The 132,307-nt window shown below is 37.3% G+C and overlaps 1 protein-coding gene and 3 long non-coding RNA genes across 5 annotated transcripts; 1 reads left to right on the plus strand and 3 right to left on the minus strand.

The window, feature by feature from the left end:
- Nucleotides 1-16,179: 16,179 nt before the first annotated feature.
- Nucleotides 16,180-41,072, plus strand: LOC126926814 (uncharacterized). Its single transcript, XM_050743202.1, has 3 exons — nt 16,180-16,260; nt 39,654-39,820; nt 40,733-41,072. The coding sequence occupies exons 1-3, from the start codon at nt 16,242-16,244 to the stop codon at nt 41,000-41,002; spliced, it is 456 nt and encodes a 151-aa protein (XP_050599159.1). The 5' UTR covers nt 16,180-16,241; the 3' UTR covers nt 41,003-41,072.
- LOC126926855 (uncharacterized) lies at nt 16,912-19,790 on the minus strand. The gene is made up of 4 exons (XR_007714950.1): nt 19,686-19,790; nt 19,297-19,607; nt 17,043-17,180; nt 16,912-16,926 (listed from the first exon to the last, which is right to left on the minus strand). It is a non-coding gene; the product is annotated as an uncharacterized LOC126926855 (long non-coding RNA).
- Nucleotides 19,795-23,027, minus strand: LOC126926872 (uncharacterized). 2 transcript variants are annotated; one of them, XR_007714973.1, is made up of 4 exons: nt 22,832-23,027; nt 20,434-20,483; nt 19,977-20,003; nt 19,795-19,894 (listed from the first exon to the last, which is right to left on the minus strand). It is a non-coding gene; the product is annotated as an uncharacterized LOC126926872 (long non-coding RNA). The 2 variants fall into 2 exon arrangements; XR_007714974.1 differs by lacking the exon at nt 20,434-20,483.
- Nucleotides 41,073-62,312: 21,240 nt separating the features above from the next.
- LOC126926882 (uncharacterized) lies at nt 62,313-95,994 on the minus strand. The gene is made up of 2 exons (XR_007714985.1): nt 94,721-95,994; nt 62,313-62,524 (listed from the first exon to the last, which is right to left on the minus strand). It is a non-coding gene; the product is annotated as an uncharacterized LOC126926882 (long non-coding RNA).
- Nucleotides 95,995-132,307: the final 36,313 nt, after the last annotated feature.

Below are 132,307 nucleotides of genomic sequence, written 5' to 3' on the forward strand. Positions count from 1 at the left end.
CGTGTCTATTTCGTTCGTCGATGGAAAAATTTTATCAGCTCTGTAACTGATACATTTTACGGCACGACGAACGATTTATAGCAAATTCTTAATGCTTACGATATAATTTGCCAAGAGTTTATACCATCGAGTTTATAGCAGCTTGATCACAGGTCGAATATCCTGTCAAGGTATTTGATATTTCGAATTTACGTCTATATCGATAAAATCAGCAACACGGTAAAATGATACAGCAGTTGCCCTACGCGTTATTTTATATATTTTTATCAACTGCGTAGCATCGTTTTAGAAAATTACTGTAAGAAACTACTAGAATTATTTTCTGTTTATTATTTTACGTTTTTCTCTAATTTCAAACACCACGATCAAGTTGGAATAAAGTTAAATTGAAATATATCGATAAGGAGTGAAATTGCATGGCATATGTGAAAAAATAGACGAAATAGATTTTCATGATCTTGATGGCGTAAAGCGTCAAGCGTAATACTAGCAATGTCAATACTAATGTCGATACCGGCAGTAAATTGATCTTGGTGGTTTAATGCACGGACAATCAAGTGCAACCGTGCAACATGCGGATTTAATCAAATTACATTAGAAAATTATGTATGTACACGAACGATACATGGCATATTTAACCCTTTGTATTCCTGTGTGGAGTGTGACTCGACATCAGTTTTTACCTCAGGAACTCCTTTGTCGAGTCCCACTAGACATTCTTTCAGACCCACCTTTTTTTGTGAAACGCGCGAAAAAAATCCAGGATTGCATCCTGGAAGTTGTTCCAAGATATACCATACACTTAAAAATTACAAGGTACGACAATAGTGTGAATAAAACTGGTATTTAAATGAATTTGTTTCTTCCTTTGTTTATTTAAATTGTCTTCTTTTTTAGTTAAAGTAAATTTCAAATTGAATTTAAAAGCGTTGCGAGCTGCTGGTAACGAAATTGAAATAAAATTCAGAGTGGAAAGGGTTAATATCAAAGTCACCTAAAGAAATCGAAGTACCCGATATGATTGAAACTTAAAGACAGCCTCTCGTTTGACAAAACAATATTTTACCACCAAGTTCTTTTCTATCAGGTAAAAGCTAATTCTCGGATTATCGAAATCCACGATTACAAATATTAATTTCGACAAACGTTCTCGAGATCGAGCCTCCGTTCATCGATTAAAATATAAACTGTGTTTATCTGAAATTGCTCGTACATGCTGCGACGTAGAATTTTTTTTCAACGATGCTCGACAATTTCACTTTCAATTGTAAAAAATGTTACGCATCGAGCGGAAACACCTGACTCGAAACGATAACTGTAAACGATAACTTCATCAGAAAAATCGGAATGTTTCTATTTTTCTATGTTTCGTAGAACTGGCGTTTCTCGTTCGTCGTTTAATTCGTGTTTTGAATGATGTTGAATTTGACGTTGACTGATCGAATAACGAATGGATGAATTTGTAATAGAAAAGTATACTGAAATGATTAAAGGTATAAATATAAGGTATAAATTAAAGGTATAAATATAATATAATACTGATTCAGATCCTTAATCTTTTAGTATTACTAGAAAATGGAACGATAGGGAGCACGTTCATAAATTTATGGCAAAAGAATATTACCAAAAAAGGTAAGCTTCTGGCTTTGGCTAGAGGCTTCAGGGAACATAAAGAGAAATCTGTTTATTAGTTTCTTTGTTCCTAGACCTTGCAACCCAGAATATAATATACATTCAAGGGTAGGATAATATGCGCCGCTCCTTATTTGCAATATATCTGCGTAATAGCAATCTCCAGGCCATGGATATACATAAATAAAGATGTAGAATTTTTCATGAAGTTACTTCAACAGATGAAATATACGATAAATCGCAAGTTAATCACTTCTAAAACAGCGTCTTTTTGTGATTTTTTTTTTAGAAGGAAAAGAAAGAAACGAAGTTATTGAATTTTGAGGTATGTTTTTATATATATTTAACGAATACAAAAAATTTCTTTTTATTTCTTTTAAAGTAAAAGAAAAATTATAACAGCGTAAAATTATTTCTAAGCCTATTTCATGGGCTGCATTTTTCAATCGGCGTGATCCTCCACTGAAACGAAGAACCAATAAAGGATTAAATTATTATATATTTTTCTTCTCGATGGACTAAAAAAAAAAGAAGGCGGAAAATAAAAAAATGTGTTTTTTAAGAAGAAAGAATAAACTTCAAGGTGCTATAACAATTATTTAAATCAACTTTTTGACAAACTTTTTTAGTTCATCGAGAAGAAAAATATATAATAATTTAATCCTTTCTAGTTTTTCCGTTTCAGTCAAGAATTACGAGGTGAATCTTTCACGCCGATTGAAAACGATTAGAAATCTGATATAATTTTTTTGTTAACATTAAAAAAAATTTGTTGTATTCGTTAAATATATATAAAGCCACACCTCAAAATTCAATAACTTTGTTTCTTTCTTTCCCTTCTAAAAAAAATCACAAAAAGACGCTGTTTTAGAACATTCTAATTCAGGACACCCCGTTAAATAATCATATCGTCGAAGTACGTAAGAATTTAAAGCGAGGATCAGCTTCGTGACAGAGCTCGTCTCTGCGTACGAGCGATGATAAGTCAGGAAAACGTTGATATTTAACTAAAAGTTATTACCGTATACGCGTAAACGTGTTCCTGTCGCATCTACTTCACGCGCTGCAACGCTAGGCGTTCTGACGCGTCATAATCTTTTAGTCGGCTAAATGTAATATCAATCGTTAGCAGAGACACGTGAAAGCATTTCGGAGTATTTCTATGTACGAGGATTTATCGAGAAAGATATTAAAAATACATTTATCAAACAGCTTACAGCTTAAACAACTGCACACGCCTCTCTGCCTGCGTCTTTACGTAGAAAATATTTTTTCTATCCAAGAGATGTACGCAGATTTTTCCAACTGGCCGTATTTTCACTGTATTAAAAGGCTCTATACTACGAAACACGTAATACTTTCTACGAAACCATTTAATAACAAAAGCGACGTAGAAACGTTCGTTCTGTTGCACAGGCGAACGATCAAAATGCGTTTCTTTCATTTCACAGTTTTTACGGGATTCAGAGAGACCGCTGCGGATGTTAAACCGCGTTCGACAAATATGGCGGAAGACGATTTATCTAAAGTTGTCAGGAAACGAGAACAGTTTATATAATTGGAGTTCGTATAATGGAAGCTTACCAATTTTTCTCGCTACGTATCGCTCTTTGCTCGAATAATACCAGCAAACGTTCCGTTAATTGGGCGTTAATTAAAGTTTTGTTTCAATAAACGCATTTCTACTCTACTTGTATTTTTCTCGATAAATCCCGTGTACGCAGCGAACGCTGAAATGCTTCTACGTTTCCATGCTAACGGTCCATGTTACCATTTAGCCGACTAATTGTCAGTGATTAATAAATTGTGATAATTGCTCGATAAAAAGCGAGTGATAAGTGAATTTATGATACGATTAATCAGCTCTTCCAGATCTCTTTGAAAGCGTGTGCCTAGAATGTGTCGCAAAAGGTAAACGGTGACGAGTATACTCGTCAAACACGGAGTACGTGTGGCTGTTATAACGTAGAATGAAATTGCAACGAAACGACTGTTTTATCTTGTAATTTTATTAATGTCGGCCTAAAATTTTTCAATGGCGTAACTCGTATGATGTAACTGAGTGAGAAAACGTTGTTTATAAAGCTTAAAGTGTCGTGTATGGTAATACCCCATACAAAATGTTTTATGGAAACATCGATGGATCTCGAAGAGGAGTTTCGCGTTTTATACCTTTCGCTGAAAAGGCGGATGCTAAAATAACGTTATAATCCACATTATATGCAGGTGAGAGATCAGTGATAAAAGATAAAATGTGAAGACACGATGGATCTGCTATATTCTACGTTCCATCGAACCACGAAATATCTTGGAGCCTTTAAAGCGTACGGAACAGAAAATTTCGTTATCGAAGCAGATGAGAATGTAACAATGTAATGGTGCAAAATTACAATACATATATGCGATATAAAAGAATAAATCTGTTCGTTTCTCACTTGTCTTTTCAACAAAATCCATTATCTTTTAATATCGTAAGTCAGCAGCTAGAATATACGATTAATTCTAAAAATAGTGCAAGTGATTTAAGCATTTAAGAGGCACATTTTCGAACAAACTGCTCGTAAAATTGTACGACGCGTAAATCTCACTTTAGAAGATCGTATATTTTACGAAACGTTTTATTGCGTGTCGGAAAAATACTTTTTAACGCGCTCGAACGCCGAACGTCGAACGTCGAAACGCGTCTAAAAACGAGATACAGCGGCGATCGAAGGGAAGTTTAAAATTCACAAAACAGTGTACGATAACTGCACCTTACGTACTAATTGCGACTTTCATCACCAACAACGTTGAAGACAGTCATCCGTATCAAGCTTGTTCGCAATCCAATTCTTCTTATCAATTACAACTTTTCTTTTTTTCTAAAACTGTCGCGTTTCTTTTATCCTTTTTTTTTTTTTTAAACTTCCTCTCGTCCTCCATCGTATACGACTTGCTGCAATTTCACAGCCACCGGCACGTACGTGCCACAGAATAGACGACTATCGTCGACGATTTTGAACAAATTTTAGAAAGAAGAAAACTTAATAAAATTCGTGATGTATCAATTTGAAGCTGCCTCACCTTATCCGCCAACGTAGATGAAGCAGTAAATACACCGACGTACGGATACTGTTTGCAACCACTGGGCGTCTACATTTCTTTTCCACCCCTGTCTTTCCCATTCGCCCACACATTTTTTCCCCCGTCACGTATCTCGCACACACGCGTGCGCTATACGCACATACGGAGAATTACAGCACGCGAACCACACAAATCAGTCTCAATTACGAATTAATAAAGAAAGTCGATGTTTCCCGCGAAGATGGTCCGCGAACTATATCTTCCGGGTATTCGGACGTGATTTCCATTTCGAGATACGATTTGGAATGCCAAAATGAAATTAGCGTGGAGATTGCCTTGAAATTAGAGTTGATTGTGGAACAGATTGGAGTTTGTTACTGGCGACGGTTAGCAAACTGTGAGACGGATCGTAAAAAGGATTTCGTGCGGCGTATCCTCTGATTAATAGTCTTTTGAACTGTTCATTAAGACGAAACGCTGCTGGATAATGGGCGGAGAAAATTTTCTTGAAATCTGTTTTGCTCCGCAGGGGGTAGACGATCCAGGGATATTTTTGACTTGGACGAATTCTACCGACATCTATGGAGGCGTCTCCTAGCGAGCGATTCGTCGTAAGGTTGTTGGGGGCAGACCAATCGGATTCAAAAACCCGAGTACGACGAATTGAAAAATTTCGAAAGCGGAACAAAACCAATTTTCATATCAATGACTGAATCTTTCTGACGATTGGAAAATTGGACGGTTTCCCGAGAATTTCGTGAAACCACGTGTATATATGTCCGCGAATCTTTTCGTCGAGTCTGAAGAATAAATGCACGAATAGAAAATTAGATGAGAAACATTAGATCGAGGAAAGGCGTGGGAAACATTAAATATCTTTGCATAGACAATTTTTATCGGATTGTCGGGACGTTTTTATCGAAGTTTCAGTCCTTTTCTATTGCGATTATCTGTGTCGCGGAATGATTTACATAAAAATGAATTGAACAAAGGTGAATGTAGAATACGAATACTTTTGAATGTAGAATACGAATGTAGAATACTTTTCCCCAACTTTCAAGCTTTCCCTGCAGTAATATAAAGATTCACGTTCCCTTCGTACATAAGATCGAATGTAAAACTTCTAAATAAGAAAACCAAGCCATCTCTTTGAAATCAGAAATGGTCGATCACTTGAATCTGAATCTTAACAAATAAACATAGATGGTGGCTTCAAAGGTTATTCGATATAAAGAATCTTCGAGTTCGTCATCGAATCTACATGCAATCGCGAAAGGTTAATCGCTGTTCCACGGAGTCTTTCTCGCCCGAAACATTTTACCCGTATTTTATTATGCATCGCTTCTAATTTGACCGACTTATCGAAACAAACGAAATTTACCTATTGCGTAAACTCTCTCGAATAGGACGATGAAAAATAATTTCCAAGCCGCAGGTAGGTAACTCATTGTCGGCGCATTGAAATTCAAATTCTACGAGACACCCGTACACTGCACAGATCGTGGACAGATGAAACATTGGAGGAGACAGAAACGCGAAATTATCGGTAGCGGAGAAAGGAGAAACGAGGTTAAAATGGAAATATAGAAAAAATGTATGAAAGAAGAATGAGTCTAAATATCACATGGCAGAATTGAACTCTTCAGGTAGGTTTCTCCTTTCGATAGACCAGAGGTTACGTGCACCGCATTTAAATGAAAATTGAATTTCCTGTATACGTACTACAAAGTATAGAGTAATTTGCCCATGCGAGATAAAATTTCAAAAGGAAATTCACCTTCATTCGCTTTCTCTTTAGTTCATTAGTTTCGGGAATAAATAATACAGACAGGTAATTCTATTTTACTTTCCGATCATTCTTTCGATCTTTACGTATTAAGCTCTTTATGTTGCCTGAATTTTCAATACTTGGGAAAATTATTCCCACAATCACGCAATCCAGAATTTCGATTAGTTTTTATTTATTTATTTATTTGAGACGTTAAATATTTCCAACTCTAATTTACTGTCGTTCGAGAAGAAGGCGCGAAAAAGTCGGGTTTAAATCGAATAGACGAGAAGAAGAAGGAATTTTATAACGTTTAAAGACATCCACGTTTAACATCCACGTTTTATTTAATTCTATGGAATAGGTTCGCGGAATATTTTCAATTATTCGATAAACTTAGTTTCTCGTTCGAGCATAAACATGCACTTGCACGTTTCGTCCACGCATTTCCTGCGATACCACGCTCAACGATTAACTAATTATATCATTGTAGAGTATATAGGCTTATTAATTAATATAATAAATTATTATATACTTCAGGTGAACGTACAAGCGCGCGTGTGTGTGATGACTTTATTCGAAAAAAAGAATTTGTTCTTGTCGTTGCGTTGTTCGTTCATTCATTATTCATCTGATTAGTAACATCTGGTTCTTAATACTCGGTCCTAATAGTAATCAGTAAGCTGGCTTAATTTTCCTCTAATTTTTAAAATAGTTTTAATATTCAACGCTGTTTAACATTTCATCCTTGGAACACTCTCAGTACGTATGTATAAATAGTGTGTACGTGTGTATTTTTTATCGTAGTTTAGGGTATCTTCCACCTCAATTTCCAAATAGTTTCTTTTAAATTCATTTTTATGAAACAATACTGACACGCAAGAAGGGTGCATCAAACAGTCTTCGACTGTTACTTCCTCGTCGATTATTCCACATCACATGGAAATATTATTTGAAATTTTTATATTTACATTGTGGATATACGAATATTTATATTTTTACGGTCACACTAAAGTGTTAAAACCCGGACAGATATTTGTCGTACTTTTTAAATATCCTAACGAAGATTATACTTTGAATGTCCTATATATCGTTGCATATTCTGTGAATTCTATGCATCCTTAAATTCTATTACTCGCTTCTTTTATCTTCCGAATCTTTAAACATTTCCCACACGTATACGTGTCACAATCTGATTGTTTCGCACAGAACATGAAACCGGTATACCTGGTCGTTAAAACGTCACCAAATTAATAGTGAAACGAACGAATGATGATATTCGTCACATCGTTATTGCTACTTCAACTAACAACCAATCTCGTTCTTTCTGCTCGAGTAAAAAGTCTCGTTAAAAATACCAGTTTTTATTTTATATAAAAAGGAAAAAAATTCCGACCTTACGATATTAATTCTATGCTAATTGAACGTAATTATCTTCGAAGAAATTGGCTCGCGCGCTTCTTATGCATAAATGCAGCATTTCCGCGTAAGCTGATTCGTTGTTTGCTAGGTCGCGATTTAGCGAGCTATCGAGAGTCAAAAAGCAATTTCGCTTCCTTTCTTCGACCCTTGTTCCAATTGGACCGAAACTACGCTCGTTACATCGACGGAAAAAGTACGAAAGATTTCGCAAATCGGAGGAGACGACGCTGGGAACAACGGAAAAGTTCCTCGAAACGTTTATCCGTGGTCGTATCTCGTGCGAGTAATTCCAATCGATGCCCGGGATAAGCGTGACCCGTATTCCATACCGCCGGGTGTTCATCGATGTCACTGAAATTTTCTCTCGCTTTCAACTTCTCTACGCTAGTTAATAAAGCGCGGCAATCGTTGCAGGGTATCTCTCCCACGCGTTTACGCCGAATCGCCTACAACATGAACCGATATCGCGCCTTTTTTCCTTTACTATTGCGCAGCTTCAACTACGACCTTTCCGCGACACGTATTTCAATGCTAGCGGCTGCGACAAAAGCCGCATGAAGCACGGCGAATTAAAAGCGCGTCAGAGTAACGCGGAAAACATTGTTCGTAGTTTTCGTTAAAAAATGATTTGCAAAGGAATTTTACCGTTGCAAAAACGGTGTATGTAAATGGTGGAGATAGGAACAAATGGATAATAGATTTTTTCTTTTGTAGCGCGGGCGATAATATTTAACTTTATCAGGTAAATAGAATACCCGCTCGTTCGGCGAATTTTGTTTTACGATCGAGCCCCTATGACTTCAAAAACCTGCACGAGGCTGTAACAATTTTCTTTGATTCCTTTCGTTTCGCTGCCTCCTATAAGTGAAAATAATGCTTGCTTTAACTCGAATCATCTACACGTCCGGATACGTTATTTTAACTCTGTAACTCGAGTTTAGAACACGATCTAACCCAGCCCAGACTTCTACATGGCCAAGTTTACCTGTGCGAGTACAACTTCCATATTGCCGCTACTCTAACAAGTTGCTCTCTGCAGCTCCAACTTTTCCAGCTATACGTTACGAGCCGTCAGCAACCAATCTTTCTTTCTATTGTTGACATTGTCTGGAATAACCATAAAGATATAGAAATACAGAGTACGAGGGTCGTACGTTACCGTGTAAATGGATGCGATATGAGAATGGGAAGAGAATGCCCTGTTAGACGGATAAAGGCGCCTTTTGTCCTTGTTCAACGCTAATCTTACCAAGCCCGGTGAAACGACATAGAAAATTTTATTTAAAATTGTGCATTTGCCCTTATTCATTTCGTTAAGAGTTAGTGTTAATCAGGTACGATGGTTAATCTGTGTTACACACTTACGTATGTAGCTGCGATAACAAAACTTTCCAACGGTTTCGTCGATACAAGTATAACATCGAAGCGTAAGTGCCAATAGGCCTAACCAGTCATCGATATCCCTACAATCCCTCCACCGAATATTTGGAAAAAGGCGTGACGAAAATGACGTTCGAAAACGAAAATTCGTTTCCTTTTGTCGTCTCTCAATATCCCCACTACGCACGCGGTTGGTAGGCGTCCGCTACCATTGCCACGTGTAAACGGTCACGGACGAAAGGACGTTCGAAAAGGAAAATTCCTTTCTTTTTGTCGCCTCTCAATATCTCCACTACGCACGCAGTTGGTAGGCGTCCGCTACCATTGCCACGTGTAAACGGTCACGGACGAAAATGACGTTCGAAAAATAAAATTCCTTTCTTTTTGTCGTCTCTCAATATCTCTACTGCGCACGCGGTTGGTAGGCGTCCGCCACTATTGCCACGTGTAAACGGTCACGGACGAAAATGACGTTGGAAAAATTAAATTCCTTTCTTTTTGTCGTCTCTCAATATCCCTACTGCGCACGCAGTTGGTAGGTGTCCGCTACCATTGCCACGTGTAAACGGTCACGGACGAAAGTGACGTTGGAAAAATAAAATTCGTTTCTTTTTGTCGTCTCTCAATATCCCCACTACGCACGCGATTGGTGGGCGTCCGCTACCATTGCCACGTGTAAACGGTCACGGACGAAAATGACGTTGGAAAAAAAAAATTCCTTTCTTTTTGTCGTCTCTCAATATCCCCACTACGCACGCAGTTGGTAGGTGTCCGCTACCATTGCCACGTGTAAACGGTCACGGACGAAAATGACGTTCGAAAAATAAAATTCGTTTCTTTTTGTCGCCTCTCAATATCCCCACTACGCACACGGTTGGTAGGTGTCCGCTACCATTGCCACGTGTAAACGGTCACGGACGAAAATGACGTTCGAAAAATAAAATTCCTTTCTTTTTGTCGTCTCTCAATATCTCTACTGCGCACGCGGTTGGTAGGCGTCCGCCACTATTGCCACGTGTAAACGGTCACGGACGAAAATGACGTTGGAAAAATTAAATTCCTTTCTTTTTGTCGTCTCTCAATATCCCTACTGCGCACGCAGTTGGTAGGTGTCCGCTACCATTGCCACGTGTAAACGGTCACGGACGAAAGTGACGTTGGAAAAATAAAATTCGTTTCTTTTTGTCGTCTCTCAATATCCCCACTACGCACGCGATTGGTGGGCGTCCGCTACCATTGCCACGTGTAAACGGTCACGGACGAAAATGACGTTGGAAAAAAAAAATTCGTTTCTTTTTGTCGTCTCTTAATATCCCCACTACGCACGCGATTGGTGGGCGTCCGAGACCGTTGTTACGTGACAACGGTCTCGGACGCCCACCAATCGCGTGCGTAGTGGGGATATTAAAGGGCGACAAAAAGAAACGAATCGGATCAAGAAAACATTTGTTGAATCAAAAGTTGTACGTAAAGAGTCGAAAACGAGAATTGTTAATAAATATACTATTAAACATCTACACATCCTGCACCAAATAACCTCAGGTATTTACCGTACGAATGTGCGTGCGTTATTAGACGAACGCATTATATATATATATTTCGCATTTTCAGTCTTCGTCGTCGTCAATCCTTATCGTTTTAAAAGTCGTACGGTTCCAGAGCATTTGGTCGCAGTCGCAGACCTTTCGGTTAGCGAGCTCGTTAGCGACTGTCTTATGAAACTCTGGGCAAAGAATCACGAGAACAGCGTGCGGATGGCGAAGAATGAACCTACAGTTTTAGGTCTGAATTTAGATCCCGAACGATCGGAACCACACTGAGACAGACGTCTGTCTTTCTTTGTATATTTACGCAAATAACGCGAGACGAAAAATGTAAGACGCAAGTTGTATCCCAACTTCTTCGAAGGTCGACGTCAGACGCATATCGATGGAAGCTAAAGGTTTTTCGTCATTGCGCCAGTCATTTCCACCGTGTTTTTACCAACACCTGTCAAATTGGCGGGCAAAGGAAAACGCGTATCTTCTTTCCAAACGACCAATCTAATTTAAAATAATTCGGTGTTGGTTGCACGAAGCAAGGGATTTGTCTGGAATAAAATGTTTTAGCTATCAAAGATACAATGGCCAAAATGTTCTTAAAAAAGATTTAATTTATTTATACGATATGAAGCTGTTAGTTGTTGCGACCTTTCTGAGAAGCGTGTTAAAATGCGTCGCGAAAAGTAAGCGACGACGAGTATACTCGTGAAACGTGGAGTATGCGTGGCTGTTATAACACAGAATTAATATTCCGCGGATGCTCTGACAAGCATATAGCCTGAATTGCCACGTATTTTTCGAACGATTGAAAAGATCCTTTGGTTCTAATTTGCATTTCTACTCGAAATACGTTTATCGAATTATACAGGCACGATTTTTTCTTCCGCAAACTTTTCCCATATTTCACGCAACTTGAATATCCATTCTTCCAGAACCTCTCAGGCTTTCCGGCGGGAAACTTTTCAATATGATTTTTTACATCGTCCAAAGAGTTAAAAATCCGAACGAACTTTCCCAGCAGCGTTTAACACGTGTAATATTTTATTAAAAATCAACGAGCATATTTAAAAACATTTACAGTAACGTTTTTTCAGCGTGATATGCTTAAAAACATAAATGAAAACATACTTGAAATTTCCTCAATGGAAAGGTACTAAGCAAAGCTTTTATTTTATTAAATTCCTTAAAAATCGGAACGAATTTTCCGACCAACCGATATTATACCTAATACATCGATAACGATTTCGTATTATCCATCGTATCCATCGTATCCATTCGTATTACACATCGAAGATGTAAAGGAGATTGCAACGATTTGTCTAAAAGTTTGTGACCTTCACGGGTGAACGAAATCCGATATCTCCGAGAAAAAGAACGAATTAGAATGCGTGCAAATGACAAAGAGGAAAATTAATTGTTTATCCTTTCGCGTAGTCGATGTTCTACTATTCTGTCAATTTGACATATTTGAAACGAGAGACGCATTAAGTCGCAAAAATGACAGGGGTTGATCTTTTGCGTCGAATCAAACGAATTCGAAGGGGAACCTTAAAATACCAACGTTTCCTGAAAAGATGAACGCAATTCAACCTTCGTACTCCTTCGAATTTCCGCTTGTCGAACCTCATTTGCTCGACGTTTTCGATAAGAAGACACCTCTAGAACTCGGAAATTTTTGCTCATCCCTTGGGCTTCGAGCTAACAAGGTTCGACTTTAGCATTTTACGTTATAAACACTTTACATACATAGAGGAAAGTGGCCAAATATGGAACAGGTCTCCCTTTCTTTCTTAATCCGATCGACGATGAATGTCTGCCAAACGACTATAGGCTACTTCACTCAGTTAGTCGTTCATTTTCTGAACGTTTATTTTGCCAGAAACTATTTTCGCTAAATTTTAGATTTATTATTCTGATGGCAAAATGTGGATCATCGAGTAGTCAAACAATTTGATGCTCGGATCTCGATGATTGCGAACAACTACATTTCTGTTCTGTTAACCGATCTGAGTGTTCCATATTTTACCTTTTCTGCGATGTCGATTCGATATTAAGAATTTATTTATAACGTTAGAGGTATAAGGCTAACACTTAGATGGAGCGTAATTACAAGAATCTTTTACGTATCGCAACTGAAGGTAAAATAACAAAAAAAGAATAAAATAAAAGAATAATAAAAATAAGGTTTTGCGTGTGTGTGTGTGTATGATTAAGCGAGAATACAAGGCAAGAGGGAGGATAATTATTGTAAATCGAGTTTATGGCCAGCAGTCTGAACATAAAGTATACTACGTTGCAAGCTACGTATGCGAGTGAACGTAAAAACTGTATTACTACCGTTACGTTACAAGGCACACGCACGAGCGAAATGACAAAGTTAGGATAAAAAGATTAGAAAATAAAACCAAGCACGCTGTAATGGTATTTCGCGACGTATTTTATTCTGTAACGTTATATCTGGTATGGTTATAGCTTTCGATAAAAATCACGTGACGTTGCACTTTGTACAGCAAATCAACCGTTTCTCATATTTCGAAATATACACATAGCGTTTTATGCGTAAGGAGAGATAAGAAGCACACGGGACACTTGTGTACGTACGTTGTAAAGGACTTTCAATTTTGCATATGTGTCATCACGCGTGAAATAACCGGACCAAAACAGTGGATACGGCGATATGTTTTTGACACGGCCAACCAGCGTTTGATTTGCGTTGAAATCAAATTTTTCGGTTCAATTTCACCGAAACTTCGCGCTGAAATAACGCGTGATACACATAGCTTGCATTTCACTCTCAATATTATTTTGATCGATATCCGAGCCGAAAGTACTTGCCATTTCGATTTAATAACGCACTTACGTATTTATATCTCATTTATATGTGTCCTATGGTTTTAAAAATATTACGAGGCTGTACATGACGATAACAAGCGAAACGAGAAAGTAGAATATTGCTTGACTTTCGATGTTACATCGATGTTTTAGCTGTATATTCTACGATCGATGGAAATTCGCCAAGCACAATGAAATTTGAATTTTAATCAAACCTTCGAACTAAAAGTATCTTCCATTTCGATCTCATAATACAAATTCTATGCCATATATTCGTCATGTCTTTTAAAATATTATTCTCCGATCACGATCAAACAATAACAATAATGACAATGACGTAGAATACATTTAACTTTGCATATTATATCCGTTATTATATATTCTAATATTATATATTCTGCAACCGATTAAAATTTCCAAAGTACAAATCGAATTTCAACTAAAGTTGATTAAAATCAACTGTTCGAACCGAAGGTATTTTCCATTTTGACTTAATAACGCAAATAATAACAAGAATACTTATTCATATTTTTTCTTCTGTCTAAATATTATTAAAATCATGCAAGGTGGTGTGCAACGATAATAAAAAAATCGAGATGACAGATGTGGCCCTTAAACGCATAACTGCGCAACTATACGTGCAATTCCAAGCATTTCAATAACAGTCCCCGGAGTAGGAAACACTTCAAGTATGCGCTATCCTTGAATGAAGGAGTTAGACAAACTGACCGTCTACTCATTGTGGAAGCGCTCGATAATTACCAGTTCCTGGCGATTTTCTTCCTTACCGGTGTCTTCAATGAAAAGTTAGTCCATGTATATTACTTTAAAGATTCAACCGGGATAATTAAGTTTCGAAAGTCCTTTAGACGCAGTCGTTTTACGGAAGCCGGAAAAAGAAGAGAAATTAAATTTCGTGCTACAACGTTCGTATAAATATCAGATTTTAGATTCAAAGTTTCCAATATATATATTTTTCGATCTTTTTTTTTCTCCATTCGATATGATGATTACGGTGACTCGAAGTTGTTCCCATTCGTTAGAAGATGCGTATGTACTAACAATTAAATAATTTCCTTATAAAAGGAAAGAAACTTTTGGGACAAAGTAATATGTTCCTTCTTACGATAAAATACCCACTGTACGTAATATTTGCGCGCAACGATGGTAACAATAATATTAATTTCTTGATCCTTTTTTGTTTTTATTTGTACAAGATTTACGATAGTTTCATTAATATAATTGCTCGTAATTAACGACATTAAAATGCGATCGATCGATACTCATTGAAGACTGGGTTGTTTAGATTGGAAATTTCCATAACATTCATCCCTAATCATCTATGCAGATTCCAGATATGTACCGTTATACCGTGTTGCGTGAACAATGAAATAAGCGTAACCCGTATCATCGGTTGACACAGCCAACATAGTTAAGGTAAACCAATTAAGGCAACGAGTTAGTAAAACGATTACCCTTCACGTTTTCTCCACGTTATAATCGTGTACGATCCGCCTACCATGAGAAAGGTTATTTGGCAATAGACAAAAAATAGTAAAAAGTCATGTAACAACTATAGCAAGAATCCGATATTAACCGGTTAACCGAGTCATTTTTTAAACTAGCTTTTTAAACGTAATTTATTTTTAACGGAAATTAAACGTCGCGTAGATAAAAGAACAGCAATTGGTAATTTGTGTACTGTTCGTGGATTTCTAGCCATGGAACGTTAAAAACATAGACAGTTAAAATACTATAATAATACGAATCCGACAGACAAGCAACGATAATTTATTGAAAATTGGTAATGAAAAACGAACGGAATTTGATGAAAATTAACAAAACTTTTACCTCGTAATAACGGTATTATTATACCATCGAATAAGTAAAAAATTAACACTCACCAAGAAAACGGTATAAGCAACGAAGATTTACAGCTTGGCCTTCGCGAGACAATAGTCGTGGTTGGCGCCAGACAAGTGGTCGAGAAGAGTATGCCCTACTGCACGGTCATAGGCATAGATCGTGCACCCGAATTGTCCCGTCTGTCGATGGATATTACCTGCAACGACCTCCGTGATACATTTCTTGCGCTACGCGAATAGGTGCACCTGTTTGCGTGCCACTTAATATCGCGTACGCACGAAACAGCTCGAGAATTATCCACGAATTCTACGAATTCGCAGTTACTAATCGCTTACCAAACGTCGATTATGTCGTTAGCGCTTGAAAAGACATTCGAATGTAATTGTTGCAAAAGATAAATGAGCTTTGTAAAATAAACGGTCCAATTCCTATCGCGTTCACAGTCGAAGCGGTACTGTGAGGCTCGTTGCGACCCGGCGTCCCTTTATACGATCGACCCCCGAGCTCAATAGCCAATCAGCGTTACGCATTCTCCAACGTTCAAAATCCTTCCGTTGGATCCACGGACGGCCGATGTCAGTTATGTGAGGGGGTGGAAAGCACTTTTGGCGGTATTACATGTTGCTTCGCTGTAAACATGGACGATCTGGATTTAATTCAATTATCCAAAGCGAGGGAAACGGCGTTTGAGTGGTGGCGCGAAAATTACCGATTTCGTTGCGCATATTGACAAAGTTATGGCGAGGGATCTGTATGGTATGTACTATATAGCTTTTCTCGCGGGCTATGTTTCTTTATATTGTATATCGAAGTACGCACCTAACGTTTCAAGAGAAGCTTTGCATGCCTTGTATAACTTGAACTGTAGTTTAGATTTACAACTTTACTTTAGTCTTTATGTTTTCTTACTTTTCAAGAGGTAATCTGCGATACTTGTAAATAGATACTACATATATATGTACGTTAACTTGTAATGTGTAATATTCCTGTTTGGTTAGGTCTATATTTTCTAATGTGACAAATATGTGTATGGTGGCCATCTTGTACAAGTAAACTGATATTATTAGCGTAATTTTACAAATTACAAGTCATAAATTATTCCTTTTTCCAAACAAGGAAATATACGAGAAAAAATAGAATAGATTCTTACGATTATTTTTGTGAAGTTTTGAAAAAATCATGTATTTAAGTATTCACGAGAAAGGGGAGACAGAAAAGAAATGCAAAGATGGAAAGTTTCGAATATGTAAAACGTAGTGAAATCCGTAAATGATTTCATAACTGCTCTTGAACATTTCTTACAAACAAACGAGTCATCTCATACTTTCCTACAGGAGAAGGACATATTCATCAAAAAAAATTCCATTGATGTTGTCTATGAATGCTTATGCATCCAGCGAAGTCTGTGATTATTTTCTTTATCTGGAAACATACGTTATAGTTTTGAAGTTATAGTTTTACATTATTTGTTCACAATCGTTATAAAAAGACCGGAAATGTATTCAGGTCACGCACATGCTTTACTGCTTTATACGTACCATCGATGTTAAAAAACAACTCGTACCGAAAGGATTAATATAATTTTTATTTAAATTTTTTGTTTCGTATTCATAGACGAAAACTGTTGTGTTGTTTGTCCGCAAATATGTAAAACGATTCCATTATATTATAAAGTTCTGAAAATCGATAGTTTTCGTTATACATTTCGTTAGTTAAAATAGTTAAATGACTTTCCAGAAACAAATCATGCTTCATGGACATTTTGAGCTTAGTTAGCGTAAAAATTAAACCTTGTTCTGTAATTAGTTGTTACATGAAATTAAATGGATTTCAAGTAGCTGGTATGTAAATGATACTTAAACTAACATGTAATGCTTAAATCGTAAAATAAATATACATGTAAAATCAGTTAAATTTAGGGAATCAATATCGATAAACGCGAAGCTATAAATAACATCTTTAAGTCAAAGATTATTTGAAAGAATTTCAATTTCACTTCAAACTTGAAAGGATATTTCAGATCAAGTAAATAACAAATTTATACCGGTATAGTGATCGCATGTTTCTTGAATTCAAACAATTTGTGTAATCGGTACGAGAATGTATGCAATATGGGATATTAAAGAGAATCGCATTAGGCATTATTGCACCATGTACGTCATAAATCGTCGATGGAAGCTCTGAAGCGGGCAAAAGAGTTTATAGCTTCGATAAATAAACTGTTCTTTGTAAATGATAGGTTAAAAAGTAGGTAATCAGCATTAATATCAATTGGATATTCCATCGAATAATTTTAAGGATCTTTGTATTATAACATATCCTTTAGATAAAAGATAATTGTTAGTTTTATATCGAAGAATCCACAAGTGTTTCTACAGTAACAAAGTAATTAACGTTTCCTTAAGGGACTAATTCTTGTTACAGATTTCTTTCACCTTCATCTTTGAAATTATTCATAAATTATATTTATATCTTTCAAAAAATCACATCCTAATCCTTAATAATGCTCACAGTTTTGTAGTATTTAATATCTTTTGATTTATTCGAGATTTCTTCAAATCTAATACAGAATTCAAAATGTTTCACGTATTTATTATAGTCTATAGATTATGCTTACAGACTTGGTTCATGTATGTACGTATGTGTATTATACATTATTGTATTTAAGAATTTATATGATCGTCCCATGAAATACCTCTAGTCTGTAGGAAACAGTCTGTTGCTACTATGGTTTAGATGAAAGAATATTATGACATGTCGTTTAACTGTGTGATACCATCTATTAATGTACCAACGATGACTTTAATGACGGTCTAATAGATATTGCGCTACAACTTTGATCGACGTGACTTATTTCTATGATGCACTTCGACAAACTGATTTCAGCCAAATCAAGTCAAACGAAGTTTCTTGTGTTTAATATTCATATAAACTTACTATGCATGTACGTAGTTTGTTTCAGTAGCATCTACGTAGTTTAAGAAACTAGTTGATGACGTTATTTCAATAACACAATCATAGTGGTTTTTAGAATAATCATGATTCGAACGCAGACTATTAGGGGATGATATGTTTTAAGAACAAAAATTATAGTTTTCCCTTCTAAAACATGAGATCGAGATTGAAATAATTTTGAAAGAAGAGCGAAATAATTTTAATTCTTTAACCATTTAATTCTACCTTAATAGCAAAATACAAGAACGTGTTAAGTATACATTATTACTAATTTAATTATTTATATCACTAATAAACAATATTCTTAATTCGCAATTCTTATATTATTTAACTATACTATTAATGAAATGATTTTATATAACTTGCAATTCAATGGAATAAAAACATGAATGAAATATTTAAACATACCTACGTACATAGATTTCCAATAATTTTAAGTAACTTTATGAATTAACACGTTATAATATATTTTGCATATATATACGGTATATATCTGTTACATTTATCAAAAATGATTCTTGTTCAATTACATTCGCCACTTATATCGCGGAAGCGTAAAATTATTTCAAACAATATGAAAATAATTTATCGTGAAAAATATTTTACGTATTGTTTCTCGTTTTTATCGTAAATTAAGCACGTTCCCATTTCTTGCCATAAGAAATAATGGATAATCGATAACAACAGCGTAACGAAAGTAAAAATTATTGTTCATTCACGTTTTGAACGTAATTTTATCAGCTGTACTTTTTCAGCTACTTTGATTTTACTTAATTTCAAAGAACATATTTAAATAATAGCTGGCTTAACGTATAAAATATAACGTCGAAACATTACCGCGACTGTCTTGAACAGATTTCCGCCTGTAGATGACTTTAAACGTTTCCGTATCTCGTAATTTGCGAGAAACGAATCTCACATACATTTCTACGAGACCTTGCTCTGTCCATCTTGCAGTTCCTTCCTTGATTGACTTTCAAATTTCCCCCTGGATTCTAGGCTGTTTCTGTCATATAGAGTGAAGAGTTCGCTGGCCCTCGAAGCAAAGAGACAAGCACATAGAAAGTCTGCCTTTGGGGTTGGAAGTAAGCATAATTTACGATACGATGATCTAATCCCTTCATCACGCTTGGAATATACATGGTTGCCTGTAAAAGGACGCAGTTTTATATTCAGCAAGTTGCAAAGAAAAGATCTATGTTATTTTGTGATCTTATAGTACTCACTCGAGAGAAAAGGAAATTTTAATCAACGTTATATAATATTGATGAAATCCAATTGCTGGGTCAAGAAGAAGAGAAAAATATCCTTCGCCATTGATAAGAAATATTTGACTTTCTGTTTTAATATACTGCGGGCACGAGAAAATATTTGCGCGTGTCCATATTTTCCAATGAACCGTTTTCCTATCAGCTTTTATATTTCAAATCAAATCCTTATAATCGTATGAAAGTACCACTAAATAATACCAAGTTTAATACCTGTATCATGTATTTATATTCATATTATTTAAATACCTTTCGTAGTCACTGTATAACTGCCATCTGTGGATAATACATAATTCTCTATTTATTCCTTCTCTAGCCGATATTGCACGACATGCATTATTTATTGATTTGTACGTGTGTCCACAATAGGTAGATTTCTCTCTATGTGTATTCATAAAAAAAAATTCGTTGAATTCAAATCAGATGATGGAGGAGATTATTTTATTGGACACGTTTATTCTACCTATTCTATCGAGGGTTCGATTTAAACGTTCGATTTAAATGTTAAATAAAAAGTACGGTATATCAAATAAATAGGATTAATTTTTGGATCTACGCTTATCAGATATTTAATACTTCTCTCATTAAACATGTACTACAAATTTACGGAGTTTTAGATTACTTCCTTGTAACATTCTCTCTCTCTCTCTCTATATATATATATATATGTATTTATATATATATATATAAATATACAAATATGTACATATATGTAAGATAGTAATCCGGGGATAATTCAGGGATCTATTCTGTAGTCTAAAAATCGAGTTTTTATTATGGAGTAAATAATAAAATACAAAAATAAACAACAATTAATATGCGTCTATAACAATAAATAACAATAATTATATAAACGGGAAATAAGAAGTCTTTAGTACAATGTTTACCTGAAAATCGAGAATCGATTTTCAACGTCCTGAGCTACCGATCTTTCTTCTTCAGTCTTTAAAGTTTTAAATAACTATTCCGTAACCTTGTTTGTCTCTAATGTAACTCTCTGTCCGTCCGTTCGGGAAAAACGTGCTTCTTAAAATGATCGTCCATAAAACAAAAGAAGGTCTGTCCGTGAAACACAGCCTGTCGTGCTACCCGTAAAACAAAAAGAATCCCTATCCTACATGAACTCTAGGGAGTTTACACCGCCCCTCGAATGGGGAGTGGAACAGATTCCCTTCAGATCCCCGATTACCGTTATCCACTTCATATATGGAGTTTGAAATCCTTCTTAGAATTATGAAAGGTCCTTTCCTAATTTCTTCCAGCTTATTTCTATTCATTTTTTTTCCGTTATGGGTGAAGACCATATCACCGATTTTAAATTCGTGTTCTCTTCTTTTTTTATCGTATTTTTGTTTGTTGATTTCGAAATTTCTTGTTGAGTTTTTGAATGCTTCTTCTCTGTCTCTTTTTAGGTTTATCTTATTCACCATTATTTCCTTAGGGACGATTTCAATCATTTTTCCATTCAGTAAATGATTTGGGGCAAACCCCGTTACACTGTGTCTGGTGTTATTGTTTTCTTCTACGCTTTCTTCTGTGATTTTTGTCCAGTTTCTCTTATTTTCGTCTGAATTACATCTGATCCTGTTTACTAATGTTTGATTTACCCTTTTGTTCAGTCCATTGGAGGATGGGCAGTCTGTCGAGGTGAAAATTAATTTAATGTTCCTTTTCCTCGTATACTCTTGAATTTCTTTGGATGTCATTACTGGGTATCGGTCTGCAAGGATAATTTTTATGCAATCAGTTTCTCCTGTCGAGTCTATAAGTTTTATGATATCTTCTGTGTGTTGTGTTTTCGATGTGGACATAAAAACAGCCCTTGAAAAATGATCGATGAGTATGTGCATGTATTTCTTTGGTGAGTTGTTATTGGGTGAAATCGACCTGGGAAATTCAGTGCTTCATAAATCACACAAGGTTGTTTCTTGGGCGGTGGCTCTGGCTTTCTGTCCAATCTTGCGTTACTCCCTTGTGTTTTTCTTCCCTTCGTCTGATATTGCCCCAAGAATCCGATTAAGCCATTTGTTGATTGTACTGTTTCTTTATCGATTTTATCTTGAATGTGTATGGGTAATCCAATAACAATTAGATTTATCCCTGTCTCTTCAGAAGTCTTCCTCCTTACTTCCAATATTAATCATTCCTTTTTTATGGCATATTCAGTGAATGAACCTGAAATGTATTTAAAGTTATAAGCGTATCGTACTGCAGACCAACCTTTATTGCCAGAGGCTTTTTGAACTGCCACCTTCCAATTTTCCCAGTTGTATTCTTCATCCTTCAGCAGATTTGTCTGGTACCATTCTGATGCTGTTTTTCCCAAATATTTCTTCAAATTCTTGATCCTTTTTTCATCAGTTTGGATTTTGTATTTTTGGTATTCGGTTTCATACTCATATTAGAGTATGGAAGGGATGCGTATGTGAAATATGAATATTTCATACTCCAATCTGTGGCTTTTTGCGTTCCATCAAATTGTTTTATGACAAAGTCTGTGCCTTCTCTCTCATGCATGTTTTGTTTCTGGAAGATCTCTAATAATGTTTCTGTTTGAAGATTGGGCTTTTCGATTTCGGTCTTTATTTTCCTTGTGGGGATGATCTCCGATTCTTCTAAGTAAATATCTCGAAACACGAAGTTTAAACTTGTACCGATGTATGACGCTGCCGTTGCGTCATCCATCGTGAGTGCAATGTTTCTGTAATGGCTTACCTTGGTTAAGTTGTTTGCGGCTTTCTTCACTATCGATAAACTGAATAACCGCGGATGATGATCTCTTGCTTGATATTCTGGAGGAAAGACATCACATACTTCATCTTCTGGTTTTCTTATGAATTCTTATGGATTCTATTTTCTCCCCATTGCGTTCTCGTTCACGGCGATACGTAGCTTCACTTTTAACGGCATGGCGTAGTGAAAATCGATTTGTAAGATGGTAATTTGGTGATAATTCAGGATCGATTCTGTAGTCTGAAAATCGAGTTTTTATTATGAAGTAAATAATAAAATACAAAAATAAACGACAATTAATATGCGTTTATAACAATAAATAACAATAATTATATAAACGGGAAATAACAAGTCTTTAGTACAATGTTTACCTGAAAATCGAGAATCGATTTTCAACGTCCTGAGCTACCGATCTTTCTTCTTCAGTCTTTAAAATCTTAAATAACTATTCCGTAACCTTGTTTGTCTCTAATGTAACTCTCTGTCCGTCCGTTCGGGAAAAACGTGCTTCTTAAAATGGTCGTCCGTAAAACAAGGGAAGATCGGTCTGTCCGTGAAACACAGCCTGTCGTGCTACCCGCGAAACAAAAAGAATCCCTATCCTACATGAAATCTAGGGAGCTTGCATATATATATGTATCCTTTTAAAATTCTAAAAAATTATACAGATTCATAAAAATATAGTTAAAGACTTTGTAATATAGCGGTTTTTAAATAAATATATATAGTTTTTAAATAAATGTTAAATTTCTTCCGACTATTCGTATCACATTACGATTATGCTCTTTTAGTTCTATAGCTTACGAAGTTAGTTTAGAAGTCGAGGCTTACCTCACAGGCTTACACAAAAGTATTGGTTGAAGTTTTCCTATCAAAAAAAAAAAAAAAAAAAAAGTAAAAAAAAGGAAAAAGTTGTAATCGCTTTAATCCACAGGTTGTAGTTAACACGTTTGTGTTTCGATTTAAAAGTTAATTCAATTAATCCATAATATCGAAATGTTGCTAACTGTTATTTTATATTTTTTTTATATTATTTGATATTTAATCGTTTGATGAATACCATAGATATCTGATATTTAATCATTTAGATGAATTTCATAGATATGTAATATTTCATCGTTAGATGCGTTCCATCAAAGTTTAATATTCATCCGCCCACGTACTCTAAGGGAAGATTTCATATAAACTAATATTCATAACGTTTTAAGACATTTATAAAATAATTACGTAACACTTTATGTTAATTTGGAAATTTAAATAAATTAGAGAATTATCAACACCATTCGTTGTTATAACGATGCTTAATAACTCGGAATACAAACAGCTTTCAAGTAATCGGATAAAATTTATCATGCTGCTAAAGTAAAAGTATGATTTATACAAGGTAAAATCTCCTTTGTAAGTAGTGTGATGCTCGTAATGTCAGGCACACGAAGTATACGCGCATATTATATCACGTAATTTCAGCTTTATTCCATCTCTTAATCGCTTGGTTTGAAGAAGCCGTAAGTAACAAGCGAAGCCATAGCGTAAAATAGTTTTATTAAACTTGTAAACAAATACAAGAAATATAGTCGTAGTATCCAACTGCAAGTTCAAATGCGAAAAATAACGTTCGGGAAAATTTGTGACATGGTGAGAAATTTTATACTCATATCCTAAATTGATAACATATATATTATTTGTAGAAAATTATATTTATTTGTATATATGTAAACATAATATCTATTAATGAAAAAGTTAATTAAGAAATATTCTATTATTATTACTATTCGTATCAATTATTTTTCATTTAATAAAAAACTAGTGTACACCAACTCATGTTCATTCTACTGATCTTATTTTTACGGTTCGAAATATATATATCGAATTTCGATTTTCCATCGTGTTTCGCTTATGATTCGTAAATATTAATTAGCATGCGATTAATTGGTGTTATAATTCAGAATGTTCGATATTCATTTACATTTATATTACTTTCACGTTATAGTTAAATATTTAACGTTGGTTAAATATTTTATTATTTGAAAGACTTGTGTCTATACTTCATATGCGACAAAAATTGAGAATTATTCACGTTTTTTAATTTAACGATCCTACTTTTATTTCAATTAAATCTCGATTCTTAAACTTTCATTTATTCGCGTCAAAATTAAATCCTAAGCTTCAATCCTACGCTTCCCTATGTAAAAACCTTTTAATCCTTATTTTTCGAATAGTTTGCGAGAATTGATCTTCGCGCAAGAATTAACGCCACTCAAGTACTAATTGATTCCATCTCCAGAGCGCTTAAGTGACATTCGATTGTCGCTTGAGTAGTTCTTATCCTCGCTGTAAAATACGACAGAATTTCGATTCCTCGATCATTAATTACATTATGAGACTACTTTCTCACGCTTTTCCATTCCACGCCGTGATTCCGCTCGCCTAACTACTCTTTCGCTATAGCGCCGATCAGACTTTCAACAAGGTAACGATTAATCTCGATAATGAAATTTCCATCACTATCGCAATAAAAAAGATTATTCTACGTTAAGCTATATCTTCTTTTATTAATTGACAGAATGCATCGATACGTTGATCGCCACGTGAATTTTATAGATTTTGGCCAATAGATCGAATAGAAACACAGAGTGTGATTCTACGTGAAAAATAAGAAAGATAGGAAAAACACCTGGTATGATTTATTACAATTAATTTTTTTTCATCCGAGGATCGAAATTGAGGATTTAACCGGTGTACTGAAATTTTTACAAATTTTATTCCACATTTTCCACTCGGTTTTTCACGTAGAATCAGTAATTGCTCGCTTCTGCCGCAATATTTTTCAGCCCATTTACATTATTAAAAGAAACGTTTTACTTTTCCAAGGTATTGTATTACATTCGCGCACTCTTCTCCGACAACGTTACCTAATTCTTCATATCGTCGGAAATTCCTTGGCCCATTATTCGCGTTTCATTCGTTGGAAACTTGCGTTAATTTGTTCGCCAACTGGAAGTTGCATAAGTCCGTCGATTTTTATTTCCACGAACTGTTAGAATAGGATAAAATTTTGTTGCCATAAATTGTATTTAACGCGGAGTTATCAACCACGAGCTATTGTATAAAGCTTATTACTTATTGTATAGAACTTTTACTATATCGTAGATCAATAACGTACTAAGATTATGAAAAATAATTTCACGTGGCTGAGATACGACGGAGATTCGGAAGATTTTGGAGATTTATGCTCGTAATATTAAGACTTATGTACGCGACTCGAATATTTATGTATTCTCCTTCAATATCCTTAATCCCTTCGATATGACCTATAAAATTTACAAATTGCCATTTTAACACAATTCAAATATAATTCACGTGGACTACACGCGAACGATGTGGTTTCGAATTTATTAACTAAGCGTTATACTTCCTCAATGTGGACATTACTTATGTACATGGAATGTACGATTATAGTTAGAAACGTGGCTGAAAATACAGATTTGTTAATGCTATAAGTTACAGTTGCACAATGATGAGTCATAGCAGAAGAGATTACCATAACTTCGAATATAACTTTTATCGTTACAATTCTATGTTAACGTTGTATTTGCATCTGACAGTTTGTTGAATTGCGTAATATCACGAAGATGGCGAACTAAGTTTAACTTGGTTTAAGAATATAAGTTTAACGATAAGTGAAATCTACCAGTTTCTTCTCTTTTTTCTTCTTTTTTTCTTTTTATTTTGCTTATTTCCTTATTTCGTGAGTTTCGTATAATTCTTATCTATCCAGGAATAATTTAAATGTAGAAAACAATTCAACGAAATGAGAAATATACGTTTGTTTCATGTGCGATTAAAAAATTGCATCCGACGAATTTAATATATCAATTAATAAGTATTATATTTGTTTGGAATGTTATTTCTGCAAAATTGTTTAGAATTGTTCTTTGGATATTTAATAATACGTATCTTGTAAGTTAACGAAGATACTCGTGATTTGTTGTTGTTTTTTTTTTTATTCATTAATGTAATGAATAAAACTTTTACATACTGCTCTGTCCGCTAAAATAAATTCAGATATTATGGAGGTTTCAAATACGTAACGACAAGAAGATATTGTGCCTGGAAAATAGTAGTAAATGTTGAATATGTCGATGTTAAAACGTCTTTAATATATTCGGTATAAATATATCGAATTTAATTTATTTTCAAATTACATTATTATTTAATGCTCGCGATTAACAACCATTTCCAATTACATATTTAATGATGCATCTATTATCAGAACTTATTAAAACATCGCATCTCATCGAAGATCACGTTATTCTGTGATTGTTTCGTACTCGCTACGTTTTATGTACGTACACGTAATGAGAATTAAAATTTATCGAAGGAGGAGCTGCGGTCTGCGAATAATTTTTTAACAAAAGCGAAAAAAAGAATCGTGTTAAATCTAACTAAGTATCTCTGTCTGTTGTTACAAATATTACGTTAAAATTGTGTACGAGACGAATAAATCGTAGAGAAATAGGGAATCGAAGAGGCAATTATGGCATAGAAATTAACAGGAAAAAATAATCTTATCTGTTAATTTTTATAGGATAGTTTGCTTTTTAATTTTTATCTATAGGCATAAGAGTAACCATTAGAAATACTTATAGAAATTTAATGGAATTTTCTGTTAAAATTACATCTACCTTGATTGAAGGAAATTTTAATTAATTTCATTCTTACAACTCAACGAATCAAAGTAAATGCTTAACATTAGTCATACATTAATTGAATTCGCTAAAATTGATGTACCAAATACATTTCACCATGATGAAAATGTTTTAACGTTTGCATCGATATAATAGCGTTTGTACTGGTGTATTTATCGATGATATGTTTACTTGAAATACGTGAAAACAAAGTATAGCTACAACAGGCTGTTTAAAAACAGAATGTAAATTATTGAACGTACTTTCGTACTGTGACGATAAATCGTGGGGATTGTTAATGAATTATTATGCACTCGGTAATAAAATACGCTTGCAAAATACAACATCTTTTTGCATGGAAGCTTTGATATTAATATTAAATATGCAAACAGGATATACAGCGTGATGAAGGCTATTCATTTTGTTTGCTTATTACTTTATAGAATGTTATAAACGTTAACTTCATATAGTTTAAGAAAATTATCGCGGAATACACGTCACGTTGCACATGGAACATTTGCGGTGACATTTCAAAGACTGATTAACAGAATGTTATTATTGTGCCGTAGAGAAATACGATTAGTGCGCGGAATTTACTCGAAACTATAGTAGAAAAATGGTAATACGGCGTTTATTTAATTAGAATTTCATTTTACGCTTTAATCATTCTTAAGCAACCTTCCTCTTCTATATTTGTAAAAGAGGAAACGAACACCTCGCTTTTTTTCTTCTGGTAACTTCAATCTTGTAATTTTGCTAATAACTTAACGTTATAATAACTAAGATTAATATATTGTATAATAAAAATCCGTAATTCTTTCGAAGATTGACGTTATGTAAGGGTAAAGCTGTAAGTAAACGTTGGTTTATAGATATGAACGTTAACGGTATAGCAAACGTTTATTAAAGTAATAACGCAAATAATAAATGAAATATTTCCTTAAAAATGAAAGCATGTTGATCGAATGCAGTTGATTGTTACGTTTGACAGCCTATAAAATTTTTCTGAGAGTCGTGTTAAATAATGAACGTAAAAAATATTACTTTTTGCATGATTTATCATTAAACATGTTTGTTTAATAGAGCCAGTAAAACAGTCCCGGAAGGATTTGAGTTCTCATCGACCCTTTTTTCCCAGAAATTACGCTCTTGGTGCAACAATTTCAACAATTTTCAGCAGTTGCCAAAATTATTTTAATACAACTTTCAGCTGAAAAATTGTAAGAAATTGTTAGAATTTAATATTAGGAAAAAACGTAATATCGATGTTAAAAGAATTTATAAAGCGACACAGAAAGGACTTATTAATTTCTCGAAGGCAATTGAAAAGAAAAGCATGTTTCTGTTTTTGGGAAGCTTTTAAAGTCAGGTGTTCCATATTAAGTGCAATTAACTTGCAAATATTTATATTTGCGCAGTTCCTTCATTTTGAAACATTCGCAAAATTTGCTGCATATTTCGTGTTCGTTCCATCTTCCGAAATGAAAATAAAAATTTTTATTCAATGTCTGAATATATTTCATTATATTCCATCTTTCTCATGATCGAAAGTTTCTTCTTCTTTTTAATAATTATATCGTAGCAAATACACAAAGATATTCAATTTTGTACGATAAAACAATTTTTACTGTAACATCGTCATTTCACTATTTTATATTTCACTATTTGCAGAAATATTATACTTCAGGTAGTATACATAAAGATGAGACTTTGAAAATATAATTCCAACGAATATCGTCCCAACGAACGTTAATTTAATATTAATAGTTTTCACAACTAACAGTTTAATCCTACGCTCGGTATTTTACCGACGGTAGTTGGTAAGAGAATATTTCTTTTTAAAAAAATTCGTCTCCCTCATGGCTATGTTAAAGAGAATCAATTAATCATTCAACTGCTTCATCATGCTTAATGTGAAAATCGCAGAAAAGTTATAAATACCTGCTATCAATCTTTATACACGTAACAATTGATTTAAATAATTAACTGCATTATATCCAATTATAAATTGCAGAGTACTGATTAATTGCAAAGCGATCATCTGCTATCGCCAAGATATTAAATGAATTAATATCCTCCGTATCGATCAGTAATTTCATTCTCTGTATCTATATGGTGTTTCCTATTAATAAGTTCGCAATTTCACAACTTCCTAAATACGATATTGATATTATATAATCCTACTAGAAACGAAGTACTTTTAATACTTTCCAGATAAATGATTATACACTTTACAAAAGTATCTTTGGTCTGAAAAATCTGCAAATAATCCTTGAATACGTATTCCAGGTAAAATACTCTCGATGTGTATTTTACTCTTCTTTTCTTTTCTTTATTTATTTGTCAAAAAACAAATATATCATTACGTGAAAGTAGCCGATAAGATATTTAGAGCATTTCGAAGTTTTCTCTTGGGAGGTTGTAATTCAGAATCCCAAACATTGTTGCAGTAAATCCACGAACAATATACTTAGGCAGAGCGCTCAAATGAAAGCAATAACACTTGTCCCTTGTAGAACTGGAATCGATTTCTCTGCGGCTATTCACCCCTATAAAACATGCAACTGCGGCAGTCTGTTGTGAAATGGTCGATGGGGAATTTGTGATTTCAATTTACGATCAATCGTCCGTTATACTTCACGTCGCTAATACGATAAATTTGCGAAGATGTGCAGAAACGGAAAATAGAAAGCGATAAGTTTTATTGCAACGATTAAGCTGCAATTTCCTATAAGTATGCGGAACGCCAAAAGTAAGAAATATAAAAGGCAAATGCTTGCAAGAGAAATGCTTTTCGCAAAAACAAGATATAATAATAATAATATACGTATGTTCGTGCAGTTTGCTACTTTCACGAATACGACTGAATAAACCGAAACGGATAGAGATTTATTTCATCCTCTACGTTTCCTAAACGTTTCATGGACTTTTGCATTTTTAAAATTCCCACAAATGCACGAACATCCGCGATCTAATAATCTAACGATGAGTCCGCTATTTCGGAAGATATTTCTATATTTTGGGTAAATCGTTGCTTTGTAATATTCGACATAAGAGATGCTCGTTAACGAACGCGTAACGTCGGATATCCACGTTTACCGCGACTCTTTCAGGAGAAGAACTTTGCAGCTAGGAGAGTTTTAAGGAACTTTTAATTTAGAAGAATTTTAAAGAACGACCGTAACATGTATATTCCGACGCAAATGTCGTTCCTGATAGGAGAATCACACAGTCGAGTTCAGCAATCGAATCGATGTTCAACAGACGCGAGGGCAGAAGCAGACGAAGAATAAAGAGAGAATAAACACGCACTCGTTAAATCAGCGCAACGAGTAAAGTAGATCTAGCCATTATTCCGTTCTGAAAAGGAAGACGAATGGAAGAGGAAAGGAAGGTTCAAAAGAGCATCGTTCGCTTTGATTATTGACACACGCTCACGCTAATAACGGTCATTGAAAGGCGAACGGAGAATGAGAATTATTGAAACTTGGAAATATCGAAAGCTTGAAGCTTCGCTAATTAAGAGAAGTCAACTGTCATAAACGTCGATGAAGATCCTATCGACGAAAAGTTAGGAAATTTAATCTTTTCCCTTTACGTTTGACTCGAACGCGAACAGTTCGATCTGTTTCTCGTTTGAGGAACGACCTAACGAGTATACAGAGTCTTTCGCGTACATTACTCGTCGGAAGTTTCGAGTCATTGCGCGTTTCATCAAATTTTGCAGAATTTAAAGAATCGAAGACTTCGCTTTGATAAATTTTTAATTAAAGAAACGTATAGTCGAGTGCAGGCGATTATTGCTGATAACTGTAACATTTATTTTAGTAACGAAATTGACAGGAGATTTGGCATAGATAATACAGGAAAAGTATTTTAAGCTTTCCATATACGAGGGAGAAAAAGTTTAATTATTTATATCGTAAAGTGGCGTCAGGGAAAACCGGTGTCTTATTTCATGAATCTGAGTCTTCTATCGAGTAAACGTTCCTCTTTAATAAAGTCTATAACGTGTTAGAACGATACAACAATTTTAGTTATTCCGTAGAGTATTACGACAACAGTCTTAGACCATTTGCATGATGATCAGGATCGCATGGTCAAGCAGACAAGTAAGTGTCACAGTGTAAAAGAAAAATAGTATCGGTGCATGACGTAGGGATGATGTACGGTGGTAAAGCGAAAGCTGAAGGACATTCGAATAAAAAGAAATAATAAAAAGAAAATAGTTATCGGTTATACAATGTGAACAAAATTACGTACGTGTTTAGAGCAACGACGTTGCCTACTACAGTTTTACGGTAACGAGCCTTTAGAATTTAAAGCCTGGATATTACTCTCGCGATGCTCGTCGATTATACGATGGACATTTTTCTAATAGTTTACAGTAAAAATATTCCTACGTCCAATAGATTGAATTTCAAGTTGAAAAATAATATTAGAAAAGACTGAAAACTTCACGATTCCTAGGATTACGTGTAACATTGCGTCTGCGGAGCCAGAAAATTGATCCACCGATTGGTCTCAAAGGAAAGTTATTTATAAGTCAAAGAGTATCGTATTGCATCGTTCTTTCTTTATTCGAAGCACTCGGGAACGTTCGCTGTAAACATTTCCATTGTATCGCGATCAACGAAGAATGATTCGTTTCGTAACTATAATCGCATTTTCATCCATAATGGACAAGACGAAACAAAGCGAAAGGAAAGTTGTACGTTCTCAATTACTCCTATACGGAACAAAGATCAGAAGTTATAAGTTATAGTCATAAGGGGCGACTTAATTGAAAATTACTTGACATCACGCGTTGCTCGAGAGCGAAGTTACGCGGATGTTTATATCGTCTGGGAGTCCCAGAGCAGCAGTTAAGGGTTAATATCGAGAGCGCAGCGATGGTAAACGTTATAATAATACAAAGTTCCGATATTCTCTAACTCTAACCATTCTACAAATTTCATCTTTAAACGGTATCGTGATCTGGTCCTGGTTTAACCAATTGGCTGTTTTCCACGAGTATACTCGTCACGAAGAGATGGCAGTATTTTACGTTACGACGAGCCCCGTCAGTACTAAATTGAAAAATAAAACAGTCGTTTCGTAACAACTGAATTCTATATTATAACAGCCACCCGTACTCCGTGTTCGACGAGTATACTCGCCATCGCTTACTGTTCGCGACACACTTTTAGGTACACGCTTTTCAAAGAGGTCGCAACCGCTAACTGCTAAACTTTTTTATTCTGACATTGAAATTTAACAAGAATAAATCAATATCAGCGGCAATTTCAGTTCTATCCTTGGCACGTAAATACAATATAATTTACCTTTAACGAAAATGAATGCAATTATTCGTAATTATTCGCGATACTATTTACTTATATATTTTCCTATGTTGTCTTACGTATCTGTTATTTGTAATAGATGAGATCGAACGAGAAATATTAGAGGATCAGCAGCAGGGTTAATTTATCAGTGTAAAAATATGCGCAAACTTCCACGATCCAGTTATAACACGCGATATAATTCGCTATTTGCTTAGCTCGCTTCGCCAACTGCCAGCCTCGCTATCTATGTCCATGAGGATCTATTAAGATTATCATTTTAATTACACGTTGGTCGATCGAACGGCCAACGAGAAACGCGGCCGACAATTTTGATTAAATAGCCGCTAGCGTTACCGAGAACACGGCTCGTGTAAAACAATTTCGTCAGACAATTTTAGTTATCGGATTTGTTCGGCGAGACGCGCAAACAAACCGGCTTTCACCTCGTCAAAGGCTACGTTTCACGCGAAACTCGCGCCAGTTACAGTGTTAACTTCCTTTGTAGTATTCATGGTGAAATCGCCAATTCATTTCCACCGTCTAACGAGAAAGAAACGGACGTATTCTCGGTGAACGCTTCCCTTTCGCGTCTCTGCCGTTCTTCGAATCGCTCTGCTTCAACGCGGTACAACCAGCCAGCTCTCTCGTTCGACAGCTGACAAATTGCCTGCGTAACTTGTTTGCCGCGACCGCGAGGACTATGTTTTAAGTCGAATGATCGTCAGATGTTACGAACAATTGGAAATTATCTTCATTTCCCATATCGCTGGCCGATGCTCACGATCTGTTCAGTTTGGAAAACATGGAACAGCTCGCTGGACGATTAGTTTGAATTTTACGGAATCGTGTTTGAGGTGGAATATGCCGAGATCGTAGAATCGTTGATGTTCGACTGCTCCCACGAATACTCTGGTGTCTGTACGTTTTATCAGTCGAACCTAACATTTCTCAGTGACGGATAAGTTTCTGTTCTGTCGCGCAACACATCTGCACGCCATCCCGCGCGGCTTGCCAACCAACGGTCTATCTGCCGTCCTTCTAACACTCCAGAGGCCCAAGGACCCACTATAAAGTTGCAATTCTAGCTGCATTGTTCGCACACATGGTCTAAGCACATCTGTTTGCCAGAAAAGACTTTCTAATTCCAGAAGAGTTTTCGGCCGGTTTTTAGAAAGGTCCTTGGGTTTATTATGTGCTCTTAAGAATTACGAAGAAAGCGGAGATATACCTAACGAAAAATCTGAGTTTCCCTGTAAACAATGTCGCCTAGGACCCAAGTTGGTAGGAGGTTTCTTCCTCCTCTCTTCCTTCCTAACATTGGTCCCAACCAATCGACATCGCGGATTGTTGCCCTCACTTTACTAACTAAAAATGTAAGCAACGAATCCGCGTTCTTCGTTCAAAGGGCACACCCATACCAAGCTTTCCTCCGTATTCACATTAGAATAAGCTTCAGAGTTTTCCATCGTCTCTCACGGTGACTAGAGTTCCTGCATTCCCTATAACTCTCACCGTTTCTATATCTCTCAGAATTTCCTACCACAGTCAAAGATCTAACTTCTAACATTAAGTCTCATACCGTGTTACTTTCATATCTATATTATTGCAGCGTGATAAGTTATTAAGTGTTTATATCTATTCAATCGTGTATACTAAGTGTTGGAAATATATATTTTAACTCTGTGAGCCACAGTGTTATCATACCTGAATCACCCCTATTATCTTAATCGAAATACGGGGATCGAACTATTCGTGGTGTCGATCATTCTAATCGTAACGGGAATTTACGACTCCCGTTGACGCGTATTCTAACGACCGCGTCTCCCCGCGATAGCTCGAAAAAACAGTTTCTTTTTAAAAAATCTACACATTCTTTTCTCTGTTCGAATAGAATAGAATAGAATTCCGATAAATAAGAATTTGGTATGAAACTAACAACGTTCCAGTCGTACAGAAAGAAAATACAATTTAATTAAAAACGTGGGAGGTGGTGTAAGAATCGGCGATAGAATTCATCAAGAGTACGTGACGTTGGAAAAGCTACAGTCACAGATGTTAGAAAATGGAAACGTGATATTGAGAATTATGTAAAGCACGTGGATTGCTCGAATGATGGGGTAACTGTGGGGAAACCTTAAATACACTGATGTAATGGGATGGTTTCGTTGTGATAAAGACGATAATAACGACGATTTTATACAAATGGAAACAGCCAGCTAAAACGATAATGGACAGGCACTTTCCCATGCCGAAGCACCCACGCCACTCGAAAAAGGGGCTTCGATCGTATAAAATTCACCGCGCAAAAGCTCCCAGGTACAGAGAAAATGTAATTTTACGCAGTTATTTCTACCGAAAGAATCATGTGACGTGGTGCTTAAAAAGATATGGAATGTATAAATATTCAAAAAATCAATTTTATAAAATTAAATCTATCGATCCATTAATAGGATTAAAAGAAAGGAATACATCCGAAATGTACACAAAATTGAAGGAAAGGAAGATTTGTATAAAAATTGTAATAATACGATGCAGCAATTTCACGATACCATTTAATTAAAGTGGGTGTATATATTTTTGAGAGCATCCTCTGTATATCAGAAATATATTACGAAATAGAAATATGTTATTACTGGTTTTCCGATGAGAATCCGAAGTGTATCAAAAATTTAATCGGCGTAGATATTTATAGATATTTATTACAGTTGCAATTTCACAGATACAAATATCTTGCGAGTTCTCTCATCGTCGTAATTTGTATCTCCTTTATATACATCGTCTGTCTGAATATTCTTTCTAATATTCTAATTAGACTGTAGATTTTGATGCAAATTCATATTTTTGAGGATATGATTGAAAAGAAAAAAAAAAGAGAAGTAAAGAGTCTTTTGTATATTTTATATTTTCTTTCGTATCACGTGCATTTTGTACAATTTTATTGAAATTGGATTACAAGAGCCAAGCAAATCGAACATCAAACGGACTACGCGTCGTGTGTTACTTTATAGGAAAATCACGACAATGTCTGTAACATTCGTAGTATTTTACGATCCTATCTACGATAGCAATTAAAAGTTCATCAAACAGATGATTACATCACGTACGAGCCATTTGAAAGTCAAATTGTTCCATTTTCCGAAAATTTATTCTTTCTAACTCTTTAAGAGTATTACTTATTAACATACTAAATAATACTTGACTGTTCGAATAGTTTGATGATTTTTGGAAAGTACGTGTCCCTGATAAATATAACTTCTATGCACACTTCCAAATCCGTTTGAAATTTCACCGATACGATCAAGTTAGGCGTGTCTCGCTACAGTGCTGCAATGATCATTTCGAAATGCTTCGTATATCATATACGCAAAAAGTTTCCAGCAACGTTGAAACAGCTTCGCGAGCCACGTGTAATTTATTTATAAAAGATTTTTGCAACTGTCGAGACATCTTGGTATCTGTTAATAATCGTTGAGATATCATTGCAATCAAGTAATTGCACTGTATCATACGTGATAACGAAGTTACTCGATTATTCGAATGGTATGTACTGGGATTAGTTTCGATGGATGTTTGAATGATGACGGAATATTTGGCCAGCATAAGCACTGATCCCTTCCATATCGATCGCGTTTATCGATATTTGATAAAGAGGTCGTTTGCAAATTACATTTACCGTCTACTGTTGCTCACGAAATTATTCCAACTCTGATACGTGCTTCTTTATAAATATATCGCGTGTGTACGTGTATGTTACATATTATATTACATATCGCATATTACATATTATATTGTATTTTAAGTAACAAGATATTTAGTGCGAGTGTATATTTCGCAGAGATTCCAAAAGTGATTAAACAGTCAATTATCCATCACATCGATGCATCTCAATGTTCAATGGGACAGTATTTAGCGTCTATAACATGTTGAAGATAGCTCTTTATGGTGTATCTCGTGGAGGAAATTAATTTGACGAAATTAATTAAACAGTCAATTATCTGTTGTACCGATACGTCTCGATATTCAATGGAATAATTTTTGATATTTATTGTACGCTCAAAATACCTATCTATACTATGTACTATTTTTCCCCCCAAATATTCGCCACAACTATTTTCTGCCTTTTACATTTGCACTTTCAGGATGATTTCAAGTTCTACCAATGTGATCGGGATAGTCGTGTTTCGTTACAAAACGAACAAAATCCCGAAAAGTCTCGTGTAACGGGCTATAGGAGGCGTTGGTGCGTTCTTTAAAACAGAATAACTTTTCAAAAATTGAGTCAAACAATTTGTTTCTTTCCTTTTTTCTTTTTTTTTTTTACGAGTTAGAAGAATTGGGAAGATTAACAATAGGTGACGTGTAAAGAAATGTTGAAAGAAGTACAATTAGTCGGAATAGCGAAGAAGAAAGTAAAGGTAGCTTTTTACAACTTTTCTAGCTGGACCTGTAACGAAGATTTAAATAACACATTTCGAAGATTTCCTCTAACTCGTCGAGCAAAATTCAAATGGTTCGGTCCACAGTTGCAGACGAGTTATTTCGTTCGAATGAACGTACGAAACGAAAGATGTTTTTACGACGAGTGTCGGACTATTTTAGCTTTCGAGGCATTGTAAGTTGAATTTTAGTTGCGGTGTCGACAAATCATTGATTCAGTGACAGTGAATTTTCTTTTTTCTGGGTGTGATGCGAATGCGCAGAAACTTTGACGTCAAACGTTCCCGCTGAACGAACAGGACCTTCCGGCTGCCATGGATATTGATTTTCCTTGGGCTTCAAGGTTTCTGGAGCAGCTGTACCCATCCAGCGCAGACTCCGGCTATTCTCAATATGGCTGCCTATTGTACCCAAATCCGCTCGTTTTGCGTCGCAACGCGCTCGCTGCCATACACCAGCATGCGATCAATGCGCCAATGACATCAGCCGATCGCAATTTAAACAGCCGAATTTATTTTCGAATGTGACGCGCTAGACGTTATCAACATGGCCGATACATGTACCCTGTCACGTACTTCCTGATCGTCGCGTCTATCTCCATGGTCGTAAGCATCAATGGTAAGCCTCGCATTTCACTCGCTTTATCGGGCTGCTTAAACCTTCGCCTCTTTAATTCGACGCGTTTCTCACACGTTTCGCCACGAATCAAATTACATTTTTCTGAAATTAAAAATTCGCCGATACGCGTTGTCCATCTTCGGTATTTGCGAGAGAAGAAAACGATTCTTGCGCCTTATTCGTCACGCCGATTTTCACGTCGATACGATCGGAATACCAAAGTTGATCGACTCGACAATGTATTGACCAGTTAGCCGTTGCGACTAATGCGACTAAAATGCGTTAGAAAGGACAAAACAACTACTTTGTTCACGCTGTATTATAGTTTTTTCATAATAATTATTTATATCTCTTCATTTGTTCGTTTTACCTGGTCCTGGCTTCCAAATGGTCGAAACGTCTTCAAATTTACGAATATATTTTAGTTTTCGCTGAAATTGCAGTTTAAACAGCAAAAACTGCTTTTTACGCGTGACGAGTATACTCGTCAAGAATAGGTAACTGGTTAGGACGGAAGATAATTTGCCAGGATAGACAATGGCGGTATTTCGTCTATGAGAATTTTTAATTTGAGGAATTTTTCTTTTAACAAAGAGCGTTTCTGTAATGGAAAATGGAAGTTTCTGTTTCTTCCCATTTTTCTCTTTCTTTCTCCAGGTTCCTTTCAATTACATGGCCCTATTTGTTTTACGAGCAAGTTGCGTTTTAGGAGCGTGTTTCGTTGAAGGAGTTTTCACTAGATGTCTGAAGGAACGATGTTTCGTCTATTTATAGCGAAGATCTTCCTCTACATATAAACTGCATATAGAGGAAAGTGCACCTGTTGAAGCCTTCACTCGTAGGTGTTAGCCATTTGTGTTACGAATCGTGTAAACAACGATCATCGTCCACGGTGCATTTAATTGACTTTTCTTCCGTGATAAGCTTCGCGATGAATTCTCATTTCGAGGCTACCTTTTTCATTTACCGTCTTGCCTATGTTTCCTATGTATAAAATAAATAATTCATACTGAATACATCTATTTCTATTTTCTCTTTTTCTTTAGATAAGAAGAATATTACAATCAACTTTCACAGAGAATTTTTAACATAAGATCGTCCCAAAAGTGTCTTTTATCTTATAAGGAAATAATAGACGCACAACATTTTTTGTTTTAAATTATTTTATTGAATTACGTTTAATCCATCTTATTCTATTGGAACCAGATGTGAAATAAAACAGTATAATTTTTAACTTCATGAAATATACATAGAATATTTCGTGGATATCGAATCTGCAGTCTTGCGTAGATCCAATTGTCGTATAGATGCAAACGTAGTCGTATACCGTCTGTTTAGTCTTCGGAGATGATCCAATCTGTTAAGAAGCTGAAACTCTAGAGGATTGGTACGATTGGTCAAACTTGCGTGGAAGCGTTTTTCCGAACTTGGAAATATCTTTCATAACTGTAGGTATTTTTAAGTACCCGTGTATGATTTCGTTGATTACCTGCCAATGGATAAGGAATACGTTTGCTGCTCTCGGAATACGTTTAATTGAAATAAATCGAAATAAATTTTTCGTAATTTCCGGATACGTTTACGATATTTTGCTTGCCAAGTCTTACCGTCGGACGTATCGCAAGAACAGCAGGAAAATTTGGCGAAATATCGTTAGAGACGCTATTCGACGGAAAAGCTAAACATCCGAAGAATTCCGTTGTAAATAAGAAACCTAAACCGATGTTTCACCTTATTAGACGATTTCCTCGATGATATCCCTTTCCGCAATCTTCCTAGCAATCTTGTCAACGAACGCGACGAAATTTCATCTTACGCATATCGCCGATGTGTCTGTAAAAGTCAAGACTAATATCTATTTATTTTTACAAAAATGTACAAAAATCTGACGTTAATGAAAGCACGACACATTTGTTTGAAAAATGAAAGAAAGGAAGAAGTAAAAGGAAGTAATTTCTAAGAAATAAAAGAGAGAAAGATGCGAAGCATTAAAAAGTAGACAACGATTTGCCCAACGTCTTACGTCCGATTCCTACGTCGATTTTAATAATCTTTAGAAATCTAGGATAAATCACGATTTCTATTAATTAATACGTATTTGTCGGTTGATTGTGTCCGATGATCAGGCCAACTGTTAACTACGGAACATCGAACTCACGCAGCGTCGGAACGAGCAAACGATTTATGGTGTCATCAGTGTGATACAATGGAAGATGGAGAGAGATGCGCCAATCTGACCGGAAACTTCACCACTTTCGGGCACAAGTGCACTGGTGATAAAAGGACCTGTATGGTAATGACAAATGATAACAGCGATTCAAACGCTTGTTGATTATACACAGGTCACGCACGTGTTTCAGCAGATGTTTGATATTTTGCTTTGATCGCGTGCTTTTAAAGCAAATAGAATATAGCAAACAGCTAGCTAAAAGCGATATTAGTTATCGTCAACACGAGAGCGAGAGAAGGCTGTTCAAGATAGAGCCACAGTTTCATTTCGTTCATAACGCGATTTTAGTGTTTGGAAATGTTCAATATAGTCGATCAATTCAGTTTCATAATAATTACGTACTTTATTGAAATTGAATCCGCTTTATAGGAACATATGTACATGGTGTACACATTTGAGGGAATATGCAAATGCAATTTTTTATTTGTTCTTCTTATTTATTGGTAATCAACAATGATATTGGATATGATATAATTGTACAGTTTGCACATACACGGCAAAAATTTTACGAAATCCGTAATCGATATTAACCGACCGAATTAACCATGAACGAGCCGTATTCTCTGGAAATGATGCGAGATATTCTGGAAAATTGATATTCCCTTGACTAAAAATATGTTACGTTCACACTCACTCGTGTTCGTTACAAGTTCCAATGTGAAATGTCATACAGAGTGAAACAAGGAATTGTTGCAAATATTAATTTAATTTTAGTATCAAGAATCATTCTACGTACATGTAGAATTCTTTCTCATCTTTTCTTTTCAGTCTTCTTTTTTCTCTTTTCGCTCGATACTATCAAGTTCGTGGTTTAATGCCGACCAAAATGAGCTCGTACTCGGACAAAATTAAAAGAAATACTATATTTTAGCGTACGAGTGTCTCTTGCGATCCGCTAGGACATGTCATATAACGAACATCGTGAAAGTTTAAAATCTGCAAATATTCCTTTCACGTTTGCTTCTTTCTCTTCAGGTAAAGCGATTTTCTTACACTACCAGCACCGAAGATTCAACGTCTAGTCCACAAACTTGGTCGGTGGAGAGAAAGTGTACTAACAAATGCGACTCCGGATGTATAGTGGTCGGTGAACGAACAAAACTCTCCGCTTGCACCACTTGCTGCGAGAAATCGTTTTGCAATATCGGTACCGGTGCTGCGAACGATCTGACGATAAGAGGGATCGATCTGTTTCTAGCTTTAGTATTACAAATTACATTAACAATTATCATGTATCCGTCCTGACATTGCAGACGAAGTAACACACGATCGTGAATCATTTTAGTCGCCGATGAGAATAATTGGTTCTATTAACGCGTTTATACGTACATTGTAACATACACTGTAATATTACACAACAACACGATACATAAGATTTATCGCATTACCAATGAAAATGCTGTTTTCATTTTATAAATGTGTACATAGAGTTTCATTCCTTATGTGTTTTATAATAATATTACGATGAATATTGATTAATAAGTCAATAAAATTACGACGATATCGATAATACGAAGCTCAGAAATAAGGAAATAATAATGATGTTCTCGTTCTAATGATGTCGATAAATCAAAGAACAATTGATAATGTAAAAAGGGGATGTTCTTAAGAATACGATGCTCATAATTATAATAATTACAAATACAATCAAATCTACGAGAATGAGATTTAAAACACTGCTAAGTTATTACTCGATCGTTCAACGAACCAATGTAATTTAAATTGTAAATTTTAGAAAAATTGATATAGCAATACACTACCAATAAATTGTATAAAGTAACAAACTTTTCTAAAAAAAAAAAAACTCATTAAAACTCTCGATATAATAATAAATACTTTTTATCGATTTCCATTTTTCCATTATCCTCTACTTAATTCCCAAGGATGTCAATGAGAAACATATTAGGTTGTTCCAAAAGTCTCTGTCTGTTTTATAAGAAAATAATAGATGCACAACATTTTTTCTTTTATATTATTTTATTGAATTTTGTATGATCCGTTTTCTACTAATAGAACAAAATGGATCATAATGTAACACAAAAAATGATGTGCATCTGTCACTTCCTTATAAAACGAAAGAAACTTTTGAGAAAACCCAATAGAATGGGAATTTTCTCGTGGACACATAACATTAGAAAATTGTACACAACATTGTCGCCAAGGCCGCCACATCTCTATCTCCATCATCGGTCCATCGGATTTGAAGTATGCCGGTCGTGACAAGAGCAACGTTCAATTACGCACAATTCGCCGCTGCACTCGCGTGCGTTTCCAGCCGCGTTCATCCCTCCATGTGGCTGCCAGTCGTAGCACGAAGCTCGTTCGTCGCGTTTACTCCACTTTTTTCATCGAAAAATTTTATCCGGAATATCACGTTCGACTCGACGACCGATTAATTATCGTATTTTACTTTTACCGATGGTGCATCATTTTCATGGAAAACGTTTAAATTTCCACGTGGTGCCACGTGGTGGAAAAAATGGCCACCGGTTGCTGCACGACGCTCCTTCGTCGCGTTTATTCCACCTCTTCGGCGAAACGTTCCATCCGGAACGTCGCGATCGACACGAGATCGAAATTAATTATATTCTACTTTCTCCGATGGTGGATCGTTCTTGCGCGAAAGAAAATTAAATTCATACGGCACGTGGTGAATAAATTGGCCACCAGTTGCTGCACGACGCTCCTTCGTCGCGTCTACTCCACTTTTTCGTCGAAACCTTCTGTCCGGGGGTATCGCGATCGACCCGAGATCCGATCGATCGTCTTATCCTTCCGTCCTTTTCGCGAAAGTCGTTCGAATTTCTGTGACGCGCGCGTGGAAAATACTGGCGCGAATCTTCGAGTTGGTGAGAATCTTTGGCTCGAATTTGATGATTCGTTCGTGTGGGAATCGCACGGCGAGGCGTGCGATTGTCGCGATCGCTCTTATCGCTCGCTCCACTTACGTTCCGCTTCGTTCTACCGACTACTAGTTTGCTGCATTCCCGGTTACTTTACTGGTGGTGAATCGTTAATCGACGCGAGTTACCGCCCACGAGTTGGTTACGATACGCAAGTACAGTGGAAAAAGGAGTTTAGCGAAACAGTTTCGTAAAGCTAAACGATTGGACGAATCGAAAGGAATTGGAAGTCGTTCTAAGAATTCTGTTCGAAGACAGCTTTGAGAAGGCGAACGGCGATTGAAAAAAGAAGAAATTGAAAGACGTCGAAGGAAATCGACGAACGTTCGAATTCAACGAGGCAGTTTCGAACGCCTAGAGACGATGATCGAAGGAAATTGAGAAAGATTCGTCTGTATTTTAAGATTCTGTATCAATTTGGTATAAATAGGTCGAGCAAATATTCACGGTTAATCTTTTCGATAAAGCACTACCTACAAAACCACTGCATTCTATGATTTCATTTCATCTCTGGTGTACCGTAGAATCGTTCCTTTCTCCATTATACGATCGATTAAACAACACCCTGTGTATTAAAACCAACGATTCACCTTCGTATTACTTCCGCGCGAGCTACGTGATAAAGCGCGAGACATTGAAAATGTTAGAACGCGAGAGTATCGTCGCATCCGCGTCTATATGACACGGCGTTTCGAAAGCGTTACGAACCGGCGAAATGAAATGAGAATATCGGGTCTGCGAATTAGCTGCTTTCATCGCGATAACTACGTCTGCGAGTGAACGAGCATGCCTGGCGAGTTCTGGGTAGCCAGAAAATCCTATTGAAATTTCGATCAAAGCGCGCGAGACATGACGCGATCGAAACTTCCCAGTTTTCTCCTCGCCACGTGGCTGCTCGGCACGATCGCTACTAAGTCGCGAATGAGCGACTTTCTGCAAAGCTTGCAGGAGTACGAGATCGTTTACCCTCGAGTGATCCCGAATGAGAGCGCGCGGAACAGAAGATCGACCCACGAAGACCGAGAAACTTGGCGCGAGTATCTCCACTAAGAGCCGGTGTTCCTCGAGATCAGCAACTGGACCTTAAGGACCATGGCCAACGATCGATTGATACTGTCGTCGAATTTCACCGTGAATTGGGTGCGTCAGGGTAAAACCAAGTCCGAGCGACGTAACGCCAAGGCGAACTGCGATCTTCGACAAGGCAGCTTGGAAGGAGACGCGAGTTCCTTCGTCGTCGTGACGATATGCGAAGAAGAAGTGTACGCCTTGATGTTGATCGGGCAGAGATCGTTCTTCGTTCAGCCGCTGACGAATGGCCAGCATGTGATGTTTCAGCCGAAAAACGAAAAGTGGTGGTCGATCAGGAATAATTCGAGCTTCGTGTCTGTGAATCCGGAAAATCCTGCAGGTGAGAAGGATCGTTATCGCGATGGCTTTTCATCTTTCGTTAGACGGTTGGATGTAGGTGATTGGTTGATCGATTTATCGACTTCCTTGCCAATTATGTTATAAGCTTCTTACTTTGCGATCCGCCGTTAATTGCTTCTTCTATTCTAAAATTGACTCTGATCGTGATACTGTAAGAACTGATAGCGTCGATATTATAATACCATACATAGAGTATGAGAGTAATCGTAGTACAAACGAATATATATATATATATATGTCGGGTCGGCGTTAAGATTTGAGTTAGGATTGAGGGCGTGGAACGAATCCCTATTGGCGCTAGACGTGATCATTATGCAATAAAGGAGATATTTACTAGTGCAAATATGACTATGATGGAATTGGACAAGTAATCGGATAATTAGGTACTCGAGAAGCTAATGACAATGATCCTGGGCTCACTAACGAATCCGCGGTCAAGGGGATGAAGAAAAAGTATAGGATAAAACGTTCTCATTTTCGACTTGGAGAATCGAGTCTGAAAATTTATCAAGTATACTCGAACTGTATCTGAATATCGGTTCGAATAATAAATTTATTTAATTATATAATTAATTTATTACAAAGGAAATACAATCTGGATGTGAATGTTAAATGGAAACAAATTTTGCTAAGTTGAAAATCGATCGTATCGTAATTACCACGACTCGTTGTTTACAGATTAAAAATCTGTTTTACGAATACGAGGAGCTATATATCTACTATTATTAATCAATTTTTATGAAAAATTTCGTACGATGCGCGGATAAATTCTAATTTGATAAATTGTTGGAAACGTGGAAAATTGAATGCAATAAAATTACGTGGCACGGTTTACACGGTTGCAACTTTATGACCCACTTAGGTCAAGTAGCAATGAAATTTATTGCATATATCGGAAATTCAAGGCACGTAATTGGCAGTTTATAAACAAATTATTTGTTCTCTTAATTAAATTGCCCGCGTCGAAATCTGTGAAACGTTTTTGTATCGAAATCGAAGAATCCAACATCGCGATCCTATGAATCGAAGAATGAGACGTAAATATTCGAAGTATGGTTGAGAAACGATAGAAAATTCCGAGTGTTACGCTGTATTTCTCGTTCGATTTAAATCGAAATTTTAATGAGGAACAGCGCCGATTGATATTTAAAAGTGAAACGGTTAAGAGCAACGATACAGGTTTTGTTAAAAGCAATTGGTCTATTTACCTCGCTGTTTAAACGGGTTTGTTTGACGTTACTTTGATCAATTTCCATTGACACTTTTATAGATAGCATTCTTTTTTACGGATGGAAAGCCGTCTGATGGAAATTTGTCTGAAATGTCCGTCGTAAAATTGCATTTTCGCGGGCAACAGAAAACAATGGAATTTTGTACAAAAGCGCAATACTTTAATTAGCGCAAAATTCCATTTTCCCCGCTGGGAAATTGAATTTTCTATTAAAGCGTGATACGTTTAATCAGCGGTGGCGTAAATTCAACAAACTAACAACTGGAATATTGACTTGTCACAATTTTGTGACACCGTATATGTCGTTGATACGTTCCAGTCTGGTCGTATTTACAATTTCAGAAATTTTGCAACTATTTTTTCATTTTATCCGTAACGAGAATAGCGAAGATAAGACAGGCAAACGTGGTAAAACGTTGATAATTCGGTTACAGGGAAATCGAATAAATTTGAAGTTGTAGAAAGTAAGAGAAAGTCGAAACGAAGCAAACGCGATTCCTTAAGCCACGATGTTCAGGGATTTTATAATCTTTCCGGTGACGTCTTCGACGTGGAATATCCAAAAGCTGAGAAATTGATTCTATACGATGAAAAAGACGATGTCTCCACAGAATACAACGATACAATGGTGGAAGAATTATCGATCGACGTAAATCCTGTTGAGAAATGCTCAGTTGGTATGACCGCTAGTTACTAAAAGGTTACTAGGGTTGTGTTGGTACGACTCCTAACGACGCTCTTTTGTCATAGGAGTCGACCACGCCTTAATTGCTAAGACGCATTGGGAGAGTTTAGACGTTTGCTGTGTGATTTGGTGTTTTGTATAAGAGAGAAAATAAAAGGTGTGATAACCAATCCGAGTGGATCCGAGATTGATTATCAACTCCAACCTATATAAAATAACAAATCCCGAGGAAATTGGATACTTCTCTGGTCCTAAATGGCAAAGGAACAGATTATCAAGTAAGTCAAATATTTTTCCAAATGCCATTCTTGTACAATCGTTGCTTTTCTACTTACCACGTACAATATAGCGGTTAATAAATTAACGAATCATCGAATATTACTGAAAGAAAGAAATTGTACTGATATTCCAATCTATCGTGTACAAAAGTAATAATAACAGCATGTAATATAAGAATAGCTTACCTTCAGCCTTAAAAGGAACTCGGTTTACAATTATTCTCCCTATTGCGTTCCACTCTCGCTTGATCTTCTACACGTTCATCTATATTTCGCTGTTTTTAATTTATTTTATTATTCCCTGTCTATTACACATATGTATATTGTCCATTGCACGAATCTTTATCTATCTTGCCTAATTTAATGTAAAAAAATAGAAAAATAGACAAATTTGCTGGAGGAATACGTTTACCAAAATTTGTCAAGAATTTTAAAGAAATTTGCAGGATGAAATTCACGGTGATACCGAATTGATATTTTTGAAATTATACTTTTGAAATAATTATTTATATCATAATAATTATTCCACGAATACTTGCTCGTAGATATTAATTTATGCTTTTAATAATCATGCGTTTAAGCTATCAAGTCGAGTCGAGTAGACTTTCTAATTTCGTGGAAGATAAGTCGATTTCTAAGATAAGTCATTTCTAGAGAAAAGACCAACTGCTAAGGATTCGCCGCCACGATGGCTAGAGCTTGGAATAGCTGCTGATTACTCCGTGGTAGATTTTCATGGAATTCGAATACAGCAATATATCTTGGCTCTTTTAAACATCGTAAGTAATACCAAACGAAATTCTGTTATTATACTTAGATATAGAATACCTCCTCCTACATATGTACGCGAGCAGCCGGGAAACATAGGGCAGAGTTATGCGTATCTCTGTATTTTCAAGGTACGCTACTTGCTTTCAAACATCTCGATCGTATATTCGGATGGAAGCTCTGTATTTTCTGTTGACACTGTTCAAAGCTTGCACGTATCTTTTAAAAAGTTCAGCGAATAATTTATCCGTAATGGAATTTTGTAATCGATTAATTTCAGCCATTCGGTAATTGGTTTTCCAATGCTGTTGAGATTAATAACGTACATTTCCTAAGATAAATATAACGAATAAAATTAATTTTTTAGGAAAATTATATAAGATACGATGTATTTACGAGAGTTTTGAATAATAATTTATTTGTAAGGCTGTAATACTGTTTTAACGCCTGTTACATTTTCGTACGTATTTTAATCCTAGGTCAGTGCAATTTACATGGACCCATCGCTCGAATCCAACATGATTCTAGTGATCGTACGAATGATTTTATACGCGGAAAAACGAGACGTTATGGTAAGCGATTTCCATTAAATTAAATCATTTAACTAAAGTAGTAACTATCTGAGATACGCATATGCGAGTGTCAATTATTTTATTTTCTACTTATCTGTACAGTGTATGGTATATAAATTATATAGGTCAAAATATCTGCGCATGACGTTTTAGGTCGATAAAATGCAACGAGTTCCATTTTGTTAAATTGGACAACCGTGAACGATCCCTTGGAAACAAATTTCCAAACAAACAATTTTCACGGATCATTGACAAACCTCGCATTTATCGTGTATCCGAAATATCTGTATAATCGACTATTAAACCTTTTTCATCTCTTAAGAATCTTAATTTAATGTTATAGACCTATGATAATATCATTGATATACGACACTTGCGATTCCTTTTACTTTTCTATTTCTGCTATTCTTCTCTGCTGTCGAATCAACATTTCAACATTTTTCAGGAAGATTAAAATACTAATAGCGTTACAAGTTACATTTGATTACAATCAACAACACGATTACTTGCACATATATTTATTATCATTGACGAATATTTATATATAGTATATAATGCATGATGTAATAATAAATATAATATTTTCGTAATATTTGCTAGCTTTTATTAAGAAAATATTAAACGTTGTCGTAGGTCCGCCGTGGTGATGCCAGACGATCTCTCGAGAACGTGAACAAATGGAACAGAAAGATGCTGTCCTCGAAGGACGTAAATCACGATGTTGCTGTATGGTTGACGCGATTGGATATAGGAGGTCCTTCGAGATCGTGCGCGTTAAATCGAGACGAAGGCTTGACCAGCGCCTTTATCATCGCTCACGAAGTAGCACACATGTGAGTGTCCCACATGTTGAGATATCGTTGGTAAACTGAAATATTTATAACTGGCCTGGGTATTTACGCAGAGACCGTGTGTTATTTATTTATGCAAATACGTACTTGTACGAGAATAATTTGAAAAATGAAATCTCCATAGGAGAACTTATTATCTTTACCGAATATCACAACGAGTACTGTACTTTGAATCTGCCATAGATTTTTGCGTATTATGTGCGTTCTTGCATTCCTCCTTCCACCTACGATGGCTCTTAAACAAGAAACGATATCGTAACGAGAAATACAACCTAGCTGAGCGTCCACTTTGGTTCCACTAGTGTTGTCCCATACAACTTTGTGTTTGACCTCGCTATTAGGGGACTTTTTATCCAACGTTTCCTTCACCGCCTTCACTACCTTCGATTTATCGAACTTGAGACTTAAACTGGCCGTTACTAAATCTTCCGGCTTCTTCGACATCGGTTGGTGTCTCTTCGTGAACCAATTCGACGGTGCCATAAAGGTCGAAATAGCGGCTTTCGAGGATCCGCTAAGCTTACTTTTAGCTCCGTGCAATGTCGACACGTCGAAGCTATTGGAACGGAAGCTCTTCGATCGACTTCCTTTCTGTTCGGTCGTTTTTCCGGGCCAGTTTGATTTGCTATCGTCCCGCGAACTCGGCGCTTCCTCGCCGCATCGGTTGATTTCCGTCGCGGAAGACGCTAACGAGCTTAGGATCGATATCAGATCCGTATTAGAGCAGACAATGCCCGCAGCACCGGAAACGGATGCACTCGCGGCTCTTGGCAGTTCCGAGACGCGCTTTCGGAGAGAAGACGTCGGCGAAACCGACGGAGTAGGCATTTCAGAGAATCGTTGTTTCGGCTGTTGAGTGTAACGTTGAGCGGAACTGTTACCCTCCAGCGGCTGTATTTCGTACACTTGCTCCGTCGACGTCCTGTACATCCTTAAGCGCACCTGGCAAACGGATTGCTTTTATTCGAAAGACAGTTTCTCTTTTATCATAATTCGTGCGTTATGATACATGTTTCGATGATTGAGCCGTTAAGCGTGACAAAGCGATGGAATTGTTTTGCACAGAAATTCTTCAACACGTTGAGTGTTTAGGTGTTTAGGTGTTTAGGTGTTTAGGTACGCAAATAGACTAGAATATTTTGCAAGAATGAAATGTCTTGGTATGGTACGCTTTAATCTATCTATCCAAGTCAAAATAAGTATAAAAATCGCGTGGCAATCAACATATTTAAAAAAAAAAAAAGAAAAAGAAAAGGAGAAACAGATGCTTCTGATTGTTTAGTGCATTTTCATAAAATCTTCTAAATGTTTAATTCTCATAGAATAAAAGGGAGAGCATACGTTTGAATCTCAGCAGATTTTATTAATTCTTTCAAACCATAAATATAATATGCGTATTACATCAACTTTAGTTCATACATGTAACAACATATTATTCTGCACGTAACAGTTACATTTAATGAAACATTTATTTATCCAGTAAATCCATATTCTCTATTAAACGTTCGTTTATTAATAAAACTACCATAATCGTCCACGCATTGTTCGCTTCCTTAATTATTTTTCAAAGTATAACGATAATCAATGATGCAACAGAAATATCACGTAACATCCCAACAATCTTACATGAGATTTTAGCTGTTTTTACTATACAAATTAAGTCATTATTAAAATAAGTCATTATAATAATATATATATGTCGGAGATGAAAGAATACCGGAACGTTCCCTTTGGAACTTTGGGAAGACCCCTAGTATTGAAATTTAGATTTCACCATAGCCATATTAAGAAACTGTTGTCATTCGATCCGACTGTATTTATTTGAGATTTATGATAGTGAGCTCGGGCTCGAGGCGACAATCAGTCGCCGAACGTAGCCGCGGTCAAAGGGATGAACGTTTTGTCTAACAAAGGCATGAAGTAATTCTATAGCTCTTCTTAAAAGAAATACTTGGGACAGGGCACGACGGTAAACGTTTCAATGGTTTCTGCCCCGTGGCTCGCCACACGCAGACTTTGTCCTTCGGGTAAGATGATTGCCAGATGCCAACGCATCTTCACAGTATATGTTTAGCTGGGCGAGGACCGGCTACGAATATTAAGTTTCAATTATACAAAGTCTTTCAAATAGACAAATAGCCTGTGCCCCAACTACGGGAAGATAAGAGAAATCTATCCTTCCACGAACGACGCTTCCCGCTAGCAACTTTTTCCAAGGACAGCTAATATCTTTCTCTAACCACCAACATGGAAATTGACCAATTAACAGCAACTTCAATTTCCCTCACCCTTCGAACGAAGACTTTTCTCCGCGAATCCGATGATCTCTTGGGACTCTCATGATCGTGCCCTTAGGCACACCCATCATAGATTTCTTCGACAGCGTCACCGCGACGGAGAGCCACTCTCTCTAGTGCCATCTCATCGGCAATCGACCTGTCTTTCGTATACGTAATAATTGCCCCTTGCTCTAACATACAGTGTAACTTAGACGCTAACGAAGGGTAAAGTTCGTCATCCCGTTGACCGCGGATTCGTTATTGAGCCTAGGATCATTGTCATTTGCTTCTCGAGTATCTAATTATCGCGATTACTTGTCCAATTCCATCATAGTCATATTTGCACTAGTAAATATCTCCTCTATTGCATAACGATCACGTCTAGCGCCAATAGGGATTCGTTTCACGCCCTTAAACCTAACTCTAATGTTAACGCCAACCCGACATATATATATATATATATATATATATACATAAATATATATATTTTATACATACATACATATATCAATTTTTATACACACAATTATACATATTCATTTTCATTTAATATTTTCATTTAATAATTTAATATACCTTCGTCCCGCAAAGGCAAATAAATTCACGCATAACATTTCTCTTCAGCGGCATTGTTCTAGGATTGTATTTGTTGAAAGAAGGATAGCATTAAGCGCTGGAATAAAGAATGACGAATCGTTATTCTTTAACCATCGTACTTAGACTCATATTTATTGAGCTACTTGTATTTTAATCGAAGTCTAATATCCTCCATCTGTAGGCGTAAATATTACTGCCGTTGTTAATGTCATTTTAAGTTTTACTACTGGAAAGGACATTTAAGTTTGAAGGCAGGCAAGTCTACTGTTCTTAAAGCTGACATTTAGACATCTAAGATTTTTTGTGTCTTTATTGACAAAAATATATTTGACTTTGCATATCTAAAATAAAGGATTTGCGTTATCTAAAATAAATAGATCATCTTTCTTTAGAAAATTCAATGTGGTGAAATTAGAATATGAGATAAAAGAAATACTATGCATACTTATTGTTCTTCTTAAAAATTAAAGGAATACTCATAATCCTAAAACATCCTTTCTATGTTGTACTAGATATATATACAATTAAAATGTGTAATAATGTGAATGATAAACTAGTTCGAATAATTATTTTGCTTAAACGTAAGTTAATTGAAATCAGATGAATGTTATACACGCATTATACCGTGCATTATGAACTATTGATTGATTGATGCTCATATTTAATTATTAACGAGAAAATTAGAAAAATAAGATTGAATTTAATCTGTCCTTCTTATATTTATTAAGATGAGTTCTGGGGCTTGAAACACTCGAGATTAGAAATTTTGATTAATGTTTCACATTATGACTGGACGCTTGTTGTAATATCTTTTGTACGAGATACACTATACATACACAAGATCAAAATGGAATTTCGAAACGGTCGTATCGTTCAACAAAAATCTCTTTTATCTTTGATCCTCTTCATAAAAATGCAATTCTCCTTTACAGAACATCATATAACATTTATTGTACGATATATTGTTCAATTATATTTCGAAATTTTCAGCTTCGAATCTTTGTTTAATTATACTGTAGAATTAAATATCATGCGTTATTTAAATATAAAGATAGACTAAACTTTTGTCCACATTTATTAAAGCTGTATCAACTGAGATGTTTAAATTTGCGAAATTTCATGGACTTTTATATTTAATTTTTCATCATGAATCCCGCTTTGCGATACAATACATATTAGATTTATAATATCTTAAATTTACAGTACCAATGCTGATTTCATCTGAAACTATTTGTTTGCAAATGATATCTTTCTTCGTTGGAATTACCCTTCACTTGTAAATTAATAATTATTAACATTGAACAGTATTGTTAAACTTCAATAAAAATAGGATCGATAACTAAATGTTAGTTAAAGAAACTTCCTATTACAGGTATAACAAATCATATTGAATTTTGTTTAGAAAACAATAATAAAAATGGGTGTCTTTTTGTGAAAATAATTTACAGCATATCACTCGACTTATTCATATAAGAGACATTAGTTTGTTTAAATACCCTGTTGCACCCTTTTATTCATTTTCAACCCAATTTTTTCACAACATTAAAAAATATTTTAAGCCTGAAGAAAAACATGAAAAACTTCTTATTAGCATGATTTCATGCTAAACATCCTCTTAAGATATTATAAATCTTTCTTGTTTACTAAAACCAGAGCCTAACTGAAATATACGAGTATCGCAACAGGATTAATCGTAATACATGATTAAATACAAGCAATATGTAAGCTATATTTTTACTTTTTACTTCAGAAATAAATATTTCACCAGCATCGTCTTTAGCTTAAGGAAAATAAACTTGTGAAATTTAATTTAAAGCTTCGTAAAACATGGAAATGTTGCAGGATAACAAATCAGAAAAGATATATTAAATAAATCACAGTTCAGGTATCTATAACATGTGATTCTCTTAACAAATCTGTTTCATTCATCAAGCAACTGCAAAATTTCCGTAAAATCAGAAGCGGTTTCACAAATTATAGGCATTCGTAAACATGATAGATAAGAGTTAGTATCGCGGCGTTTTAGAGTATCTATGAGCGTAATATGGAAAGTAAAAAGATGTATAATAAAAATAGTTCACTTTCCAAGCTATCACTAACATTGTAACGAATTATTATACATATAACGGCTCACGAAAGTACTCGGACGCTTACAGAAACTTTCCATGAATATTTTGTTGAAGCTTTTCATGAATTTCAAGATGCATTAGGCTGTCTCAAAAGTTTCTTTCGTTTTGTTCTATTACTACAAAATAGATCATACATAAATCGATAGAATAATATAAAACAAAAAGTGTCGTGCATCTATTATTTCCTTATGAAACGAAAGAAGCTTTTGAAACAAATGTAAATAGGAATTATAAGATGCTTATTGATTACCATCGGTATTTGGACAGTTAATTATGTATTGTATAAATAAGTCACAATATTTTTAGTAGGAGCATTTTTACCCCTAATCAATCATATGTTTAAAAATACTCTTTACATTGTACATTAGTTTTTTGCTATGTGTACGTCTGCAATAAGCATCTTCTAGCTTCCATATATATATTTCCAAATTAGTCTCAATTTTTACCGGTGTAATCATGATAGACACGTCTCGTTACATTGAAGTGAAGTGAAGAAAAACACTAACACACATAATATATATTCGCAAAAATCTTCTATCTAATATTTTCGTCAACTACTGTATACACATTTATTAGATATTTGTGTGAGATTAAAATCGACAGATACGATAAAAGAATATTGTAGAGGTATAACAATAAGAAAATACAAGGAAAGTATAGCTCGTTAATTTGAATTACACCAGATTGTCAGTCATCTATTAGGTCGTGTTAATCTCTGAATAAATTCTTAAATAAATAAGTGTTAATAAAGATAAAGATAAAGAAGTGTTAATTAAACTAGAGACACTTAACATTTATTAGCATTTGTTCTTCCCCATTACTTCTTGAATAGGTCCTTTAGGGAAGAACAGAGAGACGGTTCGCTGGATTCCGTCTGATTCCGATTTTGATTCTTGGTATTTGAAAACCAATTTGTCACTTTGCCTGACATTGGTTTGTTCGGAGATACCGAGGGCTTTCCGCTCGACCCGGAAGCCCCCGTATCGTTTCCCTTTTCCGCCGTTAACATCTTCTCAATTGCGCTACCAAATACCTACGGACAAAATTGTTCTTATAAATTTATGAATATTATGTATTTACGTATTTGAATGAAAATTTTTATGAAACGAGATTTCGCGTTAAAATACGTAATAGTAAATACGATAATTTACACGTTCTTTTTACCAAGATGAAAATGTACATGTAAATTTACTTGATGTATATGTAAATAGAAATATTTATATGTAATATTTATATGCTTGTATTTAAAATATTTTCATGCTTAAAGAATAAAGGTCATAATGTTATAAATATTTAAATCCTTGCACCTCTCCTTTATCGCGTAAGAAAGAGAAACTAAAGGTTTCACTCCAGAGAATGAGCTTCGTTCTAAAACAAATCAAATAACATATATTTAAGTATTTAACTGTTATTTAATATTCCTAATATTCAAAATAATATTTAACATTTCTATATTATTAATATAGATGAGAAGTCGATAAGATAGTTTACAATCATTAAGTACAGTATCGCAGATCCACCATCAGAGGTCAGTAATATTAAAATAAAATTCATGTTGGATTAAAAGTGTGGTTAAGTTGGGGCTAACCCCAAATTTGCAAATTTTGACCTAAGTCAAAAAGTGGCCATTTTTGCACCTCCTCGCGAACGAAAAATTCTTGTGCGACGTTTAAGAGAATTTATCAAAAAAAAAAACAAAGAATTATTAGCATTTATACGAAATGTGACATGGAAGTTGAAAAAGATGAGTGTAGAGATGAAAAAATTAAGCAGAGGTCAAACTTACGCGCTACACTTGATCTTCATTTTCTTTAAATTTTGATCCAGCTGATAAATCAGTAATTAAACCAAAGGAACTAAGTTTGAAATCAAGCGAATCTGAAATACTATCAGACTGTTGCTACTGGAGAACAATAGCCATCTTGTACTTCGTACTTGCTCGATTCCAAACTCTAATCGATATACCAACAGAATTTACCAGCAAAATAATTATTCAGAGATTCTGTCGGTAAAACAATTGAAGTTTAAAATCGAACGAATCCGAATTACTGCGAGATCGTTGGTGACTATTGTTCTCGTAGCAACAAACTGATGGTACTTCAGATTCGTTTGATTTCAAACTACAATTGATTTATCAATAGAGTTGTCGAAGAATTATTTTGTCGATATCGGTGTAGAACAATAGTCAACAACGATCTCGCTGTACTTCATATTTCCTCTATTACAAACGTCGATTCATTTACCAGCAGAGCATCTGAAGAATTATTTCACATGGATCATGTAGAAAAAAAACGAACACGAAAATGGAACTGTAATAACATTTTTTATTCCTTGCTGAGAGCCGTTCTTAAACATTTTTCCCTTCGCAAGAAGATCGGAAAATAACCACTTTTGACGCTCTGTTTTCATCCCATATGAATTTTATCTTTAATATTACCGATTGATAATAATGTCACTGCGATATTGTCCGCAATGATCGCAAATTATCTTCTCCACGTTTCACCTATATCGATAATACAGAATATCAAACAACAATTATTTAATTTCACGTTGTTGTTGACTTTATTAATTTTTACGATAAAGTGCATTCTCTGGAAGAGATTTTACGATTTACGATTTTCTTTTTCATTCCCCCTTTCACCTACGATGGCTCTTAAACAAGAAACGATATCGTAACGAGAAATACAACTTACCTGAGCGTCCACTTTGGTTCCACTAGTGTTGTCCCATACGACTTTGTGTTTGACCTCGCTATTAGGGGACTTTTTACCCAACGTTTCCTTCACCGCCTTCACTACCTTCGATTTATCGAACTTGAGACTTAAACTGGCCGTTACTAAATCTTCCGGCTTCTTCGACATCGGTTGGTGTCTCTTCGTGAACCAATTCGACGGTGCCATAAAGGTCGAAATAGCGGCTTTCGAGGATCCGCTAAGCTTACTTTTAGCTCCGTGCAATGTCGACACGTCGAAGCTGTTGGAACGGAAGCTCTTCGATCGACTTCCTTTCTGTTCGGTCGTTTTTCCGGGCCAGTTTGAAGAAATTCCCTTCAGATCTCCGGTTACCGTTATCCACTTCATATATAGAGTTTGAAATCTTTCTCAAAATTTTGAAAGGTCCTTTCCTAATTTCTTCCAGCTTATTTCTATTCATTCTGTTTCCGTTGTGGGTGAAGACCGTATCACCAATTTTAAACTCGTGTTCTCGTCTTTTTTTGTCATATTTTTGTTTGTTGATTTCGAAATTTCTTGCTGAGATTTTAAATGCTTCTTCTCTGTCTCTTTTTAAGTTTATCTTCTTCTCTGTTATTCCCTTAGAGATGATTTCGATCATTTTCCCATACAGTAAGTGATTTGGGGCAAATCCCGTTACACTGTGTCTGGTGTGATTGTATTCTTCTACGCTTTTTTCTGCGATCTTTGTCCAGTTTCTTTTTTTTTTCGAATTGATCTTGCATCTGATTCTGTTTACTAATGTTTGATTTACCCTCTCGTTTAGTCCATTGGAGGATGGACAGTCTGTCGAGGTGAAAATTAATTTAATGTTTTTCTCTCTCGCGTACTCTTGAATTTCCTTGGATGTCATCGCTGGGTATCGGTCTGCAAGGATAATTTTTATGGAGTCAGTTTCTCCTGTCGAGTTTATAAGTTTTATGATATCTTCCGCGCGTTGTGTTTTCGATGTGGACATAAAAACAGCCCTTGAAAAGTGATTTATGAGTATATGCATATACTTCTTTGGTGAGTTGTTGTTGGAAAAACCTCGGACCGTATCGAATGACATTATTTCAAACGGTTTCCTCGCTGGTCCTAGTCTCCACATAAGCCCGATCGGTCTTCTCGTTCTGCTTTTATTCCTAATGCAGGTTTCGCATTGTTTGCAGAATTTGTCGACAATTCGGTCCATATTTTTGAAATAATAAAAGGGTCGGATTTTTTTCAATATGTGATTCCTTCCAACATGGCCAAAGAAATCATGCACCGTCTTTATGATATGCTCGCCTAAACTAAACTCTTGTGAGACGAATATACGTTGGCGTCCTTTAATATTTTTAAAAAAAATCTCTGATTTTTTTATAAGGTCTTTCGTATTTTTAATATCTTCTCTGTTTTCTTTCTGATCTCGGATTATGTCTTGTTTTTTTATAATATTCGCTACTTTCAAAACCTCTTCTTCGTTCTCAAAACTTTCTAAGACGGGGTTCCTGGATAGTGCGACTGCCTCTATGTTGTGTTTTCCTGGTGAGTAGATGATTTTGAAGTCGTACTGCGATAAGTAGTGCATCAGGTCTCCTAAAGTTTCATCGGTTCTTGCTTTGATTCTCATTGATTCCAACGGTTTATGGTCTGAAAGGACAGTGAAGTATCTACCGATTAACCAATGCTGCCAGTACTGAATCGCCTCTTTGACCAGAACGCCGAATTAATGTCAAACGTTGAGAAGAAATGGCAATTTCCCGCTTTGACTATGATATCTTCAATTCTTGGGAATGGTTGTGGTTCCGGAACTACAATTTTGTTTATCTCTCTGAAATCAATACATAGTCTATCTCTACGATTCGACTCTTTTTTAAAGGCTAGTGTCACTGGTGCTGCAAATGGTGAACTTGATTCCTCTATGAGATCGTGTTCTAGTAGTTTCGTAATCTGGAATTCTATTTCTCTCTGATCTGGAATGCTACATCTGTATGGTTTCTTTGATATGTATTTATTTTCGATTAGCTTAATAGAAGCTTCTTGTGATTTCCTGGTTCCCACATTGTGTTTAGCAAATACATCTCTCTATAAGTTGGCTTACCTCTATTTTTTGTAGGTTATTTAGGTGTTCTAGGTTGTCCATAGGCTTACCCGTCTCCTTGTGTTCGGTAACGTTTACCTTTCTTCTCTGGTTATTTCTTCTTTCTTCTTTTCTATTAAATATTACTTCCTCTTTGTCGTCTACTTTTTGGCTAACCCTCAAATTCTCGTCTTGTCTTAGTTTGAATTCCCTTATGGCGTCCAGCCCTAAGATGAGATCATATGTGAAGTTATTATTGCGTACTATATACACATCTATCTCTTTCTCTATCTTGTTTATCCTCATTTTTAGTCTTGCCCGGCTACTCGTGAAGTCTTCCCCATTGATGGTTTTGAACATGCTCTTGTCTTCTTTTATCTGATCAATGATACTTTGATCGATAAAACTTGCATTCGCTCCCGTAAACACCTTTAATCTCTTTTTGATCGTTGACTTTAACTCGCAGTTTTATCAATGGTTCGTACTTCTCCGGGCATTTTAGTGTTTTTCTTCCTTCCCATCCGATGTTCCTGCTATTTCATTTTCTGATGTGAGCGCCTCCAGTGAATTTATTTGTTTGGGTTTGGATTTGAAGGAACTGAGAAAGCTACAAACTGGATATCAGTGTATGAAGAGGAATGCAAAAAATACAAAATAAAAAGCGATGAGGAAAAAGTCAAAGGTTTGAGAAAGTACCTAGGAAAAACAGCAAAAACGAGGTACCAAACAAATCTACTGAAATCTGGAGGACACAACTGGGAACTTTGGTTTCGGAAACAAACACTCCACGATAGAGCAAATGTACAGGCTTATAAACGAAATAATAGTAGCACTAGAAAACAAGGAATACTGCACAGCCCTCTTTATAGACATAGGGAAAGCATTCGATAAAATTAACCATGAAAGTCTACTACAAACAATTAGGAAATAATTCCCGGAGCAAATACACCAATTAATAAAATCCTATCTAAGCAGCAGAACCTTCGTAATAAAAATCAAGGACACACATTCTCAAGTTAAAGACATCAAGGCCGGGGTACCACAAGGAAGCGTCCTAGGCCCAATACTATACACATTATACACGGCGAACATACCAACAACTACCAACAGCACAGTATTGACATTCGCGGACGACACAGCTATACTAGTCAGGCATACTAACCCAGAAACGGCAGTCAAAATACTACAAGAACATATCATAAAAATAGAAAATTGGCTACAAGAAAAACAAATAAAAGCGAACCCCAATAAATGCAACCATATTACATTCACGCTACGAAAAAAGATACCACCAAACATCCTATTGAACGGCACGCATATAACGCAAACAAAGCATGTCAAATACCTAGGACTCCACTTAGATACACAACTCACATGGAAACTACACATCAAATCAATAGTAGAAAAAATACAGAAAACAAGGAGACAAATGCATTGGCTAACAAGCCGAAAATCCAAACTAAACATAGAAAATAAATTAAAAATATATAAAACGATCATAAAACCAATTTGGACGTAAGGAATACCATTATGGGGGACGGCAGCAATGAGCCATATAAACAAAATAGAGGTAATACAGGCTAAAATCCTCAGAACAATAGTAAACGGACCTTGGTACGTCAGAAACGAAGATATACGGAGGGACCTGGGAATGCCAACGGTCAAGGAAGAAATTAGCAGATACTCCGAGAAATACAAATCAAGAATAGCAACACACCCAAACCGGCTAGCTGCGGAAACATACAAAACCATAAACATGGACAGAAGGCTAAAAAGGAAGCACCCAGCAGACCTTATAAAGGACATAACCTAACAAACACGAGGATGGTACCCCGCTGGGGGTAGCCACCAACATGCTAATTTAACCGTTAAAAAATTCCACCAAATGTCCAAATTGGACAAATTGTGAATTTTAATAAATAAATTAAAAAAAAAACTGTACGCGTTAACAAAATAGTTCCAACTTACTTGAAAATAGTTGCTTGATTCAAGCAACTGTACGCGTTAACAAAATAGCTTCAAGTTATTTGAAAATACTTGCTCCACTCAACTGCACACATTAATAAAATAGTTTCAAGTTACTTGAAAATAGTTGCTTGATTGAGGTAACTTGACCAATCTGAATCGTCATAAAAACTTGGAAGGATATTTCAGGCAAAATTACAGGTTCACATTGGCAAAATGATTTTAACTTACTTGAAAATAGTTGCTTGATTCAAGCAACTGTACACGTTAACAAAATAGTTTCAAGTAACTTGAAAATAGTTGCTTGATTCAGGTAACTTGAGCAATCTGAATCATCATAAAAACTTGGAAGGATATTTCAAGCAAAATTACAGATTCACATTGGTAAAATAATAGGTTCACATTGACAAAATGGTTTCGAATTGCTTGAATTCAAATCGTTTGACGAAGCAACATGACTAATCTGAATAGTTTAATTGTCATCTTTATCCAAGACTCGCATAGTCAATCGAGCCATTCGGAAATCACATTGACCAACTCCAAAATTGAAAAGTAGAGAAAAGTAATTACAAGTATCGCAAGTGGTGAGACAATATGCGATAAAAATGAAAAGATGAGCGTGGCATTAAGCTCTAAGGAACTAGAGGTTTTGTGAGAATCAATCGTGTACTTGGACGATGAAATTGCGAAATTGTGAGATTGTCCAAAGATGAAGTTGGTCAATTTGACTTTCGCCAGGCTCGATCGTCACTACGACAGTTCTCGCGTATCGAAACTATCTTGATGTTTGTGTGGACAGGTGAGACGAATGAGCGATCGTGGCGGAGAAGGATCGGGACATTCGGTCGTTACGATGGAAACAGAGTTACCGACTTTGTTTGGCCGTCGCGAATCAGTCGCCTGTTTTCCTTTTGGAGGCGTGACGAGGATATTACCAAATCGTCGAGAGCCAGCGTCCAGAATGTCCGCACCACCGAGCGGTAGAGGAAATACGCACTATCTTCGGTTGGACATTATGGACGACATCGCATACCTAAGAGCGAGGGAGGTAAGGATCTTTCGTTTATTTTTGTTGAAGTGATCACCACTTCTAGGAAAACTCCACATCTGGTCTTTTTAGCTTTCTCAAGCGCTGAAGCCATCGACAGCATATAGACAAAGGAATAGCAGGGAGGCAGACCCAATACGGTAGACAGGCGACTCTATGAACGTTCTAAGAGAACGGATCTCCTTCGGCGTAAATGGCGCTCCTGATCGGCGAACGGCTGCAATATCCTAAATCTTTCTTTTCGACGGTTTCCTCGTCGATCGAAAAAAACTATTCGTCGAAGTGGACTATCTGTGGCTGATCTATTACGGTAGAAAGTGAAAAAGAATAAACGAAAGATCCTTACCTCCCTCGCTCTTAGGTATGCGATGTCGTCCATAATGTCCAACCGAAGATAGTGCGTATTTCCTCTACCGCTCGGTGGTGCGGACATTCTGGACGCTGGGTCTCGACGATTTGGTAATATTCTCGTCACGCCTCCAAAAGGAAAACAGGCGACTGATTCGCGACGGCCAAACAAAGTCGGTAACACTGATTCCATCGTAACGACCGAATGTCCTGATCCTTCTCCGCCACGATCGCTCATTCGTCTCACCTGTCCACACAAACATCAAGATAGTTTCGATACGCGAGAACTGTCGTAGTGACGATCGAGCCTGGCGAAAGTCAAATTGACCAACTTCATCTTTGGACAATCTCATAATTTCGCAATTTCATCGTCCAAGTACACGATTGATTCTCACAAAACCTCTAGTTCCTTAGAGCTTAACGCCACGCTCATCTTTTCATTTTTATCGCATATTGTCTCACCACTTGCGATACTTGTAATTACTTTTCTCTACTTTTCAATTTTGGAGTTGGTCAATGTGATTTCCGAATGGCTCGATTGACTATGCGAGTCTTGGATAAAGATGACAATTAAACTATTCAGATTGGTCATGTTGCTTCGTCAAACGATTTGAATTCAAGCAATTCGAAACCATTTTGTCAATGTGAACCTATTATTTTACCAATGTGAATCTGTAATTTTGCTTGAAATATCTTTCCAAGTTTTTATGATGATTCAGATTGGTCAAGTTACCTGAATCAAGCAACTATTTTCAAGTTACTTGAAACTATTTTGTTAACGTGTACAGTTGCTTGAATCAAGCAACTATTTTCAAGTAAGTTAAAATCATTTTGCCAATGTGAACCTGTAATTTTGTCTGAAATATCCTTCCAAGTTTTTATGATGATTCAGATTGGTCAAGTTACCTCAATCAAGCAACTATTTTCAAGTAACTTGAAACTACTTTATTAATGTGTGCAGTTGAGTGAAGCAAGTATTTTCAAATAACTCGAAGCTATTTTGTTAACGCGTACAGTTGCTTGAATCAAGCAACTATTTTCAAGTAAGTTGGAACTATTTTGTTAACGCGTACAGTTGCTTGAATCAAGCAACTATTTTCAAGTAACTCGAAACTATTTTGTCAGTGTGAAACTATATAGACACTAGTTAATTCCCATACACATGTATAATGTATAATGTATAAAAACAGAGCTATTTTTTCAGATCAGAAGGTACGATCAATCTTTTTCTTTAAATATATTATGCTGAAAAGATATAGAATGGATTCGGAAATACAAATAATTCCCTTTATTTAGCACACAACTGTTATACGTATATCTTATACTCTTAAGACCTCAAAAACCTACTCGCACGCACGCTTGTTGTCAACCGACTCTTCCAGATACTTCTAACGACTGGCTCTTGTCTTTTGTCTCAACCAAGACCCGGACGTCCTCTGATGCTTACACACACATTCACATGTACAGTGTAAATGTATCATATTCCCAACAATTGTATTGGAAAAATTTGAAATGGATCGGAAAATGTATATGGAAGTTACAGGACCTTTCTCGAAAATTATCGATAGTTCAAATATCAGGTTGTACAACAAAAGAGTCTTTCGTTTTATAAGAGAATAATAGACGCACGACGTTTCTTGTTTCCTTTATTTTATCGAACTACGTACGTTCCATTTTGTTCTATTAAGGTAAAGACCACGACATTTGACAGATTAGCTGTCGTGTTTGTATAAAGATGCATTGTCGTAAAAGACATATTCGTAGAGGAAAGACACTTTTGGGGCAACCTAATATTTGGCTGAACCTGACAAAACTGTACGCTTGTAATAAATAAAAAAAAAGCCTGCTACGCCCTTTCGATCATTTCAGCTCGAGTTATGTATGGGTCGACCCAATTACGTTCTTACAACGTTAGAGGATACCTTCGTTTTGAAGAAAATGAAAAAAGATCGCACATTTTCGTTTCAATTTTCTTGATTAAAAATCTTCTCCCAACGTTACAAATATGTTTTATTATCGCTAAAATAGGGACAGACTCGAAAGTACAAAAATTGAAGAGTCGCAACTGATGTAACGAACATAATCATGACAGTCGTGTCTCGTTGCAGCGTTAACGGGATTTCAAAATGTTTGGCATAGTACGCGATCCTACGCAAAATTTCCGCCAGCTCAGTGAAGTTTCGGCTATCCGAGTCTCGTATTATACGATGTGTTTCCAGCTTTCTCCTAACTGCGCGTTTTTTTTTCGAAATTTTAACGCCGGCACCGCGCGAACAAAGTAAATAGATTAATTGAACTTTTAATCGATCAAATAGTCAACTAAACTGAAACGCACGTACGATGTTAAGTTATCGAAATCAATTTTACGATTTTACCGTACGAACGCCGGTAACATCCGACCTTTCGGTATTTTCCGAGTTTTCTATTGTTCGTGTGATACGCGTCACCTCGGAACGATCATGATTATTCGAACACTTTCGCAAGCCATAATAAGATTATAGAAAAATGTACTTTGCTGTGAATACACGTTTCATCGGAGGAATCGAAATTTGTACAGGACGATGTAACGTCGTTCGAACGAAGCTGCGATAGACTTAAAGTTGGGCTGTACAATTTCTAGATTTATATTAATCCTATAGAACGAAAAGACCCAGAGCTCTATGAACGTTCTAAGAGAACGGATCTCCTTCGGCGTAAATGGCGCTCCTTATCGGCGAACGGCTACAATATCCTGAATCTTTCTTTTCGACGGTTTCCACGTCGATCGAGAGAAACTATTCGTCGAAATGGACTATCCGTGGCTGATCTATTACGGCAGAAAGTGAAAAAGAACGTAAACGAAGGAAATGGCCGACATAAAGGACGATAACTGTTAATTTAAACGTAATAGAACGAAAGAATACGACGTATTCGTTAAAGGATATTTAAGACAATTTAAATTAAAATCGATTTTCACACGACGTTCTTCGATTTTTTCCAGAACCAGATTATATCTATGATAACGTTTCGATAATATCGTTTTATGCAAAAGAAAGCCAATTATATGATTGAAAGAAGAAATTTGGATCAACGTATGGATATCCTCCTATTTCGTTGCACGAGTTGCGAATAACCTGTCGAATAATGATAAAGATAGAAACGAATATGACAAAGGCATAACGAAGGAACTAATATTCAGAATTTCGTGCGTTTAATTCCTCGAAAATTGCACTTTTAAACGCATCGGTCTCGCAGTTCAACCTGCCGGGAACAAAGAATTTTATCGGAAACATCGTTCTAACATTTCAATTTTACAAACGTTTCGCTCTGCTTCGTTAAATGCTGCGCGTATTTGGTAGATAGAAAATTATGCACATACGTTAAAACGTATAACGCGCAACAGGCAAGGATATACGCGTACGCGCTGCAAACGCGTTAAAAGCGAAAAATATCGCTGAAATTATTTTCCCATAATAAAGAAATCGTCGGGCCTCTTACGAATACAAAAGATAATTCGTTAAGATTATAGTGTCTATTAATTTTACCATAACGAGTTTAACAGAGCTTTCGAAACTAAAAGCTTTATCACAGACGATAAACCCTTTGAGTGCTGAATACTCACGGCCTATGTCGTCCGTACGGACGGCGCGTGTCTAGCGCTGACGATCGCTGTGGACGGAATACTTTTTCGTTAGACTGAACTCTGTTGATTAACTATTCAAAGCGCAAATCGTAATAAGTTATAGTAGTTTAAATGATTAAAATGAAAGAGATTTTAATTATTTATTATAAACATTGAAATTTACAGTTAACTAGAATTTGCGTAATAAACTAGAAAACTAAATTTAGTAAATATGTGAAATCCCTAGAGTTCATGTAGGATAGGGATTCTTTTTATTTTACGGGTTGTAAATTCGAGCTATCGCGGGGAGACGCGGTCGTTAGAATACGCGTCAACGGGAGTCGTAAATTCCCGTTACGATTAGAATAATCGACACCACGAATAGTTCGATCCCCGTATTTCGGTTAGGATAATCGGGGTGGTTAATGCGGTATAACACTGGGAGTCAGAGTTATAATAATGTATATTTCCAGCACTTTATACAATCACACAAAGTAGTAACGCCGTTGAAAAGATATAAACAATTAACAACTTTATCGCATGCAGATAATATAGATGTATACAATATAGAGCAATGCTCTTACAATTGAACTTAGTCTCTTGGTGGACGTAGCACGATATGATACTTAATAGAATAAGCGAATGTTTGGCAATGTCACGGATCGACTTGAATTGGCGTTCTGTTCAGAGTTAGACGTTAGGCGTTAGAATTTTGACTAGCTGGTCGCTCTTGCGTTGAGATGGAAGAAAGTTCAGTGTGGGTGTGCCCTTTTGCATGACGAACGCGGATTCGTTGTTCACACTTTTCGTTAAGAAAAGTGAGGGTAACGATCCGCGATGTCGATTGGTTATGCCCTACGCTGATACTTGAAGGCCTCCTACCATCGTGGTTGATAGGTGACCTTGTTCATGGAAAAACCTGATTGTTTTATTAGCTAGCTATTCGATTCTTCCCGATGGGTGCGTGTTCGCTTTCTCCGTATTTTTTCAGCGCGCCTAATAAACCCAAGGACCTCTCTAAAAACCAGATGTGCTTCGAAAATATGTTTGGCTTAAGAAATTCTTCAGGACAAAGGGGTTGAATGAAGACGCCTGTTGATACAATACAGTGACAGCGAAAGAATATATTGGGTCCTTAGGTTTATTGAGGGTCGGAGTGACGTTACGCAGGCCGCTGGCTGTCCGGTCGCGAGGGCTGGCATGCAGATGTTTAGGCGACGTAACACGGGTAGCACGACAGGCTGTGTTTAACGGAGAGATCGATACGGACGAGCAGTTGAAGAAGTACGTGTTCCCCAGACGGACGGACAGAGAGTTACATTAGAGAGACAGACAAGGTTATAGAATAGTTGTTTAAGATTGTAAAGACTGAAGATTTAAGATTTAAAGACTGAAGAAGAAAGATCGGTAGCTCAGGACGTTCAGGTAAACATTGCACCAAAGACTTATAATTTCCCGTTTAGATAATCATCGTTATTGATTGTTATAGACGCATATTAATTGTTGTTCATTTTTGTATTTTATCAAATCATTTCATAATAAAAAAAACTCGATTTTCAGACTTCAGAATCGAAATATTAAACTCCCAATAGACGATGAGACAGCAGCACTGATACCGATACGGATTCAAACTTCGTATTCCGAGACATTGTCTTAGAGGAAGCATAAATAACATCCACAAGAAAAACAAAGACGGAAATGGAGAAACTCAACGTGGACATGGAAAAACTTCTAGAGACCCTTTAAAGACGAGATAAGAGGGAAATAGTTGAAACAAACAACAATATAGAACGATTAGAAGGAACTCAGAAAGCCACAAACTGGATATCAGAGTATGAAGAGGAATGCAAAAAATACAAAATAAATGCGATGAAGAAAAGTCAAAGGTTTGAGAAAGTACCTAGGAAAAACAGCAAAAAGGTGGTACCAAACAAATCTACTGAAAGCTGGAGGACACAACTGGGAAGATTGGAAAGAAGCATTTATCAAAGCCTTTAAGAATAAAGGTTGGCCGGCAATACGATATGCTTACAACTGTAAATACCTTTCAGGTTCGTTCGTAGAATATGCAATAGAGAAAGAACGACTAATATTGGAAGTAAAAAGGGAAATGGATGAAGAGGTGAGGATACACCTGATTGTCATTGGATTACCTATCGAAGTCCAAGACAAAATCGAAAGCGATAATATACAGACAACAAATGACCTAATAGGAATATATTTAAATATATTATGCAAACGTTGGACAACGTTATGTTTTGTTAAGCTAACAGGATACACTAAAAGTACATTATCAAGAAAGGGGATGTGGCCCGTAAGCAAGTATGTTCTTCTAGATATGACCATCAGACAGTACCTGTGATGCGGTTATCCCGGAAGTACATTGCGGAGTCGGTAGAGAGCGTTTCCTGACCTCTCGCCAGGGAGACAATAGATGAGGATTTAAGGGTGTCGAATCGGGATCTATGCAACGCGGAGGCGACTCGTTCCTTCGCCCTTCCTCTTCCTCTTCGCCCGATGTGCTTTCCTCTATGACGATTTGAGGCTCGCCATAGTTTGCCACATTCACATTCAGGCTGCACAATTGTCTTCTCATCTTGATTTAGAAAACTCTCACTTGAGCATAAATAAAACGTTTCTTCGTTGAAACCGTATCATAGTGAAGAACGATCGAACAGTACAAAAGAATGAATAAAATTAAGTCACATTTTTATTAATTTTCTTTTGTATCTAAAAACAAATCTGATAGATTCAAAGATACAAGATCTTTGAAAATATCGTATGGAATTTAATACTAATTTAGTGTGCAATTAAAAAATTACTATACTATTTTGTTTCTCCTATATACGTGTTGGAGATAAAAGGACATCGGGGCCTTTCTTTTGGAATTTTTGGGAAGACCCCCAATACTTTAGTCTAGACTTTTTATTATAGCTGCACTTAAATAATAAAACTCAGAAGTAGTTGTTTATGATTTAATCCGACTATGTTTACCCGAGATTTATGACAGTAGGCTTGGGCTCGAAGTGACACAACTGGTCGCTAAACGTAGCCACGGTCATGGCATGGACGTTTTTACCTAACAAAGCTATGGAGTAATTGTATAGATCTCCTTAAAAATATAGTTGACCCGAGGGGTACAGAGACGAGTATATAAGTGCAGTTCCATTTGGACTGAGGGAGTTCTACTTATACTGTAGACAAGTAAGTTGAGTTCTACTTATATCGTAGACAAGTAAGTTGAGTTACACTTGAATTGTGGACAAGTAAGCTCAGTACGACTTAGACTTTGGAAGAAGACGTATTTGTTATCCCTTTGACCGTGGATTCGTTATTGAACCTAAGATCATTGTCATTGGCATCTCGAGTATCTAATTGCCACTGTTACTTGCCAACTCTGTACCATATCGGTACTGTAATCATGTCGGTACCAGTAAATACTATCCATATCGTATAACAACAATGGTTAATCCAAATGAAGATTCGTTACACGCCCCTAATCCCAATGAGAACTCGAGATATGTGTATTTTTCTTTTCTTTTTGCTTAAAAGATTTCCTGTTTATTGTCACATTAGAATGTCAGATTCTTTTGGCACACGAAGGCTTCGTAAATATCAGAAGGAATATAGCGTGGAAAAATGTTGTTTTATTTTTAAAGTTCTACGCTTCGCTACTTTTTTCCTAGTACGTTCGCTTTAGCAATAAAACTGACTTTTTCGCCCGTTAAAAACGGATTACGCAGACGCGCTCACGCAGCACGTGCCCAGAACGAATGTTGCGAGTCGATATTTTCTTTTGCGAATCGCTCTCGTTATTTCGTTCGAAATGTTACCGTGCGGATATCAGACAGCCATTGGAAGTTATTAGACGTTAAAATATGGCGACAGCTTCGCGTATTCCACCAGTTTCTCGATATTCCCCTTCGAACCTACAAATTGCTTCCGTATCTCGCCAACAGCTAGTCCTCGTATCTTACGCAGACGTCGATTAGAAGTAGAATTTTCGATAAAATTTAAATTTCCCTTTTCAGTTCGTACTTCGATTTATGGACTCGTACATACGTTTCTCTCTTATATATTACGTGCATTTGCATATATATCTGTTTCTCTATCCCATGCGTCGTAGTTTTTGGATGAAACCAACAGCTTGTACACACGTGCAAGATTTTATTTTTCGTGATAAATCGAACAAGAATATATTCTTTCGTGCTTCTTAATTGAGTGACATTACACCAGGTGAATAATGCACTCGAATAAACGATTTTTCTTAATACTTATAAATTACGCGACGCGTTAACATTCAATTAATTCATAAAGGAAAGCATGATAATTATATGAATCAACTTTAAGAAAATAAGTGTAATTTTTTATATTAAATAACGAATAATAGAAAAGATGGAATAAATAAGTTAACAATAAAATGATAAACAATACGCGTTTGCTTATTTACAAAAATCAAAATATAAGCAGCTTAAGTAACTCAATATTTTATGGAACGTTCTTCAAAATCAATAACTACATTGTGTTCTTTCCATTCGAAAAAATTCTGTAACGTAATTTCCGCACTAAAGGACCTTCTATCGTAGCATTTTCGTCAGAGAATTTCAAATAATCTAGTTCTGCTTCGAAATCGTTTTATTACCTTTTTTTATTACGCCTTTGAATCCATCGAAAGATTTATATTAAAATTTTTACTTTGCCACTACTTTCTTTATGTCGCTGCATATCAATTATTTATTGAAGCTACTTCGTTCTAACGTGGCAATCATTCACCAGTTCAGCACAGGCTAGCGCACATTTTACGAGACGGATTTTCCATGCGTCGAAGTCGCAAATGTCGTTACACGTGTACCGGGGAGTATCGACAAATATCAAAGTCATACGAGTGTGGTCAGGAAGGCGAACGCAGGAAGGGCGGCATTGGACAAGCCAAAGAGGCCGGAGGGACCGAAGAGGATACGTATCAGACCAGAAGCCATCCTCGTCAAAGTAGGGCAAGACAAGGAGTGGATCCAGGTCTACAAAGACTTGATGGGGGCAAGGGAGACCCTAAAAAAGAGCTGTGGAATTAGGAGGACCAGAACAGGTGACATTCTGATCGAGCTGAAAGCAGGTAGCAACGCCAAAAAGACCGCGGCGGATATGAACACGGCGCTAAGAGGCAAGGTGAGAGCGCTACCAATGCGCGACAAGACCTCCGTAGAGATCAGGGATATAGACCCGCTCGTAGGCAAGGAAGAACTAGCCAGGGAGATAGTAATGCAACTGGGCATAAGCGACATCACTGAGGTCGAAGTAAAGACCCTAAAAATGGCGCCGTGGGGCACCCAATCGGCAATAGTGACGATGCCGAAAGCCTATCTGGCCAAAGAGGGGGCGAGCCGGAAGATCAGAACCGGCTTGACGATAGCCTCGATAAAGGCACTACCCAATGTGGTAAAGTGCTTCAGATGTCACATGTTCGGACATATCGCGAACAAATGCACGGCGATAAGCCCTGGAAAGGAGATTTGGAGGAAGTGCGGAGCCAAAGACCACACGATAGCTGCTTGCGTCAACGCACCCTGCTGCTCCATCTGCAGCAAGGAGAAAGGAGTGAAATTTGACCACGTAACCGGATCCCTGGCTTGTCCAGAATATAGAAGGCGGTTGAAAGCGAATAGATGAGGATACTGCAGATAAACCTCAACAGATGCAAGCTGGCGCAGGACATGATGCACCAATGCGCGATCGAACTTAGGCCGGATATAATAATAATTTCCGAGCCGAACAGGCAGCTACCGCACTGGTTTAATGACACTAAAGGAGACGCCTCGATATGGGTCACACTCCTCAATGGCAAACTGCCTGATGAAACAACAGAGGTCAAGAGCGACGGGATAGTGGGCGTCCGCATCGGCGACGTCTTCTGCTTCAGCGGATACTGTTCGCCCAACATAAATAAGCTAGCATACTCCAAATACATAGACACGCTGTCGACTATGACGAAGAGCGTTGCTAGAAGACACGACAAGGTCGTCGTGGCGGGAGACTTCAACGCAAAGTTAACCTGTTGGGGAGGATCGACCACAGACAAGAGAGGGAGAGTCTTAATGGAGGCACTAAGCGGCCACCGGGTGTTTCCATTGAGGCTCAAGGAAAAGTACACCTTCTTCATGAACGGGAAGACGAGCTTCCCCGACATAATAAGCGTATCCAACAAGGTCAGCGAGATACACGCCGGAAGCGCGGTCTTGGACAAATACTCGGCCTCGGACCATCTGTACGTGCTCCACAGGTTTAAGGCGAGGAAGACCCGAACCGTATCGAAGTTCTACAGGTACGTGACCAAGGACATGTCGCCGGAGGAGTTCCTGAGCAGATTCGACGACACAATGAAGAAGGAGGACCTCAGCGCGGCTATCGGAGAGGATGGGGCCGAACCCTTGCAAAAGAGCATCGAAGGTACGTGCGAAGGGATGCTAAGGAAGTCGAACTGTGCGGCGAGCCGCAAGTACGCGAACTACTGGTGAAACCCGATGATCGCGGAACTGAGAGCGCAGGCGCACAAAGCGCTCAGGAAGGTGACGAGAGAAAGGAGGAAGAATGCCGGCAACACCGAGCCCCTCGTCAACGCCTACAAGGAGATCCGAAGGCAGTTAAAAAAGGAGATCGCCCGCAGAAAAAAAACAGCTTGGGCAGAATACTGCAAGATACTGGAGAGCGACCCTTGGGGCAAACCCTATCGCACGGTCATGAAGAAATGTAAAAGCAAGGGACCAACCAACGACATGCAGATCGACATGGTGAAGGCAGTCCTACAGAGGCTATTCACCTTGGGACACGGACCCCCCATTATGAGGGCCGCGAAGAGGCAGAGACCGAAGAAGAAGGAGATATTAGCCTCAGCGTCACCATCGGCGAAGGCGATGTCGTCGATGCCGCCGGAAGAATGAACACCAAGAAGGCTGCAGGAGTCGATGGCGTGCCGGGCGAGATCGCGAAGCTGGTAGCGAGTCGCAGGAGCGAGCTCGTGACAAGGGCGTTCAACGGCATCACCGAATCAGGAAGGATCCCAGACTGCTGGAAGACGGCCAGAGTAATACTGCTAAGGAAACCGGGAAAGGATCCCTGTCTCCCTAACGCGTACCGGCCGATAAGCATACTCCCAACCATGAGCAAGATCTGGGAAAAATGCTTTAAGAAGATCATCGAGAGATGCATCGGAATGGACCCGTTCCATCGGAGGCAATATGGCTTCAGAAAGAAGAGGAGTACGGTAGATGCCATCACGCAGGTGATGAAGTTTGCCAACATCTGCAAACGGAAGAAAGACCGGGACACCATCCTGCCCGAGGTGTGTGTGTGTGTCCTGGTCTCTGATGTGATTTACGTTACACACTCGTGTTCAGTGTCTCCATACACTGCACTCGCATTCAGTGTCTCCATACACACCTATTACGTCAATGCACCCGCATTCAGTGTGTCCACACACGCCCAGTGCGGTAATATGATCCAACAAACTGAGACTCATCCGTGTATGAAATCGAAAATGATCTGTCATGTCATTACGGTCTGACCGGTAACTCACAAAATGCAACTGGCGCTTTGAATACTAACCGTAATGATACTGACTTTTGTGTCTTTTTTTCCTCCCTACTTTATCATTGAACGTCCGATCGAAATTTTTGTTGTTAACCTGGGCCCTTGACCTATTTGGACAGTTAGTTAAGCCATAAAGAGACCAGTACAATATAATTTAGCTAAACTATAAAGGAACAAAATACCAGTTATATCAAGTTTAATGTTAGGAAAACCCAATATTTTAGATCCACCCGAGGACGTGTGATAATCAGAATGGCCGTGTCGGAGATGAAAGAACACCGGAGCCTCTCCTTTGAAGCGATGGGAGGACCCCCTTAGTGCTGTAATCCAGATTTCATCATAGCCGCACTAAGAAACTGTTGTAATTCGATCCGACTGTACTTATTCGAAATTTATGATAGTGAGCTCGGGCTCGAGGCGACAACCGGTCGCTGAACGTAGTCGCGGTCAAGGGATGAACGTTTTATCTAACAAAGCCATGAAGTAACTCTATAGCTTTCCATAAAAAAAATACTTGGGACGGGGCACGACGGTAAACATTTCAACGATTTCTGTCCCGTGGCTCGCCACACGCAGACTTTGTCCTTCGGGTAAGACGATTGCCAGATGCCAACGCATCTTCGCAGTATATGTTTAGCTGGGCGAGGACCCGCTACGAATATTAAATTTCAATTACACAAAGTCTCTCAAATAGACAAATGGCCTGTGCCCCAACTATGGGAAGATAAGAGAAATCTATCCTTCCACGAACGACGCTTCTCGCTAGCAACTTTCCCCAAGGACAGCTAATATCTTTCTCTAACCACCAACATGGAAATTGACCAATTAACAGCAACGTCAATTTCCCTCACCCTTCGAACGAAGACATTTCTCCGCGAATCCGATGATCTTGTGCCCTTAGGCACACCCATCATAGTTTCCTTCGACAGCGTCACCGCGATGGAGAGTCACTCTCCAGTGCGATCTCATCAGTAATCGACCTGTCTTTCGTATACGTAATAATTGCCCCTTTCTCTAACGTACAGTGTAACTTAGGCGCTAACGAAGGGTAAAGTTCGTCATCCCTTTGACCGCGGATTCGTTATTGAGCCTAGGATCATTGTCATTAGCTTCTCGAGTGTCTAATTATCGCGATTACTTGTCCAATTCCATCATAGTCATATTTGCACTAGTAAATATCTCCTCTATTGCATAATGATCACGTCTAGCGCCAATAGGGATTCGTTTCACGCCTTTAACCCTAACTCTAATCTTAACGCCAACCCGACATATATATGCATTTCTGATAATCATTTTCAACTCGCACAGGGAAGAAACATCACTGAGGCTACCGCGAATTAAATTCGCGTATCAAGTAACAGGATAGATACGATTCATACGAAGCTTTGCGTCGTTATTCGAGGTAGGAAAAGCTTTAGCAGTGATATTGAGAAAAGCGAAACTACGAAATCATCGCTGTCGTCGAGACAGAAATTGCTGCGAATATCGCGGAAAGCAGAGCGACGGTAAAGAGTATTACAGGAAAAAGTTGTTCGGAATATTAGCCTTGGCAAACATATTTCAAAGCCGTTGAATATGGCGAGATTGTCCGCTTTGTAAATATTTACCGAAAAACATGTCGTACGAAGCTGGGCAATAAACGCGTTTTTCCACAGTTACAAACAAGTATCGTACGTATGAAACAAGTAACGACGAATTTTCCATTCCACGGCACGCGACAATTGACCGTATTATCAGCGTTTCGTCAGAGTTTCAAGAACTGCGTTTTCTTTTCTGTATTTATGGTTTCGCAACTGTAAAACGGAAGGTTTATTCTGGAGATGCGAGTTCGCGTGAACAACTAGCGCAACGAGTAAAAACACGCGGTTTTTGCAACTCGATCGAATTGTTAGCAACTGTGTGTACGAGATCGTATTACTCCCATCGTTGATCGATGTCAGGCTTCTATCCGAGCACACGGACAACGTTCTCCAACGACCAATCAAACATACCAGATAATAATTTTTCATTGTATCATTATTGTAGCTATTAACGACACGGGCTTGTTGTCGCATGATAAAAAGCATGCAACTGCGCTGACACGATAATACAGCGAACTTTTGCACGCTGCGATGGAAAACGCGTCGTTACCTGTTTCGTACGAACGATACTCGTTTGTAATTCTGTAAAGAAACGTCCGTTGACGAACATTATATAAAGTTCTTCCTTCTTCTTCTTCTTCTTGTCTGTAGATCAACTCCTTACAATTTGACGGTTTAAACACACGGTTTTCGCACACCCCGTATATACAGGATGCAACGGAACAACGTCTGAAAGCGAGAACAACGCGAATCCTTGTGGAAAAATGAAGAAAAAGTATAGGATAAAACGTTCTCATTTTCGACTTGGAGAATCGAGTCTGAAAATTTATCAAGTATACTCGAACTGTATCTGAATATCGGTTCGAATAATAAATTTATTTAATTATATAATTAATTTATTACAAAGGAAATACAATCTGGATGTGAATGTTAAATGGAAACAAATTTTGCTAAGTTGAAAATCGATCGTATCGTAATTACCACGACTCGTTGTTTACAGATTAAAAATCTGTTTTACGAATACGAGGAGCTATATATCTACTATTATTAATCAATTTTTATGAAAAATTTCGTACGATGCGCGGATAAATTCTAATTTGATAAATTGTTGGAAACGTGGAAAATTGAATGCAATAAAATTACGTGGCACGGTTTACACGGTTGCAACTTTATGACCCACTTAGGTCAAGTAGCAATGAAATTTATTGCATATATCGGAAATTCAAGGCACGTAATTGGCAGTTTATAAACAAATTATTTGTTCTCTTAATTAAATTGCCCGCGTCGAAATCTGTGAAACGTTTTTGTATCGAAATCGAAGAATCCAACATCGCGATCCTATGAATCGAAGAATGAGACGTAAATATTCGAAGTATGGTTGAGAAACGATAGAAAATTCCGAGTGTTACGCTGTATTTCTCGTTCGATTTAAATCGAAATTTTAATGAGGAACAGCGCCGATTGATATTTAAAAGTGAAACGGTTAAGAGCAACGATACAGGTTTTGTTAAAAGCAATTGGTCTATTTACCTCGCTGTTTAAACGGGTTTGTTTGACGTTACTTTGATCAATTTCCATTGACACTTTTATAGATAGCATTCTTTTTTACGGATGGAAAGCCGTCTGATGGAAATTTGTCTGAAATGTCCGTCGTAAAATTGCATTTTCGCGGGCAACAGAAAACAATGGAATTTTGTACAAAAGCGCAATACTTTAATTAGCGCAAAATTCCATTTTCCCCGCTGGGAAATTGAATTTTCTATTAAAGCGTGATACGTTTAATCAGCGGTGGCGTAAATTCAACAAACTAACAACTGGAATATTGACTTGTCACAATTTTGTGACACCGTATATGTCGTTGATACGTTCCAGTCTGGTCGTATTTACAATTTCAGAAATTTTGCAACTATTTTTTCATTTTATCCGTAACGAGAATAGCGAAGATAAGACAGGCAAACGTGGTAAAACGTTGATAATTCGGTTACAGGGAAATCGAATAAATTCGAAGTTGAAGAAAGTAAGAGAAAGTCGAAACGAAGCAAACGCGATTCCTTAAGCCACGATGTTCAGGGATTTTATAATCTTTCCGGTGACGTCTTCGACGTGGAATACCCAGAAGCTGAGAAATTGATTCTGTACGATGAAAAAGACGATGTCTCCACAGAATACAACGATACAATAGTGGAAGAATTATCGATCGACGTAAATCCTGTTGAGAAATGCTCAGTTGGTATGACCGCTAGTTACTAAAAGGTTACTAGGGTTGTGTTGGTACGACTCCTAACGACGCTCTTTTGTCATAGGAGTCGACCACGCCTTAATTGCTAAGACGCATTGGGAGAGTTTAAACGTTTGCTGTGTGATTTGGTGTTTTGTATAAGAGAGAAAATAAAAGGTGTGATAACCAATCCGAGTGGATCCGAGATTGATTATCAACCCCAACCTATATAAAATAACAAATCCCGAGGAAATTGGATACTTCTCTGGTCCTAAATGGCAAAGGAACAGATTATCAAGTAAGTCAAATATTTTTCCAAATGCCATTCTTGTACAATCGTTGCTTTTTTACTTACCACGTACAATATAGCGGTTAATAAATTAACGAATCATCGAATATTACTGAAAGAAAGAAATTGTACTGATATTCCAATCTATCGTGTACAAAAGTAATAATAACAGCATGTAATATAAGAATAGCTTATCTTCAGCCTTAAAAGGAACTCGGTTTACAATTATTCTCCCTATTGCGTTCCACTCTCGCTTGATCTTCTACACGTTCATCTATATTTCGCTGTTTTTAATTTATTTTATTATTCCCTGTCTATTACACATATGTATATTGTCCATTGCACGAATCTTTATCTATCTTGCCTAATTTAATGTAAAAAAATAGAAAAATAGACAAATTTGCTGGAGGAATACGTTTACCAAAATTTGTCAAGAATTTTAAAGAAATTTGCAGGATGAAATTCACGGTGATACCGAATTGATATTTTTGAAATTATACTTTTGAAATAATTATTTATATCATAATAATTATTCCACGAATACTTGCTCGTAGATATTAATTTATGCTTTTAATAATCATGCGTTTAAGCTATCAAGTCGAGTCGAGTAGACTTTCTAATTTCGTTGAAGATAAGTCGATTTCTAAGATAAGTCATTTCTAGAGAAAAGACCAACTGCTAAGGATTCGCCGCCACGATGGCTAGAGCTTGGAATAGCTGCTGATTACTCCGTGGTAGATTTTCATGGAATTCGAGTACAGCAATATATCTTGGCTCTTTTAAACATCGTAAGTAATACCAAACGAAATTCTGTTATTATACTTAGATATAGAATACCTCCTCCTACATATGTACGCGAGCAGCCGGGAAACATAGGGCAGAGTTATGCGTATCTCTGTATTTTCAAGGTACGCTACTTGCTTTCAAACATCTCGATCGTATATTCGGATGGAAGCTCTGTATTTTCTGTTGACACTGTTCAAAGCTTGCACGTATCTTTTAAAAAGTTCAGCGAATAATTTATCCGTAATGGAATTTTGTAATCGATTAATTTCAGCCATTCGGTAATTGGTTTTCCAATGCTGTTGAGATTAATAACGTACATTTCCTAAGATAAATATAACGAATAAAATTAATTTTTTAGGAAAATTATATAAGATACGATGTATTTACGAGAGTTTTGAATAATAATTTATTTGTAAGGCTGTAATACTGTTTTAACGCCTGTTACATTTTCGTACGTATTTTAATCCTAGGTCAGTGCAATTTACATGGACCCATCGCTCGAATCCAACATGATTCTAGTGATCGTACGAATGATTTTATACGCGGAAAAACGAGACGTTATGGTAAGCGATTTCCATTAAATTAAATCATTTAACTAAAGTAGTAACTATCTGAGATACGCATATGCGAGTGTCAATTATTTTATTTTCTACTTATCTGTACAGTGTATGGTATATAAATTATATAGGTCAAAATATCTGCGCATGACGTTTTAGGTCGATAAAATGCAACGAGTTCCATTTTGTTAAATTGGACAACCGTGAACGATCCCTTGGAAACAAATTTCCAAACAAACAATTTTCACGGATCATTGACAAACCTCGCATTTATCGTGTATCCGAAATATCTGTATAATCGACTATTAAACCTTTTTCATCTCTTAAGAATCTTAATTTAATGTTATAGACCTATGATAATATCATTGATATACGACACTTGCGATTCCTTTTACTTTTCTTTTTCTGCTATTCTTCTCTGCTGTGGAATCAACATTTCAACATTTTTCAGGAAGATTAAAATACTAATAGCGTTACAAGTTACATTTGATTACAATCAACAACACGATTACTTGCACATATATTTATTATCATTGACGAATATTTATATATAGTATATAATGCATGATGTAATAATAAATATAATATATTCGTAATATTTGCTAGCTTTTATTAAGAAAATATTAAACGTTGTCGTAGGTTCGCCGTGGCGATGCCAGACGATCTCTCGAGAACGTGAACAAATGGAACAGAAAGATGCTGTCCTCGAAGGACGTAAATCACGATGTTGCTGTATGGTTGACGCGGTTAGATATAGGATGTCCTTCCGGTTACGCACCTATGTCAGGAGTATGCGATCCCGCGAGATCGTGCGCGTTAAATCGAGACGAAGGCTTGACCAGCGCCTTTATCATCGCTCACGAAGTAGCACACATGTGAGTGTCCCACATGTTGGGATATCGTTGGCAAACTGAAATATTCATAACTGGCCTGGGTATTTACGCAGAGACCGTGTGCTATTTATTTATGCAAATACGTACTTTTACGAGAATAATTTGAAAAATGAAATCTCCATAGGAGAACTTATTATCTTTACCGAATATCACAACGAGTACTGTACTTTGAATCTGCCATAGATTTTTGCGTATTATGTGCGTTCTTGCATTCCTCCTTTCACCTACGATGGCTCTTAAACAAGAAACGATATCGTAACGAGAAATACAACTTAGCTGAGCGTCCACTTTGGTTCCACTAGTGTTGTCCCATACGACTTTGTGTTTGACCTCGCTATTAGGGGACTTTTTACCCAACGTTTCCTTCACCGCCTTCACTACCTTCGATTTATCGAACTTGAGACTTAAACTGGCCGTTACTAAATCTTCCGGCTTCTTCGACATCGGTTGGTGTCTCTTCGTGAACCAATTCGACGGTGCCATAAAGGTCGAAATAGCGGCTTTCGAGGATCCGCTAGGCTTACTTTTAGCTCCGTGCAATGTCGACACGTCGAAGCTGTTGGAACGGAAGCTCTTCGATCGACTTCCTTTCTGTTCGGTCGTTTTTCCGGGCCAGTTTGATTTGCTATCGTCCCGGGAACTCGGCGCTTCCTCGCCGCATCGGTTGATTTCCGTCGTGGAAGACGCTAACGAGCTTAGGATCGATATCAGATCCGTATTAGAGCAGACAATGCCCGCAGCACCGGAAACGGATGCACTCGCGGCTCTTGGCAGTTCCGAGACGCGCTTTCGGAGAGAAGACGTCGGCGAAACCGACGGAGTAGGCATTTCAGAGAATCGTTGTTTCGGCTGTTGAGTGTAACGTTGAGCGGAACTGTTACCCTCCAGCGGCTGTATTTCGTACACTTGCTCCGTCGACGTCCTGTACATCCTTAAGCGCACCTGGCAAACGGATTGCTTTTATTCGAAAGACAGTTTCTTTTTTATCATAATTCGTGCGTTATGATACATGTTTCGATGATTGAGCCGTTAAGCGTGACAAAGCGATGGAATTGTTTTGCACAGAAATTCTGGTTCTAAAATTATGTTAGGGATTCTAGGGCGTAATAACATCTTGGAACGCAAAGTTATCGATGTGTCGATGAAAGTTAAGCGAGCTTTATCGAAGCACACGTTCGAGTCTTTGGGCGATTGCTAGGAATACGCGTAATGTTCTTTTCTGTGAGCTGAAAAGTTGAACGACTATAAAAGGCGTTTGTAGAGGATTTCAAAGCGGAAGAAGAAGCGATACAAATGTTTAGAATCAGAAATTATCTGTTTATATAGAGATCTGTTTGATGCAAGATCTAAAATCAATCAAATCGGATTGTATGGATTGTGTATTTGTCTGTGTTAATCCTTTGACGTCGATACCAACGATGTATATAGCGAATGGCGGTTATCAGCCAAGATTATGAGCACGTACGCAAATAGACTAGAATATTTTGCAAGAATGAAATGTCTTGGTATGGTACGCTTTAATCTATCTATCCAAGTCAAAATAAGTATAAAAATCGCGTGGCAATCAACATATTTAAAAAAAAAAAAAAGAAAAAAAAGAGGAGAAACAGATGCTTCTGATTATTTAGTGCATTTTCATAAAATCTTCTAAATGTTTAATTCTCATAGAATAAAAGGGAGAGTATACGTTTGAATCTCAGCAGATTTTATTAATTATTTGAAACCATAAATACAATATGAGTATTACATCAACTTTAGTTCATACATGTAACAACATATTATTCTGCATGTAGCAGTTACATATAATGAAACATTTACTTATCCAATAAATCCATATTCTCTACTAAACGTTCGTTTATTAATAAAACTGCCATAATCGTCCACGCATTGTTCGCTTCCTTAATTATTTTTCAAAGTATAACGATAATCAATGATGCAACAGAAATATCACGTAACATCCCAACAATCTTACATGAGATTTTAGCTGTTTTTACTATACAAATTAAGTCATTATTAAAATAAGTCATTATAATAATATATATATATATATGTCGGAGATGAAAGAACACCGGAACGTTCCCTTTGGAACTTTGGGAAGACCCCTAGTATTGAAATTTAGATTTCACCATAGCCGTATTAAGAAACTGTTGTCATTCGATCCGACTGTATTTATTTGAGATTTATGATAGTGAGGCGACAATCAGTCGCCGAACGTAGCCGCGGTCAAAGGGATGAACGTTTTGTCTAACAAAGGCATGAAGTAATTCTATAGCTCTTCTTAAAAGAAATACTTGGGACAGGGCACGACGGTAAACGTTTCAATGGTTTCTGCCCCGTGGCTCGCCACACGCAGACTTTGTCCTTCGGGTAAGATGATTGCCAGATGCCAACGCATCTTCACAGTATATGTTTAGCTGAGCGAGGACCGGCTACGAATATTAAGTTTCAATTATACAAAGTCTTTCAAATAGACAAATAGCCTGTGCCCCAACTATGGGAAGATAAGAGAAATCTATCCTTCCACGAACGACGCTTCTCGCTAGCAACTTTTCCCAAGGACAGCTAATATCTTTCTCTAACCACCAACATGGAAATTGACCAATTAACAGCAACGTCAATTTCCCACACCCTTCGAACGGAGACTTTTCTCCGCTGTCCAAGAATCCGATGATCTCGTGCCCTTTTTTTTTTTTTTTTTTTGCGTGGGGAGGGGAAAATGCTATTACGCGTGCCCAGTGACCCGCATCACTGGGTTATGTGGGAGTCGGTCGGTTGTCGTTGCCATACCCACTAAAAACCCCTCCTCCTTCTTCCTCCGCTTAGAGGGCAGACAACCCCGGTAAAACCTGTCGGCAGTCATCAGGGTTGTCCTTTCGTGCCCCGTTGTATCTACTTCTTCGGGCAGTTACTGCTCATGTTGTCCTCTCAGCCAGTTCAGAATACTGGACTGGTCTCCTTCTGCGGTTTTTCGTTGTTTCGTGTTCTTGCCCTCATTGCTCCACGTAGTTGTTGTTTCGCTCGTTCTCCCCCTTGCCTCTTCCCAGGCCCTCGCTGTCACCCTCCTGTGACACATGACGGTCTTGCAGAATTGCCTGAATTTATTCCAGCTCTCGTTCTTGGCGGTCAACGTGGCGATCAGATTGCCCACGTCTATCTTCCCGCCCAGAGCGTTCTCCAGCTCGATCCTTCTGTCCGTCCACTTCGGGCACGCGAAGAGGGCGTGCTCTGCATCGTCGTTCGGGTCTACACAGTCGAGACAGTTGCCGTCGCTGTCCTTGCCAATCCTTTTTCTATAGACACCGAAGCTCCCATGCCCGGTTAGCAGCTGCATGGTGTGGTGATCGATGTCCATCTTCTTTTTGGTAAATAGCAGCGCACTCGGTATTAATTTCTTTGTGATATTTTCCTTTTTGTGGTTGTTCCACTCCTTCTGCCAGTCATCTTGGGCCTTCTTGCGAATCGCCTCCAGTTCCTCCTTCAGCTTGCAGCCGTCATCCGTGCCAATCCTGGACCCATGGATCTTGTTCCTCTCGTAGGTCTCTCCGAGCATCTTTATCTTTATGTAAATCGGGAGATTCCCGGTCAACACGCAAAGTGCCGCGTGGGAGACGGTACGGTATGCCGGCGTTGTTATGCACAGGGCCGTTCGTTGTGCTCGTTTCAGCTTTTACCTGTTCTTATCGGCATTCGCTGCTCTAGCCCACACCAGCGCTCCGTAAGTTACGATGGACTCCCACACGTTGTAGTAGAGCCTACGAGCCAAGCTGGGCGGCCCGTTGATGTTGGGTAGAATTCCCCTAAGGGCTCCTATTAACTTGTCGACTCTATTACACACCATCTCGATATGCGTACCGAACCTCCGACTGGAGTCGATGACGACTCCGAGATCTCGTTCCCTTAGGCACACCCATCATAGATTTCTTCGACAGCGTCACCGCGACGGAGAGCCACTCACTCTAGTGCGATCTCATCGGCAATCGACCTGTCTTTCGTATACGTAATAATTGCCCCTTGCTCTAACATACAGTGTAACTTAGACGCTAACGAAGGGTAAAGTTCGTCATCCCGTTGACCGCGGATTCGTTATTGAGCCTAGGATCATCGTCATTTGCTTCTCGAGTATCTAATTATCGCGATTACTTGTCCAATTCCATCATAGTCATATTTGCACTAGTAAATATCTCCTCTATTGCATAACGATCACGTCTAGCGCCAATAGGGATTCGTTTCACGCCCTTAAACCTAACTCTAATGTTAACGCCAACCCGACATATATATATATATATATATATATATACATAAATATATATATTTTATACATACATACATATATCAATTTTTATACACACAATTATACATATTCATTTTCATTTAATATTTTCATTTAATAATTTAATATACCTTCGTCCCGCAAAGGCAAATAAATTCACGCATAACATTTCTCTTCAGCGGCATTGTTCTAGGATTGTATTTGTTGAAAGAAGGATAGCATTAAGCGCTGGAATAAAGAATGACGAATCGTTATTCTTTAACCATCGTACTTAGACTCATATTTATTGAGCTACTTGTATTTTAATCGAAGTCTAATATCCTCCATCTGTAGGCGTAAATATTACTGCCGTTGTTAATGTCATTTTAAGTTTTACTACTGGAAAGGACATTTAAGTTTGAAGGCAGGCAAGTCTACTGTTCTTAAAGCTGACATTTAGACATCTAAGATTTTTTGTGTCTTTATTGACAAAAATATATTTGACTTTGCATATCTAAAATAAAGGATTTGCGTTATCTAAAATAAATAGATCATCTTTCTTTAGAAAATTCAATGTGGTGAAATTAGAATATGAGATAAAAGAAATACTATGCATACTTATTGTTCTTCTTAAAAATTAAAGGAATACTCATAATCCTAAAACATCCTTTCTATGTTGTACTAGATATATATACAATTAAAATGTGTAATAATGTGAATGATAAACTAGTTCGAATAATTATTTTGCTTAAACGTAAGTTAATTGAAATCAGATGAATGTTATACACGCATTATACCGTGCATTATGAACTATTGATTGATTGATGCTCATATTTAATTATTAACGAGAAAATTAGAAAAATAAGATTGAATTTAATCTGTCCTTCTTATATTTATTAAGATGAGTTCTGGGGCTTGAAACACTCGAGATTAGAAATTTTGATTAATGTTTCACATTATGACTGGACGCTTGTTGTAATATCTTTTGTACGAGATACACTATACATACACAAGATCAAAATGGAATTTCGAAACGGTCGTATCGTTCAACAAAAATCTCTTTTATCTTTGATCCTCTTCATAAAAATGCAATTCTCCTTTACAGAACATCATATAACATTTATTGTACGATATATTGTTCAATTATATTTCGAAATTTTCAGCTTCGAATCTTTGTTTAATTATACTGTAGAATTAAATATCATGCGTTATTTAAATATAAAGATAGACTAAACTTTTGTCCACATTTATTAAAGCTGTATCAACTGAGATGTTTAAATTTGCGAAATTTCATGGACTTTTATATTTAATTTTTCATCATGAATCCCGCTTTGCGATACAATACATATTAGATTTATAATATCTTAAATTTACAGTACCAATGCTGATTTCATCTGAAACTATTTGTTTGCAAATGATATCTTTCTTCGTTGGAATTACCCTTCACTTGTAAATTAATAATTATTAACATTGAACAGTATTGTTAAACTTCAATAAAAATAGGATCGATAACTAAATGTTAGTTAAAGAAACTTCCTATTACAGGTATAACAAATCATATTGAATTTTGTTTAGAAAACAATAATAAAAATGGGTGTCTTTTTGTGAAAATAATTTACAGCATATCACTCGACTTATTCATATAAGAGACATTAGTTTGTTTAAATACCCTGTTGCACCCTTTTATTCATTTTCAACCCAATTTTTTCACAACATTAAAAAATATTTTAAGCCTGAAGAAAAACATGAAAAACTTCTTATTAGCATGATTTCATGCTAAACATCCTCTTAAGATATTATAAATCTTTCTTGTTTACTAAAACCAGAGCCTAACTGAAATATACGAGTATCGCAACAGGATTAATCGTAATACATGATTAAATACAAGCAATATGTAAGCTATATTTTTACTTTTTACTTCAGAAATAAATATTTCACCAGCATCGTCTTTAGCTTAAGGAAAATAAACTTGTGAAATTTAATTTAAAGCTTCGTAAAACATGGAAATGTTGCAGGATAACAAATCAGAAAAGATATATTAAATAAATCACAGTTCAGGTATCTATAACATGTGATTCTCTTAACAAATCTGTTTCATTCATCAAGCAACTGCAAAATTTCCGTAAAATCAGAAGCGGTTTCACAAATTATAGGCATTCGTAAACATGATAGATAAGAGTTAGTATCGCGGCGTTTTAGAGTATCTATGAGCGTAATATGGAAAGTAAAAAGATGTATAATAAAAATAGTTCACTTTCCAAGCTATCACTAACATTGTAACGAATTATTATACATATAACGGCTCACGAAAGTACTCGGACGCTTACAGAAACTTTCCATGAATATTTTGTTGAAGCTTTTCATGAATTTCAAGATGCATTAGGCTGTCTCAAAAGTTTCTTTCGTTTTGTTCTATTACTACAAAATAGATCATACATAAATCGATAGAATAATATAAAACAAAAAGTGTCGTGCATCTATTATTTCCTTATGAAACGAAAGAAGCTTTTGAAACAAATGTAAATAGGAATTATAAGATGCTTATTGATTACCATCGGTATTTGGACAGTTAATTATGTATTGTATAAATAAGTCACAATATTTTTAGTAGGAGCATTTTTACCCCTAATCAATCATATGTTTAAAAATACTCTTTACATTGTACATTAGTTTTTTGCTATGTGTACGTCTGCAATAAGCATCTTCTAGCTTCCATATATATATTTCCAAATTAGTCTCAATTTTTACCGGTGTAATCATGATAGACACGTCTCGTTACATTGAAGTGAAGTGAAGAAAAACACTAACACACATAATATATATTCGCAAAAATCTTCTATCTAATATTTTCGTCAACTACTGTATACACATTTATTAGATATTTGTGTGAGATTAAAATCGACAGATACGATAAAAGAATATTGTAGAGGTATAACAATAAGAAAATACAAGGAAAGTATAGCTCGTTAATTTGAATTACACCAGATTGTCAGTCATCTATTAGGTCGTGTTAATCTCTGAATAAATTCTTAAATAAATAAGTGTTAATAAAGATAAAGATAAAGAAGTGTTAATTAAACTAGAGACACTTAACATTTATTAGCATTTGTTCTTCCCCATTACTTCTTGAATAGGTCCTTTAGGGAAGAACAGAGAGACGGTTCGCTGGATTCCGTCTGATTCCGATTTTGATTCTTGGTATTTGAAAACCAATTTGTCACTTTGCCTGACATTGGTTTGTTCGGAGATACCGAGGGCTTTCCGCTCGACCCGGAAGCCCCCGTATCGTTTCCCTTTTCCGCCGTTAACATCTTCTCAATTGCGCTACCAAATACCTACGGACAAAATTGTTCTTATAAATTTATGAATATTATGTATTTACGTATTTGAATGAAAATTTTTATGAAACGAGATTTCGCGTTAAAATACGTAATAGTAAATACGATAATTTACACGTTCTTTTTACCAAGATGAAAATGTACATGTAAATTTACTTGATGTATATGTAAATAGAAATATTTATATGTAATATTTATATGCTTGTATTTAAAATATTTTCATGCTTAAAGAATAAAGGTCATAATGTTATAAATATTTAAATCCTTGCACCTCTCCTTTATCGCGTAAGAAAGAGAAACTAAAGGTTTCACTCCAGAGAATGAGCTTCGTTCTAAAACAAATCAAATAACATATATTTAAGTATTTAACTGTTATTTAATATTCCTAATATTCAAAATAATATTTAACATTTCTATATTATTAATATAGATGAGAAGTCGATAAGATAGTTTACAATCATTAAGTACAGTATCGCAGATCCACCATCAGAGGTCAGTAATATTAAAATAAAATTCATGTTGGATTAAAAGTGTGGTTAAGTTGGGGCTAACCCCAAATTTGCAAATTTTGACCTAAGTCAAAAAGTGGCCATTTTTGCACCTCCTCGCGAACGAAAAATTCTTGTGCGACGTTTAAGAGAATTTATCAAAAAAAAAAACAAAGAATTATTAGCATTTATACGAAATGTGACATGGAAGTTGAAAAAGATGAGTGTAGAGATGAAAAAATTAAGCAGAGGTCAAACTTACGCGCTACACTTGATCTTCATTTTCTTTAAATTTTGATCCAGCTGATAAATCAGTAATTAAACCAAAGGAACTAAGTTTGAAATCAAGCGAATCTGAAATACTATCAGACTGTTGCTACTGGAGAACAATAGCCATCTTGTACTTCGTACTTGCTCGATTCCAAACTCTAATCGATATACCAACAGAATTTACCAGCAAAATAATTATTCAGAGATTCTGTCGGTAAAACAATTGAAGTTTAAAATCGAACGAATCCGAATTACTGCGAGATCGTTGGTGACTATTGTTCTCGTAGCAACAAACTGATGGTACTTCAGATTCGTTTGATTTCAAACTACAATTGATTTATCAATAGAGTTGTCGAAGAATTATTTTGTCGATATCGGTGTAGAACAATAGTCAACAACGATCTCGCTGTACTTCATATTTCCTCTATTACAAACGTCGATTCATTTACCAGCAGAGCATCTGAAGAATTATTTCACATGGATCATGTAGAAAAAAAACGAACACGAAAATGGAACTGTAATAACATTTTTTATTCCTTGCTGAGAGCCGTTCTTAAACATTTTTCCCTTCGCAAGAAGATCGGAAAATAACCACTTTTGACGCTCTGTTTTCATCCCATATGAATTTTATCTTTAATATTACCGATTGATAATAATGTCACTGCGATATTGTCCGCAATGATCGCAAATTATCTTCTCCACGTTTCACCTATATCGATAATACAGAATATCAAACAACAATTATTTAATTTCACGTTGTTGTTGACTTTATTAATTTTTACGATAAAGTGCATTCTCTGGAAGAGATTTTACGATTTACGATTTTCTTTTTCATTCCCCCTTTCACCTACGATGGCTCTTAAACAAGAAACGATATCGTAACGAGAAATACAACTTACCTGAGCGTCCACTTTGGTTCCACTAGTGTTGTCCCATACGACTTTGTGTTTGACCTCGCTATTAGGGGACTTTTTACCCAACGTTTCCTTCACCGCCTTCACTACCTTCGATTTATCGAACTTGAGACTTAAACTGGCCGTTACTAAATCTTCCGGCTTCTTCGACATCGGTTGGTGTCTCTTCGTGAACCAATTCGACGGTGCCATAAAGGTCGAAATAGCGGCTTTCGAGGATCCGCTAAGCTTACTTTTAGCTCCGTGCAATGTCGACACGTCGAAGCTGTTGGAACGGAAGCTCTTCGATCGACTTCCTTTCTGTTCGGTCGTTTTTCCGGGCCAGTTTGAAGAAATTCCCTTCAGATCTCCGGTTACCGTTATCCACTTCATATATAGAGTTTGAAATCTTTCTCAAAATTTTGAAAGGTCCTTTCCTAATTTCTTCCAGCTTATTTCTATTCATTCTGTTTCCGTTGTGGGTGAAGACCGTATCACCAATTTTAAACTCGTGTTCTCGTCTTTTTTTGTCATATTTTTGTTTGTTGATTTCGAAATTTCTTGCTGAGATTTTAAATGCTTCTTCTCTGTCTCTTTTTAAGTTTATCTTCTTCTCTGTTATTCCCTTAGAGATGATTTCGATCATTTTCCCATACAGTAAGTGATTTGGGGCAAATCCCGTTACACTGTGTCTGGTGTGATTGTATTCTTCTACGCTTTTTTCTGCGATCTTTGTCCAGTTTCTTTTTTTTTTCGAATTGATCTTGCATCTGATTCTGTTTACTAATGTTTGATTTACCCTCTCGTTTAGTCCATTGGAGGATGGACAGTCTGTCGAGGTGAAAATTAATTTAATGTTTTTCTCTCTCGCGTACTCTTGAATTTCCTTGGATGTCATCGCTGGGTATCGGTCTGCAAGGATAATTTTTATGGAGTCAGTTTCTCCTGTCGAGTTTATAAGTTTTATGATATCTTCCGCGCGTTGTGTTTTCGATGTGGACATAAAAACAGCCCTTGAAAAGTGATTTATGAGTATATGCATATACTTCTTTGGTGAGTTGTTGTTGGAAAAACCTCGGACCGTATCGAATGACATTATTTCAAACGGTTTCCTCGCTGGTCCTAGTCTCCACATAAGCCCGATCGGTCTTCTCGTTCTGCTTTTATTCCTAATGCAGGTTTCGCATTGTTTGCAGAATTTGTCGACAATTCGGTCCATATTTTTGAAATAATAAAAGGGTCGGATTTTTTTCAATATGTGATTCCTTCCAACATGGCCAAAGAAATCATGCACCGTCTTTATGATATGCTCGCCTAAACTAAACTCTTGTGAGACGAATATACGTTGGCGTCCTTTAATATTTTTAAAAAAAATCTCTGATTTTTTTATAAGGTCTTTCGTATTTTTAATATCTTCTCTGTTTTCTTTCTGATCTCGGATTATGTCTTGTTTTTTTATAATATTCGCTACTTTCAAAACCTCTTCTTCGTTCTCAAAACTTTCTAAGACGGGGTTCCTGGATAGTGCGACTGCCTCTATGTTGTGTTTTCCTGGTGAGTAGATGATTTTGAAGTCGTACTGCGATAAGTAGTGCATCAGGTCTCCTAAAGTTTCATCGGTTCTTGCTTTGATTCTCATTGATTCCAACGGTTTATGGTCTGAAAGGACAGTGAAGTATCTACCGATTAACCAATGCTGCCAGTACTGAATCGCCTCTTTGACCAGAACGCCGAATTAATGTCAAACGTTGAGAAGAAATGGCAATTTCCCGCTTTGACTATGATATCTTCAATTCTTGGGAATGGTTGTGGTTCCGGAACTACAATTTTGTTTATCTCTCTGAAATCAATACATAGTCTATCTCTACGATTCGACTCTTTTTTAAAGGCTAGTGTCACTGGTGCTGCAAATGGTGAACTTGATTCCTCTATGAGATCGTGTTCTAGTAGTTTCGTAATCTGGAATTCTATTTCTCTCTGATCTGGAATGCTACATCTGTATGGTTTCTTTGATATGTATTTATTTTCGATTAGCTTAATAGAAGCTTCTTGTGATTTCCTGGTTCCCACATTGTGTTTAGCAAATACATCTCTCTATAAGTTGGCTTACCTCTATTTTTTGTAGGTTATTTAGGTGTTCTAGGTTGTCCATAGGCTTACCCGTCTCCTTGTGTTCGGTAACGTTTACCTTTCTTCTCTGGTTATTTCTTCTTTCTTCTTTTCTATTAAATATTACTTCCTCTTTGTCGTCTACTTTTTGGCTAACCCTCAAATTCTCGTCTTGTCTTAGTTTGAATTCCCTTATGGCGTCCAGCCCTAAGATGAGATCATATGTGAAGTTATTATTGCGTACTATATACACATCTATCTCTTTCTCTATCTTGTTTATCCTCATTTTTAGTCTTGCCCGGCTACTCGTGAAGTCTTCCCCATTGATGGTTTTGAACATGCTCTTGTCTTCTTTTATCTGATCAATGATACTTTGATCGATAAAACTTGCATTCGCTCCCGTAAACACCTTTAATCTCTTTTTGATCGTTGACTTTAACTCGCAGTTTTATCAATGGTTCGTACTTCTCCGGGCATTTTAGTGTTTTTCTTCCTTCCCATCCGATGTTCCTGCTATTTCATTTTCTGATGTGAGCGCCTCCAGTGAATTTATTTGTTTGGGTTTGGATTTGAAGGAACTGAGAAAGCTACAAACTGGATATCAGTGTATGAAGAGGAATGCAAAAAATACAAAATAAAAAGCGATGAGGAAAAAGTCAAAGGTTTGAGAAAGTACCTAGGAAAAACAGCAAAAACGAGGTACCAAACAAATCTACTGAAATCTGGAGGACACAACTGGGAACTTTGGTTTCGGAAACAAACACTCCACGATAGAGCAAATGTACAGGCTTATAAACGAAATAATAGTAGCACTAGAAAACAAGGAATACTGCACAGCCCTCTTTATAGACATAGGGAAAGCATTCGATAAAATTAACCATGAAAGTCTACTACAAACAATTAGGAAATAATTCCCGGAGCAAATACACCAATTAATAAAATCCTATCTAAGCAGCAGAACCTTCGTAATAAAAATCAAGGACACACATTCTCAAGTTAAAGACATCAAGGCCGGGGTACCACAAGGAAGCGTCCTAGGCCCAATACTATACACATTATACACGGCGAACATACCAACAACTACCAACAGCACAGTATTGACATTCGCGGACGACACAGCTATACTAGTCAGGCATACTAACCCAGAAACGGCAGTCAAAATACTACAAGAACATATCATAAAAATAGAAAATTGGCTACAAGAAAAACAAATAAAAGCGAACCCCAATAAATGCAACCATATTACATTCACGCTACGAAAAAAGATACCACCAAACATCCTATTGAACGGCACGCATATAACGCAAACAAAGCATGTCAAATACCTAGGACTCCACTTAGATACACAACTCACATGGAAACTACACATCAAATCAATAGTAGAAAAAATACAGAAAACAAGGAGACAAATGCATTGGCTAACAAGCCGAAAATCCAAACTAAACATAGAAAATAAATTAAAAATATATAAAACGATCATAAAACCAATTTGGACGTAAGGAATACCATTATGGGGGACGGCAGCAATGAGCCATATAAACAAAATAGAGGTAATACAGGCTAAAATCCTCAGAACAATAGTAAACGGACCTTGGTACGTCAGAAACGAAGATATACGGAGGGACCTGGGAATGCCAACGGTCAAGGAAGAAATTAGCAGATACTCCGAGAAATACAAATCAAGAATAGCAACACACCCAAACCGGCTAGCTGCGGAAACATACAAAACCATAAACATGGACAGAAGGCTAAAAAGGAAGCACCCAGCAGACCTTATAAAGGACATAACCTAACAAACACGAGGATGGTACCCCGCTGGGGGTAGCCACCAACATGCTAATTTAACCGTTAAAAAATTCCACCAAATGTCCAAATTGGACAAATTGTGAATTTTAATAAATAAATTAAAAAAAAAACTGTACGCGTTAACAAAATAGTTCCAACTTACTTGAAAATAGTTGCTTGATTCAAGCAACTGTACGCGTTAACAAAATAGCTTCAAGTTATTTGAAAATACTTGCTCCACTCAACTGCACACATTAATAAAATAGTTTCAAGTTACTTGAAAATAGTTGCTTGATTGAGGTAACTTGACCAATCTGAATCGTCATAAAAACTTGGAAGGATATTTCAGGCAAAATTACAGGTTCACATTGGCAAAATGATTTTAACTTACTTGAAAATAGTTGCTTGATTCAAGCAACTGTACACGTTAACAAAATAGTTTCAAGTAACTTGAAAATAGTTGCTTGATTCAGGTAACTTGAGCAATCTGAATCATCATAAAAACTTGGAAGGATATTTCAAGCAAAATTACAGATTCACATTGGTAAAATAATAGGTTCACATTGACAAAATGGTTTCGAATTGCTTGAATTCAAATCGTTTGACGAAGCAACATGACTAATCTGAATAGTTTAATTGTCATCTTTATCCAAGACTCGCATAGTCAATCGAGCCATTCGGAAATCACATTGACCAACTCCAAAATTGAAAAGTAGAGAAAAGTAATTACAAGTATCGCAAGTGGTGAGACAATATGCGATAAAAATGAAAAGATGAGCGTGGCATTAAGCTCTAAGGAACTAGAGGTTTTGTGAGAATCAATCGTGTACTTGGACGATGAAATTGCGAAATTGTGAGATTGTCCAAAGATGAAGTTGGTCAATTTGACTTTCGCCAGGCTCGATCGTCACTACGACAGTTCTCGCGTATCGAAACTATCTTGATGTTTGTGTGGACAGGTGAGACGAATGAGCGATCGTGGCGGAGAAGGATCGGGACATTCGGTCGTTACGATGGAAACAGAGTTACCGACTTTGTTTGGCCGTCGCGAATCAGTCGCCTGTTTTCCTTTTGGAGGCGTGACGAGGATATTACCAAATCGTCGAGAGCCAGCGTCCAGAATGTCCGCACCACCGAGCGGTAGAGGAAATACGCACTATCTTCGGTTGGACATTATGGACGACATCGCATACCTAAGAGCGAGGGAGGTAAGGATCTTTCGTTTATTTTTGTTGAAGTGATCACCACTTCTAGGAAAACTCCACATCTGGTCTTTTTAGCTTTCTCAAGCGCTGAAGCCATCGACAGCATATAGACAAAGGAATAGCAGGGAGGCAGACCCAATACGGTAGACAGGCGACTCTATGAACGTTCTAAGAGAACGGATCTCCTTCGGCGTAAATGGCGCTCCTGATCGGCGAACGGCTGCAATATCCTAAATCTTTCTTTTCGACGGTTTCCTCGTCGATCGAAAGAAACTATTCGTCGAAGTGGACTATCTGTGGCTGATCTATTACGGTAGAAAGTGAAAAAGAATAAACGAAAGATCCTTACCTCCCTCGCTCTTAGGTATGCGATGTCGTCCATAATGTCCAACCGAAGATAGTGCGTATTTCCTCTACCGCTCGGTGGTGCGGACATTCTGGACGCTGGCTCTCGACGATTTGGTAATATCCTCGTCACGCCTCCAAAAGGAAAACAGGCGACTGATTCGCGACGGCCAAACAAAGTCGGTAACTCTGTTTCCATCGTAACGACCGAATGTCCCGATCCTTCTCCGCCACGATCGCTCATTCGTCTCACCTGTCCACACAAACATCAAGATAGTTTCGATACGCGAGAACTGTCGTAGTGACGATCGAGCCTGGCGAAAGTCAAATTGACCAACTTCATCTTTGGACAATCTCACAATTTCGCAATTTCATCGTCCAAGTACACGATTGATTCTCACAAAACCTCTAGTTCCTTAGAGCTTAATGCCACGCTCATCTTTTCATTTTTATCGCATATTGTCTCACCACTTGCGATACTTGTAATTACTTTTCTCTACTTTTCAATTTTGGAGTTGGTCAATGTGATTTCCGAATGGCTCGATTGACTATGCGAGTCTTGGATAAAGATGACAATTAAACTATTCAGATTAGTCATGTTGCTTCGTCAAACGATTTGAATTCAAGCAATTCGAAACCATTTTGTCAATGTGAACCTATTATTTTACCAATGTGAATCTGTAATTTTGCTTGAAATATCCTTCCAAGTTTTTATGATGATTCAGATTGCTCAAGTTACCTGAATCAAGCAACTATTTTCAAGTTACTTGAAACTATTTTGTTAACGTGTACAGTTGCTTGAATCAAGCAACTATTTTCAAGTAAGTTAAAATCATTTTGCCAATGTGAACCTGTAATTTTGCCTGAAATATCCTTCCAAGTTTTTATGACGATTCAGATTGGTCAAGTTACCTCAATCAAGCAACTATTTTCAAGTAACTTGAAACTATTTTATTAATGTGTGCAGTTGAGTGGAGCAAGTATTTTCAAATAACTTGAAGCTATTTTGTTAACGCGTACAGTTGCTTGAATCAAGCAACTATTTTCAAGTAAGTTGGAACTATTTTGTTAACGCGTACAGTTTTTTTTTTAATTTATTTATTAAAATTCACAATTTGTCCAATTTGGACATTTGGTGGAATTTTTTAACGGTTAAATTAGCATGTTGGTGGCTACCCCCAGCGGGGTACCATCCTCGTGTTTGTTAGGTTATGTCCTTTATAAGGTCTGCTGGGTGCTTCCTTTTTAGCCTTCTGTCCATGTTTATGGTTTTGTATGTTTCCGCAGCTAGCCGGTTTGGGTGTGTTGCTATTCTTGATTTGTATTTCTCGGAGTATCTGCTAATTTCTTCCTTGACCGTTGGCATTCCCAGGTCCCTCCGTATATCTTCGTTTCTGACGTACCAAGGTCCGTTTACTATTGTTCTGAGGATTTTAGCCTGTATTACCTCTATTTTGTTTATATGGCTCATTGCTGCCGTCCCCCATAATGGTATTCCTTACGTCCAAATTGGTTTTATGATCGTTTTATATATTTTTAATTTATTTTCTATGTTTAGTTTGGATTTTCGGCTTGTTAGCCAATGCATTTGTCTCCTTGTTTTCTGTATTTTTTCTACTATTGATTTGATGTGTAGTTTCCATGTGAGTTGTGTATCTAAGTGGAGTCCTAGGTATTTGACATGCTTTGTTTGCGTTATATGCGTGCCGTTCAATAGGATGTTTGGTGGTATCTTTTTTCGTAGCGTGAATGTAATATGGTTGCATTTATTGGGGTTCGCTTTTATTTGTTTTTCTTGTAGCCAATTTTCTATTTTTATGATATGTTCTTGTAGTATTTTGACTGCCGTTTCTGGGTTAGTATGCCTGACTAGTATAGCTGTGTCGTCCGCGAATGTCAATACTGTGCTGTTGGTAGTTGTTGGTATGTTCGCCGTGTATAATGTGTATAGTATTGGGCCTAGGACGCTTCCTTGTGGTACCCCGGCCTTGATGTCTTTAACTTGAGAATGTGTGTCCTTGATTTTTATTACGAAGGTTCTGCTGCTTAGATAGGATTTTATTAATTGGTGTATTTGCTCCGGGAATTATTTCCTAATTGTTTGTAGTAGACTTTCATGGTTAATTTTATCGAATGCTTTCCCTATGTCTATAAAGAGGGCTGTGCAGTATTCCTTGTTTTCTAGTGCTACTATTATTTCGTTTATAAACCTGTACATTTGCTCTATCGTGGAGTGTTTGTTTCCGAAACCAAAGTTCCCAGTTGTGTCCTCCAGATTTCAGTAGATTTGTTTGGTACCTCCTTTTTGCTGTTTTTCCTAGGTACTTTCTCAAACCTTTGACTTTTTCCTCATCGCTTTTTATTTTGTATTTTTTGCATTCCTCTTCATACTCTGATATCCAGTTTGTAGCTTTCTCAGTTCCTTCAAATCGTTCTATATTAAAGTTTATTTCCTCTATTTCCCTCTTATCTCGTCTTTGAAGGGACTCTAGAAGTTTTTCCATGTTCAGGTTGAGTTTCTCAGCAGTTCGTTCGTGAGTGCCGAGGCGTGCAGACGTGCCCGGCAAAGTCCACAAAGCAGCAAGTGACCATCCAGTTGCTGCTGAGTGCCGAGACGTGCAGACGTGTGTCCAGTGCCCTGTGAAGTTCACAAAACTCCACGTGACGCCCATCTGTCGAAAGCGAATCCAACTAACCTAGCCAGGGGTTAACAGCCTCTCGACTAGTTCTTTCACACTGAATTAACTAGCTCGATGATGGCTCTATCATTCCCAACAGGCTCCCCGGAGCTAAATTATAACACCGCCATTTTTCCTCCCCCGTGGCAAGAGGGCAACACATCTATCCTGGTAAACGACCATCACACGAAAAAACGAAAGCTCGAACCAACCAAGACAAATGTAAACAAGAGTCAAACTAAACCATCAGCCAGCCAGGTGACCACCTACAATAGATTTTCAATACTGGAGTCCACGGAAGACTCCATGATTACAACCGAAAAGGTAAATAATCTCCATACTCAAAGAATTCCCCCTCCCCCACCGATATTCATTAACGACGTAATCGACATACAGTCAATGATTAAGACTATCGAAAAAGACATCAGCAAAGAGGACTACAAGTTAAAGATTAACAACAACCACGTGAAAATACTGCCGACCCACCCAAACGCCTATAGAAAGTTAACCAAGCTATTAAAAACGTTAAACGCTAAATTCCACACATACCAGCTCAAACAAGAAAGACCATTTCGAGTGGTGCTACGCAACATCCACCACTCAGTCGATCTAGACGAACTAAAGTGCGAACTGTTAAATCACGGCCACGAAGTAACTAACATCAGCAACATTAGGCATAGAATCACAAAAAACCCACTATCCTTATTTTTTATAGACTTAAAACAAAAAACAAACAACAAAGAAATCTACAACATCAATCGGCTGATGAACTCCATAGTTAAGTTCGAGCCACCTCTTGTAAAGAAAGAAATAATACAATGCAAAAGGTGCCAAAGGTACGGCCACACGCAGAAATACTGCAATCACAACTTCCGGTGCGTAAAATGTGCAGGTAATCACCGCACTGACCAATGCACTAAATCCCCGGAAACCCCCGCCAAGTGTATCCACTGTCAAGGAGAGCATCCTGCGAACTACAAAGGATGCTCAGCCTACAAAACACTACATAATATAAAGTATCCAAAACTGAGACCCAAGGACATAACCATACAAGAACCTAAACCCCAAAAACTCACCACACCAACAGTATCCTATGCGCAGGCAACGCAAGGAAACGTAAACAACTCGAAAACACACAGTGTACACACAGAAAATAGAATTCCCACCCCACAAAGCACAGACAACTTTACCAGACTCGAAAAACTTATCGAGAAGCAAACTGAGCAAATTAACAACTTGCTGTCACTACTCACACTCTTCATGGACAAATTCATACGCACAGAAGCAAAATAAAACCAATGCGAATAGCTCTGTGGAACGCCAACGGTCTAGCTCAGCACAAATCTGAACTAGAACTATTCTTAAAACAACAGCAAATCGATGTGATGCTCATATGCGAAACCCACTTCACCGACAAAAACTACCTCAAAATACACGTCTACAACTTCTACCACACCCAACACCCCAGCGGAAAGGCCCACGGCGGCACCGAAATCATAATCAAATCAAACATCAAGCACTACGAACTTCAACCATTCCAGAAAGACTACCTCCAAGCAACAAACGTAGCAATAGAAGACTGTCATGGTACAATCACCACTTCAACTGTATACTGCCCTCCCAGACACTCCATCGCCAAAGAAGACTTTGACCACTTCCTGGACACCCTGGGCAACAGATACATAGCCGGAGGAGACTACAACGCTAAACACACCCAATGGGGTAGCAGACTGGTTACAGTAAGAGGCAAAAACCTCCTCAACAGCATAATAACCAACAACCTCAACTACCTTACCACATACGAACCCACACACTGGCCCACCGACACAAACAAAATACCCGATCTCCTTGATTTCTTCATAACTAAAAATATCTCGTCAAGACACGTCCAAATCAATTCCTCGGCTGATCTCTCCTCTGATCATTCCCCCGTGATAGTAACAGTCAGTTCAACTATCATCGAGAATACACCTAATGGCTCCATTCATAACCAACACACCAACTGGCAGCTCTTCAGAGAAGTCTTTACCCACACAACTTCAGCCTCATCCTCACTAAAAACCAATGATGAAATCGAAGCAGCCACGGAATACCTAAATGCGAGCATAATAAACGCTATCCGCGTCTCCACACCGGCAAAAACGAGAACGGAATGTAGCATTAACTTGGTACATAAAATCCCACCCCACTTTGTCTCCAGCATATTGCTTGTACGGTTCTGCAACCATGTAACATTTGCCCCTAATGCGATACAAGTATGAGAAGAGTTTCGGTATGTTGCAGACTAAGTATCGTGAATTACGAGCGCAATAAAAATGTTACACAAGGTACAATTGCTACAACAAGGAAAACAACGTTCCGATTTGTTTAATTCTTTTAATTCGAATCACGAAAAAAGCACATTGTTACGTCGCCTAAACATCTGCATGCCAGCCCTCGCGACCGGACAGCCAGCGGCCTGCGTAACGTCACTCCGACCCTCAATAAACCTAAGGACCCAATATATTCTTTCGCTGTCACTGTATTGTATCAACAGGCGTCTTCAGTCAACCCCTTTGTCCTGAAGAATTTCTTAAGCCAAAAAATATTTGTCGAAGCACATCTGGTTTTTAGAGAGGTCCTTGGGTTTATCAGGCGCGCTGAAAAAATACGGAGAAAGCAAACACGCACTCATCGGGAAGAATCGAATAGCTAGCTAATAAATCAATCAGGTTTTTCCATGAACAAGGTCTCCTATCAACCACGATGGTAGGAGGCCTTCTACCCATCCCTTCAAGCATCAGCGTAGGGCATAACCAATCGACATCGCGGATCATTACCCTCACTTTTCTTAACGAAAAGTGTGAACAACGAATCCGCGTTCGTCATGCAAAAGGGCACACCCACACTGAACTTTCTTCCATCTCAACGCAAGAGCGACCAATTAGTCAAAATTCTAACGCCTAACGTCTAACTCTGAACAGAACACCAATTCAAGTCGATCCGGGACATTACCAAACATTCGCTTATTCTATTAAGTATCATATCGTGCTACGTCCACCAAGAGACTAAGTTCAATTGTAAGAGCCTTGCTCTATATTGTATACATCTACATTATCTGCGTGCGATAAAGTTGTTAATTGTTTATCTCTTCTCAATCGTGTAGACTAATTGTTGGAAATATACATTATTATAATTCTGTGACTCTCAGTGTTATACCGCATCAACCACCCCGATTATCCTAACCGAAATACGGGGATCGAACTATTCGTGGTGTCGATTATTCTAATCGTAACGGGAATTTACGACTCTCGTTGACGCGTATTCTAACGACCGCGTCTCCCCGCGATAGCTCGAAATTTACACACATGTTCATTCAAAATGATAGTAATCCGTGTTATGAAAGAAGCAAGGACGAGCATATAAATTGATTTGAATTTTTCAAAATATTTGTTCAGATGGCGAATCGAAGAGATGAAAGGCGAATCGAAAGTTGAAAGATTTCGGAATAAATTATTTTTTTAACGTTCTGTACGTGTGCGAATCTTCGAAAGATGTTCCAATTTCCGTTGCTCTAAACCCAGATAAAGAAAGCTTGAAAAATAAACCTCTACCTTGTTCATCGCAAAAACTCAAGTCGTTTGATCTGACCTTACGAAGAAATTATTCAATTGCGAAGGATGTTGCGATAGTATCGCCGTTCACTGTACATGACCATTCTATGGCAAATCGATCATTTTTTCGCGTCGCGATGTCAGGGATTCTTTTTTTTTTTCCAACTTGCCAACTCGAGAAAGCGAAAAAACTTTCGACAGATCTAACTCACGAAGATGGAAGAGATCGATTTACGTAAATGGAAAGATGCGTAGCTATCTTTAAATAAATAAAAAACTTACATATTATTTAAACGAAAAAGGTCGTTTCAACAAAGATCCATTTTGAGACCAAAACAAAGATCCAAAATTTCTCCCTATCGCGCTCTCTTTTCTCTCATCTTTACACACTCATTGTGTAATATCATGGTCATATAGCAGTTTCAACAATGTTTCGACCATGTAACGAGCTATCCTAATCACATCGAACTACCACGGAAAATGCAGTCGAACAAGCAGACTAACGCCAATGATTCATAGACTCGTGGCAAACGAAAATTAATCGCTGCGAGTCTTTTTCCTGTCGTTGCTATATACTATGTATGTATGTATGTATGTATGTATATATGTACGTACATTTATATATGTAGCTTGCTCCGGACATACAGACTAACAGATAATAACCGAAGAGAAATATCCAGGCTGTGTCACACGACAAAAGCCACTAGCATGATTTAGGATGCCACCAGTGATAAAGGATATGCATCTATTATTTATAGTGATAAAAATTCTATTACTTTCTTCTCACAGTACTGTGTCTAACTAGACTGTGAATATTTATTGCGCGCTCATATTTCCACGAAAATAATTAAGAGAGACACTTGAACCGGAAGTTGCCGTTATTTGTTAAATATTATATTAGATCGTTTTTTTTTTTTTTTTATTTATTTATTTAAATTCACTATTTGTCCAATTTGGACATTTGGTGGAATTTTTTAGCGGTTACATTAGCATGTTGGTGGCTACCCCCAGCGGGGTACCATCCTCGTGTTTGTTAGGTTATGTCCTTTATAAGGTCTGCTGGGTGCTTCCTTTTTAGTCTTCTGTCCATATTTGTGATTTTGTATGTTTCCGCAGCTAGCCGGTTTATGTGTGTTGCTATTCTTGATTTGTATTTCTCGGAGTATCTGCTGATTTCTTCCTTGACCGTTGGCATTCCCAGGTCCCTTCGTATATCTTCGTTTCTGACGTACCAAGGTCCGTTTACTATTGTTCTGAGGATTTTAGCCTGTATTACCTCTATTTTGTTTATATGGCTCATTGCTGCCGTCCCCCATAGTGGTATTCCGTACGTCCAGATTGGTTTTATGATCGTTTTATATATTTTTACTTTATTTTCTGTGCTTAGTTTGGATTTTCGGCTTGTTAGCCAATACATTTGTCTCCTTGTTTTCTGTATTTTTTCTACTATTGATTTGATGTGTAGTTTCCAGGTAAGTTTTTGATCTAAGTGGAGTCCTAGGTATTTGACATGCTTTGTTTGCGTTATATGCGTACCGTTCAATAGGATGTTTGGTGGTATCTTTTTCCGTAGCGTGAATGTAATATGGTTGCATTTATTGGGGTTTGCTTTTAATTGTTTTTCTTGTAGCCAATTTTCTATTTTTACGATATGTTCTTGTAGTATTTTGACTGCCGTTTCTGGGTTAGTATGCCTGGCTAGTATAGCTGTGTCGTCCGCGAATGTCAATACTGTGCTGTTGGTAGTTGTTGGTATGTTCGCCGTGTATAATGTGTATAGTATTGGGCCTAGGACGCTTCCTTGTGGTACCCCGGCCTTGATGTCTTTAACTTGAGAATGTGTGTCCTTGATTTTTATTACGAAGGTTCTGCTGCTTAGGTAGGATTTTATTAAGTGGTGTATTTGCTCCGGGAATTGTTTCCTAATTGTTTGTAGTAGACTTTCATGGTTAATTTTATCGAATGCTTTCTCTATGTCTATAAAGAGGGCTGTGCAGTATTCCTTGTTTTCTAGTGCTACTATTATTTCGTTTATAAGCCTGTGCATTTGCTCTATCGTGGAGTGTTTGTTTCTGAAACCAAATTGGTGATCCGGTATTAGTTTTTTTGTCTCTATTATTGGTTTTATGCGGTCGTATATTATCTTTTCCAGTATTTTGGAAAATACTGGGAGCAGTGATATTGGTCTGTAGGATGCAGTTTGGTGCGGGTCTTTGCCTGGTTTATGTAACATTTTGATTTGTGCTAATTTCCATGGTTTGAGGAAGTATTGAATTCTTAGAATTGCATTGAATATTATTGTAATTAGTCGTATTGCTTTTGGCGGGAGGTTTTTCAAGATTTTACCATTGATTAGGTCGATTCCTGGCGCTTTGTTGTTTTTTGTTTTATCAATTATGTTTCTAATTTCTTGTGCCGATGTTTTAGGTATGGTGTATTCCTTGTCGGCTGTGGTAGTAGTGGTTTGTGGATCCTCCTCCGTATGACTTTTGAGGTTGCTGTTGTTGATAATGTGTGGTGTGAATGTGTTGCAGAGGTGGTTGGAGAATTCTTCAGCTTGTTCTTCGTTGCTTCTTGCCCATGTGTTATCTGCTTTTCTGATTGCCGGGACGGGTATTATTGGCTTCCTTATTTTTTTCGTGGCTTTCCATAGTGAGTACTTGGTGTTCTCGTGTGTGGAGAGTGTCCCTATGAACTTTGCGAATTCGTTATCGTTGTGCTCCTTTATTTTGTTTTTTATTTCCTTTGCAAGTTTGTTTAAGTGTTTTTTGTTTTCTCGGGTTCTGTATTTTTGCCATTTTGCTTTTGCTTTTCTTTTTTCTTTGATTTTGTCGAGTATTTCTTGCGGGATTGTTATTGTTTGTCTGCTGGTTGGTTCGGGAGTAGTGGTTGTCCTTGCTGCTTCCTGAATAGTTGCTGTCAATGTTGCTACTGCCTGTTCTATGTGTTCAGGAGTTTTTAACGGGATGTTGCAGTTTATTTTGCTTTCTATTATTTCTTTGAAAGTTTGCCATTTGGTGGTTTTGTTGCATAGTGTTTCTGGTTTGCTATAGTGAATTGGTTTGTTTCTGTATTCAATTATTATGGGTGTATGATCGGAGCTGAGCTCGAGGTTGGGTGTTATTTTTAGTTTATTTGTGTTTAGTCCCCTTGTAACTGCAAAGTCCAGAAGATCTGGTTTTTTGTTCAGGTCAGTCGGCCAATGTGTCGGTGTTCCTGTGGATAATATATTGAGGTTATTATTTCTTATGTATTTTTCCAGTGTTCTACCTCGAGGTGTAATGTTTCTTGACCCCCAAAGCGTGTGCTTTGAGTTGTAGTCTCCCGCTGCGATGTACTTGTCCCCTAGGTCCTGGAAGTATTCTTCCCACATTTGTGTTGTTATTTTGTGTCGCGGAGGCACATATACTGCTGACAACTGGAAGTAGTTGCTGCTAGTTTGAACTGTGACAGTGGTTGCTTGTAAATATTCTTTGTTAACTTGGCTGTGTAGATAATGTTTGATATCGCTTCTGACTATCACTGCTGTCCCTCCGTGAGCTTTTCCTGAGGGGTGTTTGGTATCATATATGGTGTAGTATGGTATTTTCAAGTAGCTTTTTGTAGTGAAGTGTGTTTCTGAGACAAGTAGTATGTCTATATTGTTATTGTATATGAATGTTTTAATTTCGAGGGCTCGTTGTTGCAGGCCATTTGAGTTCCAGGCTGCTATTTTTAGAGTGTCCGTTTTTATTTTTTGCTTAGCACGTTTGTAATTAGTTGTAGCATGACTGTAATTTGTTGAGTTTGTTGTTTTAATACTGCATTTTGTTCGCTTATCATTCTGGTTAGCATTTCGGTGTTCTTTATGGATTGTTTGAGTAGTTCTTTGATTTCTGCAGTGTCATTGTTACTATTGCTGTGGTATTGGTTGTGTGTATGTGTTGATTGGCTGGTTATTTGAGCATAGCTTAGACCACCAATGGTGTTGGTGCTGATAGGTTTGGTGTTTGTTGCTTGCTCTGTACTTGGAATTATTTCAGGATTTGTGCTGTCCTGTTGGGCTTGTGTGTTAGTGATTGTTCTGCTTCGTAGGGGCGGGAACAGTTTACGTTGTAATTGTTTTCTTACTTCACATCCTTTATAGCTGGCTGGGTGGTTTCCGTTACAGTTGTAGCATTTAACCTCCTCAATTTTTCCCGTGGATGGGCAGTGTGTCGTGAGATGATTTTTTGCGCATTTAACGCATGCCGGGGTTCTATTACAATAATTTTTGGTGTGTCCGTATTGTTGGCATCTTATGCATTGTGGGATTTCTTTTTTATGCCTGGGTGGCTCCACTTTTACTATTGTGTTTAGTAATTTTTCTATATCGTATATTTCCTTATTGTTGTTTTTAGGTTTTAGTTCGACTAGGAATAGCGGTAGTGGTTGTTTGGTATCGTATTTGTTTATGTTATTTATTGACCTTACTTGGTGTCCGATTTTTGCCAGTTCTTCACTTATTTTTCCAGTATTTGTTTTTGGGTGTAGTCCCCTGATTACTGCTTTGTAGCTTTTGTCTGTTTTGAGCTGAAAAGTGTGATATGCTGCATTTTTTTCCTTTAGTGATCTTGTAATTTTTCTGAATGTTTCTGGGGTGTTGGTTTGTACTTTAACCTGGTCTATTTTTATCTGTTTGATGATGTAGTTGTCTTTTCCTGCGATGTTGTTTAGCAGTTCGATGAGGGGGTCAATTATTTTTGCGTCTACGTATATTGGTGGTGGTTTGGGTGTACGGTTTGTCGGACTTTCCGTTGGGTCCGTTGCTGCCTCTTCCGGCAGTGCGCTGAATGGATTGTGCAGTTTGATATCTTGTAGCCATTGTTTTTTTTCATATGTATCAATTTTCCTCGCGCTTGCGAGCGGGGTTACCTTCCGTTTTTTGCTGGAGGTTGCCACCGTCCAGCTTTCTTCCTGGTGTATTGGTATGTTTTGCTCTTCGTCGGATTGTGTTGTTTCCATAATGTCATCATTTTTCTCTACATATGTAGAGTCTGTAGCTTTATTTATGAAAAATGTTTCACCGGAGTTAATTATTTTTATTGGTGGAATCTGCATGATTCCACTTTTTGTCTATTTTTGGCTTTAACTTTGTCCCTATCTCTTCTCTCTTGCCGCACTTTCACTGGAGCACTGTTTCGCACGTCCGTTTAGGTCGCCTGCCCAGGCGGAACTCGATATTAGATCGTGGCAAAAGTTTCTTTCGTTCTATAAGGAAATCATAGACGCGCAACATTTTTCTGTTTTCTATTATTTTATCGAATTACGTACGATCCATTTTGTCCTATTAAGATGAAGATCGCATTGTTTGACTGAATTTTCGTGTTTGTATAAAGATGCGTTGTCGTAAAAGATATGTTTGTAAAACAAAGACGATTAGGGGACAACCTGCTGGTGTTACAAGCAACAGGTACTCTACTTTAGATATTTTATACGTTTACGTATACGACATCCGATACGTTTTTACACGTTATGAGCACGTTGTATCCATTTCTGCATGATTTCAGATTTCTCTTGAACGTATAAAACGACTACGATATACATATTCCAACGAAAATAAATAAAAACGCGCTTCATTAACCAGGCACACGTCAACGCGTAAATTCAACAAATTGTGGAACTTTGAAATTGCACGCAGACAATACGTGGATGCGTATGGCGCAATTTTTATTTTCTGCCACAATTCACCCTCGGAGAGTGAAATCTACCTCTGACAATTTCCCGCTATTGCTGTAACATTGACGGATACTTTTATCGAACGATAGGCGCTAATCGAAAGATGTAACTCTCGTCCGAAAAGTTTCTTTCTATGTATACTTGTGGCTTGAAAGCTATAACGGAAAATCGGAAAGTAGGCCGATTCTCGGAGGTGAATTTCATCCCCTTAGAGCAACTTTGGACAGCGAAAGAATGTCCTGTACGCGTCTCGGAAGTTTCATAATCTTTCGAAACTTGTCTTGTAAGTAGAAAATTTGCTCATATCTGTTTTGAATATTTTATACGCTTCTGCATTATTTCGTACACTCTGTGTACTCGTTTTCGAATTTCTCATAAACGCAGAGAAAACGTACGCGACGACTGTTCAATGCATCTCGTTTTTTGAAAATGAACGATAATCGCAAGAACTTGTAACGTTGAAGAACGAGCCACTGACTGTCGTCGTTGATCTTTCAGATCATCCTCGCTTTTATTTAATTACAGCTAAGTGGAAGACATCGGTAGCGAACACAACGTCGTCGATATCCCGTACAATACGTCGTGTTACGATATTACGGTGAACATCATTTGTCAGCATCGGATTCCCGTTGCCTTCGGCTTGCGATCTGATCTTTACAATTCTTGCGAATACGCCTTTCAACGACGCTTTAAACTCGTGGCCGTTTTCCAGGACAACGCACACCGCGCCCGATAGAAATATCGAAAGCGAAAGCTTTCTCTTGTTGGCGGATAAATGCCCGTGAAAGCTCCGGATCGATAAGGGACACGGTATGTTAAATTCTTTTTCTTCGAAACAGGTCTGATGCAGCTTTCGATATCTCGGAGTAGCGATTCACGCGATAATCGTTTCCCTCTGCGACGATTCTGTGAAAAGCTTCACACGCTTTTCCGCTACACACGACAGATCGTCACTCTTTCTATCGAATAATCCAAGCCGAATCCAAGTTCGACAAGACCAATTCCGCAAAATTCCTGTCTCTCGCTATTCCTCGTGTAGAAGATTTACTAAGTTGAAATTTCACAGATCGTAGCTGCTAAGCTACTCGTAAGTTACTCGCAAATCCTCTCGTAACTTGTATCTCGTCCTTGCATCGTGTTTCTGCATATTCTTCCCAATAAATTCTAATTAAACCGCGGATCCATATTTTGGAGAATGTAAAAAGGTAGAATCTCGGTTGAAAATTGCCTTACCAACCAATTGCTGTAGAAAACGCTACTTTATATATTTTATATATTTTTTCGTGTTCCATTTCGAATTTCCTATGAATGGAATTCAGGAATCCTAGGAATGGAATAAATGGAGTATTAAAATCTTTCCGTTTAATTACAAGGTGGTCACAAAGCGGAAAGGTCAATGAAAATATTCTTGTTGCGCTTTTTCTCCTCTGCGATCTTCCGAGACGTTAAGAAAATCGAAATTGTAGGATTTTAAAAACGAACGTAAGACTTTGACGTTATTGAGAAAAATATTTTGACGTGAAACGATATCGCGATAAAGCCCGCTTAAGCTCGGTATTATCTTCGACGTAGAATAAACTTCTGCCCTTTTTTTAACTCGTCGAAGTTGCCTTAAGTTGTTTTAGCTGTCATCCTGCGCTACTTTCACTATCACTAAAAATTTCTCTCAGAAATTCCAACGAGAAGCAAAATTAAATAAATCGGCGTGCATAGTAATTGCGTTTTGTTATCACGACAAGAATCGCGTTAGTAGGAACGCAGTTTCAGCTTTTTTATTCGCCGCCAAAACGTTCATTTTTGATACTGTCAGTTTCGTTTGGATAGACAAAGGGAAAAAAGAAAGGGAGATAATTCGGACGTCTTACTCGGCAACTTTGCCTTCTTAATTAGCAGCGAGTCAACGACTTGTACGAAATTCTCCGCATTAGTCGGCGGCAGCTAATCGCGACAAATGGCGTGCAACGATGTGCAACTTGTCGTACAGCTGCGAAAAAAGCTATTCAGCTCGTTCGAGCAGGTTCAGTAATTTTAACGGCATAAGACATGTCCAACGTTTCGTGGAAAATTTTATCTGCGCTCTGTTTTTCTTTTATCGTTTTATTTCCGTGACTTGGAGATCACTTCCAGGCTGAGCAAAGGGAATATTTTAATACCAGATCAAAAAGGGAAACAGCCTATCAAATCGAACGATGGAAGGTTTTTTAAAATAGATGACAAATCTGCCAAGTTCTGGGTCCCGTTAAGAGCATAACTAACTTACAACTGCGTGATAACTAGATCGCTGGTGTTCACGCGTAAATTCATTCGTACCTTCATCGAAGCGATAAAAAATATTTTTTAATAACATTTCGGATCGATGGAATTACGAATTTCCATAAAAATATGCGAGCCAAATTAAAATTTGTTTCGTCCACTATCGATATTGCCACATCTACAATGTGTTTTCCGCTTCTCACGTTTCGCGTATATATATATATATATATATTTTTTTTTTTTTTTTTCATGCTACGCGAATTTCCATAAATATATAAACATCGGCAGTCTAATTGAAACCCTGAAACCCTCGAACCGATGTATTTCGTTCGAAAATCAATTAAAGCGATGTTTTTCGATAATTCGAGAAATTAGTTAACAACGAATTCGATTTGATATGTTTTCATTGGACGCGTTCGCTTTAATTGCCCTTTCATCGAACGCTTTGCCTCGGTCCCCTGTCTTAAACATTTCCTCGGAGGATGAACTTCATAACGGACTTGATGAACGGTGTGGATTTAACCTTAAATTACTTAAGGTAATTTTTTATACTCGCGGAATGATCTTTTTCAGAGAATCTTAACGATGGTCGAGCTGATAGAAGGAGCAATGCATGTCTTTTAAACGTCTTCGTTTAAATCATTACGAGGTATTCGAATGAGTTGTAATCGACCATAAGCGTATCGTAATTGAATTATTAATTATTTATTAGAACAAACGATAATTAATATATATTTCTCGATGATACGTTTCTACGTGATATATCTCTTTTTCGTGAAAATTATCTCCTGAATTTTCCACCGTTTTGTACACCATGGTAAATATGTTCGTGAAATAGCTTTCACGATAAAAGTCTCTCGTACCTGCACGATAATAAAACTGTTTTTATTAAATCTCTTTCATTGTTTTCGAACAGAAAATCTATTCTCTGTTGTTTCTTATACGACGCGAAATACGTTCTACGACAGTGCGTTACCGTATAAAGGTTAAACTGTGTACCGTAAAAGGTCAGGCTACAAATGTTGAGAAAGTTGTTTTGAAAATAATGGAAAACGTCAAGATAAAATCAGCATTTCTATCGGTTTAATATCTTTGCATGGAATACAAATTTTATTAATTTTAAAACAATTGACGTTATTTTCAGCAAGTTATTCGGTAAAAAATTCAATCGATATTTCACAAACTGGTTGTTCAACGGATATTCCTTTCTCCGTGGTTGCACAGAATACACATTATTTTTTCATTTTTCTTTTTTTTCCTTATCGAACCTCTGAATTCGTATCACAGTTGCGCATAAATATGCACGACGTAAAATTGCGTTAGACGCTTAATTTGCAATTCTTTCGAAGAATAAAAACACGCGAGTAATCTCTGCAGTAAATTAATAAATTTACTTGAAGGGTACTTGCGCGAAGAAAACATTGTAAATTGCAAAATTGAATAATTTTGATGTTTTACCGGAGAACGTTCTACGTACCGATAAAAATACCGTATTATGAAATTTAACTGTGATTTCACTTACCAAATAAGCTACCACTAACACTGGAAGATTGTGTCGCAACGTCGTTTCTCTGAAAAAAGAATATAAATTTCAATAAACATTGGTCGATCGTTTCTTAGCTTTCGTCTATGCCATCGATCTCGACGAATAGAATTTCCTTTGCAAGTAACAGCCGACACACACACACGCCTCTCTACCCGTACGCTTCCCTCGTTCGTGAATCTGGATGTTATGTTAAGGCTGAACTACATCAAGTTTTCTCCTGCTGGCGAAAAAACTTGTTTCTTGGCACTCGAGGTGATTTCTACGAGAACTCTTAGCTTGGTACGTTAAGAGCTGTACAGGCTACGCCGCCAAACTATACGTCGCTTGATAACTCGAATCACTTTGAATCGCAAACAACTGCAACAACACGAGCCAGAGAAGCGTTAATGGATTGCCGATCCCCGAACCGAGTGCCAAAACGCACTCAACGCGCACTGTTTTTATTCTGCTCAAACCGAGGAGGAAAAAAAAAAGAAATAAAGGCACCTCATCCTCGTTGATCGATAGAATCGTTCTGTTTTGTGTCTGTTGGGGTAAACGAAGTAGCACAAGGTACGTTCCATCACGTTGCGAAACTCGTTCGCACATCGAAGGTAAATGAAGATACGTTTGAAGGAATGAATCCAATTAATTCCGCGAATTGGATGTGAATTCGAACAAAGCCAATAGGAAGCTGCGTCGATTCTCGAATTCTTCCAATAATTGGACAATAATGCCTGCCGCGGGTCAAAGATTGCCGCGCCGGGTTGAACGATAATCGATACTCGGCAATTTTATCAACGAACAATACGCAAACTGTTGTTTCGCGACGGACGCTATCCATAGAGCTGACGGTCGATGACGCCGCTCGAGAATCGTGCAAGGGACAGCAGTTATTTCTTTGCTATTTTTCGGATTAAAGGTTTCCATGCACTTCACCACATTCGAATTGTTAAATTGCACTGCTGTTGACGAACTTGCGTCCTCTGCTCCCATTGCCACGCGCTCGAGCGTCGCATCGAATTTTTGTTGTTCGCTGTTATTCAAAGTCACGTCAATCACAAAGGCTTTCGGCTGCTATTTCGCGTTAATTCAATTCGAGGATCAAAAAGCGGAATAACCGCGTACCAATGGCGACATTGACGCGAACGAGGCGAGTTATTGTTCCCTCGAGTTTGCCAGCAACCTATATGTTTGTTTTATATTCGCTTCTCATCATCCTCGCTCTCCTGGGTAGCACAGAATTTCAGTTACGTTTCTCCTTGGTTTACGTCCATGGTCTACTCTTTCAACCAACGACCTTCGCGTCTCTCCTACTGAACATCTACGCTCGAAGCTTGAAACTTGAACTTCACCTTCGAACGTACCTCTAACTACTTGTACTATCGCTGCGCCTAAACTTTGACAACGTACAGACGTACAAGATGTGAAACTCAGTGTGAGAATATGCAAAAGACGTATCAACACGACGGACCACGGACAGGCCACGGAGGTCTATTACGAAACTTCAAGACACAAACGGAAGTTGTGTAATTAAAAGAAAATAGTTCGACGTATTACTACGAAGTAGCTCACTCAATTTCCTTAACACTTTGACTGACACGCCGAAATCACATGTTTCACTCAGCACGCCACGGGAATATTTTTATTGTTCCAAGCATATAATGGCAAAATAATAATAAAATGACGATGTAAGACAACATTTTTCCCCAATGGACCATTTATCTTATTGGTGGTCAGGGGAGGCCACTGTGGCGCAATTGATAGCGACGCATTATAACAAGGCTTCGTTTATTTCAACAAACCAGTCGCATTCGTTATTTCGTCGCAAGCAAAACGTCCAGAATATATCGTTGAAACGTGTAGAAGATATTAGTAAACAGTATTTGCTCATTCTATATATAATAGTAAGGTATGTGCACACTTCTAACTTGAATTATATGATTATAAAGCAGCATTTACGATTATTTTCTAGTAATCTTAACTTAATGAAGAACGAAAAAGATTTCAATTTGAACGTTGAATCGCGAAAATGTTAAATATAATATAAATTAATATAAATTTTAAATCGCGAATTTGAAAAAGCAGGGAGGGCAGGGACACGGCGCAGCACGCGCTGGAGCTTTGTCCGGCGTGGGAGCTACACAGCTACTCCCTGCGGCACGTCATAGGTGAAAGATTGACACACCCTCGGCGATTCTAGAAACGATGTTGAGAGCGAACCATAGGAATACGAGGCTGTTCGCCTCTTTTGCGAGCGAGCAGAAAGGGAGAGAAAGAAGAACTCTCACCCTTGTAGGATCACGCATGCAGGGGGATGGCGTTCAGGCGGCCCTAGAACCGCTTCATCGCCGTCCCAACGGACCCACGACTAAAACAGGGGATAACGCTAGGGGCAATGCCCCCCTCCCTAGCATCAAATTCAACAGTCGGAGAATTGTTAGGATTGGCTCGAACAAGAGGACGACGGAAAAGGGTGCAACTGAAGACAATTCATGAGAGGTTCCTGGAGCACTCCTGTCGTACGCGTAGAATGATCATCGTGAAATTTTAGTCGGTAAGAGTCCGACACTACTCTACTGTTACCGATTATTAGCAGCAGCGGAGTGTTCATGAGGATTTCTTCACGTACAAAAAGAAAAAAAAGGTGGAAGAGTAATAAATAGCAAGAAGAAAAATACCGACTAAACAGTCGCAAATTCTTTTCATAGTTGCAACGTAAATCCCATAGAATTGGATAAAGTAGATTGATCGAAAAAATGACGAATGTTAATGTTACGCATCAACGCAACTATCCTGTTATCGGGTTCAAGAATGCGCATGGGTCGTGGCTTATTAACGCGTATATCGTCAGGCATATAGCTGTGCTGTGGTACTCCGGGGCGCAAGGACCTCTGTTTTCGTGTTACCTAAGGGTAGTTACGGTACAAACGGGTCGATTGAGCGGTCGATGAGAAATTTGAGTAAGTCTCTCCCTGCGGAAACGCGAGTTTGGCCGACTACTAGTCTGGGTCAAGGGTCGAGCGACGGATAAAATTTTCGCGTGCAAACGCAAAAATTTAATTGCGTAGATTGGTAAAACCTCGGTTCGGTAATAAATAGAGTTCGCTTAAAAATAAAGAGACCTCGTTTCAAACGAATCAATGTGCACAGTGCACGACGTCGTAGTAATGATCAGTGGCTTCATCTTTGCAACTTGTAGCGAGTTAGACAATGAGTTTCCACTATATCTCGTTTATCTCACGAGTAACCCGCGCATCTCGCGAATTAGAAACGTAGTTTAAAGTATCGATATGCAGTAAACCACTCGTGGCCATCAGCGACGTGTTTTTAACATTTTAGATCTTGTTTAGCAGATTCGCTTGTTTATGAGACTCTGTTGTCCTCTTTGATTTGTTCGCGCAGTATCGCCCGACGGAACGGAAATTGCAAGCTGCAAGCTGCTCTTGGCTTTATTTGCAAATTTATTCGTGCGCACATATTTCTAATTACGATTAACATCACCAAGCAAGAGCAACGCAATCGATTGTCACACGAATCTCTTGACACGTGCGTTTTATGGCGAGAAAGAGGCAAAACCGTGTCGGCGGATTTGGCACGACTTGCAAATTGCCAGCGTTACACGGTCAAGTGAATAAATATTCGCGTGTCTATTTCGTTCGTCGATGGAAAAATTTTATCAGCTCTGTAACTGATACGTTTTACGGCACGACGAACGATTTATAGCAAATTCTTAATGCTTACGATATAATTTACCAAGAGTTTATACCATCGAGTTTATAGGAGCTTGATCACCGGTCGAATATCCTGTCAAGGTATTTGATATTTCGAATTTACGTCTATATCGATAAAATCAGCAACACGGTAAAATGATACAGCAGTTGCCCTACGCGTTATTTTATATATTTCTATCAATTGCGTAGCATCGTTTTAGAAAATTACTGTAAGAAACTACTAGAATTATTTTCTGTTTATTATTTTACGTTTTTCTCTAATTTCAAACACCACGATCAAGTTGGAATAAAGTTAAATTGAAATATATCGATAAGGAGTGAAATTGCATGGCATATGTGAAAAAATAGACGAAATAGATTTTCATGATCTTGATGGCGTAAAGCGTCAAGCGTAATACTAGCAATGTCAATACTAATGTCGATACCGGCAGTAAATTGATCTTGGTGGTTTAACGCACGGACAATCAAGTGCAACCGTGCAACATGCGGATTTAATCAAATTACATTAGAAAATTATGTATGTACACGAACGATACATGGCATATTTAACCCTTTGTATTCCTGTGTGGAGTGTGACTCGACATCAGTTTTTACCTCAGAAACTCCTTTGTCGAGTCCCACTAGACATTCTTTCAGACCCACCTTTTTGTGAAACGCGCGAAAAAAAATCCAGGATTGCATCCTGGAAGTTGTTCCAAGATATACCATACACTTAAAAATTACAAGGTACGACAATAGTGTGAATAAAACTGGTATTTAAATGAATTTGTTTCTTCCTTTGTTTATTTAAATTGTCTTCTTTTTTAGTTAAAGTAAATTTCAAATTGAATTTAAAAGCGTTGCGAGCTGCTGGTAACGAAATTGAAATAAAATTCGGAGTGGAAAGGGTTAATATCAAAGTCACCTAAAGAAATCGAAGTACCCGATATGATTGAAACTTAAAGACAGCCTCTCGTTTGACAAAACAATATTTTACCACTAAGTTCTTTTCTATCAGGTAAAAGCTAATTCTTGGATTATCGAAATCCACAATTACAAATATTAATTTCGACAAACGTTCTCGAGATCGAGCCTCCGTTCATCGATTAAAATATAAACTGTGTTTATCTGAAATTGCTCGTACATGCTGCGACGTAGAATTTTTTTTCAACGATGCTCGACAATTTCACTTTCAATTGTAAAAAATGTTACGCATCGAGCGGAAACGCCTGACTCGAAACGATAACGTTTCATCAGAAAAATCGGAATGTTTCTATTTTTCTATGTTTCGTAGAACTGGCGTTTCTCGTTCGTCGTTTAATTCGTGTTTTGAATGATGTTGAGTTTGACGTTGACTGATCGAAGAACGAGTGGATGAATTTGTAATAGAAAAGTATACTGAAATGATTAAAGGTATAAATATAAGGTATAAATTAAAGGTATAAATAAATATAAAGGTATAAATATAATATAATACTGATTCAGATCCTTAATTTTTTAGTATTACTAGAAAATGGAAGGATAGGGAGCACGTTCATAAATTTATGCAAAAGAATAGTACCAAAAAAGGTAAGCTTCTGGCTTTGGCTAGAGGCTACAGGGAACATAAAGAGAAATCTGTTTATTAGTTTCTTTGTTCCTAGACCTTGCAACCCAGGACATAATATACATTCAAGGGTAGGATAATATGCGCCGCTCCTTATTTGCAATATATCTGCGTAATAGCAATCTCCAGGCCATGGATATACATAAATAAAGATATAGAGTTTTTCATGAAGTTACTTCAACAGATGAAATATACGATAAATCGCAAGTTAATCAATTCTAAAACAGCGTCTTTTTGTGATTTTTTTTTTTTAGAAGGAAAAGAAAGAAACGAAGTTATTGAATTTTGAGGTATGTTTTTATATATATTTAACGAATACAAAAAATTTCTTTTTAAAGTAAAAGAAAAATTATAACAGCGTAAAATTATTTCTAAGCCTATTTCATGGGCTGCATTTTTCAATCGGCGTGATCCTCCACTGAAACGAAGAACCAAAAAAGGATTAAATTATTATATATTTTTCTTCTCGGTGGACTAAAAAAAAAAGGCGGAAAATAAAAAAATGTGTTTTTTAAGAAGAAAGAATAAACTTCAAGGTGCTATAACAATTATTTAAATCAACTTTTTGACAAACTTTTTTAGTTCATCGAGAAGAAAAATATATAATAATTTAATCCTTTCTAGTTTTTCCGTTTCAGTCAAGAATTACGAGGTGAATCTTTCACGCCGACTGAAAACGATTAGAAATCTGATATAATTCTTTTGTTAACATTAAAAAAAATTTGTTGTATTCGTTAAATATATATAAAGCCACACCTCAAAATTCAATAACTTCGTTTCTTTCTTTCCCTTCTAAAAAAAATCACAAAAAGACGCTGTTTTAGAACATTCTAATTCAGGACACCCCGTTAAATAATCATATCGTCGAAGTACGTAAGAATTTAAAGCGAGGATCAGCTTCGTGACAGAGCTCGTCTCTGCGTACGAGCGATGATAAGTCAGGAAAACGTTGATATTTAACTAAAAGTTATTACCGTATACGCGTAAACGTGTTCCTGTCGCATCTACTTCACGCGCTGCAACGCTAGGCGTTCTGACGCGTCATAATCTTTTAGTCGGCTAAATGTAATATCAATCGTTAGCAGAGACACGTGAAAGCATTTCGGAGTATTTCTATGTACGAGGATTTATCGAGAAAGATATTAAAAATACATTTATCAAACAGCTTACAGCTTAAACAACTGCACACGCCTCTCTGCCTGCGTCTTTACGTAGAAAATATTTTTTCTATCCAAGAGATGTACGCAGATTTTTTCAACTGGCCGTATTTTCACTGTATTAAAAGGCTCTATACTACGAAACACGTAATACTTTCTACGAAACCATTTAATAACAAAAGCGACGTAGAAACGTTCGTTCTGTTGCACAGGCGAACGATCAAAATGCGTTTCTTTCATTTCACAGTTTTTACGGGATTCAGAGAGACCGCTGCGGATGTTAAACCGCGTTCGACAAATATGGCGGAAGACGATTTATCTAAAGTTGTCAGGAAACGAGAACAGTTTATATAATTGGAGTTCGTATAATGGAAGCTTACCAATTTTTCTCGCTACGTATCGCTCTTTGCTCGAATAATACCAGCAAACGTTCCGTTAATTGGGCGTTAATTAAAGTTTTGTTTCAATAAACGCATTTCTACTCTACTTGTATTTTTCTCGATAAATCCCGTGTACGCAGCGAACGCTGAAATGCTTCTACGTTTCCATGCTAACGGTCCATGTTACCATTTAGCCGACTAATTGTCAGTGATTAATAAATTGTGATAATTGGTCGATAAAAAGCGAGTGATAAGTGAATTTATGATACGATTAATCAGCTCTTCCAGATCTCTTTGAAAGCGTGTGCCTAGAATGTGTCGCAAAAGGTAAACGGTGACGAGTATACTCGTCAAACACGGAGTACGTGTGGCTGTTATAACGTAGAATGAAATTGCAACGAAACGACTGTTTTATCTTGTAATTTTATTAATGTCTGCCTAAAATTTGGCAATGGCGTAACTCGTATGCTGTAACTGAGTGAGAAAACGTTGTTTATAAAGCTTAAAGTGTCGTGTATGGTAATACCCCATACAAAATGTTTTATGGAAACATCGATGGATCTCGAAGAGGAGTTTCGCGTTTTACACCTTTCGCTGAAAAGGCGGATGCTGAAATAACGTTATAATCCACATTATATGCAGGTGAGAGGTCAGTGATAAAAGATAAAATGTAAAGACACGATGGATCTGCTATATTCTACGTTCCATCGAACCACGAAATATCTTGGAGCCTTTAAAGCGTACGGAACAGAAAATTTCGTTATCGAAGCAGATGAGAATGTAACAATGTAATGGTGCAAAATTACAATACATATATGCGATATAAAAAGAATAAATCTGTTCGTTTCTCACTTGTCTTTTCAACAAAATCCATTATCTTTTATTATCGTAAGTCGGCAGCTAGAATATACGATTAATTCTAAAAATAGTGCAAGTGATTTAAGCATTTAAGAGGCACATTTTTGAACAAACTGCTCGTAAAATTGTACGACGCGTAAATCTCACTTTAGAAGATCGTATATTTTACGAAACGTTTTATTGCGTGTCGGAAAAATACTTTTTAACGCGCTCGAACGCCGAACGTCGAACGTCGAAACGCGTCTAAAAACGAGATACAGCGGCGATCGAAGGGAAGTTTAAAATTCACAAAACTGTGTACGATAACTGCACTAATTGCGACTTTCATCACCAACAACGTTGAAGACAGTCATCCGTATCAAGCTTGTTCGCAATCCAATTCTTCTTATCAATTACAACTTTTCTTTTTTTCTAAAACTGTCGCGTTTCTTTTATCCTTTTTTTTTTTTTTAAACTTCCTCTCGTCCTCCATCGTATACGACTTGCTGCAATTTCACAGCCACCGGCACGTACGTGCCACAGAATAGACGACTATCGTCGACGATTTTGAACAAATTTTAGAAAGAAGAAAACTTAATAAAATTCGTGATGTATCAATTTGAAGCTGCCTCACCTTATCCGCCAACGTAGATGAAGCAGTAAATACACCGACGTACGGATACTGTTTGCAACCACTGGGCGTCTACATTTCTTTTCCACCCCTGTCTTTCCCATTCGCCCACACATTTTTTCCCCCGTCACGTATCTCGCACACACGCGTGCGCTATACGCACATACGGAGAATTACAGCACGCGAACCACACAAATCAGTCTCAATTACGAATTAATAAAGAAAGTCGATGTTTCCCGCGAAGATGGTCCGCGAACTATATCTTCCGGGTATTCGGACGTGATTTCCATTTCGAGATACGATTTGGAATGCCAAAATGAAATTAGCGTGGAGATTTACGTCCGCCAGCCGTGCGATCGACCGATTGCCTTGAAATTAGAGTTGATTGTGGAACAGATTGGAGTTTGTTACTGGCGACGGTTAGCAAACTGTGAGACGGATCGTAAAAAGGATTTCGTGCGGCGTATCCTCTGATTAATAGTCTTTTGAACTGTTCATTAAGACGAAACACTGCTGGATAATGGGCGGAGAGAATTTTCTTGAAATCTGTTTTGCTCCGCAGCGGGTAGACGATCCACGGATATTTTTGACTTGGACGAATTCTACCGACATCTATGGAGGCGTCTCCTAGCGAGCGATTCGTCGTAAGGTTGTTGGGGGCAGACCAATCGGATTCAAAAACCCGAGTACGACGAATTGAAAAATTTCGAAAGCGGAACAAAACCAATTTTCATATCAATGACTGAATCTTTCTGACGATTGGAAAATTGGACGGTTTCCCGAGAATTTCGTGAAACCACGTGTATATATGTCCGCGAATCTTTTCGTCGAGTCTGAAGAATAAATGCACGAATAGAAAATTAGATAACAAACATTAGATCGAAGAAAGGCGTGGAAAACATTAAATATCTTTGCATAGACAATTTTTATCGGATTGTCGGGACGTTTTTATCGAAGTTTCAGTCCTTTTCTATTGCGATTATCTGTGTCGCGGAATGATTTACATAGAAATGAATTGAACAAAGGTGAATGTAGAATACGAAATTACCTTTTCCCCAACTTTCAAGCTTCCCCTGCAGTAATATAAAGATTCACGTTCCCTTCGTACATAAGATCGAATGTAAAACTTCTAAATAAGAAAGCCAAGCCCCATCTCTTTGAAATCAGAAATGGTCGATCACTTGAATCTGAATCTTAACAAATAAACATAGATGGTGGCTTCAAAGGTTATTCGATATAAAGAATCTTCGAGTTCGTCATCGAATCTACATGCAATCGCGAAAGGTTAATCGCTGTTCCACGGAGTCTTTCTCGCCCGAAACATTTTACCCGTATTTTATTATGCATCGCTTCTAATTTAACCGACTTATCGAAACAAACGAAATTTACCTATTGCGTAAACTCTCTCGAATAGGACGATGAAGTAGCCGCAGGTAGGTAACTCATTGTCGGCGCATTGAAATTCAAATTCTACGAGACACCCGTACACCCGTACACACCCGTGGACAGATGGAACATTGGAGGAGACAGAAACGCGAAATTATCGGTAGCGGGGAAAGGAGAAACGAGGTTAAAATGGAAATATAGAAAAAATGTATGAAAGAAGAATGAGTCTAAATATCACATGGCAGAATTGAACTCTTCAGGTAGGTTTCTCCTTTCGATAGACCAGAGGTTACGTGCACTGCATTTAAATGAAAATTGAATATCCTGTATACGTACTACAAAGTATAGAGTAATTTGCCCATGCGAGATAAAATTTCAAAAGGAAATTCACCTTCATTCTCTTTCTATTTAGTTCATTAGTTTCGGGAATAAATAATACAGACAGGTAATTCTATTTTACTTTTCGATCATTCTTTCGACCTTTACGTATTAAGCTCTTTATGTTGCCTGAATTTTCAATACTTGGGAAAATTATTCCCACAATCATGCAATCCAGAATTTCGATTAGTTTTTATTTATTTATTTATTTGAGACGTTAAATATTTCCAACTCTAATTTACTGTCGTTCGAGAAGAAGGCGCGAAAAAGTCGGGTTTAAATCGAATAGACGAGAAGAAGAAGGAATTTTATAACGTTTAAAGCCACGTTTTATTTAATTCTATGGAATAGGTTCGCGGAATATTTTCAATTATTCGATAAACTTAGTTTCTCGTTCGAGCATAAACATGCACTTGCACGTTTCGTCCACGCATTTCCTGCGATACCACGCTCAACGATTAACTAATTATATCATTGTAGAGTATATAGGCTTATTAATTAATATAATAAATTATTATATACTTCAGGTGAACGTACAAGCGCGCGTGTGTGTGATGACTTTATTCGAAAAAAAGAATTTGTTCTTGTCGTTGCGTTGTTCGTTCATTCATTATTCATCTGATTAGTAACATCTGGTTCTTAATACTCGGTCCTAATAGTAATAGCAGTAAGCTGGCTTAATTTTCCTCTAATTTTTAAAATAGTTTTAATATTCAAAGCTGTTTAACATTTTAATATTCAAAGCTGTTTAACATTTCATCCTTGGAACACTCTCAGTACGTATGTATAAATAGTGTGTACGTGTGTATTTTTTATCGTAGTTTAGGGTATCTTCCACCTCAATTTCCAAATAGTTTCCTTTAAATTCATTTTTATGAAACAATACTGACACGCAAGAAGGGTACATCAAACAGTCTTCGACTGTTACTTCCTCGTCGATTATTCCACATCACTTAGAAATATTATTTGAAATTTTTATATTTACATTGTGGATATACGAATATTTATATTTTTACGGTCACACTAAAGTGTTAAAACCCGGACAGATATTTGTCGTACTTTTTAAATATCCTAACGAAGATTATACTTTGAATGTCCTATATATCGTTGCATATTCTGTGAATTCTATGCATCCTTAAATTCTATTACTCGCTTCTTTTATCTTCCGAATCTTTAAACATTTCCCACACGTATACGCGTCACAATCTGATTGTTTCGCACAGAACATGAAACCGGTATACCTGGTCGTTAAAACGTCACCAAATTAATAGTGAAACGAACGAATGATGATATTCGTCACATCGTTATTGCTACTTCAACCAACAACCAATCTCGTTCTTTCTGCTCGAGTAAAAAGTCTCGTTAAAAATACCAGTTTTCATTTTATATAAAAAGGAAAAAAATTCCGACCTTACGATATTAATTCTATGCTAATTGAACGTAGTTATCTTCGAAGAAATTGGCTTGCGCGCTTCTTATGCATAAATGCAGCATTTCCGCGTAAGCTGATTCGTTGTTTGCTAGGTCGCGATTTAGCGAGCCATCGAGAGTCAAAAAGCTTCCTTTCTTTGACCCTTGTTCCAATTGGACCGAAACTACGCTCGTTACATCGACGGAAAAAGTACGAAAGATTTCGCAAATCGGAGGAGACGACGCTGGGAACAACGGAAAAGTTCCTCGAAACGTTTATCCGTGGTCGTATCTCGTGCGAGTAATTCCAATCGATGCCCGGGATAAGCGTGACCCGTATTCCATACCGCCGGGTGTTCATCGATGTCACTGAAATTTTCTCTCGCTTTCAACTTCTCTACGCTAGTTAATAAAGCGCGGCAATCGTTGCAGGGTATCTCTCCCACGCGTTTACGCCGAATCGCCTACAACATGAACCGATATCGCGCCTTTTTTCCTTTACTATTGCGCAGCTTCAACTACGACCTTTCCGCGACACGTATTTCAATGCTAGCGGCTGCGACAAAAGCCGCATGAAGCACGGCGAATTAAAAGCGCGTCAGAGTAACGCGGAAAACATTGTTCGTAGTTTTCGTTAAAAAATGATTTGCAAAGGAATTTTACCGTTGCAAAAACGGTGTATGTAAATGGTGGAGATAGGAACAAATGGATAATAGATTTTTTCTTTTGTAGCGCGGGCGATAATATTTAACTTTATCAGGTAAATAGAATACCCGCTCGTTCGGCGAATTTTGTTTTACGATCGAGCCCCTATGACTTCAAAAACCTGCACGAGGCTGCAACAATTTTCTTTGACTCCTTTCGTTCCGCTGCCTCCTATAAGTGAAAATAAAGCTTGCTTTAACTCGAATCATCTACACGTCCGGATACGTTATTTTAGCTCTGTAACTCGAGTTTAGAACACGATCTAACCCAGCCCAGACTTCTACATGGCCAAGTTTACCTGTGCGAGTACAACTTCCATATTGCCGCTACTCTAACAAGTTGCTCTCTGCAACTCTAACTTTTCCAGCTATACGTTACGAGCCGTCAGCAACCAATCTTTCTTTCTATTGTTGGCATTGTCTGGAATAACCATAAAGATATAGAGATACAGAGTACGAGGGTCGTACGTTACCGTGTAAATGGATGCGATATGAGAATGGGAAGAGAATGCCCTGTTAGACGGATAAAGGCGCCTTTTGTCCTTGTTCAACGCTAATCTTACCAAGCCCGGCGAAACGACATAGAAAATTTGATTTAAAATTGTGCATTTGCCCTTATTCATTTCGTCAAGAGTTAGTGTTAATCAGGTACGATGGTTAATCTGTGTTACACACTTACGTATGTAGCTGCGATAACAAAACTTTCCAACGGTTTCGTCGATACAAGTATAACATCGAAGCGTAAGTGCCAATAGGCCTAACCAGTCATCGATATCCCTACAATCCCTCCAACGAATATTTGAAAAAAGGCGTGACGAAAATGACGTTCGAAAACGAAAATTCGTTTCCTTTTGTCGTCTCTCAATATCCCCACTGCGCACGCGGTTGGTAGGCGTCCGCTACCGTTGCCACGTGTCAACGGTCAAGGACGAAAGGGACGTTCGAAAACGATAATTCGTTTCTTTTTATCGTCTCTCAATATCCCCACTACGCACGCGGTTGGTAGGCGTCCGCTACCATTGCCAAGTGTAAACGGTCACGGACGAAAGGACGTTCGAAAAGGAAAATTCCTTTCTTTTTGTCGCCTCTCAATATCTCCACTACGCACGCAGTTGGTAGGCGTCCGCTACCGTTGCCACGTGTAAACGGTCACGGACGAAAGGACGTTCGAAAACGATAATTCGTCTCTTTTTGTCGCCTCTCAATATCTCCACTACGCACGCAGTTGGTAGGCGTCCGCTACCATTGCCACGTGTAAACGGTCACGGACGAAAATGACGTTCGAAAAATAAAATTCCTTTCTTTTTGTCGTCTCTCAATATCCCCACTGCGCACGCGGTTGGTAGGCGTCCGCTACCGTTGCCACGTGTCAACGGTCAAGGACGAAAGTGACGTTCGAAAACGATAATTCGTTTCTTTTTATCGTCTCTCAATATCCCCACTACGCACGCGGTTGGTAGGCGTCCGCTACCATTGCCAAGTGTAAACGGTCACGGACGAAAGGACGTTCGAAAAGGAAAATTCCTTTCTTTTTGTCGCCTCTCAATATCTCCACTACGCACGCAGTTGGTAGGCGTCCGCTACCATTGCCACGTGTCAACGGTCAAGGACGAAAGTGACGTTCGAAAAATAAAATTCCTTTCTTTTTGTCGTCTCTCAATATCCCCACTGCGCACGCGGTTGGTAGGCGTCCGCGACCGTTGTTACGTGACAACGGTCACGCACGCCCACCAACCGCGTGCGTAGTGGGGATATTCAGAGGCGAAAAAAGAAAGGAATTTTAGTTTTCAAACGTCAGGTAACAATGGTCGCGGACGCCTACCAACCGCGTGCGTAGTGGGGATATTAAAGGGCGACAAAAAGAAACGAATCGGATCAAGAAAACATTTGTTGAATCGAGAGTTGTACGTAAAGAGTCGAAAACGAGAATTGTTAATAAATATACTATTAAACATCTACACATCCTGCACCAAATAACCTCACGTATTTACCGTACGAATGTGCGTGCGTTATTAGACGAACGCATTATATATATGTCGGAGATGAAAGAGCACCGGAGCCTTCCCCTCGGAACTTTGGGAAGACACCTAGTACCGTAATTTAGATTTCACCATAGCCGTATTAAGAAAGCCGTTGTCATTCGATCCGACTGTACTTATTCGAGATTTATGATAATGAGCTCGGGCTCGAGGCGACAACCAGTCGCCGAACGTAGTCGCGGTCAAGGGGATGAACGTTTTGTTTAACCAAGGCAGGAAGTAACTCTATACGATGGTAAACGATGGTAACGATGGTAAACGTTTCAATGGTTTCTGTCCCGTGGCTCGCCACACGCAGACTATGCTTCGAGTAAGACGATTACCAGATGTTGATGCGTCTCCACAGTACATGTTCGGCTAGCCCGAGGACCCGCTATAAATCTTAAGATCTATTTAACGAAAGTCCTTCAAACCGACAAACAACCTTTGTTCCAACTACGGGAAAATTGGAGAAGTCTATTTTTCTCACGAACGACGCGGCCCGATGGCGACTTTCTCTTAAGGGCGGCTAGCACCCTTCCCCTATTTCCTCCAACTAAGTAACTCCAATTTCCCTCACTTTCCGAATGAAGACTTTTCTCCGCGAATCCGATGATCTGGTGCCCTTAGACACACCCATCGTAGTTTTCCTCGACAGCGTCACCGTGATGGAGAGACACTCTATCGTACGATTTTAACGACGATACAAGTAATTCTCCGGTACGTAGTGCTTGTTCTGTGGCGACCTGAATATAACTTAGACTTCCACGAAGTATACACGTTCGACATCCCGTTGACCGCGGATTCGTTACCGGACCCGAGGCCATTGTCATAACGCCGCGAGTATCTAACATTGTGATTAATTACCAACGCTGTAATACCACTCACTTGTGCCAATAAACTCTACCATTGTTACACCGCATCGATGGCCAATATCAACGAAGATTCATCGAACACCTCCACCCCCAATCCTATCATCTAGCCGACATATATATTTCGCATTTTCAGTCTTCGTCGTCGTCGATCCTTATCGTTTTAAAAGTCGTACGGTTCCAGAGCATTTGGTCGCAGTCGCAGACCTTTCGGTTAGCGAGCTCGTTAGCGACTGTCTTATGAAACTCATGGGGAAGAATGAACCTACAGTTTTAGGTCTGAATTTAGATCCCGAACGATCGGAACCACACTGAGACAGACGTCTGTCTTTCTTTGTACATTTACGCAAATAAGATCATCAAGTAGTCAAACAATTTGATGCTCGGATCTCGATGATTGCGAACAATTACATTTCTGTTCTATTAACCGATCTGAGTGTTCCATATTTTACCTTTTCTGCGATGTCGATTCGATATTAAGAATTTATTTATAACGTTAGAGGTATAAGGCTAACACTTAGATGGAGCGTAATTACAAGAATCTTTTACATATCGCAACTGAGGCTAAAATAACAAAAAAAGAATAAAATAAAAGAATAATAAAAATAAGGTTTTGCGTGTGTGTGTATGATTAAGCGAGAATACAAGGCAAGAGGGAGGATAATTATTGTAAATCGAGTTTATGGCCAGCAGTCTGAACATAAAGTATACTACGTTGCAAGCTACGAGTGAACGTAAAAACTGTATTACTACCGTTACGTTACAAGGCACACGCACGAGCGAAATGACAAAGTTAGGATAAAAAGATTAGAAAATAAAACCAAGCACGCTGTAATGGTATTTCGCGACGTATTTTATTCTGTAACGTTATATCTGGTATGGTTATACCTTTCGATAAAAATCACAGATAATAAACCGAGTCTCCGTTTCAGTTGTAAGAAAATAAATTTCATTTTGTATTATGTGACGTTGCACTTTGTACAGCAAATCAACCGTTTCTCATATTTCGAAATATACACATAGCGTTTTATGCGTAAGGAGAGATAAGAAGCACACGGGACACTTGTGTACGTACGTTGTAAAGGACTTTCAATTTTGCATATGTGTCAGTCATCACGCATGAAATAACCGGACCAAAACAGTGGATACGGCGATACGTGTTTGACACGGCCAACCAGCGTTTGATTTGCGTTGAAATCAAATTTTTCGGTTCAACTTCACCGAAACTTCTTCTTATTCTAAAGTTATTAATACCGTTGAAGTGGATCTCACTTCAAACAAAACTTTACATCTTCTCTCTAGTGTTTAGTTTCCTTAGTCCTGCGAGAGATACAATTAGGCCTCGGCATAACGATCCTCTTTCAGAGGCTTCTTTGGTTTCAATTATAGCACCGCGAAAATCATCGCCGACATACAGACAACATAGACAATAAAGCGGAAATGCCAACAAACCGAAAGGATCAGAAAACTTCGATAGACCTAACGGCCATCAATATATTAGGTTGTGTTTTTCTTTTACAGACACGTCTTTTACAACGATGCATCTTCATACAACATGAAACCTATTTTGACAGAACAAAATGGATCATACGTAATTCGATAAAATAATATAAAACGAAAAATGTTGTGCATCCATTATTTCCTTATAAAACGAAAGAAACTTTTCGAACGACCTAATATTTCGACATCACAGTCGTTGATCGTCAGTTAGCCACCGGAGAGTCAAGAGTGAAGAATCGCTAAAATCGAGAGTTGTCATATCGCACGACTGCTTTAAGATCAAGTTCGAGTTCAATGATCATCGTTTTCTGTTTAATCCACTGTAATTAATCCATCTATCGATACATCATCACATAGGATAGAAACTACTGGAAATCCTAATTTCTAATATTTCTCTCTTTAGGCCAAGATAAAAAATACATCAACAAATACCGTCGACATCTTTAGCTAATTATGCAATAAAGACGATGAAATCATTGAATATATTCGTTTAACCGCATCGCAATTATGGTACAGATATCTCACGACATTGCATATACACAGCCCGTACGATGGCCACGGACAAGTTATTTCACGACACAATACGTTTGTACGACGCTACGAATGCGTTATTTCGCAACACAATACCGTTCGTACATTCCCACGGACGAGATATTCCGCGCGTCTGTTTTTCCGCAATTAAGCACAGCTCTCGCCCTAATAAACAAACACTTGCTTTTATACGAGACGTTTTTGTCACATTCGGATACGTATTATAATTTATCTCACAAATTTCCTGCCTTTCTATCCACTGTATACGTCAGAGACGAAGATTTCTAGTAGAAACACAATTCCATTGATTTTAACATCCAGGTGAAATACGTACGATACACGTATTGCGTAATATTTGTATCATTATGTATGTATCATTATGTTAATACAAATCTATACAATATATTCTTACAGGATTTATCATAATCGACAACGTAACGATCTGCAATGTTCATGAAACTTCGAATCAAAACATCGATAAAAACGGGATCGACGAAGCAGAAAATACGAGTCCCGTCGGATGCAATCCGACAGTTTAAAATCTGTTGTTCTTGATATCCGATCCTACTTTAAAATCGAAGCGTTCGTAAACCGATTAAAATCATAACTGCTTAATTACGATAATCAGGTGAACTCATTGGCCAAGGATCAAGGGTCTAGAATTAATATCGAGCTTAGTTGTTGGGTCACAAATAGGTCGTATACACCCGCTTGATGGCTATTCGACGTGCTTTGACCATAAAGGTTCGCAATACTAGAGTATCTTCAACGAAACGCAGTGTAACGTTGCAGCAGACAATGAGAGGCACCGACGTGAAAACGTACATACTTCATGGCTGCTGTCCCTTCCATTCTCGCTTTCTTCTTAACTGACTAAGAACGAGGAAAGGAAAAAAGACTTGTTCTCGACTTTTCATTTCATCCCTTACGTTACACGAAGGCATTGTCAGCGTCTCTTTGAGATTTTGCTCGGCGCGTTTCTTTCGCGTCGCCTATCGTCGATGCGCGATATTATTCGATATCAACGAAACAACGCCATTAAGACACGTATGGTCTCGCCCTTGTAACGCCACTGTGGCTGAGAAACTATATTACGCGTGATATAAAACGTATTATAGCAACGTGATATAAAGCGATAAAAATTATGTGGTTTATATAGTTTGTATCTTCTACTTCTTTTAAGACAGGGAAATTTATAGCAGCGAGCATTTGTAGAGCGACAAGTAGGTACATACGTTGATTTTTAAAGGCTTGTACAAGATTTTTAAGCGGAAATTCAATTTCGTTGGTTTCTGTTTAATTGGATTTGAATTTTTAAAAGGTAATGAATTTTCCCGATCGAACTGTTAGTTTAAACGCGGCCTTTAATTGTATCACGAACATTATTTTACGTTACTCTGCAACGTTTCCTCTATGTAATATATTCAATGTTTGTATACGCGATCTTCGCCTTAAGAATTACTCAAATATTTGGTTTTAATACGAAGGATTGTTTTAAAGATCATTTTCACCTCTATAAATATTTATTGTGTAAACCGTGTGTATAATTTGCGTAAAGCTTAAAAGATTTCCAATTTAACATTCGCACGTGAATTAAGACTGTTACTTGGAAAAATCATCGAACTCAAGAACCACACTCTTCCTCGCGTTCAAACTTATCCGCCTGTGCAGTTCGTAAATTCACTTCTTAGGTTTCTAATGAATTTTCAAAATAAACCTTCAACCTATCTATGTATGTATCTATACGATTAAACAAACCGTGGATTTTTATGCATTTCTAAATAATTTGTAGATATTATTCTAAATATCCATGGAACTATCGATTAAAGAATTATTATTCACGAGAATATAAGAAACAAAGATTATTAAAGTTATTTTATCTGGTATTACATGCGTGTAATTCGCGAGTCAATAACTTTATTTAATTATTTTGCTAAATTGATTCCTCGTCTCCTATATTTGCAGAAAGATATTTCTGTTGCGTCAAATACGTTTCCATTTTATATTATCATCCACAGAGGTACTACATACGTATTATCTTTCTGTCTATCTTAACTTCAATTTTATTAACTCGTCGCTTGTTGACTTTGTCAAATGTCCTTTGTTTACTTTGAAGTTGCGAAGCACGGAAAGCTTCCTAGGTACGTGTCCCACTCAGTCTAATAAAAAACGTTCAGGTGCGCGAAAAAGAAAAACGCAAAGTTCAAACGCACGCTAATAGATGGCTATATTTAAAAAATTACTCATATTAAATATATTAAGGGCTAAGTGACTTCAATTTTATTAGCTCGTTTCCTGCTGTCTTTAATGTTGCGAAACAGGAAAAACCTTCCTATCGCTCTCATCTAATAATAAGCATTTGGGTGCACGAAAAAGTAGAAGATTCAAGCCAGGATCAACGGAAAGTTTTACTTAAAAAATCAAATATGAAGAATCGAAAAACTTTTATTCATCTCCGATATCTATTCATCTCTCCGAGATGTATCTTGTTAAGATTATCCTCCTTCGAGGATTAAACGCTTCATGGCTATATAAAATGGTAACGAGTAGCGCCCTCTTCTAAAGTATTTAAAAAACAGGAGTAGATCAGTGTGAAATTAAATGGCTGGAATTTTCAGCGATTTCCATAGACAGTGTCTTTGAAATACCTAATTCTCGCTGTTTCACGTATAAGCGAAATAGCGCTCAGCTTTCCAGCAAAAAGCAAATAGCTATATTCTGTAGTATTTGAAGCATCGACTGGCGAACAAATGCGAGAGGAAAAGTTTCGTGAAATTTACATCTTGAATTTCGTTATTTCATTTAACGCAGAGGGATTGGCGTCCGCTACGATCGATACGTTGGCAGATTTGCCTGCGGTTTCTAGCGATTGTCGCGACGATTCTAATTGAGTTTTGCGAAAGAAATGAAATTAAACGTTGGCCGTTAATCGATGGCTGGAAAATAAAATGGATTGTCATGATTCGTCGTATCCCCCGCCTTTTGTTTCTTTCTCATCTTTCGCGTTTCACGGTCTTCACCAATTACTATATAGAGCCGTACTTTTCTGCTGGCAACTTCAGTTTACGAGATTAAACATTAGCTGGTCCCGTTTCGTTTGATAAAACTGACATCTCATATACGACCTGAGGCATTCTACGAGCTTGGCGCAGGTTTAATAGAAATGTTCGGTAAATATGGACACAGATAGCGAATGTTACTTGTATAAACATTCACTCTGATCGAGAACTAAAAAATCTGGAATTTTCTGCTCTTGTGCTGAATTACAGTGGTTCGCGAAAATATTTAAATATCCCTGCAAACTCCTTGTGGACATATTATTAAGAATATCTTGATATCCTATCGATACTGTGACAAGATTAACGTATTATTACAATTTCAAACGAGTATGACAATGTATGTAAGAGTCGCAGGACATTTACTGCGATTAATTGTATGTTTGAGACTACTACTAATATTGTATACTAATTTTTCGTTAAGCATATGTTTGTAATAAATGCCTTGCAACCTCTATATATATATCGAATTGGTTTCAAATTTTCCATAATGTATTAACAACAAGAGTTCTGTAGAAAACGTTCGAATAATGTATTCAATTACACGTAATTGATATTGCCTATTTAATATAATCGGAGAAATAGTCTCATTCATTTCATAGTCAATTCATTTTAAGAATTAGCGGGAATACGAGTACGTAATAGGAACTTTAATAATCCCAGAATCCCATAGGCAAGTAAAAAGAAATAATTTAATTGAATTTGCTTTAGTTCGACTTTATTTCTATTTCTTATTTAATGCAATTCTATTTTATTTAATTTTAATTTCCATTTTTCTTTCATTTTATTAATAATTTAATATAATCCTAGCTCAATAACATAAATCATATAAAAAAGGATATATAAATAAATCGGTACAATACGATGCAAGCTAAATTTATGTACCAAAACTTTGACAACACCTTATAGATACGATAACTAATTGGAAATTAAGTAAAAACTACTTGTAATAACCCGCATTGCTTGTCAGGTAGGAGAAGATATTCAATCAACAAATAATTTCGCTACGTTCGAAATCTTCTCGCTCCTTAATCCATTTTCTTTCTGATTACAATAAACAGCATTAATTCCGTTCTCGATTAATTAATTTTATCAGTAGTATACTTATATCATTCTATAAAACATTAAATAAGTGACATTTAAGTTAAAAAATTATTTGCATATTATTATTTATACACTTTTGTTTGCATATATCATTATAAAAATTAATGGAATAAACTAATAGGATAACATATTTCTTAAACAAATGGAAAAATGAAAAGTCGATGGATTTTCATTTAACAAGCGTGTATCATTTGTAGCATTATGACAACTTAGCGATCCATTTGCTCAGCAAGTACTATCTTCAATAACTAAATCCTTTTAAATTAGTTAAACCTTCAGTGTCCTATTTTCCTATTCACTAAACGACATTTTTAATACGAATCAATTCGTTTCGCTAAAGACACTAAAAATTGATTATTAAAATAGAACTATACATTTTATATATTTTACACTAGTTCTCGTTGTCATATGATTACAATGACCTTAATGAATAAACGATCCTAAACAGCAACAGCATAAACGAGCTTATCTCAAGTATATCAATATTATACCAATATGTAGAAGTTTATATTTCCAAAATACCTGTCTTTAAAAGTAAAATAATAGCAAACAAGGCAGTAAATAAAGTAAACGATCGTATTGCTCAACAGTCTTAACAAATAAAGCAACGATGCTAAAAGTAACAAAAATTGCTCCATAGCATATGTCCTCACAATTAAATTACGAATTAAAAAGGAGAATAAGAGTAAAATTAACAAATCGAATGTAAGCAAATGAAAGAATCATTCTGTATTATGTTTCCCTCGCTAGTGGCGGGATATTCAAACTTTTAATAATGATAGCGTCTCTTCAATCAAGAAATCACACATCCAAAAACTTTTACCTCGTAATAACGGTATTATTATACCATCGAATAAGTAAAAAATTAACACTCACCAAGAAAACGGTATAAGCAACGAAGATTTACAGCTTGGCCTTCGCGAGACAATAGTGGTGGTTGGCGCCAGACAAGTGGTCGAGAAGAGTATGCCCTACTGCACAATCATAGGCGTAGATCGTGCACCCGAATTGTCCCGTCTGTCGATGGATATTACCTGCAACGACCTCCGTGATACATTTCTTGCGCTACGCGAATAGGTGCACCTGTTTGCGTGCCACTTAATATCGCGTACGCACGAAACAGCTCGAGAATTATCCACGAATTTTACGAATTCGCAGTTACTAATCGCTTACCAAACGTCGATTATGTCGTTAGCGCTTGAAAAGACATTCGAATGTAATTGTTGCAAAAGATAAAGGACCTTTGTAAAATAGACGATCCAATTCCTATCGCGTTCACAGTCGAAGCGGTACTGTGAGGCTCGTTGCGACCCGGCGTCCCTTTATACGATCGACCCCCGAGCTCAATAGCCAATCACCGTTACGCATTCTCCAACGTTCAAAATCCTTCCGTTGGATCCACGGACGGCCGATGTCAGTTATGTGAGGGGGTAAACATGGACGATCTGAATTTGATTCAATTATCCAAAG

This window comes from Bombus affinis, unplaced genomic scaffold, assembly GCF_024516045.1.
Source record: "Bombus affinis isolate iyBomAffi1 unplaced genomic scaffold, iyBomAffi1.2 ctg00000059.1, whole genome shotgun sequence".
Taxonomy (NCBI): domain Eukaryota; kingdom Metazoa; phylum Arthropoda; class Insecta; order Hymenoptera; family Apidae; genus Bombus; species Bombus affinis.

Excerpts from the sequence above, each read along its gene's own strand:
- LOC126926814 (XM_050743202.1), top strand. Across the intron at positions 39,821-40,732 it reads GTGATAAAAGGACCTGTATG|GTAAAGCGATTTTCTTACAC; the intron begins GTAATGACAAAT and ends CTTTCTCTTCAG.